The 121,308-nt window shown below is 34.0% G+C and overlaps 6 protein-coding genes across 15 annotated transcripts in view; 3 read left to right on the top strand and 3 right to left on the bottom strand.

The window, feature by feature from the left end:
* LOC113520689 (uncharacterized) overlaps positions 1-7,128 on the bottom strand; it is a 165,074-nt gene extending 157,946 nt beyond the window's left edge. For all 3 annotated transcript variants that reach the window (XM_031910457.2, XM_052897270.1, XM_031910458.2), the window contains exon 1: positions 6,821-7,128. In XM_031910457.2, the coding sequence (XP_031766317.2) occupies positions 6,821-6,877 (57 nt within the window). In that variant the 5' untranslated portion in view covers positions 6,878-7,128. The remainder of the gene's footprint in view (positions 1-6,820) is intronic.
* Positions 7,129-15,164: 8,036 nt separating this feature from the next.
* Positions 15,165-26,879, top strand: LOC113520712 (uncharacterized). The gene is made up of 10 exons (XM_052897244.1): positions 15,165-15,348; positions 15,872-16,001; positions 16,806-16,910; positions 17,783-18,010; positions 19,504-19,598; positions 21,667-21,898; positions 22,910-24,084; positions 24,401-24,602; positions 25,674-25,900; positions 26,564-26,879. Exons 1-10 carry the CDS (start codon positions 15,341-15,343, stop codon positions 26,730-26,732), a joined length of 2,571 nt encoding a protein of 856 aa, XP_052753204.1. The 5' UTR covers positions 15,165-15,340; the 3' UTR covers positions 26,733-26,879.
* A 5,057-nt stretch (positions 26,880-31,936) lies between these two features.
* On the bottom strand, positions 31,937-44,795 carry LOC113520839 (transformer-2 protein homolog beta). 6 transcript variants are annotated; one of them, XM_026906257.3, is made up of 8 exons: positions 44,615-44,792; positions 44,370-44,503; positions 41,764-41,923; positions 40,818-40,946; positions 39,625-39,797; positions 38,069-38,116; positions 36,914-37,044; positions 31,937-32,436 (listed from the first exon to the last, which is right to left on the bottom strand). In XM_026906257.3, exons 1-8 carry the CDS (start codon positions 44,627-44,629, stop codon positions 32,411-32,413), a joined length of 816 nt encoding a protein of 271 aa, XP_026762058.1. In that variant the 5' UTR covers positions 44,630-44,792; the 3' UTR covers positions 31,937-32,410. The 6 variants fall into 6 exon arrangements, with proteins under 6 accessions (XP_026762058.1, XP_026762061.1, XP_026762062.1 ...); XM_026906260.3 differs by having other exon boundaries at positions 31,937-32,811; positions 44,615-44,791; XM_026906261.3 differs by having other exon boundaries at positions 41,764-41,911; positions 44,615-44,787.
* A 5,798-nt stretch (positions 44,796-50,593) lies between these two features.
* LOC113520711 (valine--tRNA ligase) lies at positions 50,594-76,056 on the top strand. 2 transcript variants are annotated; one of them, XM_052897245.1, is made up of 19 exons: positions 50,594-50,865; positions 51,736-51,903; positions 52,353-52,486; positions 52,831-52,989; positions 54,151-54,412; positions 55,573-55,703; positions 56,071-56,168; positions 57,374-57,498; positions 59,512-59,657; positions 60,179-60,368; positions 61,293-61,409; positions 64,918-65,109; positions 65,331-65,437; positions 65,800-66,027; positions 67,446-67,587; positions 67,921-68,091; positions 70,063-70,257; positions 70,752-71,033; positions 71,367-76,056. In XM_052897245.1, exons 1-19 carry the CDS (start codon positions 50,701-50,703, stop codon positions 71,580-71,582), a joined length of 3,228 nt encoding a protein of 1,075 aa, XP_052753205.1. In that variant the 5' UTR covers positions 50,594-50,700; the 3' UTR covers positions 71,583-76,056. The 2 variants fall into 2 exon arrangements, with proteins under 2 accessions (XP_052753205.1, XP_052753206.1); XM_052897246.1 differs by lacking the exon at positions 61,293-61,409 and having other exon boundaries at positions 50,596-50,865.
* Positions 76,057-76,765: 709 nt separating this feature from the next.
* LOC113520638 (AN1-type zinc finger protein 1-like) lies at positions 76,766-79,101 on the top strand. The gene is made up of 3 exons (XM_026906031.3): positions 76,766-77,275; positions 77,930-78,032; positions 78,545-79,101. Exons 1-3 carry the CDS (start codon positions 76,992-76,994, stop codon positions 79,067-79,069), a joined length of 912 nt encoding a protein of 303 aa, XP_026761832.2. The 5' UTR covers positions 76,766-76,991; the 3' UTR covers positions 79,070-79,101.
* Positions 79,102-79,175: 74 nt separating this feature from the next.
* On the bottom strand, positions 79,176-120,607 carry LOC113520710 (lutropin-choriogonadotropic hormone receptor-like). Of its 2 annotated transcripts, XM_052897247.1 has the most exons (13): positions 120,243-120,607; positions 96,137-96,269; positions 94,593-94,667; positions 93,916-93,984; positions 92,112-92,207; positions 91,376-91,441; positions 88,995-89,063; positions 87,365-87,439; positions 85,791-85,908; positions 84,293-84,409; positions 83,384-83,484; positions 81,627-81,809; positions 79,176-80,314 (listed from the first exon to the last, which is right to left on the bottom strand). In XM_052897247.1, the coding sequence occupies exons 1-13, from the start codon at positions 120,289-120,291 to the stop codon at positions 79,228-79,230; spliced, it is 2,238 nt and encodes a 745-aa protein (XP_052753207.1). In that variant the 5' UTR covers positions 120,292-120,607; the 3' UTR covers positions 79,176-79,227. The 2 variants fall into 2 exon arrangements, with proteins under 2 accessions (XP_052753207.1, XP_052753208.1); XM_052897248.1 differs by lacking the exons at positions 96,137-96,269; positions 120,243-120,607 and having other exon boundaries at positions 93,912-93,984; positions 94,593-94,659.
* Positions 120,608-121,308: the final 701 nt, after the last annotated feature.

The raw sequence follows: 121,308 nt of genomic DNA, 5'->3' as shown, positions 1-121,308 counted from the left end.
ACAATTACAAGAAATAATCACAGTGAGAAAACAATGGGCGACCTGATCGCTAAGAGCGATCTCTTCCAGGCAACCTTTGGATGGAGAGGAGTAATTATAAACAGTTTGATCGGAGACACGATATATATTTGTTCATTCCGGTAACACGACAAACGACTGCATCAAATTTTATGCGATCTTCACAATTGTGTTCTTGGACGTCTAAATACATACATAGTAAAAACTGGAGATTAGTATATACTCTTATGTAATCTCGATACGCCATCTACAAGTCTAAACGAAGTACGTCATAAAAATTGTCGTCGACTAGAAGTCTATGAAAAAAAAAAAACTGTTTACAAAAAACTGCGATTCCAATCTTTTAATTTAATCTAAATCCTGTATCTACAATGAAGCCTAGCTATAAGCAGGATTACATTAAATAAAAAAACATAAGCTTAGATCACCACAAAATTAGTATACAGCCGAAACAGGAATAAACTCTGTTAAATAGAATAATAATTAGTTATTTATTTACAAAATTGTTTTTACAATTAGCATTTGTATTCACGTATTGTATGGCTAAATTAAATTGTGTTTCACAAGTGAAAAACCGAATTCGGTTGTACCAAAACTAGTCGTTTGGATTTAAAACTAAACTATTGAATTAATTTAAAAAAAAATATGAGACGAATCTGTGAGTACTACTGTCGTTTTTAATTAAAAAAAAAATCCAAATTGGTTTATAATTAAGGGAGGTATGAGGTAACAAACTTAAAAAAAAATTACAATCGAATTGAGAACCTTCTATTTGAAGTGTATATAATATCAGAAATATATTTTCAGATTAGCCCGATCTACAAATTTTACCAAAATTGATTTAGTAAATTAGTTTTTAAATCAATATAACTGGCTTTACCACGATTGAAGTTGGAATTATTTTTTTTTTTATCAATATCTTAAATTTTTTGTCGAGAATGATCGACAATAAAACATAAAGCGAGTTTACAATACTTTTTAAAAGTAAAATAAAATTCTTTATACAGTTTCAAAATAAGAACTAAAAACTTAAAAATATAATAACACAAAATCATTGGACAACGAGAAATTAAAAAAAAACCCAACGACTACATTGTATCGGAGCGCGTTGAACTCTTTTGTATGGGAGTTGTGTCTGCTGCCGCGTTCCACCGTCGCCCGTCGCATCGTTATTTTTAGTACGTGCATTTCAAAATAATGATCACTTCAGATATTGAGTTTTTGCTATAATATTTTATAACAAACAAGAATACGATTCGTCTTATTGTAAACGGTCGCCTATGGACGCCTGCAACACTAAAAATGTCACGTGCGCGTTGCCAATCTTGAAAAACCTTAATACACCCTTTATGAAGATCCCCATACTGTAATCTCTATAAAAAACCTCGACAAGGAGCTCATTCAAAAGCCTGAGTATTTGCGGGAGAAAATTCCTTTGAAACAGCACTGTACACGAACATTTAAATTCAATACTATGTCTATGGTTTTAAGTGTGTATTTATTTTTCATAAAAGATAACATTATTCATCCCACGCACTTGAGTTCATGGCTCAAAGATGTTTTTAAACTCGAGCATCAGACAAAGGAACGCATTCATAATGCTATGATGTATTACAAGTCCAGATTACTTCACTCTTTAAACAAATGTATAGCAGTGTGTTCATAGAAAAAAGTGTTTAATTTATATATATATATATATATATATATATATATATATATATATATATATATATATATATATATATATATATATATATATATATATATATATATAATACGATTATTTTAAGTCGTTAACTGTCCTATGCTGAATATAGGCCGCCCCCATAAAGGAGGTTTTGCCAGTAGTTTGCTAAGCGGCTTGGCAACGCAGTCAGGCTTTAGTGATGTTTTAAGAGGGACGCTGTTGCCCATCCCTCGACCATTATGTTCCCTTAGTCGCCTCTTACGACACCCACGGGAATGTAAGACCCCTTGTATGATATAATACAATACTTTTGTATTTTCCCCTTCTTGTAGTAAATTAGCCAAGATTGACGAATGTGTTTGTTTCCCAAAAAAAGGGGGTTTAAAATAATATATACTACATAATATTTTCAAGAATTGAATTAATTATTACTAACTAAATAATAAAATTAATTTTATTTAGCAACTTAATAAAACAACCGAATTAATAAAATGGAATTAACATTTATTCATTGAACTTTTCGTTAAATCACAGAATAAAACGGAAACAAAGGCAAATATATTTACATGTTAGATACGTAAAAGAAAGAAATAAGTCCAATAGCGAACTTCAACCTTTTTGAAATTGGTTGAAACCCATTGAATTTCGTTTGTCTCTTACATCACTGTAACCACACACTTATGTTTTAAACAGCCTACTTTTTTTATGAATATTCAAAACAACTATTAGACAACTTTCACGAAAACCTTACCCGCTTACAATATTGTACTTATTTGAGGACGTTTTAATGTTTGTAACTTTATCTTGTTTCAACTTAAATATACATAGCAAAATACATGTAATACATATATTTTATATGTAGCAAAATATATGTAATACATATATTTTATATGAAGCAAAATATATGTAACAGAATATATGTAGCAAAATATATGTAACAAATTAAAGTGAACGCTCTATATAAGCAACTCATTTGAATCAATTTAAAAAAAAATTCTTATTGGGAAAAGTTGCTTATAGGGAAAAAAGGATATAAAAATACTTACCGTCTGGAAAATAATTTTACTTATTTCTTTTACTAAAACTAAACTTAGTAGAATAAATAAAATATAAAGAATGTTGCTTATAGAGAGGTTGCTTATATAGAGCGTTCACTGTAGATATGTGAATATGAATGTGAGAAAGACTCTGTTTTCCGCGCTTAGCCTCTCATTTGGGTCGTTGTGCGTGTGAGTCGTGGCTAGTACAGTCAACCTAGCTCCGCCCAGAAGCGCAGAAGCTTCCTGGCACTGTAGATATATGTAATATCTATTGGCGACGGTTACCACTTTTCATCAGGCGAGCAATCAGCTCGTTTGGCCTTTTAACTTATATAAAAAAAAACTCACCAATTGTATAAAAAAATTGCCGTGTGGTCCCTGCACAACTTGGATCACCTCTTCCTTTCGCGTGCGTGTCGTAAGAGACAACTAAGGGAATATAATGGTCGAGGGATGGGCAGAAGCGTCCCTCTTAATATATCATCAAACGCCTAAATGTGGTTGCAAATCTACCTGCTAAACGTGGCAATTATTGGCAAAACCTCCTATAGGGGGTCTTCTAATTTCTGTTAAGTAATGAACAGTTAATAGCTTTTTTTTATTTTATTTTTTTATACAACTTAGAATGGCAAACAAGCTGACGGCCCACCTGATGTAAAATGGTAACCGTCGTCTACAGACATGAGCAATACCATGGACATAACAGAGTATACTGTTTTACCCATGATACCCCCCATGCGTTGCCATTCCTGAGGACTTAGGTATTATTCCTCTGTACCCAGTAAATTCACGCCATATCCCACCCTTCTAACTGAAACACAGCCATGCAAACACAACTGCTTTACGGTTGAAACACAAATGGGACAGAGGTACCCAAGCAATCGACTTTTGTACAAAGTCTCCCTCTGGTATGATGATGACGATTAATTTTTTTGCCAGTTGACGCCGCTGTCTCTTGTGACATAAAATCTTAAGTTTTCCTCTTATATTAAAGCCAATGAACGTTCTATTTGTGTACAAGAAGACGCGAAATTCTCGTCGACAGGGAATGTGCGCGGGCGCAGACCAGTCAAGGACACGACACGAGTACAGTCATAGATTAAAACCGGACGAGTATGGCTTTATGGTACGTAGTCACATCACCTTATATATAATAGGATATTAAATACGGATGCAAGAAATTTTTGTATTTTTATTTTATTTATTTAACTCTTTATTGCATCATATATAAAAATATACAATGACAAGTGAATAATTCAAGTGAAATACAGTAACATAAATACAGATTGAAATATACACATAAAGGTACAAAAGGCGGTCTTATCGCTAGGGCAATCTCTTACAGACAACCTTTAGTTAAAGGAGAACAGACAGAAAAGGGCAGGTGGCGCAAGAGTGTATTAATAATTTTTCGTGCATAAAATACAAAAACATGTAATGCACAAAAATATCAAATACATATAATTTATTAAATTACTTACTATAACAATATATATTTATTTTAATATTACACCTGGAATCAACAGCTTATATCTAGAATAATTAAAAATATTATATTTACGCCATACATTAGCCAATTACAGATTCCCAATTTGTATACCAAACAATATTATGCTTATTTTTAGAGGGTAGGTTAAATTAAATAGAAAAAAATATAAAAACAAAATCTATGGAGATACTTATTTGAAACGTCGCATCACTGGAAGTTCAGCAATAATTAGTGTAAAAGTGTGTATTATTTGTGTGTGTAGTATATTATATCCACATTAAATATATTAATAAATAACCTTACTTTAAATTTTTAAATTAAATTATGATTGATTTAAAAATATTTTAAGAATTTTTATTACGTATTTATTTATGGTGTAACAAACACATATTAAAAATAGAATTTATAAGATTATTTTTTCAAATTGAGAAATTCATACAAAAGAAAAAGACAAAATATTGCGGTGTCGAAAATAGGTTTATTAGATTTCGACGTTTGACGTTTTTACGAATAAGAAATATTAAACTTTATTAAAACCTTCATAAGTGCTTAAATCTATTAAAGGCCATTGAATCATTTCCGCATTACTGGAAACCAAATATCCCGATGTGTTCACAAACTTTCACATGCATATTATTAGTGGGAAAATTATATAAAAAATAATAATTTAATGCAATTCACAATCATTAAGTCGTACAAATGAATTTTGTCGAATTGCTCGTGAACTGTGTCAGTCCGGTTCGAGTTTTCGTTGCTCAGTTTCGAGTTTTCATTGCGTAATACACCATTGGTTCGTAATTAGTATTAAATTATTCTAATGATATCGAAATTATTGTGATTTAATGATGCGTTATTTTGGTATTGCGTAAAATGAAATTACAAATATTCGATGCATAATACGACCTTGATGATGTAGCGGTTTAACATGAGTACCACTTTATCTTCCAATGGTCGCTGGTTCGATTCCCGCACAATACAAACATTTGTATTCACTAATGCCTGTTTGTTATAATCTACGTATATTATATGTATACATGTATACATATATTACATCTCCTTTTTAGAAATAATAGGATCTTCATTGTGCCTCAGATCAAACTGTTTATAATTACTCCTCTCCATCCAAAGGTTACCTGGAAGAGATTGCTTTTAGCGATAAGGCCGCCCATTGTTTTCTCATTGTGATTATTTCTTGTAATTGTTTACCATATATTTATAATAAGTTAACTATTATAATCTTTTGGAGGAAACAATAAAGAGTATCTATCTGTCTATATTGTATATACATATGTATTTCCAAAAGTAAAGTATTTTAATTATTTCTATTAGTATAAGCTCTGCTTAATTTAGAACTACGCATAGGAGTAAAAATTGTAAAAGTAGTAAATTAAGCATCATGAGTAATTCTAAATTTCCCATCTATATGGGACTGTATAATAAATCAAAGAGTGTTTTTTCTTATACAATGAATTTACGGTATTACTCATCATCATCATCATATCAGCCTTTAACTGTCCACTGTTGAACATAAGACTCCCCTTGAAGGTTTTTCAGTAGTTGCCATGTTTGGCAAGTGAGTTGACAATTAAACTTTGGAGATGTTTTATGAGGAATGCTGCTGTCTATTTCTGGATTTTTAAGTTCTTTTAGTCGCCTCTTTCGACACACATGGGAAAAGAATGGGTGGCTTATTCTATGCCGGGACCATATGGCGACACAAGTATGGTATCAATACAAGTGTCCTACATTCAAACTTATCCATTATCATCACACAACTAAATCGTTGGAAAACGAATGAGTAAAGAGATAAAGTGCATCGATAAACAATGAAATGTTTCGTAGACACATGTTTAAAATATTTAAATTTAGAACACGGATATTCGCGGTGTCTAGTAGATTTTATTTCATAACAAGCAATTTTCTACACCATAAAAGAGTAAATTTAATAGTAAATAATTTAAAACTTAATAATAAACTCAGATGAGAATTGACAAAGGTATCGCCTGACATTAACAAAGATATTGATAAAGGTATAACCACACAAGAAATTAAGTATATTTTTTTTTTATCTTGTCTATGCCAATCACTACGTAAACCGTTATAAATAAATAAAAAAAGAAAAATCAAATGCGTCTTATAAACATTTATTTCTATTTTTAAACTATCACAAACCTATTTCTTCAATGTTGAATACCCACTAAATATCTAAATGTAAATCTTGCGCATAATCAGAGAAATCCGCAAAACTAATCGGAGTGAAAACTTCCATCGGAATACAATTATGTATTGATTAAATTACGAATCAGTCAGTTACTTAACAGCCCTCATGCTACCGTTAATATGTAGGTTCCAACTTTCAAGGGAAATACGAGTATATAAATATATCTATGTATCATAACAGCAACACGGTACGATGACCATGTAACTAATTTTATTTGCACTTAAATGTGGCCTTTTCTTTAATTAAAAAAATAATAAACAGAAAAGTTATGCTTACTTTAATTATGTAGATATCAATGTATTAATATTTATGTTTTCGGTAAATTAACCTTCGCAATTTTTTTTTTTCTTATAAATATAACTTACCATGTTTAAAATTTTCAAAAATGTATAATCTGTAAATCTCCACCGAGAATTCCCCATGCCTTGAAAATGTCAATACATGAAAGTTACAAAGAATCCTTGGAATGTCTTGAATTTGTTTTATACAACTGTTTATCACATTATTCACTATACCACACGTAAGAAATATGCGATTCACTTCAGATAAAATAAATTTCTTCAAACACTGGCCGTCAACACGCGTGTGTTGATAAAAAATAAATTCAAAAGTTTTGTCGCGTTCGAAGTTCAAATTTTCAATGTTTCGGCGGGAAACGTCGACTCGCGCGAACAGCGCGCCACAGACTGTTAAGATGGCGGACTTTTTTTGACGGTTCACACGAGTCGATTCACTTTCTACGACCTTACGTTGTATGCGACTTGTAATTATGCATAAAGATTTACGTAACCCGCCGATGTAACCCACGTCAGCTTCGATTTCCGCGATTATTTATTTTTGGGAATTTTTCTTATCTTGTAGGTACCTATATCAGGTGTAATCTTCCCTATTTCTGCCATGAAACTGCAATATGGTACTTATTATGTTTGAATTCAGTGCGAACTTTGATACAAGAGGTATATTAAATTAGTCCAAATCCATACAATAAATATCAAACAATGAAGCGGTTTGGCTAAACTATAAGATATATTCAGAGATGAAAACTAGACTTGAACTCAATAGAACCCAGCGGGGACAAAAATAAGTTATAACGAATTATCGTTACAACTTATTAATCAAATTCATCTAGATGATAAAAAATTATTATTTGTATACGTATCAAAAAATGTGACTGTAAAAATAAATAAAATGTAACATCATCATAATATAACAGTAACAAGCCACTGCTGAACACAGATCTGTCCAGATAAAAAATTAGCCTATTTTTTTAAATGTAGTGGCGTAGTGCTGAAACTTTTGGAAGGAGATAGATGAGACCTTTGCCCAGCAATGCATCATAAGTTAATAATAGGATAAAATAGAATTGTTACCACTACTACTACTGCTAGGTTTTGTGATTTATGGATTTTCTCCACTTGCTGATGTACGAAGGTACATTGTACTTTGTTCCTAAAATTATTTAAGTTCGTTTCTCTAATTGCACTTTCATCGGACTTAAAAAAAGAAGTAAATTCATAGACCTCGTAGACCATAGACTCATATTTTTTTTTTGTTTGTTATCTCATAACTCTGTCATTTATAAACAGATTTGGAACTTTTTTTTTTATTTAAAAGGACATACTTTCAAATTGGTTAAGCAATTTATTTATTAATTTAACACTTTATTGCATAAAAATAACAGGAATTGTTGAAGAATTTTTAATAAGTATAGTGCAGTACTTATTGCTAAGCAGTCTCTCCCAAACAACAGTAGTTTAGTTTAAAAAAAAAAAAACTAGTTTTACTACGATTAAAATCTTTTCTTGTGACAAAAATATAACATAAAAGGAATAACGATCTATTTTTATTACGGGTAATGATATATGATTTAAAACAACCAATACCTGTATGTAATTTGATTGCCAATAAAAATATTTTATATTTGTATTAATAAAAACTTGCAGCTATTGCTATATATTATTTTTATATTGATAAATTTATATAATATATTAAATTATATAATGAATAATTATATTACTATAGATTATATAGTAATATAATAAATACATATAACAATAAGCCACTAAATCCTAACTTTGAAAGTTAAAAAATGTATTTAAAAATTGTTAAAAAAAACAAGCTTTTACAATATTTTAAAAAACATATATATCTTTTTGAAAATGCCCTTTCGTCGGTACAGCGGGTAGGCGTGGCCTACAATATCAAGACAGCATTCCACTTGACGTTTTTTGTCTAGCCACACTGCCAGACCGCTTGCATGATCTAGAACACGTTGAAGGCTAAAATTCACTTGTAGAAGGGATTGTACTCGTGTACGCATAAATTACATACACGCAACTCTATATGTATATACACGTATTAAAATTGTTAGGCGATTTTTTTCCAAGTGCAATTGCTACATAATTTCTGTGGACTTTTTTACTTTCAGGTTTTCAGATAAGTAGATTTCTCTATAAAGTATTACGTAAAATATTTTTTTCTATATTTCAGAGACATCGGCCTTTCTGAAGACTTTGTATAAAAGTCGTCTGTTTGGATATTCCTGTCCCATTTGTGTTTCGTTGAAGCAGTTGCTTCACGGTAGAAACACAATTGTGTTCTTCAAACTGAAACAAAGCCATGCAAACACAACTGTGTTAGAACAGGATATAGTAATGTAATTACAGGGTAAGGGTACAGAGACATAACACCTTAGTTTTCAGGAATGGCACCGCATGAAAGATATTATGAGCGACACAGTATACTCTGTTATATCCAAGGCACAATTCATGTCTATAGGCGACGGTTACCACAATCCATTAGGTGAACTGTCAACTCGTTTGCCATTCTAAATTACTTAAAAAAAAATAAAAAAGAGACTCGAAGTTAAAAGCACAGTTGAAAGGTCCACCGAAGAGACAGTGGACGTGATGATTGTCGTAAGAGATGACAAAGGAAATAAAACACAATACATCAAAGATAGTAATCTCGTAATAAAATCGTCGACTAAATCGTCTGGCCAGATACATTCATAGCCTCCTAAATCATAGGCGTAATTAAGGGAGGCCGGATGGACTCGGCTCACCTCAGAATTGTTTGCTCTCTACCGAGGTTTTCCCTAGAAACTACGGTATGGGGCTCTTTAAAAAGGGTATATTAAGGTTTCTTCAAGGTCGGTAGCGCGTACGTAACATCCCTAGTTACAGGCGTCCATAGACTACAGTGACTAATTACCATTAGATGGGCTGTATGCTTGTTTGTCAACTTCGTAGTACAAAAAAGAAAAAAAGTATGAAAAAAAAAACTAACAAAGTGTATGCCAAATTTTCTTCATAAGTAGGCCGCAACGTAATTAATGCCTGCTTGCTGTTATGCTTGTGAACTTCGTTATCTTTCCCTACATCAAAGTTTACATTTACATAATTTTAGAGAAACTTACGTAATTCGGCCTCTTTGTAATATATGTGTATATTTCTAATTTGTTCATGACTGGTTTATGATCGATGAGCAATTAATATTCATATTTTAATATCGTAAAATAAAACAGTATATTGCATTTCTGTGTATTCATTTTTACATCTATCCTATTTAAAAGTTGCGCTCTTGTCGGTGGTCTTGTCACTCACTATCTCATGTAACTATTTCTTGGTCTCCCCCTTCCCCTTCTTCTTCTGTCTTACCGTCTATTGTAATGTATAATGTATCTGTATATTTCCAAAATTAAATCTAAAAAAAAAAGATGTGTGATTACAAATTCAATTCATGTATCACAAGTCAATTATCGCTCCAGCCAGTTGGTTTGATACCGTTAAGAGCTTAGTACGTTATACTAAGTCTATTGTTAAGAACGTTCATTACGAAAGACGACAATGTTACAATTATCGGTCAATTTACAAAAATAATTATATTCATTTACAATTAATAAAACCCTATAATAATACAATCAATACATATTATTATGTTTATTTACAAAACAGTTTAAACAATTATATTCAATTTAATATTAGTTATTCAGCGCGGAAATAGAAAAAGCAAAATGCTGGGCCATCTTATACGACATGACGATTTTTTTAAGAGCATAGTAGAAGGAAAAGTAGAAGACAAAAGAGGAAGGGGAAGACCAAGGAATAACTACATGGGACAAATAAAAGAAACACTAGGTGTCATGTCGTATAGAGAGGTCAAGGATATGGCCTGGGATAGAACTGGCTGGAAGAAGATGCATGAATTAGTTGCACCGACAATAGGTAACTCTTAAATGAAAAGAAGAGCGTGTGAAATTTTTTGCTTTTGCTTTGAAAATTCTTTGCTAGAGAACTAAAACATAAATCATGCAGTAATATTCTTATTAAGTTCTTGATGAAAATTAAGATTTTGATAGCAAAAAAATATTTGAAGAATTCCAAAGCAAAATATTTATTAGTACATTTATACGTACTGTACAATTAACACTTTAGTTCACTCTCGATGCACTTTTTATAATCATCAATCAAAAACTTTTTTTTAAGTATTTGAAAATTGACAGATAATTACGATGTTGCCACTGTTCAATTAGCAAAAGTTATAAACACTCTTAATTAACATTATGATCATATCAGCCTTTAACTGTGTTTTTCCAGTAGTTGCCACGCTTGGCAGGCGGATTGGCAACCGCAGTTAGGCTTTAGAGATGTTTTAAGAGGGACGCTACTGCCCATCCCTCGCCCTTCCTTAGTTGCCTCTTTCAACACCCACAAGAAAAAAAGGGTCTATTCTATGCCGGGACCATACGGCCTTAATTTACATACTTTAAGTATAATTCGTGATAAGGCCAAAAATATCTATCTATCTATACATAGATAGATAAATTATTTACATTACTTACAGCACACAAATTACAATACAAACATACACATAATACATAGTAAAAGAGATAAAAGAATGAAAAATAAAAAATAAACGAAAAGCAAAATATATAAAACAACAATTTTCTTGTCTTTCATGCGTGTGCCATAGTAATACAAAATGGTCACAACTCAGTTTATTGCTTTGCCCTCAAAAGAGCAAAACACAAATTTTCTGTTGTGGCCAAGAGTCAGTCGCGAAATTCCTTATTAAAAATAACAATAAAAAGAAATATTAATAAAATGCATTGTGTGTGTCCATTTGATATTCTATTTTAAATAAATAAATACCATTAGATGAGGGGTAGTCAGAGGTCACTTTCTGTCACATAGACCTGCATCTATTGCTTCATCTCATTTGCATTCACCCCACTTACGAGTACAAAGAGTTTAAACAACACAACGCAGCATCTGTAATACATTATAGAATCAAGCGATGAACGAGATGAATCAGATTACAGTTTACAATGTAACCAACTTATCTGTGATGCAGCAAAAATTAAAAATTATCTCAGCATAGGCAATATACTGCATAATACGGAAACCGCGTGGAGGTCGACCTGATAGAGTATAATACTAATAATGGGGCTACTAATCCTTAATAATTCTTTTTTTTATGCAACTTAGAATGGTAAACGAGCTGACGGCCCACCTGATGGAAAGTGGTAACCGTCGCCTATAGACATAAACAGTACCATGGACATAACAGAGTATACTGTTTCGCCCATGATACCCCCCATGTGTTGCCATTCCTGAGGAGTAAGATATTATGCCTCTGTACCCTATAAGCTCACTGCCATATCCCACCCTTCCAAACGAATCCCATTACTAACAATTTCTTTCCTCCCCAACGGGTGTAAGTAAATACCTACCACATTGATCACAAACTTATACAAGTTACGACTAAGTACATAGTATTTTCACTTTTGTGTTTAAAATTGGAATATAAAGCAATACATAACGTTATTTAAGATCACTCGCTGTGTGCGTACAGTGCACAATTTCTCCGTGATATTTGTAATTCATGCGACATAGCACTTTCATTGTACATTATTATTCAGAACGGAATAACTCGGACCGCGGTGGACAGAGATTTTCCTCTGATACATGACGTCGATACGCCGACGTGATGTGGGTGATGAGGAGGTGCGAAATTCTATATAAGTCAATGACCTATGTTTTTGTCGTATGCCTCCAATAAAGTCGATAACATCCTATGAATATAACAAATACGAAAGGCTTGTAAGGAGGAATGGACGGATGTTTGTTACTCTTTCACGTAAAAACTATTGAACGGATTTAAATGAAACTTAGTACATGGGTAGATTACTTAGCACACAGGATACTTTTATCGTAAATTATGCAGGGGAAGCCGTGGTATACAGCTATTTTACAATATTTTGATAATATATTTACATATCAGTAACTTCCCAGTTTTTGTTTACTTTATTATTACCAAAATGTTCTTTTTTATAGGGCTGCCAGCAAGTATACGACTTGTCAATCATAAACGGTTGTCATAGACTACAGACGCATATATATATATATATATATATATATATATATATATATATATATATATATAGAGTTTTTTTATAAAAATCAGAGTACCTAGTAATGTAATTCTTATATTTCGCACCTACAAACTATAATTTATGCCTCTATCATCCTTACTAATATTATAAATGTGAGTTTATTTGTTTGTTACCTTATAGCGCCTTAACGGCTTATCCAATCACTATGAAATTTGGCATACAAATACTATATGAAATAGAACAAGTAATTCTTTAACTGATGTAATTAAGAGTAAATAAATAAATAAAATAATCCTTTGAAAAAAAAATAGTTCTTGTACCTTTATTGTACAAATATTTATTTAAGTCTGGTCATTCTAGTCACACTTGGAAACATTTGGTTCGATGCCAATCCTTATGTATCGTTGTCTTGTGGAATGTTAATAAATCTTTCGAAAAGATTGTGAGTAGGTATACCTTGCTAACATAAATGTATTTTAATTATCTTACTACCTAATATTTTTATTTTATTTTATTTTATTCAATAATCGTACATTAATTCACAGCTCTCTTAAAGTGTAACTGATATGTTGACTCTCTTATAAATACATGTGATTTATGTATGTATATTTTTTGTAAGTATATTATTCTATATGTTTGTATGTTTATTTATCATAAATTGTTATCTCTTAAAATATTTATTTAATTTGCTATTTTTTTTAATCTGTGCACCGCTATTTGCTCTTTCTGTTTGGCGTGGTGGTTGACTGGTAGAGAATGCCATCAGGCATTAAGTCCGCCCTGTAGACATTTTTCAATGCGTGCAAAAGTATAAATAAACAAATACAGCTAATGACGAGTTTTATTTATTTATTTACTCTTTTTTTAATTTTAACTTTATAAATGAAAATTGCCATGTCGTTCCGGCATAGTCCACCCCTTTCTTTTCCCGTGAGTGTCGTAAGAGGTGCCTAAGGGAGGGCGAGGGATGGGCAGCAGCGTCCCTCTTAAAACATCTATGAAGCCTAACTGCGGTTACTAACCCGCGTAACAACTACTGGCAAAACCCCCGAAAGGGATATTTATGTTCAGCAGTGGACAGTTTAAAAATTATATGATGAAATGAAAATTATAAGTGTATTACAAGTAATTATAATAAAATAAATAATAATTGTTATGTAATGTATAATAAAATTGTAACTAGAACGATGTCTGTGCATAAGAGATATTTAAGAAAAAAATATGTAAGAGGTCTTAATAAGACTTATATCAATAGAAGCCTGAACACTAATTTTTATAAAATTTGTCTGTCTGCGTGTTTGTTCCAGCATCAGGCAAAAACTACTATATCAAATTGAATGCAGTCGTGTTCATGAATGTTTAACATAAAATCTGGTGTTTTATCTATAATCTGATCGTTTATCTTAATATGACGTCTATAAATTGTCCATTTCTCTGGTTTGCCTACTTTTGAAATCCACGCGTATAAATATAAGCTCTAATATTAAGCGCTACAGTCTACCAGACTTAGTGAGTTGTTCTCAATTATGCTCCATTGGGGAATTTATTTTAGAATTATTCACAACGGCTTAAAATCTTTCTGAAGTAAATCTTAAAATGTTCAGAGAAATTCCCACGAGAACTGAAGATATTAGTTCCACGCAAGTGAATATATGTATTGATCGATTAATTAGTGGATATCTATCCTGTTTTAAAAATAAGATGCTTAGGTAAGATGTTTAGTTTTTACTATTTTAATTAATTCAACACCTGTAAGGCTAAAAAAATCCTGTAAAAGGAAAAATAAATAAATTTAAGACAAATATACTAATTTCAGTGTAATGTAGTATTTTCCAACATTTTCCCTCCATATTCGTTAAAACAGTGGTTTACGTCAAAATATACAGCTACCTACAGCTATCTATTTCATCTGTGGTTCGCAATATCTGTATAATTATAATAACTTATCTAAACTAACTTACTCGATAAAAAGTTCTTGTTTTAATTAATGGTTATTTTCGATTTTATTATAATGAATAATTGTCTCAAAAATCTAGGTTTATAGTATACATGTTAACGCCATCTATGATCCATCAAACATAAATTCTCGGTGTGCCAACTATAAAAAATATTGATAGCAAAAATTTTTATCCTATATCTGCTAATCCTGGAAAGAGAATTTATACTATACTTCTGTCAAGGTATCTTACGATTTAACTGTTTAAATAATTTTACTATATTATGACGTTCTAAAAATTATATTTCAAGTCAAAACAGGTATCTATGACTTGTTAACGTGCAACACTAACACTTAAAAAAATAAATGTCAAAATAGCTATTTTACTTATACCTGTGGTTCAATCGTTTTTTTAATTTAATTAAAAAAACATGAAAATAAAGCCTCCCTAAAGATAAAACCGTATTTAATCGGATCGCTTCAAGTAGAAATAAGTGAAATGGTATAAATAATTTTGAATTTTTCTGTGAATATTACACAAAATTTCACAAGATGGCTAAGTAAGTCTACTTACCTTTCTATTTAAATGGATCATTTTTATATTGATTACAGTTTCACCTAATAGCTTTACGGTTATTAAATTTTTGCTAACGAAATGGTTCGCTACTATGTAAATTTTGAAATCTTTAATTAGTTCATATAATTTTTTTTATTTATTTTGCTACTTAAGAATTTACTTATTTGGATAAAATTGTTGCATTTACGTCAAATAATGTCTTTAACGATATCATAAAATTTTCTATGATAGTTTTGTAAAATTATTATTTATATTTTAATATTTTATAGAACACCAAAATTATTTTATATATTTCTCACCTAAAATATATAATTATAAACAAAAGAATCTATTTTTACCTAGTATATTTAATAAACGAAATTATTGTATCAATTAGTATACAATTTTTTTTTAATTAGTGAAATAAGACATGCAAAAAAAAATGTAAATAATGAATAAACTTTTTCAACATTTTTCTTAGTTAGTATTTTATTATATTTATCATACTGTATTTTTTTTTTTGTCAGGGAAATGATGATAGTTTTTGTCTATGACACACAATGCTGCACTTCAGAAGAAGACGACCCAATCAATGCTGTCCTATATTTCCACCCAGGGTGGGTGTCAGACACCCAACGGCATGCACTAGCCGGACAGGTAAACTAGAAATCTAAACCAATTGAAATATTTCAAGTTAGAATTTTTTGCTACAATGTAAGTAATTTTTATATGAAAGAGGTGTACCTTAACGGTATAGTCTGCCCTTGTGTTGATGTGTAAATATTTAATAATATAAAATTTATTGGTGATCTGTACTACAGGTCTTAACCTATTACAGACACCAGCTCCTCACAGCAGAGTTCCATATTGTTTTAATTTTATTTTATCCTAAATACCTATGTGTAAATTTAAGTTGTTTGTGAGGAGACATAAATATATATATATATATTATTATAATATAAATATTTTACACACACATTCAACATTTTACTCATTTGTGTTTATGCCATGAAATGATTTTTGCTTGGCTGTATTTTGATTTTAAATATTACCATATATTGCAGTATAATAATTTTAGCATATTGCCAGTGAAATTACTGAGTGTGCAAGTACAACACCATAATCCTCAGTAATGACAATGCATGAGTGTTACCATAGGTATCACTGTGTATACTGTGACGTCTGTAGTATTGTTTATCTTTATAGGTGACTATTATCTGTTTCCATCAGCTGAGGTGTCAATTTGTTTATTGTTCAAAATATTTTATATTAGTATACTAACAAAAGTAAACAAAATAATTTGAATCAAATAATCAGAGAAAAGAGATTTCTTCAGAGTTAGCAACACATGCTTTGTTTTACAGGCGTTCATAGGCTACAGTAACCACTTACCATCAGGTAGGTGGAATGCTTGTTCACAACCTTGATAGTATAAAAACTTTTTTTAATAAATTGTCACAGGTTGTTGGTACAGCACACTGTGTCAAGTCCTTGTTCTCCCAACCGGTAGCGATCACACTGCAAAGCGGCAAATTCATCATCAAAGAATATGGAAGATATATATTGGTGAGTATTAGTAGTAAAGTATTACATTATCTGTGGCCAGTTGTAGTTGTATTATTAAAAAATTGTCAAACTCCATAGCACAGTTGTGAGTAACATATCCATGTTTTCTGTAAACGAGGTCCAAGGTTTGAGTCCCATTTGGATCATTTGAGGTGAATTTTTCTAAATTAGCTTTGATCTTGGTGATCTGGGTTGTGCCTCCAGATGCTCAATGTGTAGTTTTTTATAACACTAGCTTGAGAACCAGGTGTTTGGTGTAATTGTGTAGCATTGGGGGGAAAGGGATTGTAAGTAATGAGGTCTAATAGCCCCATTGCTAGCAATTGACCTTATCAGGTCGACCTCCACGCGGTTCCCCCTGGAAACCATCATGGTTAATTCTTGTCAAATTCATCATGGTGAGCCAAATGACCTGCATTCATTCTCACCTATCATCTTCCATTGGTGCCTCATTGGTGTATACCAATAGCGCGAGCGGGGTTACCATTCCATACATCTATTTAAAAAAAAATTGTGTAGCATTATTACACACACACTACTGTATTATTACTATTCTTAAATAAAGGGAAATGTGTAAACTCAAGCACTGTTACTTCAGCTATGAGATGTTATTAAATGCGTGAAATGGAATGCTAACTCCGCTTGCGCTATTGCTATGAACTGGCGGCACGGCACTAATTACAGATGATAGACGAGGATGAAAGCAGGTCAGTTGAGTCGTCGTGACAAATTCAACAAGAATTGACCACGATGGTGTCCAAAGGGAACCGCGTGGAGGTCGACCCTAATGAAGTATATTGCTTCACAACCCCATTCCTCCCGATATTAATAATAATAATGATCTTTTATTAATCTATTTATACAATCCCTAGGCCATCGGCAGCGACCGTAACATCCCAGATTGGGTGCTAAAGAACCGGGCCAAGCTGCTCACCTCCATGATCAGGGTGTACCACGGCGACTTGCAGACCTTGGCTGCTCAGATGGAAGACCAGCGTCGCCTAGCTGAGAAGCTGTATCAGATTTTCGAAACATACCTCCCGGTGTTGCAGTATGGGTGCCACATATTCCAAAGAGTGCCAATGCTGAGTCTTCCCAAGGTAATTATTTAAATAAAATCACGATATTGTTTTGATTTTGCCCCACTATTTGGGGCTAACATGGCTAAAAATGACAACTATAGACATAGTTGTAATACTTAGGGTTAATGTATTTTATTGTTTTGTTAGTTGTTTAAATAATCGCTTCTAAAATAATTACAAGGTTATTGCGACGCAACGACAGTCGAATTCGAATTTTAAACAACTCTGAATTAAGACTAGATGAGACCAGCTAGTTATCCTCTTCATACTTCATAAATATTGTATCCTCTATCCTTCTTTAACATTGACAGCAATTGATCCGTAGACTAGATACATCATTAGACTTTGGATGCAGACGCGTACTTGAAAGGGGGTGAAGTCAGATCGCAGCGAGCGATAGGGAGTGTCCATACTGTACTTTAGTACTGTATTTGTATTGTGGTATCAGATTGTCTTGTTTGTCCTGCCTTTTCTATGTCGCGTCTTTTCTACGTCTTGTCTTTGGTTGCTCCCACCCTATCTACATGAATTCGCATTAATAATTCTAGATAAATAACAATCCAAATTTTGCGACATAATACTAAATAGGACTTATGAAGAAATTTATTTAAATAATCATAAACATATTTCTATTTTTATTTCAGTTATTTTCTAATTATAAACTAAGTGATTAGGCGACTCATCACCAAAGACTGCCTTCAAAATACCTACATATAATATACATAGATACTACACTATGATAAAACCGTCAAAGTAAACTTAGATAGAGAAATTCTTCCATTATTGCACCTGATAAAAAGTATTTATTTACATTGAAATATCAGTTAGTACGATACGATTTACATCCGCGTGACACATCTAGTGTTACGAGCGTCCATAGCCATTTACCATCAGACGAGCCGTATGCATGTTTTTCACCATAGTAGTATATAAAAAACTCGTCTAATTCTTCCTAACTAATATATGTTATTTTAAGTGAATGAGTTTGTTTATTACTTTATATCGCCTTAACGGCTTAACCAATCACTATGAAATTTGGTATAAACGTATTATATGGGATGAAAAATGCCTACTTTTCATCCCGATCACGCGGACGTAATTGCGGGTCCAAGTTAATAATATTATAAATATAAAAATGATGAAATCACTGTTAATACGTTGGACGAATTGTCGTTCGACACTTGGACGAATAAATGTTGGTTTAATTGGAATCTAAAGTAGCTCCCTCCTACGTAATACCTCCTTCACAAATAGTTTTTTTTTTTTTTTATACAACTTAGAATGGCTAACAAGCTGATGGACCCACCTGATGGAAAATGGTAACCGTCGCCTATAGACATGAGCAGTACCATGGACATAACAGTACACACACATACTGTTTCGCCCATGATACCCCCCCCCCCCCCCCCGCGCGGGGCCATTCCTGAGGACTCAGGTGTTATTCCTCTGTACCCTGTAAATTCACGACAGTAGTACGTATATACCGAAATTGCATGTCGTTTTCTCTACAGAGCGCCACATCTATTTACATGGAGTCTATGCAAATATTGGAACACTGCCGTAAGAGTAAGGGCGTACTTGGCGGCGTCGTATTGTATAATAACAAGTGAGTACATGAAATTGCTGTGTGCTTACAATATAGAATAAACCGTCCCTTCTTTACCTGTGGATGTCGTAAGAGACCACTAAGGAAAGTTAATGGTCCAGGAATGGGCAGCAGCGTCCCTCTTAGAACATCACCAAAGTATTTGCGGTTGCTAATCCGCCTGCCAAGCATAGCAGCAAAAACCCCCAATGGTAAACTACCATAAAGAACACTCTCGTTCTTTATGGCAGTCTTTGGGGGAGACCTATGTTCAGCAATGGACAGATAATGGCTGAAATGATGATGATTTTACTTGAAATATTTACTCTATAGTAGCTGCCGTTGTTTGTACACTGCACGATATTTTTTTTTAATCAGAGAACATGCAAGCAACTGGAAAAAATATATAAAGTTGAAATAAATAAATTTTCTTACTTGTCAAATTAGATCTATGTGAACGCACGAATTGTATGGACGATTTCTACCCATTTATATGATAGTGAAAATTATTGTATTTTATTCATATTTTAAATTAGTATTTAACCTTTCTATTGATATATCTATAAAACAATTGATAATAGGTAATTTAAGAAATTACTTTAAAAAAATAATCATAACAAATAGTAAGAGAATTATCGAAATTTACACTAAAAAAAAAAATAAATGAATTGAGAACTCTATACTTTTTAAAATTACCCAATAAGAAATATCCTCATATAATCTCGTTTCTATTCAATTATCAACTACATATTACTCGTATTGTACCACATGCGTTTGTTTCGTATTGAATTACTTGCGGTTTAAATGCCATTCATCGTTCTGAATCACATTTAACCGTTGTACTACTTAATATGCATTCAACAAATCTGACATATTATTTTATACTTTATTGCACCATTTATAGAATAGTAAATACATTTAATTGTAATGAGAAATGATACAAGAGGCGGCTTTATCGCTAAGCAATCTTTTCCAGACAACCTTTGGGTAGAGGACATTGAGAAAAGAAAGAAAAACAAAGGGTAGGTGGCGCACTAATACATATCGTCATAGTCGTAGAATACTGACGGATCTGACGAATATTACATATAAAGATTCGTCAGTATTCTACGACTATGACGATATGTATGTAATAATGAACCTCAAAAATTCCTATGAACGGTTTTGTATGCGATTGTATTTAATGTATTTATAAATCATTAATAACAAACTACTACCTAAAGGACCACCCTAAATTTTTTTTTAATATCATTTCGAAATCGTCAATAGTTCGCGATAAAGCAAAGTGAAATATAATTTAAAACGAAGCCTCTTTTATGAAGTCAGTCGCAAAAAGAGCGTTCCCTATAATTACCTACTGCTTTGCTTTATAAGTAATTATATTTTTTTAAAACTAGCCTCCTTTCTTTTCTCCTCTACCTAAAGGTTGTAAACGAATTTGGAAAATTATTTTTTTTTCTGAAAAGTTACACTTGCATATTGGTCCCATAGAAATTTTATCAAAATCAATTAAGTAGTTTAGTTTTTAATACAAAAATTTTTTTTTGCCACAATCTTTTTTTTTTTGTGGAACAATATAATTGTATTGTATTGTAAATTATTTATTGTACATAATTTACACTGGATACATCAAAAAGATTAATATACAATGGTGGACTTATCCCATAAAAGGATCTCTTACAGTCAACCTTTGAGAAGCTGAAAAAATACTATTGAATGTTCGAGGCTTAGGATTATATAGATAGAGTATCTCCATACAAATGCTTCGAGAAAAGCGCGTCAACATTTTCATACAATTTTGCGTGATAAATAATTGTAAGTGATTCCTTTATAACTTCAATATTTATTTTGTCTTATAATTTTTGCATTGTTTTTAGTGTGTAAAAACAGTGATAAAAAAGTCAACTAATTTGACATTTAGCTGACAAAAAGTTGAGCCATTTTTGAGGTTCTATGCTCTATCTATATAATCTAAGGTTCGAGATAAAAGCTGTACAACTAAAGATAAAAATAATGCCTATATAAAAAATTAAAGAATTATTGATGATTTATTGTAAGTACATTCTAAACTGATTCATAAACGTTTCAGAATAATCTCAACACAGTTGCCACCCAGTTTGACGTCGTATCTCACAGTAGTAGATCCGTATAGAATAAAATCACCGGCTGAAACTCTCCAAACTGAGACGCCTCTACCGTTGGGCGCGCAGCTGTTAGTGGTTTACGTGGGAAAGAAAACGTACGACAATTTAAAGAAACAAATGGAGAAATTACAGGAGTTCCATCAGAGTGGTGAGGAAATGATTGCCAGGTTTAAAAAGGTAAGAATACTATTACAATTAAAATGATTTTACATTATATATATATATATATATATATATATATATATATATATATATATATATATATATATATATATATATATATATATATATATATATGTGTGTGTGTGTGTGTGTGTGTGTGTGTGTGTGTGTGTGTGTGTGTGTGTGTGTGTGTCCCTATGTATTAATATTAGTATCTATCCCTTTCAGACCTGAACGATACGGGCGTGAGTTGTAACTTTAAAAAATTCTATAACCGCGCGCAATTCATTTTTACGCACGAAGCTGAAATAACATGATAGTGAGATTCTAAACCAGCCAATAAGAAATCATTTTAGCGGTTAGGTGGTGCAGTAGTCTCGTGCGTGCCGGCAAGATGGCTTGGCTTCAAAAGACAAAAATATATTTAATAGAAAGAAAAAAAATCTTGGGCCTGAAAGGGCTATGTAGATACTAATCAACTAAATCACCAGTTGCATATAAGTGTACATGTTTAAAATATTGTTTACCCCCACTGTGAACAAACATCATGTATATGACGAATTTCATCCTGTGTCCAGTTATCCACCTTGTTCTGAATTGAAAATATTATACTTTTCGCGGCTTACAGTCATGTGCTCCTGTAAGGTTATTTTACATAAACATCCTCCATTGGTATTGTGAGGTCAGGTCATCCATCTATATATAGAAAAATTATGCATCGTAAACAATAAATAAATAATCAATTTAAACAATAGTTTTTACCTGCGGCTTTGTCCGCATGACTGGGATAAAAAGTAGCCCATCCTATGTAATACATGCACTATAAGCAACGAATACAATCTCTCTCTCTTTCTCGTTCTCTGCCATTATTTGGTATTTTTATTAATGTACAGCGCAAATATATAGTCCACTATATCTGAAACATTTTTTACATGTATATATCAAATTTTATATTGATTGAGTTATAAGGTAACAAACAAACAAACTCACTTTCACATAAGAATCACGTAATAATTTTATTCACAGAACCAAGAATTAGAAAGAGAAAAAATGCGCGAATTCCCACAGACGGGTATGAAAAGAGATAAATCCCTACTCTTTACTGCGGTACCAGAGGAAGACCACACCATGATATCACCACCAAACAGAGAAGAGAACAAAGACGCGGAACGGAAGCCGAGCATGCCAGAAGTCGTGCCATTCACCAACAAACCGCGGCCCAGACCGACAAAACTATCACTGAGCTTCAAAAACCAGAAATCTCTAGATGAAGAAGTCAAAGAGAATGAAAAAGTCTTCACTGGACAAACGAGCGTCTGCTCAACACCTATGGTGGAATACAAACGGTTACACGGCAATATATTGTCCATCTGCCAAAATCCAGAAGGTCAGCAACAGCCAGAAAACGAGCCAGAAGATCTAAAGAACATAGAAACATGTGCCAAACTTAACATAGAGAATGAAAAGCGGGACAATAAAATTGTTCTGGACATGAACTGCATCGCAGACCATTACGTCAACAAACCGGAGTCGATGCGTAAATTGGCCAGTGTCACTGACATACAGGACACATATAAGAAATCCTCTGATAGGGCGACATCGAAATTCAAATTAAAACACGCGAAAGTGCCCATGTACGATGACATGTCGCCCTCGCCAGATGACAGTCTTCAAAAATCATTTAGTTCAATGACTATAAACGATCCCCTGTTTCCAGTATTCAGAAACGATGGCATAGCCATATCCGAGTCGCTTTTCAACCAGTATTTAGAACAGTACTATTCTAGAATAAAAGAAGAGTCAAAAGCGGACAATATGTTCACTTTTCACATGAAGTTATGTGAGAAAGAAAAATTCGAAGACTTTGATTCTGAAATGACGAAGTCTCCACAACGGACACCAAAGAAAACACCCAAAGATTCGAATAAAACATTATCGACCGATCAGTCCAGACGAAAGTCCTTGTCGTTGCCTCTAAAATCGTTATCAGAGAGTTCGGATTCGCAAATCGGTTCGGACTCTGAAGCGACAGGTTTTAAGAAGAAATTGACTGGAGTCCAGCTGACGCCTTTGATGGAAAAGCTGAGTCATTTAGCGTTTTCGGACAAATCAAGTGGGTACAGTAGTAGAGTTATGACGCCTTTAGAACTCAGGGAATTTCCTACGCCTGCTACTGAGAGACAAATTACATTTTCTGACAGGTAAGTCCTCACTTATTAATATCGACTTTACTTACGAAATTCGGAGAAGCCCGACTAGTTTTCGAACTCAAGTGTATACTTTATTTTGAAGAAATATAACTCTGCAGTATCACATGTTATTGACTTCCATTATTGCACATGTAATAATATGCTTACCTTTCTTTGAACTTTAACGCTTTTGTAAATTCCAAAAAGAATCCTCCTTCGAACGGATTTAAATAGTAGGCAGCGAAATGCTTTATTCAATTCCGTAAAATGAATAAGGCGGACCAACGCTTTTTTTTTTTCACTGACCTGTAAGTGTTTGTTATCTCAGGCCGAAAACACAATGCCGCGAGTCGGACAGCGACTCGGACAGCTCGTCGTCGAGCTCGGCGGCGTGGCCGGCGGCGCGGCCGGCGGCGGGCGGCGAGCGCGCGGTGCGGTGTGCGCTGTTCGTGAGCGGGCTGCACAACATGGCGCTGCTGGCGCTGCTCGACGCGTCCGCCGGACACTCGCCGGACACCATCAACGCGCTGGTCGGTACACGTACCACTTTTTTTTTTGTTAGTCTTAAATCATAGACTTCTGTCAAAAAACTGTCAACTGTTTGACATAAAACTGACTGGTTATTTACATTATAAAACGCATCCATTTTTTTAGTGTTGCAAGTAATAATTATATATACTTGGTTATTCTAATTTACTTATATACTGACGAATCGTGTTTTATACGTGGTTTAAGATAAAAAATTACTAACATTGCTTATGTAGAATATTCTTGAAAAGCCATACTCTTAGAGCAATTTTTTATAAATTTTTAAGAAGCTGAATCCTCATGATTTAGGATAAAAAATAAATAGCAGAATAATAAACTATGTATTGAAGCTAGATTATAGTCAGTTTGTCTGTGTCCAAATTTCACGACACCACAGCGGTGCTTATGGAAGAGCTACTTATTGTGAACCAAAATGTGTGAGTGAACAAGCAAATCCACATTTTAAATTTAAATATTAAAAATGTATCATTGTAGTAATTATAAGTGCTAAACCTTTATTCAAGTATAAATAAATAAATAAATAAACTTTTTTTAATATTATAATTTTTCTATGATATCTACAAAACATTTGGAATGTAGGGTATATACGAATGATTGTTATCATCGGTTATCAGTATATTTGTTCACAATTTGAAGACGCTTTTTTTTTAGAACAATTAAGCATGAGTAATGTCGATACATCCCGGATGTCTATATATTGGGTTTCTCTAGTCATTGATTGCGGAAAAAAGGTTATCCATCACCAATTTCAATATCACCGATACCAATTGTATATCTATATTCATTTCAATCGGGTTCTACAATTTGATATATTGGATAACCGATATATACTATATTCATTTTTTAATCCAATATATTGTAACTACATTATATAATTATTGTTATATATTACCCACCCCTAGAAAAATACATACTTCTCTTAAATGTAGTAAAATGTGAACATTCTGACTAGCCTGATACTTTCCTAAGGTAGTCAACATTAGAGAATGTTTTTAGCATTAAGTCTGCCTTGTACACATACATGTACTAATGAATAAATAAATAAATTCTAGTGGGAGACGTCGTTGAACGCACTGGGTCCGATCGAGCAGAAGTGCATGGAGGCGGTGGGCGCGGGCGGCGAGGGCGGCGAGGCGGCCGACTACAGCTACCTCACGCTCGACCCCGACTGGGGCACCGTCCGCAAGGGCGGACCCTGGCCCGCGCTCGACATCGCCACCATGGGCCTCATACACCACCACTTCGGGGAGGATCCCGAGCTCTCCGAGCTTATATTAAGGTAATTCTTTTTTCAATACCTTATGCGATCTTCTCTCGCTTTTTTGTTATCCCAATATGAAAAATATTATTATATTTGTTTTTTCAATAAACAGCTTTCTATTTGCAAGACAGTTCGAAATTTAAATAAAGCCTTTTATTAGTTGCTTTCTTGGTAGTCATGTTTCGAAGTAAAAGGTCATTCCATTTTTAAATTACAGGATATCTGTCCTATAATTTAAAAATGGAGTGACTTTACATAGTAATTTATCTGGCCGCAAAACACGGCAGATATAGATTTTCATACAACTTTTGCGGGTCGCTGCCCGCATGTATCTGGCCAGTACGGCAATTTTGCCGTAATTGAAAAAAAAAATAAAGGAACATTATGTCGCGTGCAAAATTATTATTGTTCGTTATTCGTCATTGAATTTAAAAAGTAAAATTGTGTTTTGACTTCCGCGCACTGTTTGAGAAAAGTACTATACTAGCCTTGGCCACAACTAGGCATCGATGGACTGACGTATGTGTGCCTCGGCTACCTCTCGGCCCACACTTGCACGTTCGTCCATCAATGCCTCAGTTGCTGGCCGCTGCAGTAATGTACTATTTTTTTTTAATAAAACGTGTGTCGTTTCGTGTTTTTTTAATAAAACAAGTGCAATGAAGTATGTGCGATGCGCAGGAGCCCGGAGAGCGTGGTGGTGGGCGCGGCGGCGGGCGGCGCGCAGGCGTACTACGCGGAGGCGGGGCGGCGCGGCGCGGGCCCGCCGCCGCCCGCCGACGTGCTCGGCGCCGCGCCGCTGCGCGCGCGCCGCCGCCTCGCGCGCGACCACTGCACGCTGCTGCTCTGAGCGGCCCCTCCACTGCCGATACTGCGCACACCACCTCACACCACCTCACACCACCTCACACCACCCGCGACCAGCGTGTGCGTCTCGCTTGCTCCATACAAACAACGCAAATGGCTCACGATGATCACGATCTCTCATTAAAATTGCTGTACTACCTACAGTACAGGAATGACACCGCATGAAGCATACCATGTGCATCACACTGTGTTCTGTTATGTCCACGGTGCTGTCCATGTCTATAGGTGACGGTTCCTGCTTTCCATCAGGTGGGACGTCAGTTTGTTTACCATTGCCATTTGCTAAGTACTTAGTTTTTACCCATCACCATTGCCTCGCCTTACCCCATTTATTTGGGGTCGGCGCAGTATGTCTTCTTCCACAAACTGTAATATTCCTAGCTCCCCCCCCCCCCCCCCTTATAATTGCTTTTGGATTTAATTTCTTTTTTTTTACTCGATAAGTAATCTTTACAAATTTATTTTCCACACTTCCAATTGATAAATAATACATTCCTTTCAAATTATCATAATCAAATTTCCTATTAATTTATTGTAACACCAAGCCTGTATTATTTTTAGTAAAAAATATAAGAATAATTATAAGAATGTATTAAGTTTACCCCATTTTATGGAATAATTTGACAATGCCTCATGATAAGTATGAAACATTAATAATGTCCAAATTGTATTTACCCTGACTTTGAACACTCAAGGACATGTGAAGACGAGACAAATCAGACAACATACTTTTCTGTTTGCCAAAATGAACAGTTTTAAATATCGCATATAAATACATACGCCTGTGACAAACAAAAAAATTCCTCGTCGACGCACGTCCTGTATCATATTTATAGCGTATAGTAAAGTTACAAGGTGTTGTACATATCTTCAAAATCGTATTAGCAAAAGTATTTAGGTCTCCAATTTACAACATAGTATTGTCAATAAGTATTCCAGTAAGACTCCAATAGTACTGCTTTTTATGTTACCTCTATAGTTTATAGACATTTAAAAAATAAACATTTGTAATCATTCTCTAGAATCCATCCCCTTACCGACTCGATATTGCTTTTCATTTGCGATATTTAGATGTATTTTAGGTAGAGGGATAATAACACGATCCCTACAAGAAAACTTGAATAACTGTAGAAATTTATTATAATATAAATGATATGAAGATTCAGAATCTGGTAATACACGTATTCTTTAACTGTATAGAATATTGTAACTGTACGAAGTGAATTGTAGACTGGAGCTGTAATTTTGTAGTGTCTACTTATACATGCTTCACGCTCATTCTATTCTTGCCATTAGTTTGTAAGCTTTAGGCCAACATGTATTTGTCCTGATTTTAAAGAGCTATTAGATATATATGGTTTCCCTCCATTCTCGTCTATTAGAGACGAAAAATATGTCATTGCTCAAACTCAGAGAATATTCCACTATGTACTTGTGTGCTTTATGCCATTCAAACATAGCTAATATGTGATTTGTAAACGGAACGTCCTATTTAGAACGCTATATATAATTTGCCAAAATTATGTAAGTTATTATCCTGATGCAAGAGATGTAGGACTTTAAAAACTATCTATCTGCCTGCCTGATTTTAGTGATGTTTTTAGAGTCTAAGTTAGCAGAATTGTTTATTGCAAAGAGGTTTTATGTGACCAAACAATTGTGAATCTATATGTCTAGATATGGGTAAATTTACAATTTTTCTTGCGTCCACTCAGTAACTCGGTCACACCTCACTGTGTTAACTCATTAATTAAAAATTGCGCTGTAGCCCTCAGGATAGCTTGTATCACTGTACCCTTTATTTTGTCATGTCGTATAAAATAGAAGTCGAAAAAAACATTTTCTTACTATATATTTTACTACATTTGCATACCGTCTACTCAATTTACAAATATTACCTACATCACCAAAGTAAATTTAACTTTTTTTTCAGTAATTTAACAGTATTGCGCCAACTCATTTTAAATATGTGAGTCAACACATCCAGCGCAGGGAAGTGAGTTGACGCAATTGTACGGCATGGCACATTATTACCCATGTCTAGATATGTCGTACAATCGATAAATATTTTTCCCGCAATTTAATTCGCCAATAACTTGATATATATGGGTAGTTAAAGGAACCAATACGAGAAGAATCGATCAACCCTTCTTTGCATAATGGTGGAAATTTCCATCATAACATTGAATGCCCAAAAATTATATAAAAGATCAAGTTCACTTTAAGTTGATCGTGTCTGGATACCTTTTTAATGTCCATTGCAAAAAAACAAACAAAATATAGCTGTCAAATTTATTTCTTTAACCATTTTTCCTTTAATTTTAAACATGAATTATATCACCTTGATTTATTTCACCAATAAAAAAAATCATGCAAAGAAGGGTTAATTTATCGATAGATAATAAAACATATTATTTATCATGAATTCTAATTTTAAAGTTCTGTAAGTTCTTATTTCATTCGGCTCCAATTTGGGAAAACATTTCATAGATAAGCTGTTCTCAACACTCCTGCCAGCAGACTTTTCTCTTTAGGTCGCGTAGTATAGATGCATTCTGAAACTAAAGTGTAGTTAATTTATTTGCCTCCACGCACACCAACAAGTTTTTATTGAACATAATTGTATTTCTAAATTACCGAGTCTATTTGTAATTCGATAACCAGAGTGCCAATTACCCAATTTTTTCTTTGCTGTATTACATATGCAGCCGTTGTTTCGTTTTAATAACATAGACTGCCTAAAAAAGAATTGCATCCAGCGCGTATAAATTATGTAAACCCGGATTGGCTCGCTCAATAAAATTGAAACTAAGTGCAATATTTTGTGTTGTAAGAGAATTTGTAAAAAACGATAAAGTCGCAGCAAATTTTGTAGTTTTTGTATATTATGTGTAGATTACTAGTACTCGTCACTTAACTATATTTGATATTTTTTATCTGGCTATTGAAATAATGAGCATTTAAAATAATAATAAAATTATTATTTTAAATGCTCATTGACTACTCCTAGTGTAATATTGTTTGTTTTTTTTTTTTTTTTTTTTTTTATTGTTACTTAATATTATTTGAGTATCTCACAGTATTAGTTGTTAATGCCTACATTCCAATAGCTTTCAAAGCTCATTAGTACAAATTTTATTTTTTTATCCCAGTATTTTTTATTGCCAATGTTTAAAGTTGAGTATATTGGTGTTCTCAGCTGTAGTTTTAAGTGTATGTACCTATAAATGTATTTAAAATGTGTCCAATCTGTATCGCTAATACGAACTTTATATTTTGTTACCCAACGCACCACAGCTATCTTTTGAATTTGCATAAATTTTTACTCCAACTGGGCTGTTGTGTGCGTCATTTATATTTTATTGTTTTTTTTTATTATTATTATTAACTGCCATATTACGGAAGAGTGCCAATATGCGTGTATATGGTATCTAAATTATTTATAGGTATTGTTAAGACTTTTAATAAAAGATTACGACGAATGTGTCTAATTATTATATAACCCATATAAAGTAGAAAAAGTACAATTTGCTACACGAGAAAAAACGTCATATTTCGTGAAAACACACGCATCTATAAACGATAAGATGTTTAATTGATACTCCAGATTGTAAATATTCGAATTTAGAACGTGCAATCATGTTTACATATATATTTTGCTTGGAATAAGTGTTTTGCTCTGCAAAGAGAAACATCAGCGTCAATCATAACAAAATGAGACCTATTGTGCGTTAGCTTCGACCTAATAGTAACAAGATTACAAAATTTGTAAAAATCTGCCCATAATTAGTGACGAATTGGCGTACAAATAGTCGAAAAGCCTGAATTTTTCAAACAAATCTCAAATACCTCAAAGTAATCGCTTTAATAAATTCAGAAATATGTAAAGCTCCTTTTGAAAATCGCTTAAAGAGAGGACGATTCGCACCAAATATACTTATTGATATAAACATGATTGTCCCTTATAGCGCCTTAACGGTTTTACCAAACACTATGAAATTTGATATACACGTACAATATAGAATGGAACGTAGGCTTTTTATCCCGGTTACTAAACAACTCCCACTGAAACTGACAATAGCAAATGGTACTTTTTCTCTCTAATAAACTTCATTATACGAGTATATTACATATGTTAGATACCCCACATAAACTACATCTACTCAATAATAAAATACTTGAATATATATTTTTATAATATTTAATCATATATATACATACGCATATCTATAAACTACATCTGTTTGATACCGACAAATGTTTTTTTCCCACTACTGTTACGAATTTTAATAACTATAGAAATTTAACGAGTTAGTCATATGTTATTGAATATAATTTTCAGCCCTTTTACTAGAAGGGATCCTTAGTAATATTATGTCCAAGTTTGTTAATTTCCTAACACTTTAACAGCTAAACCGATCACTATGAAACTGTATAGGATAGAGAAGGAGATAGGTCACTTTTTATTCGAGTCGGTGAACATATTTCGGTCACGCTAAGTCAAGGATAAAAGTTAATAACACAATAGTAGTCTAAGAGAAATGTGGTAAAATTTGCACATAAGACTAAGAGACGTTTTCCGAAAATTTGTAATTTTTTTATACCACCAAGGTGACAAACAAGTATATGGCCAGTGACAATAATTTAGTAACATATTAAATATTTATGTATTACAATAATAATTATTAGATTATTTTTCACGAAAGTTCCAAGTCATATTCTATTCGTTTACCGATTGAACAGAAAACATCAGGATTATTCAGCATCCAAAAGTGAAATTTATAAAAATTATTTACTGCGATCCTTGTCTTGGATTATTTAAGACAAGAATTAAAATTAAACGTAAATATAAATTCAGTTTAGTGACAAATTTCGATTGATTAACCACCATTATTCATGCAATACTCGCCAATATTAAACATATTGTAGAGATACATCTATTAAAAAAATCTCCTTATATAATATTATAATATGAGAAACCCATTTTATTTTTTCACATGATCTGGTACCGGATTACTGAGGTGCATTGACACATCTATCGCCAAATGTCTGACACACACCAGAAACGTAGGAAAAGCAGTAAATATTACAATAACAACTACTCTACACTACCCATTATGATATATTATCAGAAAGGAATATGGATAAGACCAGGTGGGACAGACCATGAATGAAGAAGAACCATAATGATATTACAAAACTATTATTTATTAACAAGTCGCTGCTCACAAGTCTACACTAGAAAAAAATAAGTATTAATATGGCGACCCGACGGTCAATACATATATATATATATATATATATATACATACTATGGAGTCGAGAAATGCAATAACGATCACGTAGTGTAAAATATATACCGCGACAGATAATGTATAGTGTTATATATAGTACTAAGTCGGAAGATAAAGAATATGATCTGTGCGCGACTTCTCTCTTGAGTGTCTTGAGCGAGCTTGTGCTTCGTACCTCCCTACAACCCAGTAACCCGATCATATTCTTTTTCGCTTCGACAAATGTCAAGTTAGGTCCGAAAACTTGGCTTCTACGCCCACATTTTCTTTTCGGCACCCACCGGCCGGTCGGGTTTCGGCAACCGCCCAAAAGGCATTTTCAATCAAACATTTTCAAAACTTCAACACAGTTACGTTTCAAGGAACTTCATCCTTTACTTCTTGTTTCAATACCTTTTCAAACAAACAAAATCAATATTAGACTTGGCGTTAAATCTTTATTAGATCTAATTTTACATCCTAGAGGCGAGTGAGCCCTGGTTATTACAAACTAACTTATAAACTAGACCCTTTTCGTATCACATCTAATTAAACATAAACTGTCCATTCACAGACTAATGCGGGCGCTTAGTTCACACGCAAACTTACATTTACAAAATTAATTGTTAACAATGTTATGTATGTATCTATATATCTAAACCGGCCTACGCAGGTACAGTATAAATGCATGGACGAGGCCAGTGGACACATTTGGGGAAGGTGTTGTCGTATCAAAAAGTATGCTATGTCTGAAGTCGACCTCAGCATCACCGACTTACTAATAACGACCTGCAAAGTCAAACAGGGGAGTAACCATGGTTGTCAATGCTATGAAATGATCATTATGCTACGAATCAATGGCTTGTGCGTGTCTAGCAATTTGCAATGATTTTATACATGAAATATGTTTGTATTACACTTTTATAGATGCTTCCGACCAAACCTGTATTCCTTCCTTATCTAAACTACCTATCAGTTGTTTCCTTTTTTTATTCTCTTATTTAAATATTATATAAATCTGACATAGGCGACATCTAGTGTTATACTATCACCAAGTAACAAATTTGGAAAGACTTTGATAGTCCCAAATATCTAAGATAACTTGACAAATAACAGTTATACGCATAAAAATTTTAAGCTTACGGAATTAAAGCCAAATACTACAATTTATACTTGAACACTTGAAAAGCAAATAAATTCTACATTTTCACCAGTTACCTCTAACTACCAGCTTGTGATTCATTCATATTAGAAAAATACACATTTTTGATACCAAGGTGAGTCTAAAAACATTTAAAATATAAAATCATCAAATTATTTTTGAAGGTCTACCGGTTCAGTCCATTCCAAAGTCAACACTTTCGATTACATTATTAAAATACATTATTGAAAACGATAGTATTGACTTCCATCACGATTAAGATACAACGAGAGACAGTTGTTCAGATAAAAACATTAAAAATTACTAGACAATTTCATATGGAACTCACATGACAAATGTTGAGGCAGACATCTTAATCTAATTTACAAAATAATACATTAGGACTGTGTCCTAATGTATGAATAGAAATAACATAGTTAACCAACATGCAATGCACTCGACAAGGGATTGAATGATTGGTTATATATTCAATATCTTTGGTCATTGTGCAAAAAAGATGTGGAAATCAAATATAAAAAAATTAATACAAAGGGATCGAAATCTAATACATTAATTTGGAATAATAAAATATGATAGATACACTGATTTATGACGAAAAAGTAAATATAAAGTACACTAGTGAGAAAATGAATTGCGTCTAATAAACACATGCATAGCCAGAAACTATGTCTGGTCACTCATGAGCTTTAGCTGTACATTTTAGAGAATAACGTCAAATGATGTTTTACATACGAATATGTATATAGCAAGAAAATGCGTAATTCTGCGAGTAAATGTACAAAGTACAGCAATTAAAGCAACTCTCGGTGCCATAACAACAACTATTGCCAATCCAAATAAATATTGCCAACTATTTGATAATCAGAAATTTGTTTATTTCCGCCATCATTACATAGTAAACAATGGAATCGACGACAAAAGAACTTTTACCATGGATTTTTATATATTAGATAATATTAGCTTATAAACTTATAATGTATTGATTTTCAATTTCGAGTTCCGAGAAAAGCCAAAGTCCCCGAAATTTTAAAGACTAGCAATTTGGCACTACTTCGCACAGGTAAAATAATTTTCCAAAATAATATTAGCTTATATATAAAAACCTCATGTGGTCTCGAACTCCTCCGAAACAGCTCGACCGATATTTATTTTTATATATGTATATTTGGTAGGTATGAAAATAATAACCCTAAAAAATTTTATGAAACTTAAAATGGCAAACATACCAACGGCCCACCTGATGGAAAGTGGTAACCGTCGCCTATAGACATAACAAAGTATACTGTTTCGCCCATGATACCTTCCATGCGTTGCCATTCCTAAGAATTAAGGTGTTATTCCTCTGTACCTGTTAATTCACTGTAATATCCCATCCTTCAAACAGAAACATTATACATGCATTTTAAAAAATATATTTCTGAAGCACTTGTGTTTACATGAATATACAAACACAAGTGCTTAACAGTACAAACACGAATGGGACAGAGGTGCTCAAGCAAACGACTTTTGTACAAAGTCTCCCTCTGGTGATATCTGGTGGTCACAGAAGAAAATATAATAATACCGATAAAAGAATACCGCTAGGTGATTAGTTTTCCTATCCAGAAAAAAATTTTTAAATGGTGAAACGTTTGCCGGATCAACTAGTATAATAATGAAATCAGGACCTTATTCCATAGTATCATTTATTTCCAAACTAAGTAAAATTTGTACTTAGATTTTGAATCAACTAATCAGCTAGTAGCCTATAACAATTTCGCCACACGAAATATTATTTTAAGTCAAGCAGTATTTTCCGCTCGGTGGCAATTTGATCCTTTTTAAATGTACATAGCATACTAAAATAAATAAAAAAGTTACAGAAGTCTAACCAGCAAGTGACAAGTACAATGTGCGTAAAATAATTGTAGAATATTAGTGTGCATTTCCCCTATTTATTATTACGATTTCAGCAATGAACTGTCCACTGCTGGACATAAGCCTTCCCCATATGGTAAGCAAGTAGTTGCCACGCTTGGCAGGCGGGTTGGCAACTCTAGTTAAGGCTTTTTATTTGCGAAATATCCATAACATGTATAAGTGATGAAAAATATTGTATAGTTCAACACAAACAAAAAAAATATAGTTTATATATTATATATAAAACAACATATTTAAAACTCGATATAAACAGTACAAGCAATTCGTACATTGTAATGTATTTGGCACACAAAATGCATGGGTAAATAGAACAAGTAAATGAGATGCTATGTTCACATAACAAGCCGTTACTTTTAAATTAACGCTTAAACATTATATGGTATATTGATTTTTATATGAAATTAAATGCGAAATCAATCACAGGTTAAAGTGAATTGTATAAGGTTAAATATTATATACTAAATATAATTTTTGATGTACTGTCTAACGATATTCCTTTCGAGATGAAACAAACCGCAATGATTGATGGCAAAAATAAACAAATTATCTCTAATCAAATACTTAGTGTAATGAACTTGAGACCATTTCTCTAAATTTATCTCTTAACCTATTTTAATTTAACAATTTCGCAAAATTACTGTAATTATGGACTGTTAATATAATTTTTAATCAAATCTATTAGAAATTTAATACACATTGGTCCTTGCAATAAAGGTTTCTCTATAATATTCGAATTTTAATTTTAGACAGGTTTAGAGAAATGTGGCCACAGAATCGAGCCCAATGTAACACTAACTCAAACAAACAATAATGCATTCTATTCAAATTTTATGACTCGTTTCATTGATTCCGTTGAGAGCAATTCAATTATATTAATACTTAAACTACCTATTTTTAATAACACATTTTCTTACTACACATTTGGATAGGATATTTGACTTCAATTTGTTAGAGCCTAAATCAATTTTTTTTTATATTATTTACTATAGTCATTACTAAATAATTATTGGATGCCTATTACGACAAATTTGGACGCAATTAAGCACATAATGTTTAATAAATTCTAAATTTAATTTTCGAAAGATATATAATGTACTGAACAAAAAAAAAGTAAGAATAAAAACCTGTAACTCAGGAAAAAGTAAAAGTTTATACACTACAATAATTTTGCAAGAACATATAGAAAAATATTAGAAAGCTATAAAGATAAATTTAGTTTAAAAGAAAAAAATAGACAATACTAGTCTTTCGCCAAGGCTACAGGGAGATAGCATCTCGATGTTTAGCTACAATTCTATCTGGTAACATCGTATTTGAGACGCTGCAATAATTGAGTACGTTTAATGCATTATCCACATTGATAATAGAAGTGAGGTATCAAACGCAAACTCTCGATTGTTAGTTTTTTTTTCGAGTGAAAGCATTACCTTAGTTTCTTATAACAATATATACATTTCTATACATGTTTTATCATGAAATTTCAAAGTACAATTTCCGTGGAATATGGTTATTGTTTCTAAACTACAAAAGTGTTCATATCTCTACACTTCGTTTAGTTTCTTTTGTAACTTTCAAATTTTGAATTTAGCTTGACAGAGAGTAATTCTCCACAACTGAAACATTTGCTAAATTTAATATTCATGCTGTATGGAGTCTCAAACACAAAAACTGCTCATTAAATTAAAAATTCCCAATATAGAACATTATGTGTCCGGCTGCGTCCAAACATTAGCAGTCAAATAGCCCATTAGCGTGAGTGCAGCGGCACCATAAGTCCAGCCTACCGCTCGGGGTGGTAGTAAGACTTACGCGGCGAGTAGGAGCGTTCGCGCTCGTAGCGGCGCGAGCGGCGGTAGTGCGGGGACGGCGAGCGGTGCCGGTAGCCGCGGTGGTAGTAGTCCCGCTCGCGGTAGCCCCCGCCGCCGCGGTAGTAGTAGTCGCTGTACAAACAAACATATGCCACTTTATAATATCTGTTATATATTAATTGGTAATTATCATTTCTGTCATTTACCATGTCATATCAGCCATTATAAGTTCCCTGTTGAACATAGGCCTCCCTCTATTGGGAGTTTCGCCAGTAGTTGCCATGCTTGGCAGGTGGATTAGCAACTCTTAAAACATGGCCAAGCCTTAGTCATTTACTACATAAATATAATAATTTAATAAATAAAAAAAAAAACAATTGATCACCCATTCCTATAGGTGTTGTAAGAGGTGACCAAAGGAACATATTCAAAGGATGGATGGCAAGTAATGGCAAACCTCCCCCCTCAAAACATGTTCAACAGTGGACAATTAATGGCTGATGTGATGATGATCTTTCACCAGAGGGAGACTTTGTACAAAAGTCGATTGCTTGGGTACCTCTGTCCCATTCGTGTTTCAACCGTGAAGGAGTTGTGTTTGCATGGCTGTGTTTCGGTTTGAAGGATGGGATATGGCGTGAATTTACAGGGTACAAAGGAATAACACCCGAGTCTTCAGGAATGGCAACGCATGGGGGGTATCATGGGCGAAACAGTATACTCTGTTATCTCCATGGTACTGCTCATGTCTATAGGCGACGATTACCACTTTCCATCAGGTGGGCCGTCAGCTTGTTTGCCATTCTACATTGTATAAATTATATATATATATATATATATATATATATATATATATATATATATATATATATATATATATATATATATATATATATTAGAACAACTTATTTTTAATAGCATTTAAATAACAAGATATGCCCAGATTGTTTACTAGACAAGACATGAAATATTGTACTACATGAACGATCAACATGTTTGCTATTCAAAGTAATACATAAATTGTTAGCCCATTTGATTAGAAAATAACAACCGTCGCTATTAGACAAATAAGACATGAACAGCGTCATTGACATCACAGAAAAAAACTATAGTATTGTTTCATATGCGTTATAGATATTAGATATAAAGAACTTACTCTCTGTCCCGGCGCCTGTCGTAGCCATTATCACCTCTGCTGCTTACACTGTAAATAAAAAAGTAATTGTAACATATTGCCTTTATGAATTCGAGTAATAATAGAATAAAAGATATAGAAGCTTATAGAATAGAAATAATCTTTATTCAAATAAAGTCGTTTACAAACTTTTTTTAAATCATATTTTTGTTTCGATTCTACTACTGTATTGTTGTTGTTATCTGCTAAAAAGTAGCCCCGCTAGAATCTCAATAGTTACTCTTTACACTTATTTTTTATGTACAAGATAATTTTACATTTCGAAGGGTATTATCATAACTAATAATAAGTATTTAAAGAATTTTATATAAAGAATACTGTAATTGATTGTAACCTTATAGTCTTTTTCTTTCTTTTATCCATACAATATTTGTGATAGTCATTTTATCCAGTAATTCATTTACTATGTTATTTATATTAATTATATTAAACAAAATTTATATTAAAACAGCTGTGTTTCTTGCTCGTTCTTCTCAGCTAAAACTGCATTCCGAACTGAATAGTAGTAGATTCATAAAAAAATATTATTAAAAAATGCTTAATATTAAATTTACTTGAATAAAAATTATTTATTATTATTATTATGTATTATTCAATTTGAAATAAATATGACAACAGACCAGTTCCTATAAGCTATGTTTACGAGTATGATGTATAAGCCAGTCAAATGACCGTCTCATAAGTCTGATATTTTATATAACCAAGTTATAGGAAGTTGATATTTTTTTCTTTTTTTACAATATACAAATTGACAACTGAATGGCTGATTAATTTAACATATATTGAAAAATACATATCTTTGTGTCAATATAACTTTCCTATAGAACAAAACAACATTTTTTTTTTGTACAAGCAGGCCTTTGGCGAATCAACTAATCTCTCAGTGGGCTCGCCCTAAATCTGCTTCCTTTACTCTACCAACACATAGAGACCCAATTAATTAGTGACTATAGTTGGGCATTTCTAATGTTGGTATTCAAAATAAAAGAATATTAAATATGAATTTTTCAATATACAAACTGCCTATAAGGTTATTTAAAACCTATCGAATATAGACAACATAAGATACCAGGGGGGCACTTTGTACGAAAGTAGTTTGTTTGGGTACCTCTATCCCATTAGTGTTTCTGATGTGAAACAGTTGTTTGCATAGCTGTGTTTCGATTTCAAGAGTGGCATATGGCAATTAAATTACAGGATAAAAAGATATAAAGCCTTAGTCCTTAGAAATGGTAACACATGAGGGGTATGAAATCACGTAAATTCCTCTTCGGTTTTATGTAGAATAAATAAAGTAATAATTCCCAAATTTTCAGAAATCAACACTGCTCCCATGCCCCTCAAAAGGCGCCATAAAAATTTTATTTTGTTAAAGATATTGTTTTTCGGATTTGTAGCCCCTTGCCATCTGACGTCTAGAGCCACTAGCCCTATTACTCTACCTCAAAGCTGCCGCTACTTCTTTCTAGAACAATCAAGAACAAAATATTCGAGAATAACATCAGAAATGCACTTACGTCGGCTTGCCCATATAGATGCCAGGCGTGGGCGTGTGTGCGCGCTGTGTGATAGAGAAGTCAACCCGGATGCGACGTCCATCTATCTCCATACCGGTACACTCGTTCTTAGCCACTTTGGCATCCTCTTGGTTCTCGTAGTAGACAAAACAGAAACCACGCGAGCGACCCGTCTATAAGAACATAATAAAAATATAATACCACTGTATTAGAGTTAAATTCAGAATAGTTTATAATGTATCCTTACTAATATTATAAATGTGTTAGTCTGTTTGTGCCCTTAGTGTCTTAACGGCTTAACCGATCACTATGAAATTTGCTATACACATAGGTATTATACAAGAAGATAGGCTACTTTTTATCCCAGCCTGTCTAATAATTACTAAATGAATTGATATGCATACAGTTTGCCAGGCCTCCCCTTCCTTTCCTGTACGTGTTGTAAGAAGCGACTAAATAAATTTAATTTTCGAGGGATGGACAGCAGCATCCTTTTTAAAGGATCATCAAAGCCTAACTGCAGTTGCCAAACCGCCTGACAAGCGTGGCAACTACTGTCAAATATCCCTCTTATGGAGAAGGCCTATGTTCAGCAATGGACAGTTAACAATATAATAATAATCCATATTGTTATAAATCAGTAAAATATGAATGTAGGTTTATTTGTTACATCTTAGCGCCTTAACCGCTCGATTAATCATAATAAAATTTTATACTAAATTCTCGTACTAGGTATGATGATTAAGAAAAGAACATAGGCTAATATTTAATCAACATATCCCTGTCACGTACGAAGTGGCATATAAAATCTAGTTAATTAAGTGTAACGTTTTCCAGAGGGAGACTTTGTACAAAAGTCGATTGCTTGGGTACCTCTGTCCCATTCGTGTTTCAACCGTGAAGCAGTTGTGTTTGCATAGCTGTGTTTCGGTTTGAAGGATGGGATATGGCGTAAATTTACAGGGTACAAAGGAATAACACCTGTGTCCTCAGGAATGGCAACGCATGGGGGGTATCACGGGCGAAACAGTATACTCTGTTATTTCTATGGTACTGCTCATGTCTATAGGCGACGGTTACCATTTTCCATCAGGTGGGCCGTCAGCTTGTTTGCCATTCTAAGTTGTATATATAAAAAAAAAAAAAACATGTAAATAGATTAAACCGATCGTGTACATCGTCCATTCACTCACCTTAGCATCAATGACAACTTGCACTTTGTCCACTGGTCCATATTTGGAGAAGATATGGTTGATCTGCGTCTCTGTGGTGTACAAACTGAGACCGAAAACGCCGAGGCACCTCGATGGAGTCGGGTTCTCCTGTCGTAACATCAAGCTTACTAACCGTTACTGATTCCGTTGCGTACACATCACAGTTAGATTCACGACGCATGTCTTTTCATCGAAATTAGTCATTTAAAAGACAAAAATAAATTAATACATAAACAAAATTGACCAATTAGTACAAAATATTGACAATTTGTTCAGTTAAATTACTTTTACTTCGATAAAAAGACACGCCCAGCAAGGGCGTAGCTAGGATTTTATTCAGACAAGAAAAACAGATTATATGTATATGAATGCCATATGACATTAAGCTCGCCACTTGTACAAAGTTTTATTGTGCAATAAGGAATAAATAAAGAAAAATACATGCTAAAAATATATAACTGGAGATAACACGGCGAGTCAATAATTTTTTTAAAGATAAAAAGTGCTACACTGCACCTAGATACGCCCTTGGAGTCAAAATTGATTACTAATAATACCAAGTAAGAGAAAAACAAAGTAAATCATATTTATATTGTCTGAAACAAGTTTTACTAATAAGACTGCCTATCAGTATAATATGCTGTTATTATATATATATTAAATGCAATAGAAATTACAATAAAATTGCTTTCCAAAAATAATTGTAATTTAATTGCGACAAAATTTAATTTTAAAACTAGATGTAATAGTGTAACAATGGCTAATTTATTAACATTGGCGTATTTAAGATTATTTTCCAAGGAGATTGTTCTTATAAAAAAAAAGCATGTGTAATATATCCTTTCGCATAGCTGAAGCGCACCAGAAAATCCCTCAAATACGCCATATTTAATATTACCATTTTACGAAAGCGATGAACACTCACCCGATCGCCTTGATGACGGCGACGCGACGACATCGGACTGTGGGAGTGGGAGCGGCGGTAGGAGCCCCTCGGCGAATACGAGCGGGAACGGCTGCGGGAGTACCTAGAGCGATACCCGCGCCGCGGAGACCCCGAGCGCGATCGAGACCTGGAGTACGACCTAGCGTCAGCAGCGATGGGTCAGCTTAAATTAACGTGCACCACAAACCAAAGGCCAATGCATAGCTGTTTACTAACCTCATCCTATTCCTTTATACGTATATACCTATTACAAATGTAAAAGTTCATAGTAGTTATATGAAAGTAAAAACCAAACAGGATGTTTGGATTTGAATAAAATTTAATACCATAGGGAACATAAAATATCCTCACCATATATTGCTAATTAACTTAAAATAGTTATTCTAATTCATGCAGGCAAAGTCACAAGTTACAGATAGTTGATTATAAAATCTAATCTGTAAGCAGTACATTTACAATTCATGTCACTATTTTTCTTTAGAAATATAGTATTTTATATTGTCTTTTAAAACAAATGTAACTATAAAGTATCTAATATTTTTATTCAAAATACTGTCTACCACTGTAACATCACATATTATAATATTAATAGTGAATTATTATATTTAATCCATAATTTTAAAATGGTATAGCAGTACATATATATACATATATTTCATTACACATATATATATATATATATATATATATATATATATATATATATTTCATTACACATATATATATATATATACACATATACATATACATATATATAAGCCTCTAAGTTATGGCAGTAGTTGTTATGATTAGTTTATAGCTTGAGCAAGGTTATCAAAAGCAGTCTGTAAATATATTTGCAAATCATCTGCATATATGTGGTAGAAAGAAGATATTTTTAGAGTTATCGAGCTGATGAAGATGGCAAATAAAAGAGGAGACAGCACACCACCCTGAGGTACGTCGGCCATAGTGTCACACTACGATAAAGTGGTTTGTTCAATCTTAATACATTGCCGACGTCCATACAGGTAATTGTTAAACCAATCAACTGCCGCTGGAGATATGTTAAGAGAGCTGAGGACTCCAAGCAGGAAATCAAAATCGACAGTATTAAAAACGTTACTGAAGTCCAATAATGTTAGCACAGTAAGTTGCCAATTTTCCATACCAAATCTAAAATCATCTGAAATCTTGACTAGAGCTGTAGCCATATTATGACCAGGACGGAAACCAGATTGAAGAATATTATGACGGCTGTTTACTGAAATAAAATCTCAAAAACTCAATTGCCAATGAATTAATCATTCTAGTAATTTAGATAGGAAAAAAAGTAATGAAATAGGGTGATAATCACTGAAGGAAAATGGGTTGCTTTTTTGGTATGGAGACAATGTAGGCATCTTTCCAACATTGAAAAAGGAACCAGAAGAAATGGAAAAATTAAGGATACTGGATATAATGGGAATAAGGAGATCCAACAAAGGAATGATCATTTTACGGCTAGTACCCTCAGCTCCGATAGCATTAGAGGTAATGGATAATGTAGCTCTCTTAACATCACAATCGGTAAATCGATTAAAGACAAAAGAAGTGTGACTGGGAGTGGATAAAGAAGAAAGATAATTTATAATATTAGTTTTGACTTCATTGTCAAGATAGGAAGCAGAAAAATGACTGTTGATCATGTCAAGATCATAAGGAATGTTTGTATTTCGAGATTTGCCAACTCCCATTGAATTAAGAAATTTCTAAACTTTAGCTTGGTCTTCATTTTCAACGGATTAATGAATGTGGTGCCACTGTGCATCTCTACACATCATGTTGCAATGACTCCTCACATGATGATATCTGTCCCGTTTTCTTGAATTGGCAGGGTCTTTTTTATAACATGCCTTGGCTCGGTTCTTTTTTTCTCGAAGCTGACGAATATCATCAGTGAGCCAAGGAGCAGGAAGATGCTAGAGTCTGACTCGACGAACTGGTGCATTGGTAAATTATGTACATAATTTATAATAAATTTTAACAGTTAAAAGAGATTGCATGCCACAAAACTCATTTCTCTAATTACATTGCTAATTAGGATAATATCAAGGCAAAATTTTCAACCATTAAAATGAAATATACCATGTGGCAGTAATTGTTTGTATGAACTAGGCACTATCAGCTCAAACCCTCCCCCTGTTCATACCTCAGCCAATATTGATAAAACAGCAGTAAAGCAAAAGTTGTTATTGATCAAATAAGGTTATATATTGGTAAATACCATGAATACTTAAATTTAAATGTTTCTATGGCAACCATGACATTATCTTAATAAGAAAATACTTGTACATAATAATACATATAAGAAATTGAAATTATGAATATGTATATACAATTGTACATTAACTGTGTTTTTATAGACTGACAACTAGATTAGGTGACGGTTCATAATTTTTCAATGTTAATTTAATACATTACATACGAGGAAAAAAAATTAAGTCCATCCACGATGCAGCCTTCAGTACAAGGTTATGCAAATAACCAAACATTAGGTTAAATGACAATTATACCAGATGCGACTCTGTAACGTAAAAAAAGCGATTTAGGATACGGTCACTTACGGGCTACGGTATTTTCTGCTCGAAGTTTTTGGCGGGGGCGGCGTCCTGGACCGGCTTCTGCTGTGTCCACGAGACATCACCGCGGTCTTCGGTGGTGGATCACGGGATCCGTTGCGGGTCCTCGACCGACTTCTCTGCAATACCCAAGCGAAAGAAACGTGTTAATTATAGCGAGCTCAACTCTCCAACAAAATAAACCACGCGCACCGAATGCGCAAATAACGAGCGTCTGCTAATTATAGTACCTCTCGATCAGACATGACGAACACTACGAAGTATAAGGATAAAACAAAACAAAAATAAAGTATTTAATCTATTATTAAACGTGAACAGATCAAATAAAATTTATAAGAGAGCACACACAACGACGCCTTCAACGCTTCCAAGGATTATTGAAAAACAAAATGGCGACAATTATGGCGGGCCGGCTAACGACTAGTGATGTGCCTAGGCGGAGTTTACTCGATTGAATATCGAATAGCATCAATTATATAACGTAGATAGAGTAAAATACAAATGTATTATGTTTGTAATGTAGAAGTACAGAAAAATTCGATTTTTTGCAATTTGTTATCAAAAATTACGGAGATAACATAATTTCTTTAAAAAATATTAATATTTATTATAAATATTGTATTTTCTTGTAAATCATCCGCCATTCGCTCTATCTGTTTAGCGTAACAGTTGACTGGTAGATAAGGACATCAGGCATTAAGTCCGCCCCGTAGACATTTTCCAAAGTGTGCAAAAGTATAAATAAATAAATAAATTCCCGTTGTGGTATCTGTAACATAATCCGTAATGCTCTTTTTGCAATATAAACACTATGTATATTATAATCACAGCTATGTATTCAGTATTTAATTCTGTATCTCAATTTAGTTAGAGTCAATAATAGCATAGGAGACCATCTTAGGGTGATCCATGTAAACCACATCCCTGAGGCTTCTTAATATATAACAAGCTGACTCTGTTGAATTCTCGATTGTAGATATTTCGAGTTTCCAATTCAAATAAGAGCCTATATTAATTCCGAGAATTTCGATGCACTTAATATTTTCATTTTTTTGTTTTTCAATTTTATGTTAAGTTGTTCTTTGCTTTTTACTGTTGATTTGAATAAAATTAGCCTTTGTTTTATTAATATTTGTTAGAACTGGCACAGCATATTGTCATATTTGAAATAATGTCATGTCAATGTTCATTGTTTGTTTTTTATCCCCTTATTATTTCACTGTCTTACTGTTGTACATACTAATAAATCTATTTTACATATTTGTTAAGCCTAGATGTTATTTTCGCGTAGGAAAACCCTCACAATATTAATTTTTAAATTGTTTACTGTGAACTTGTCATTAAATATTGCCAGTGCCATATTCATTTTGGTGTTCAGGTTAAGATTTGATATATTGTACTCCGACACTACAGCACTTATATTGTCAACGTAAACCACTACATTCATACCTGCTATTTGATCACAAGTAAATTGAATAACATCATTTAAGAATATAACAAATGATACAAGCCACAATATTGACTAAACTAGATTTTGAAATAATAACAATTAATCCTAATTATTATTATTCCAAAATCTTTAAAATATTTAATTTCTATGAACTAACTATGATGGATGCATTTTTACAAAGCATTTTTACATGTCTATCTCTTTCCAATACATTGTATAACCAAAACATTACATGGATTTTTGCGTTCTATCTATTCTTTTTTAAAATATTTTTGAGTAGCTAAGCGAAACAGATGCGTTGACTTAAGCAATATCTTAAAAAACTCAAGCCATTAATAGTTTGTCCTAAGTTGTTCTTAGGATTATATAGAAGGAGTAATAAAATAAAAACTATAAATCATATGGTTGCCTCTTTTCTTCTTATGGAAATATAGCAAACAGAGGATACGAAAGATATACCACAGTTGCTATTTTTCTCAATTCATAGCAGGATAGCTAATTTTATGACATGTTTACACAGAAACATTAGACAGGAACATTAGCAATCACAGACCAAAGATTTCGGAATAGAATAGATGGAATGCATGATTAACATAATATGTTGCTTGTTGTATTTAAGAAATTGCCAATGTGTTAGAGAGGGATAGACATATAACGGACTTGTCTATTTTATGGCTACGCGTAGACTGCAATGACCATCCTCGCGTCTATGCATGCCTATACAGGTCCCACAGCGGTAACATCGAAACCGACCAACTCATTGAGCACGTCCAAATGGCTACAGATTCCCTGCTCGAACAGATTCCTTCCGCTGAAGTCGTGATTCTTGGCGATTTTAATGCCCACCATACCGAATGGCTTGGTTCACGTACAACCGACTATGCGGGAAGATCTGTTCATGACTTTGCTTTGGCTTATGGTCTGACGCAGCTTGTTTCCTCGCCTACGCGAATACCTGATGTGTTGGACCATTCACCTTCACTGTTGGACCTTCTGCTGACCACCCACCCAGACAACTATGTGATTTCCGTCGAAGCTCCGCTTGGATCGTCAGATCACAGTCTGGTGCGGAGCGAGGTGCCTCTCATGAGTCCGATTCCACCACGTTCCACGGGTAGACGTCGTGTTTGGCACTACAGGTCAGCAGACTGGGATGAGATGCGGATTTTTTTCGCATCTTACCCATGGAGGCAGGTTTGCTTCACACTGGATGATCCCGACGCCATTGCCAATTCCATTGCTGATGTGGTGCTTCAGGGAATGGAATTATTTATTCCTAACTCTGTGGTGCCCGTCGGCGGGAAATCCCAGCCCTGGTATGGAGCCTCTTGTAGAACAGCATCTCGTCTGAAACAGGAGTGCTTCCTAACCTGGGCTAAAGGTGTGGCGTCGCGAGATCCTAACACCAGTGCTCTTAAAAAGAAGTATAACTCTGCCTCTAGGTCTTTCAAAAGAGTTATAGCCACAGCGAAGTCAGAGCATATTAGTAGAATTGGCAAGAGATTGGCTAGTTTGCCCTCTGGAACTCGAGCTTTCTGGTCTCTTGCCAAAGCTGCACAAGGGAATTTCTGTAAGTCATCTTTTCCACCATTGCGCAGGGAGGATGACTCGTTGGCCCAGAACGCTAAGGAAAAGGCCGATCTTCTTGGATCCATCTTTGCGTTAAACTCGACATTGGATGACGGGGAGAAATCACCACCGACCATCACGTGTTGTAGGAGCTCTATGCCTGACATTAAATTCACGCATAGCTCAGTGCGTAGAGCACTTTTCTCCCTCGAAATCCATAAGTCGAGTGGGCCCGATGGTATTCCTCCAATTGTGCTTAGGACGTGCGCTCCAGAGTTGGCTCCGGTTCTTACGCGTCTTTTTCGGCTTAGCTACTCATCGGGCATAGTCCCAAAGTTTTGGAAGACTGCTCTGGTGCATCCGATCCCTAAAAAGGGAGATCGCTCAGATCCAGCTAACTATAGGCCCATAGCTATCACTTCCTTATTCTCGAAGGTTATGGAATCCATCATTAACCGTCAACTGCTCCGGTACCTAGAAGAACACCAGCTGATCTGTGATCGCCAGTACGGCTTTCGACAGGGACGTTCGGCCGGTGATCTTTTAGCTTACTTAACACACCGATGGGCAGTGGCTATCGAGAGTAAGGGAGAGGCCTTAGCAGTTAGTCTGGATATCGCGAAGGCCTTTGATCGGGTGTGGCATAGAGCGCTGCTTTCAAAGCTACCTTCATTTGGGTTGCCTGCGAGACTGTGCATTTGGGTCGCCAGTTTTCTCAAGGAACGTAGCATTAAGGTCGTAGTCGACGGAGCATGCTCTGATTTAAAACCTTTGAATGCTGGTGTCCCGCAAGGCTGTGTACTGTCTCCGACTCTGTTTCTTCTGCATATCAATGATATGTTACAGATAAGTAATATTCATTGCTATGCAGACGACAGTACAGGAGATACATTATATACCGGTCATGCAAGGATCTCGCGGGCACATACCGATGAGTGCCGGAATAGACTTGTGTCTGAAATCGAAACTTCACTCCATCAAGTTTCGATCTGGGGTGAACAAAATCTTGTCCAATTTAACCCCAAAAAGACACAAGTCTGCGCGTTTACCGCAAAAAAGACGCCGTTTGTCGTATCTCCTCACTTTCAGGGCACTTCCCTTGATAAAAAGTCGAGTCTAGGAATTCTGGGCGTTGATATATCTTGCGACGTCCAGTTTTGCGGTCATCTGGAGGAGAAGGCTAAGATAGCTTCCAAGAAGTTAGGAGTGCTCAATAGGGTGAGACGATATTTCATGCCAGAACACCGCCTGAAATTATATAAAGCCCAAGTCAGGCCGCATATGGAATACTGTTCTCACCTGTGGGCAGGAGCGCCACAGTACCAACTCCTTCCGTTAGACCGCATTCAAAGTCGGGCGGCTCGAATTATCGATAGTCAACGCCTTACTGTCCGACTTGATCCACTGAGGCTGCGCAGAGATGTTGCATCTCTGTGCATCTTCTACCGAATTTATCATGGGGAGTGTTCTGAGGAATTGTTCGGATTGATACCTGCTGCTGATTTTCACCACCGTACAACCCGCCACAAACTAAAGTTTCATCCCAATCATCTGGACGAGTGGCGGTCTTCCACCGTGCGTTTTTCAAGGCACTTTCTTCCACGCACAACCATTCTTTGGAATCAACTTCCAGCAGCAGTATTTCCGAACCGATACGACAACATAACCTTCAAGAAAAGAGTATATTCCTTTTTAAAAGGCCGGCAGCACACCTGCAATGCCGCTGGTGTTGTGGGTGATCATGGGCGGCGGTAGTCACTTACCATCAGGTGAGCCGCATGCTCGTTTGCCCCCTGTGTTGTAAAAAAAAAAAAAAAAAAATAACAACGCATCTGCCTTTTGACTAGTCCGTAGAAATCAAATTCATAAAGATATCTCACTTGGTTTTATTGGCCGTATAACCCTTATAAATTCAGATACAACCTGTTTGCATACTTTCTACATAAACTGTGTCGAATATACAATCTAATAATGTATATTTTGTTATTGGCATATGACAAATGAACAAAAATTTTATATACATATTTTCTATACACTAGCCTACTATGAATTGACAAAAGTAGCAACTGATGATATATCTTTCGTCCTCTTTTTACTAATTATATTTACATAATAAGGAAGGAGATAACCATATGATTTACAATTTTTATTTTATCAGTCCTTGTATATCATTTCTTGTTCTTAGTCACTGACAACGTTGTCGCTGTTCACCAAAATATCTTTATATGAATGTGACAACCACAAATTAGAGAGAATATGTCTAGTGACAACTGGTGACAAGCAACTGTCTGACAATGGTGAACAGTGTTTCTAACTTAGCTATTTTGGGCTAATTAAATTCTTTTTATCTTATCTGCCACTTAATATTTTTAATTTATTTATATAGTTTAAATATTTTATAAAATATATTGTAATAATAATCTAATTGATGAATTTATTTATTTTGATATATTTTAATAAATTTTATAACACAATGGCCCAAACTAAATAACCTTTATGAGGTGTCTTCGTTCTTTTGCTTTGCATATTTATGATGCTATCCCTCAATTACTAACGCTATTAATTAAAAATTGGAATATATTTGGATATTTATGACTTACTTTTATTACAAATAATTGAAAAGATTTTTTTTTATAGAGGATTTTGAGAATTCTAACTTTTAAAATAGGCTTACTAATTTAAGTGTAGTAGTATAAAAGGATTTTTTTTAGTATCTTAGTTTAATTGTACTATAGTTTACAATTTTTGTTGTCCTTTCTCCCTTCCTTTCTTTCTATTGTTAATTATAAATTAATGCAATATTTAAATTTTTTAATGATATAAATAAATATTAGCATGTTGTAATTATTTTAATAAATGAATGAATTGCGCAGAAGAAAAATAATTATAAATAAATAGCATATTTCATAAGAAATTGTGCAAAAATCTTTAAAAGCAAAGTTTCTTATACGGTCCAAATATTAAACCACAGTTATGGTTCAACGCAAAACAAAAGTCTAATTATAGTTACAGTAATAAAAGTTATTAGGTTAATGTAAGAAACACAACAAAAAAGTTGTAAATATAAATTTTCATCTAATTAAAACAAAAGTTTAGTTACTGATTATTTTATTGTAGTAAATGTTGAACGTAGGCTTGACCGGAATTTTTATTCAGTTTAGCTTGAAAAAGTGGTACAAAATTGGCAACACACTAAAAAAGACTAGACACTTGCCAGACGGCTCGCTGACAAATTGTTGCGATTTGCAAATGTGCTTTCTTTTCTGTGAACAATATTTCTTCGTTTTCTTGTAAATTATGACTGACACTGAGACTCAGAATGGTCTTCCCGGAGAACAACCACCGGAGAAGACCGCCAAACAACTAGAGAAGGAGGCGAAAAAGGCTGCAAAATTGGAGAAACTCAAAGCAAAATTGGATAAAAAAAGTTCAGTGCCAGCTGTGCAAAAAGAAAAACCAGAGGTAGTTAATGTTGATTTTAGCCCATAATTATACAATGTCTTGATTGGATATATATTATAACAAATTTAAAATTTAGAGTTAACACAAAAATATGTCTTAAAGGTAGGTTGTAACTTAGGTTATTATAAAACCTTCAATATGTTAGGTGAAAGGTAAGCTTGCAATTGTTTTTTAACTTGCATCATTATTGCACTATTATTATTTTGTCATCTAAGAAATGAAATTGAGATTATATGGTTCTAAAAAATTACAATTGTTCTTGGATTGGGAATGTTTTGATCTTTTTTTCTACAGATATATACTGTCAAAACTGTGACGTACGCATTTGAATTTATAGGTATAGGTAATCAGTGTTAATTAGTTTTTCTTTTTCTTATTTTTTTGTGGTAAAAAAAAATTATGCAATTGACGATTTAATTATTTATACTTTTAAAAGCTAATCTATCTTTTCTGGAGGAAAATGATGATGATACATTGTTCATGGTGTTTTTCATGTGTATTGTCCATGATGGCTCATTTATATAGGAAATAATTATCACAAACTGTACAGCGGGAAGTTGGCTAGTTTCCCATACTGTGTTGTAAAAAAATAATATTCTTACTTTAATTTTAATAGATATATTATAAATTGAAATGTGAAAATAATACTTTTATATTTTAGAAAATATTTGTTATGCCATTGAAATATATTTTATTATTTTTTAAAATAATATAAATATTATTTTTTTAAAAGAACTATCTGCTTGTTTAGTAGATGGCTATTCTATAAGTGATCTAATTTTGATTTTCTGATGTCTTGTGTTTATGTGGTAAACCATGTTATTCAGTTTTAATATTTACTCTAATATTTTTTTATGTTGCTATCAACAGAAAAAGGTTAAGGAAACAAAAGAAAGTGCAGTATATACAGCCAATACAGCACCTGGTGATAAAAAGGATACTTCAGGATCTATGCCTGATGCATATAGCCCTCAATATGTAGAGGCTGCATGGTATGCTTGGTGGGAGAAGCAGGGTTTTTTCAAACCAGAATATGGGGTAAATATAACATATATTTATATTGCTAAACTATACTCTATATATCTTTCTATATTATTTATACAAATACAAAAGATGGACAATTAAAGCAACAAAGTAGATTGGTTAAAATAGAAAAAGCAGACAAGGATGACCTAGAAAATTATAATCACAATATCATAGCTACAGCAGGTAAAGAGTGGAAAATAAGAGTAAGGATAATGGTAATTCTTTAAAACTTGAGGGGGCTTATAGCAAATAAAGGATTCCTATCCTAGAATGAGAAGAAAGAATATTCAGATTAAAGAAAAAAAAGTAATAGTTAATAATACAGGTGTATATGTATATATATATTATAAAAAAAAGTCTTGAAAAGGAGATGGGCCATGCTCATCCCTGAATTGAAGAAACTGAGTGAAGCCTACAGTGAAATTAGTTTTATTTTTCATAATTTTATTATCACATTTCAGCGAAAATCCATCCTGGATCCGAATCCAAAAGGCAAATTTGTGATGGTGATACCACCACCCAACGTGACAGGCACCTTACATCTGGGGCATGCACTCACAAATGCTGTTGAAGATGCCATCACAAGATGGCATAGGTAAATACTAATAGTCCAAATTCACTGTTTCAATTTTAGCCAACCTGTCCATTATACTCTATATAGAGTTCCATTCTAAGCATTGCTTTTTTATTATTATTATAAAGATATGTCATGGGAAAACAAGGTAACTTTGTAACTTGGAGAAATACAAGCAAAATAAACATACTTATACAAAATAAAATGTCTTTACATGTAGAAATATCAACTCATACTGCTGTAAATTAATTTTATAAATGGTGCAAATAAATAAATTAGGTTCTAGATTTAATAATTATTTAAAAAATAAATACATAAATATCTGTGTGTAATAAAATTTGATTTTTTTATCATATTTAAAACAGGATGAATGGTCGCACAACACTATGGAACCCAGGCTGTGACCACGCTGGTATTGCAACACAAGTTGTAGTGGAGAAGAAGATATGGAGAGAAGAGAAGAAGACCAGGCATGACATTGGTAGGGAAGATTTCATTAAACGTGTTTGGGAGTGGAGAAACCAGTGAGTTGATTGTATTACTTATAAAAACTTGCTATTTTTTTTTTATACACCTTAGAATGACAAACAAGCTGACGGCCCACCTGATGGAAAGTCATAACCGTCGCCTATAGACATGAGCAGTATCATGGACATAACAGAGTAGACTGTTTCGCCCATGATACCCCCCATGCGTTGCCATTCCTGAGAACTCAGGTGTTATTCCTCTGTACCCAGTAAATTCACATATTCACTAGCTAAAAATATCAAAGTTTGTGAAAAAACAGGAGTCTTGAATACTCGAAACTTGTGTTCCATACACCTATGGGATTTTTATTAACCTACTTTTTTTCCCACAATTTTATACGTGTGAATTTCAGAGGTATAGAAAATAATAATATAGAGTTCTTCTAGATGATGTATTAAAATAAAACATACACAAGTTTTTAAATTAAACTTTTTGGAATTGGTGAATACGCCATTCAATTATGTTCAGTTGTTTTTGAGTTGAGTTGTCAGAAAAACGAGCATACAGACAGACAAAATTTCCAAAAAAATATATATTTTTTTAAATATCTCCTATATAGAGACATCGTCTATTTAAGGTTTTATTATATTAGTATGTTTATCAAAATATTTAATTTCATTTTATAAATTGTGTATCAAACCGAAACATGCATCAGATTTTATGTTAGACATCGTAACCTTCAATCTTGAAACGGTCGGTAGCATCCTTAGATTTCGCCAATTTTGCGGGTGCTCGTGGACGGCGGTGGTCACTTACCATCAAATGAGCCGCACGCTCGTTTGACTCCTCTATGATAGAAAAATAATCTTTATTCCTTGCTCCTCCAACCTGTAGGTTGGAGGAGCAAGGAATAAAGATTTTCGACCTTTTCAACTAATTGTAAGTGGGGGGAAAGGGATTGTTAGTAATGGAGACTAAAAATCCCATTGCTAGCAATATACCCAACCAGGTCGACCTCCTCGCGGTTCCCCCTGGAAACTATCATGGTTAATTCCTGATGAATTCATCATGATGGGCTAACTGGCCTGCTTTCATTCTCATCTATCACCCTTCACTGGTGCTCCGCCAGCGTACCCCGTTAGCGCAGGCGGGGTTACCATACCATTTTCATCCACCAAAAACTAATTGTAAGTGTATAAATTTCTATTGTAAAACAGAAAAGGCGATAGGATCTACGAGCAGCTCCGTTCACTGGGCTCCTCGTTCGATTGGTCCCGCGTACGGTTCACCATGGATCCATCCATGTGCCGAGCCGTCAACGAGGCCTTCATAAGGCTCCACGACGCCGGCGACATCTACCGGGCGAACCGCATGGTCAACTGGTCGTGTGCTCTCAAAAGTGCTATATCCGATATTGAAGTAGACAAGATCACTATTGCTGAACGAACGATGCTGGCGATACCCGGTTATGAGCAGAAGGTACTTGTAGAAAAATAATTGGTATACAGTAAGGGTTGGTAATATATAGCAATGGGGGAAAGGGATTGTTAGTAATAGGGTTTAATGAACCCATTGCTAGCAATATACCCTATCAGGTTGACCTCCACGCGGTTCCCTCTGGAAACCATCGTGGTTAATTCTAGTGGAATTCGTTACGATGAGCTAACTGACCTGCTTTCATCGTCACATATCATCCCTCACTGGTCCCCCGCCAGCGTATACCGATAGCTCAGGCGGGGTTACTATTTCATTATCACCCATTAAAATATATTATATATATATATATATATATATATATATATATATATATATATATATATATATATATATAGCAATATCCTTATATTGGCCTAATAAAGAATATGATAAAAGTTTGTTATCCAAAAAATAATATTGTATAACAGACATTTAACTTATTCGAAAATAGATATCTGGCCAATAAAGGCGATATCGAAATGACCGTCAATATCCAGAGAAACCCGATATATAGATATCGTATCGGTATCTATATTACCTATTTATATATATATATATATATATATATATATATATATATATATATATATATATATATATATATATATATATATATATATATATATATATATATATATATATATATATATATACACACACACACTAGATGGAAAAATCGTAATCTATCACTATCACTGAAACTATTCTGAACTGAAAACTATCACTGAGCTGTAACCTATTTGGGTCACTCTGGCACACTTGGGGGAAACATATTTTCGTATTTTATCTTTTGTTTTTTATATTAAAAAAAAAGTTTAAATAATTTGCTTGTATAAACTCATTTGTTAATTTACGTGTGTCATAAATGGCTCAAATAAAGTGTTTATCTATCTATCTATCAATGTGCAGGTGCATACATGAGACGAGTTATGAAAATGCAAGACGTAAGAGATGTATGTATGTTAACAATAGATCTTTGACACACCTGAGTCCTCAGGAATGGGGAGTATCATGGGCGAAACAGTATATACTCGTACTCTGTTAGGCGACGGTTACCACTTTCCATCAGGTGGACCGTCAGCTTGTTTGCCATTCTAAGTTGTATAAAAAAAAACACTCGGTTCCTTCTGCTTAGATGTGAAAATTCTACATATTCTTTGTAGGTGGAGTTTGGCGTTCTTGTATTATTCGCATACAAAGTGGAGGGTTCAGATGAGGAGGTGGTGGTGGCAACCACGCGCGTCGAGACAATGCTCGGAGACGTCGCCGTGGCGGTACACCCTAATGACACTAGGTATGTTAAATGTAATATCGTCATAGTCGTAGAATACTGACGGATCTATATATGTAATCTTTGTCAGATCCGTCAGTATTCTACGACTATGACGATATGTTTGTGAATACATGTTAGTCATTTTATCATGCTTTATTTCTATCTAATCATTGGATATACATGTCATTGGTAATAAAAGTTTTATAAGTTTATAAAAATATAGTTGTAAATTTCAGTCATCGATATATAATTGATCGACATCAAAATACGTAACAAAAAAAGCTTGACAGTTTTAGTACTAATTGATGTTATGGATTAATGGAGGGAGGGGTTTTGGAAAATAACTTTTAATACAATGAAATTGATATAGTAAAAACTAAAACTACAGGTATAAGCATTTGCTTGGAAAACACTTAGTGCATCCATTCTGCAAGCGGAAATTGCCAGTCATCGCGGACGATTATGTGGACATGAACTTCGGAACAGGTGAGCGGTTTTATAGTGCATTACTGCAGCGGCCAGCAACTGAGGCATTGATGGACGAATGTTCAAATGTGGGCCGAGGCGTAGCCGAGGCACACATACGTGAGTCCATCAATGCTTAGTTGTAGCCAAGGCTTGTATAGTACTTTTTTCAACTAAATAATAACTAATAATGAATAACGAACAATAATATTTTTTCATGCGCCATAATGTTCCTTTGTTTTTTTTTTTTTTTTTAATAAATAGCTTTCTATTGGCAAGCCAGTTCGAAGTTTAAATAAAACCTTTTATTAGTTACCTCCTTGGTAGCCATGTATGTAGTATTTGTACCTCGGCTACGCCTCGGCCCACATTTGCACATTCGTCCATCAATGCCTCAGTTGCTGGCCACTGCAGTAATGTACTATTATTGTTATTTATTTCTCGAAACTGCTGTATGGTCCCGGCATAAAATGGGTTACCCCTTCCTTTTCTGTGCGTGTCTTAAGAGTCGACTAAGGGAACTTAATGGTGGAGGAATGGGTAGCAGCATCTCTCTTAAACATCACCAAACCTAACTGATGTTGCCAACCTATCTTCCAAGTGTGGCAACTACTACTAAATCCAAAGCTATTAAAAATAACTTACATGCCAAGTCTCTTATAAATACAGCCAATAACAGATTTTGATTATACAAACAAAAATTATAATTCTAAAGCAAACTAGGCAAGTTAAAGTGGGTATTATTATATAGTATGTAATGTAAGTGTATGTATGAAAAAGAGTAATAATTTAAAAATATTTTTTTTATTACAGTCTACAATGGCCTAATTTGTTAGTAATATAATCATAGCCTAATGTTAGTACACCTTATAGTAAATTAAATGAATAAAGGCACAAATAATACGCAAAGTTTGTCACCACTGAAATATTTCATTTGATGCCCTTTTTTTTATCGTGGGGAAATGCATCATGCAGACCCATATGCCCCGGGGGAGGCGCATAGGTACTGCTGGACTCCTACCGGCTAAAACCACCACGGCACCTCGCCGCGCCAAAGTGTCGGGGACCTGGTTTCTCCATTTGATGCCCTATAACAGGGTAGTTCAACCTGCTTGCAATCTAATTCATGTCTATAGGCGACGCAGGGCGTCAGTATGCAGGTCATTTGTACTTTCAAGTTTCTTAAAAAAAAATATTACGAATTATCATAAAACTTATTATTCTAGGTGCTGTAAAGATCACCCCGGCCCACGACCCGAACGACTACGAGATCGGCAAGCGGCACAACCTGCCGTTCATCACCATCTTCGACGATGAGGGCAAAATGCTGGACAACTGCGCTCAGTTCTCCGTAAGTAATATTTCAAGAGTGTCATTATTTTTTTTTTGTTGGAACAACTAACAGCTGTTTAATTCACCAATTAATTCACCAGAGGGAGACTTTGTACAAAAGTCGATTGCTTGGGTACCTCTGTGCCATTCGTGTTTCAACCGTAAAGCAGTTGTGTTTGCATGGCTGTGTTTTGATTTGAAGGGTGGGATATGGCGTGAATTTACTGGGTATGGAGGAATAACACCTGAGTCCTCAGGAATGGCAACGTATGGAGGGGGGGGGGGGGGTATCATGGGCAAAACAGTATACTCTGTTATGTCCATGGTACTGCTCATGTCTATAGGCGACGGTTACCACTTTCCATCAGGTGGGCCGTCAGCTTGTTTGCCCTTCTAAGTTGTATAAAAAAAAAATTTTTTTTTATTTAGTATGTATATACAGGTAGGGTTGGCAACCGTACTATAATTAATATAAATATTCAATGCAAGAAAGCATATGGTACTTTCTTTGTGAACAAAAGATTGTAAAAGAATGCAAGAAGTATAAAATAGTGGAGGTTTTATAAAAACAAATGGCTATTTTTGCATTAATTCGTCTTATTTAAATGTTTCCAAGATATACTATATTCTTTTTTAAATGTACAATATTTTGTAGCTGAAAAAATGTTGGCAACCTTACCTGCAGGGCGAAATGTGAATAATTTATATCTCTTTAAAGGGGCGTTTTGCCAGTGAAACTGAACGCTTTATTTTAGTATGGGAGTTGAAACTATCTTGTACACTCTTTTTTTTATAGAATTCCCAAGTTATTACTCGCAAATTTGATTGGGGCATTAAGACGCCAAAAGGTAATCATGCTAATATTATAAATGCAAAAATTTGTAAGGCTGGATGGATGTTTGTTCATTTTTCACGCGAAAACTACTGAACGGGTTTGAATGAAATTTAGTATACGAGTAGGTTATATCGTAACTTAGCATACAGGTTATTTTATCTACCGATTCGTGTGGATAAAGCCGCGATATACTGTTTGTAAATACATAAATATGTGAAAAAACTCGTTTTCACATTTATTATATTAGTATATTCATTAAAGCATTTAACTATTCATAATAATAATAATATCATTATGTTCCTACCCTTATCCCAATTACTATTTGGGGTCACCGTAATGCGTTTTCGTCTTCCATTCTTCTCTGTTCGCAGTCATTGCCGCATTCACTCCCATTCTGGCCATATCATCTTTCACACATAATCATCAATACATATAATAAAATTATAACTGGTCGCTGTCTGTACATGGGAAATATATAAGAAAAAAACTATTGTAGGGGGCTTTATGAACGCAATAGAAACGAAAGCAGTGATTTTTAGAATTTTTGTCTGTTTGTCTGTACGTTTGTGTGTGCTAATCTCAGGAACAGCTTAACCCATTTGAACGCGGTTTTCACTAATGTGTTGCGGTTTACTCCACGTAACATTAAGTGTTTATTTTATTTCAATCGGTTCATAAATAAAAAAGTTATATCAATCTAAAGAATCACATATAAAATAACCGATCGGTTGAATTGGCTGAAACTTTGTGAAGGTATTAGGTGCGTTATTATCATTTACGTATATAATACAATATTAGGGTCGGCAACGCGCGCGTAATACCTCTGGTATTGCAGGCGTTCATAGGCTACGGTAACCGCTTACCATCAGGTGGGCCGTATGCTTGTTTGTCACCACAGTGGTATAAAAAAATACAACCGGATTCATGAAGAGTTCCGATGGGAATGATATACGAGAACTGCATAATTAGAAGCGGGCAACGCTGCGGGAAACGGCTAGTTTGTAATAACAATAATAATAGTTATTGTTGTGTATGTACTCTTAGCTATATATACGTATACGTGTGTGTACGCCCACTACGACCTTGATACTTGTCATTTAATAAAACAGTGCAATACTAACCCGTGTACTACTCACTTGTCCGCATACTTATCAACTATCAAGAACTGATAGTTATGCTTACTTTTATTTTATACAGGGCATGAAACGTTTCGACGTCCGCCGCAGTATCATCAAAGCGTTGGAACAGCTCAAGCTGTACCGCGAGACGAAGAACAACCCTATGGTGGTGCCGCTGTGCAGCCGCTCCAAGGACGTCGTGGAGCCCATGCTCAAACCACAGTGGTATGTCATTGCTACTTCCCATTAATATATTACCAGAGGGAGACTTTGTACAAAAGTCGATTGCTTGGGTACCTCTGTCCCATTCGTGTTTCAACCGTGAAGCAGTTGTGTTTGCATGGCTGTGTTTCGGTTTAAAGGGCGGGATATGGCGTGAATTTACTGGGTACAGAGGAATAACATCTGAGTCCTCAGGAATGGCAACGCATGAGCGGTATCATGGGGGAAACAGTATACTCTGTTATGTCCATGGTACTGCTCATGTCTATAGGCTAAGGTTACCACTTTCCATCAGGTGGGTCGTCAGCTTATTTGCCATTGTAAGTTGAATAAAAAAAAAAGAAGTATTAATAATATAGGCCATTAGAAATAGTTGAAGGCAAACAAGTAAACAGACCAGAATAGGGGAAATGCATTTTTAGTAATGTGCCCCGTTCTTAGCAATATTACCTATCAGGTTAACCTCTATGCCGTTCCCCCTGGAAACCATCGTGTTTAATAATTGTTAAACTAATCTATTCCAGGTACATAAAATGTGATAAAATGGCGGCGGAGGCCATAAAAGCGGTGAAGAGTGGTGAGTTGAAGATCATCCCAGAGGTGCACGAGAAGATATGGTACCACTGGATGGAGGACATCCGAGATTGGTGCATCTCGAGGCAACTGTGGTGGGGCCACCGGATACCCGCCTACAGAGTGGTAGCTCCCGAACAGGTGAGTCGTTCAGAATATACAAATACCATATATTTAATTATGTACTCATGTATAAAGTTAGAAGGTAGATATTTATACTGATTTATAGTTTTTGGTAGATATTGTATATAAAAATCAGGTATTTTATCTAAGATTGTAAATGTATACGAGGAACAATAAAAAAATTAAATATTTCTTATATTTTTTTGATGATATAATTGATTTGAGAAAAGTATGGAAGAAATCAATCGATCAAGAAATATAACATATCAACTATATTTGAATTTAATATGTAATATAATTTTCTCAAGCATGCTTGGAATATGAGCATTATTTTGACAATCTTCTTAGAGATAAATCAAAATTGCCGTACTGGCCAGATACATGCGGGCAGCGGCCGGCAAAAGTTGTATGAAAATCCATATCTGTCGTGTTTTGCGGCCAGATAAATTACTATGTAAACTCATATCTGCCCTATAATTTAAAAATGGAATGACCTTTTACTTGGAAACATAACTACCAAGGAGGTAACTAATAAAAGGTTTTATTTAAATTTCGAACTGGTTTGCAAATAGAAAGCTGTTTATTGAAAAAAAAAAAAACAAAGGAACACTATGTCGCGTGAAAAATTATTATTGTTCGTTATTCGTCATTGAACTTAAAAAGTAAAATTGTGTTTATGATTTCCGCGCATTGTTTGAGAAAGTACTATACAAGCCTTGGCCATAACTAGTCATTGATGAACTCACGTATGTGTGTCTCGGCTACGCCTCGGCCCACATTTGCACGTTCGTCTATCAATGCCTCAGTTGCTGGCTGCTGCAGTTATATACTATTATTTTAATTTATCACTATTTTTATGTTAAAAAAAGAAACTCTTCTAAATATTCAAATTTTACGAACGTTATCGTAAGCAAATAGAGAATTTATTTGTACTGCGATAAGGACGAAGATCGAGCGGAACGAACGAAAACGGCCCCGCGCCGACGTCGCACACGGTCCGGGCGCAAGAAGAGCGGCCGCATCCGCGCGCGCCGCCTGCTGCCCCCTAGCGGTACTACTGTATGTGTATGCCCACCGCTCCGCTGGCGCTTGTCACTATGCTTGAGCTCAGGGTTGCCATCATATCGATTTAGTTATAACCCCATTTTTAGGAGTCATACTATTTTTTTAAGATAAAATGACAAACAAGATGACGCGTTGGCCCATATGGCTAGAGAGCGGTAACTGTTACCTATAGATATGAATACTATATTTATATATAATATAATTTGTGACAGAAAAGAGGTCATCCATTTCAGTATTGCCCATGTCGGTTAGATATCTATTTTCGAATATGTTAAAAGTTATACAATATTAATTTTTGGATAATAGACTTTTACCATATCCGTTATTGGACTAATATATTTAGATATTGCTATATATTACCCAGCCCTACTACCAAGTATATTTTATAAGTGAACATGGTATGGTAACCCCGCCTGCGCTAACGGGATACGCTGGCGGAGCACCAGTGAAGGGTGATAGATGAGAATGAAAACAGGCCAGTTAGCCCATCATGATAAATTCATCAGGAATTAACCATGATAGTTTCCAGGGGGAACCGCGAGGAGGTCGACCTGGTTGGGTATATTGTTAGCAATGGGATTTTTAGTCTCCATTATTAACAATCCCTTTCACCCCACTACCAAGTAAATTAAATCATTATAAATTCATTACCCTAAAGTTATTTTGACGAGATACTTTCATAAATTTTTTTTTTCGTAATCGGAGTAATGGGTATAAAGAGTTGATGGCAACCCTCAAGTTCTGTCTTATGAAATATGTGATTTGGCTTACTTATCGTAGCGAGTATTCTTAGCACGTGTACCGTACTTTAATAATTTTATTTTCAATGTTGTAATTATTAGAGAGGTAGAACTAAATATATTAAATTGACGTGTACCTCAAGCATGCCAGTGTTTGATTTCTTTTTTGGTTTATATATATATATATATATATATATATATATATATATATATATATATATATATATATATATATATATATATATATATATATATGTGGGATTGATATTTTTCATAAAACAATTTTTTTTTAAAAAGAACATCTTTATTTTTCGTCTTTACAAATATGCATTTTTATAGCTTGTTTCTCTAAATCGTAATGTCATCCGATGAACAATGATACAGCAGAAAGATAATACATTCATCCCACTCTCTCGCACACTGGCCCTCTCTTTCACTTAAAGATTTTTTTAATCAATTTTTTGTTGAGGCTTTAGCACACCGGAGTGACTATGCCAGACTCATAGGGATTGCTGAAAGTCAGACTGTCAGTCCGTCAGGGACACCTTTACCCACAGATATAGCCGTCTTGCATTGCAACTGCCAGGTTGACTCTGTATTAAATTGACATTACCGTTATATAATGGCATATCGCCCAGAATCCGCTGTTTCAGGTTACAATTACGGCCACATTCCACCAGCAAATGTAGAAGGTCTTCCACTTTTTCACTTTTGTCACAATACATACAATTTGGTGATTGTTTAATTCCTATAAGATGATAAAATGTGTTTAGTGGAACATGACCAGATCGCATCCTGAACGCTATCACTAAATACGATCTTGAAAGACTAACAACAGTTTGAAATCAGGGTATTAATGAAGGCCACTTGAAGATGCGATCATGTATTCCTTTAAAATTATAATTGCGTTACATTATATGCATTCTTTTTTCAACGAAAACAATCCTACATATACATATATATCATGGCATGTGCGAAAGAAGTTGTGTTGCGTGAAATAATTAATATTTTTGTTTAATTTTTTTTAATTTGTAATTGAATGTTGCACGATTTACTAATAGCCTTTTTAACTTCTTTTAGTGCCGGGCGAAATAGAGATGCCTGTGCCGAATTGCGCAGTTTTACAAGCGATAGGAAAAACGTCGTTCACAAAGAGTTCAAACAAAAAATATTTTTTTTAATTATCTTGTAATGAAATTAGATCATTTATAACGCATTACAAATTTATTATGAGAGAGTTCTCACGCAATGCAATATCGACTCTGGTATTTTTCGCAAGTGTAGCAGGAGCCGATATATCGGCTCCCGGCACTAAAAGGATTAAAACATATGTTCTATTTTGCACGATATCTATATAAATATATAACTCCCGTTTATATATGTATATTCTATATATATCCCGTATATTTTATGAAGATACTGTTTTTATCGTTTCCGACGCAAAACGAGCCTACGACGCAAAGCGACGTATGCCCCCTTGTAGTTAACTTCCCGATGAGAAGGATATGACAAACCGTCAGTTTATAAAATTCCGGTTACATATTTATATAGATTTTCTAATAGTATTGTTCTTTATAATAGTGTTGTTATTTTTTGTTTTTTTTTAGTTATGTAGCTATATTATGTTTATATTATTATCTATTTCAAATATGGCAGTACTAATGAATAGAAATGTTTTTCAATTTATAAATTATTGTAACTTATACGTATCGTCGGTACAGTCGAATTTGAATTGGACTTTACCAAAGGACCCATAATCTGAATACTTTTCTCACACAAAAGTATAAAAAATTTGTAATTTTATATTGTTTAATGTATATTTATAATATGTTTCGTTCTTTATATTTTTATTAGCCATAATATTTAATTTTACCAGCATGAATTAGAATAAAACAGCGTATCCTTGTGTGAAACAAGAAATATATATATATATGCGTGCCATTCCTGAGTCCTCAGGAATGGCAACGCATGGAGGGTATCATGGGCGAAACAGTATACTCTGTTATGTCCACGGTACTGCTCATGTCTATAGTCGGTTACCACTTTCCATCAGGTGGACCGTCAGCTTGTTTGCCATTCTAAGTTGTGTAAAAAAAAAAAGTTATCAACATCTGCTGAATTATGGAACCTAATTTTTAAGTGCTAAGGTTGAGAATGGCCCAATATATTTATAATATTTATAATGTATATATTTATTGCTAATAGCTAAGTTAGTAGTCCTATTGCTGTTTGTAATTACTTTATTTTCTAATAATATTCTTTTTAATCTGTTATTGGAAATATTTTAATTTTGATGGATATAAAGTATTTGAAAAATACCGAAGTACAATATGAAGTAGGCGCAAAATTTATCCGCGGAAATAGATGCTTCTTTCTACTTTGGGTTTGCTGGAAGAAAACTATTGCAGAGTTAAACTCGCCTTTGTATATTTGTTTTTATGTATCTATATGTCTGGTTATTTAATTAAAATTATATTGTTTAATTCCGCTACCATTAGTATGTGTGCGACTGGCAACACTCGAAGATTGACTACTTTTATTATTACTAGAAGTTCTACAACCTTCTATATTAGCCATCAATCTCCGACTGCCATTTCGTCCACGCACGTTTTGCGACACGTGTTTCACTTCTAAATGTGTATCTGTATGTATTATTAACATGTACAATGTAGATTAAAAAAAATTAAAGATAAAATAGGCTTTATTTTTTAAAGATGGTTAAAATTTCACTATTAACACAATATTTCTTATTTTCTGTACAGAAGAAACAAGACGAGATATGGGTATCAGCACACACGGAGGAAGAGGCGTTGTCCAAGGCAGCTGCGAAGTTGGATGTGCCCCGAGATCAGATCCAGCTGGCTAGAGATGAGGATGTACTTGACACGTGGTTCTCGTCAGGACTGTTTCCCTTCTCGATCTTCGGGTGGCCTGATGAGACTGAGGATCTCAAGGTCAGTATATTTTATGCATTATTAAGCAAATAAAATTGTTAATAAAAAATTTATTCAACTAAAAATTTACTAAAGGAGTAGGTTATTGAATATTAAAAGAGCAGACTTCAAAATCTAGAAAAAACATACTCTGGTTCTTTACAGTATATTGTATATAAACAACCATGCGAAGCCGGGGCTGGTCGCTAGTCTATCATATTTTAATGCACTATTCGTTGCAGGCATTCTACCCGGGCAGCCTGTTAGAGACTGGGCATGACATTCTGTTTTTCTGGGTGGCGAGGATGGTATTCTTTGGACAACGACTGTTGGGCAAGTTGCCATTCAAGTAAGTAATTATTGTGTTTCATAGGTGAAATAGAAATTGCAAGCATCCAGTCTTAAAAAGAATGTTGATATCGGATATCAATATTCCTTTAAAAAAAAATCTTAAAAAGTAAAGCCTCACACAAACCTTATTTTAACTATTAGTGAGGTTGTCACTTTCCTTCAAATTGGGAATTTAGCATGCAAGAAAAAGACAAAACACTTCAATAACTGATTAGGTTTATGGAACATTCGATGTTTTTATTTATAATAAAGGGGCGAGTCTTTGGGAAGCTCTATAAAATAAATAGCTTTTAATAATAATTTCAACTATATATACATAGGAATAAAGTCGAGATTTCTCCAACAAACATTTATTTTCAGGGAAGTCTATCTCCACCCTATGGTCCGCGACGCCCACGGCCGCAAGATGTCCAAATCCCTGGGCAATGTCATCGACCCCGTGGACGTGGTGCGGGGGGTCACACTTGAACAGCTGCACGAGCAACTGGCCGAGTCCAACCTGGACCCTAAGGAGATCGAGAAGGCGAAGCAAGGCCAGAAGCAGGACTATCCTAACGGCATACCCGAGTGTGGTACTGATGCGTTAAGGTGAATTTTAAATACCATGTACCAATACAAGATATATTTTTTAAATAGGTTTATATTGCTATGCTTAACAGATGTGTGTAACTGTTTTTTTTTTAAGAGTATTGGAGTAAAATTACGAGTGTTACCCATATTTTTTTTACAACAGACAATATTTATTTTTTATAGTACTGCGATGGCAAATAAACATACGGCTCGTCTGATGGTAAACTGTGTTCTGTAGTCTATGGAAGCCTGTAACACCAAGGACATAACGTGCGTGTTACCGAACCTTAAATCTTATTGTTATTACATATCCATAATAATTAATACTGAAAAAAATAAAAAATAAAGTAGAAAAAGAGAATTACTATATAATATAAAGTCGAAATCATTAGATTTTTTTTTCTTACTTCTGTTCAATAAATCGATATTTTTTTCCAACAAATAAACATTGTTCGAAAAATGACAAAAAATATTGGAAATCATAACTAGGTGCGTTCGTCTGGCTGTCACGTCAGTATAAATGATTATTTTTCGACCCTCGTTTCCTCGAGTGAAACGTTCCATTGGATTTAACCCTTCTTTGTGTGATGTATGTCGGTACACCGAGATTTTTATAATAATTATATTTGGCGGGTAACTGATCTTGTCTACAAATAGAAGTGATCCGATCCAGGTGTGTTTTATTTCTCTCCGTCATATTAATACCTAGAGGCAATAAATAACTATCAAATAGCAAACTTTGCATGATGTTTTTTATTGGTAAAATAAATCGAGGTGATGTAATTCATGTTTAAAATTAAAGAAAAATTATTAAAAAAATAAATTTGACAGCTACGTTTTTTTTCTGCAATGGACATTAAAAAGGTATCCAGACACGATCAACTTAAAGTGAACTTGTTCTTTTAAATATTTTTTGGGCATTCAATGTTATGATGGAAATTTCCACCATTATGCAAAGAAGGGTCAATTCTTGTTAAGTCTACTATAAACATACTTTAATGTATGATAGTGATAGCTCAAAATACTGACCCCTAAGTATGGTGTTAAAGGTGCGAGTTTAAATTCTTTCCGCTTCGAAATTTATCAATCACACATTTATTAGAATAAGATTTTTATATTTTGAAAATATTTATATTTTACTGTAAAACTTAATTGCCATGTGGTTTCAGCATAGAATCTGCCACCTCTTCCTTTCTCGTGGGTGTCGTAAGAGACGACTAAGGGAGTTTAATACTTGAGGAGTGGGCAGCAACACCCCTCTTAAAATATCATCAGGACCTAATTGTGGTTGCCAACTCGCCCGCCAAGCGTGGTAACTACTGGCAAAATCTCCCAAGGGGAAGACCTATGTTCAACAGTGGACTGTTAATGGTTAATATGTTTGTAATCTTCTGGAGAGATTTATAATAGTGTCTATTGTGTATGCTATCCACCAGGTTTGCATTATGTGCAATGACTCAAGGTCGCGACTTGAACTTGGACATCTTGCGCGTACAAGGCTACCGGTTCTTCTGCAACAAACTGTGGAACGCAACCAAGTTCGCACTCATGTATTTCCCACAAGGCACCACTTATCAGGTAACGAGACTATTAATTATATTTAAAAAGCCGTCTGTTTTCTTGTATTAAAAAAAAAATATTAAAATAAGAAGGTTCGCAATTGAGTTGTATTTATTTTATGTTTGTTACCTCATAACTCTGTCAGTTCTAAATGGATTTAAATAATTCTTTTTTATCTGAAAGAAAATACAATTTGTTTCTATAGAAATTTTATCAAAATCAGTTCAGTAGTTCAATTTTTAGACCAAACTAACTGGTTTTGTCACAATAAAACACAAACAAAGTACAAAGTCTTCCTCTGGTTTATATAAATAAATAGTTTATATATTTATATTAGAAATTGACTGGTAGGTCCACGAGCCGACGTTACCGAGTGATCTCAGTCCGATGGACCGCTGGATGCTGTCGCGGCTGTCCCTCGCCGTGAGCCGAGTGAACGCTGGCTTCAAGGCGTACGAGTTCCCCTCGGCCACCACGCACTGCTACAACTTGTGGTTGTATGACCTCTGTGATGTATATTTGGTGAGTTTACCGAGATATTAATATGGATCATCATCTTCTTACCCTTATCCCAATCATTTGGGGTCGGCGTAATATGATTTTATCCATATTACAAAAAGATTTGGTTTATAGTTTTACGACCGACCACCTGCCTGACGTCAACCCTCTTTGGGAAATATATATTAATATGGATATATATATATATATTCATAATTTTCAAAATTACAAGTCCAGTTTCAGTGGGGGAATGATAAACGTTGGCGGGACATCAGTGAGCGATGATAAGTGAAATTTACAATAAAACACCAATGAACTTAAAAGGTGAGGATGATTCTAAAAAGTTTAAAATAGCTCTAAAAAAATATTTAATTACAAAAGGTTATTATACACTACTACAGGAATTTTTCAGTGAGAAAATTTAATTGTATTTGTACCTATTTGTTTCAATGTAATAATGTTTTATTTATTGTATGTTAATTGACTATACATAAATACATACATACATATATATATATATATATATATATATATATATATATATATATATATATATATATATATATATATATATATATATATATATATATATATATATATATATATATATATATATATATATATATATATATACACTCCTCGCAAAAATTAAGGGAACATAAAATTTTTTAAATTTTTGGGTGATTTTCAACAGGCTGTATTTCAGTGAAAAATAATCGTACAGGAAATTTAAAAAAAGGGTTTTGAAGCTTGAAAACTCTAGTTTTCAGATTTTTTAGTGAAAAAATTTTTTGAGCTCCGGTTTCTATGCAATTCTTAAACAAAGCTGAAAATATTTTTTTTCTTAATTTTCTAGGTTTTGTTTTTCACTCTATGGGCATGGAAAAATTTTTTCGAGCTACTCCATTATATAGGTCTCTTAGCGTGTTTATTCAGCTTTAAAAATCGCTTTGGATGGCTCAATTACGACCATTTGTCTCCGAGATATCGAACTTTGAATGCAAAAGCATCCTTTTCCATTCAACTGCTAATATCTCTGGAACTACTGGTCGCACAGCAAGCGGGCGCCGAGTTTCTTTATCTGCATAAAATTTCCAATTAAGCACAGTCAAGAGTTAGTGAAGAAAAATTTTTTTTCCACCTCTAACATTGAATTGAAAAAAGTGGAAAAAAGTGACTTTTTCTCCTTTTTTGGTTACTTGGCTGTATCTTCGCTAATATGGGCGGGAAAGCTAAGGTTTGAGGAAAATTTTACAGTCTATTGTTCCTTAAAGAACCCCCCAAATCCCTGGAGCGATCGGTTCAACGGTTTTTCCCGAACCAATTGATTGAAATTTTGGAAAAAATAAGGGAACAAGGTTTTTGTCCCTTAAACTCACCCTAATCCATTCAAAAATCAATAATTTCATTTGTTTTTCACTTTTTACTCAATTTTTTGTTTTTTAAAAATTCATTATCAAAAAAAAAATCGAAAAAAATCAAGAAAATTTTATGCAGATAAAGAAACTCGGCGCCCGCTTGCTGTGCGACCAGTAGTTCCAGAGATATTAGCAGTTGAATGGAAAAGGATGCTTTTGCATTCAAAGTTCGATATCTCGGAGACAAATGGTCGTAATTGAGCCATCCAAAGCGATTTTTGAAGCTGAATAAACACGCTAAGAGACCTATACAATGGAGTAGCTCGAAAAAATTTTTCCATGCCCATAGAGTAAAAAACAAAACCTAGAAAATTTAGAAAAAAATTATTTTCAGCTTTGTTTAAGAATTGCATAGAAACCGGAGCTCAAAAAATTTTTTCACCAAAAAATCTGAAAACTAGAGTTTTTAAGCTTCAAAACCCTTTTTTTAAATTTCCTGTACGATTATTTTTCACTGAAATACAGCCTGTTGAAAATCACCCAAAAATTTCAATAATTTTTATGTTCCCTTAATTTTTGCGAGGAGTGTATATATATATATATGATGATTTCAATTTGATTCCAATTATCTCTCCAGGAGTACCTGAAACCAGTATTCACCCAAGGCAGCGAGGGCCAGAAGGCGGCAGCGCGCCGTACCTTGTACACCACACTAGAGTATGGACTGAAGCTGCTGAGTCCATTCATGCCATTCGTTACCGAGGAGCTGTACCAGCGGCTGCCCAGAGCCGACACGTCCTGTCCGTCTATATGTGTCGCCAGTTATCCCACTGTGAGTATCCAGTTTATTTTACTGAAATAAATATTAATTTGCGGAAGACAGAGGGAGACTTTGTACAAAAGTCGATTGCTTGGGTACCTCTGTCCCATTCATGTTTCAACCGTGAAGTAGTTGTGTTTTCATGACTGTGTTTTGGTTTGAAGGGTGGGATATGGCGTGAATTTACTGGGTCTCTGTACCCAATATACCAAATATACTTTCAGATTGGTCTCATAGAAATTTTATCAAAATTGTAAAATCGTATGGATATGGCGTGAATTTACTGGGTACAGAGGAATAACACCTGAGTCCTCAGGAATGGCACCGCACGGGAGGTGTTATGGGCGAAACAGTATACTCTGTTATGTCCATGGTACTGCTCATGTCTGTAGGCGACGGTTACCACTTTCCATCAGGTGGGCCGTCAGCTTGTTTGCCATTCTAAGTTGTATAAAAAAAATTACGTATCCATTTATTAACAAACTGATTTGTTTTTATGTTTCCAGGACGCAGAGTCTCCATGGCGTTCGGAGGATCTAGAATCTTCTGTGGACACAGTAATGAAGATGGTCCATCTAATCAGATCCACTCGCTCCGAGTACAATATTACCAACAAACAGAAGACAACCGTCCACCTAATAATCTCAGACCCTAGAGCAGAGGAGCTGAAGAGTTTGTTCAGGAGTCTCCAATCGCTGTCCAACAGTGAGCTCTCTGATGAGCAGCCTCCTATAGGATGTTCGATTTTAACCGTCTCAGATAAGATTGAAGTACATTTAGTTCTAAAGGTGAGAGTTTATTTCTTTAATATATACTTTTTTTTTTAAATATTGTAGAGCGACGACGTTAAAATCGCCCTCTGCCGTGTTCTAATAAGCAAGGCGAAATATAGGTACGACAAGTGTTACATTCTCCATAGTGCTAACTTTAACACAATTTTAATTGTGACAATTTCATGTACAGAAACATCCACCCCGCCGATAACCATAGACAATGAAATTTTTATTGTCTATGGTTATTTCGAGAACTATTATTAATCTATGGTTTTGTCGAATTTGTTAAAATTTACTGTATACATTTTAATACTTTTCAATGTAAATAATGATCTATATTGTTTAAAGGGTTTAATCGATCCTCAAAAAGAAACGGCGAAATTGGAGAAGAAGAAGGAAACGTTAAGTCAGACGATAAATAAGCTGCAGCAAGCAATAGCAGCCGAAGATTACGCGGTGAAAGTACCTATAGAAGTACAAAAGAGCAATACAGAGAAGCTAGCTCAATCACAAGGCGAGATCCAGAGATTAGAGAAAGCTATAGAAACATTAAAACTTATGTAAAATAAATAAATTATAAAATCTACTCTAAGTAGTAAAATATCGACCATCAAAATAACTGTTTGATTTTATTCGTAAACTATTAGTTAATTGTTTGAGTTTTGAAATAAATTACATTTCAGGTCTGGTACTAAAAAATCAAAGAAAAATATGATTAATAAAATCTGCGGGTCATTAGGGCTTTTTAAAAAAAGGTCATAGTTGAGGCCTATAAAATCAAAGGCAGCATAAGATCGTAAAATAAGTTAACTGTGGCGCCATCTAGTTTAATTAATTAAACACGCTTTGGTGTATTTAGTTTACTAATAAGTGAAGCAAAGCTCTAGTAAATTCAGTTCAAAAACTGACATTGGTATCAAATACAGCTACATGCTAACCACTAAGAATCAAATATAGCTAGAAGTTATGCCCGCCAGAGATTTGGATCTCGGATTTTCTTTGATTTTATAAGCCTCAGTTACTATAATATAATAACTTTAATGGGGTCGAGTCTGAGACGCCATTTTCTCTAAATTTATCTCTTAATTTTATATTTTTGTGATATTACTGTTTTATCATAAATTTAAATTATAATAAATTTGACGTTATTCTATTAGAAAATTAGTTTATACTAGCGGCCCGTCCCGGCGTCGCACGGGTGGACATTTTTACGTTTTAAAAAGTGGCCATTAAGGCTGCACACGCGACGGAAGCTTAAAAATGGAGTAACTTCTCCCGTTTTCCCAACGTTTCCCTTCACTGCTCTGCTCCTATAGATCGTAGCGTGATAAAAAGTATACTATAACCTGCCCAGGAGTATGAAGAATAATTGTACCAAGTTTCGTTAAAATCTGTCAAGTAGTTTTTGTTTCTATAACGAACATACAGACAGACAGACAAAATTTTTACTGATTGCATTTTTGGCATCAGTATCGATCACTAATCACCCCCTGATAGTTATTTTGGAAATATATTTCATGTACAGAATTGACCTCTACAGATTTATTATAAGTATAGATTGGTCCTTACAATAAAGGTTTCCCTGTGATGTTACAATGAAATTTTAATTTTAGAGATAGATTTAGAGAAATAACATCTCAGATTCGACCCCTTTGTCTATGTTTGTATTAAGATTAGAGAGTGTTTCAGTTACGTATGTAATTAATACATTGTGTGAATTTTTGAACTATTGAAAGACAAGCTTATTTAAATCTAGTTATTTTCGTCAATAGTGAATATGGAAGATGTAATTACGTATATTTTGCGGCTAGGGTTGCCACGTCATTGTTATATGTTAAAATTCTTTTGTATTTTTTTTTATATTTTCAAACCAAATTTATACTATGTAGAGACTTCATATTAATATGATTTTTTATGGCACCCCTGTAGCCATATGATAAAGAATTTACTATACTTAATTCTCTAGTTTATTATTTAATGTGTGTATATTTGGTTAATTTCAATGTTTAGCAAAGTTTAGCAGTTTTATTCATATCGATAATTTTCAAAATTTATGAAAGATCACTGTGCAGGCACAAGCTTCTGAGTATTAATCTTGTAATGTACAAACCCTTAAAATATTCTTATAAATTTTCTTGTAGAATTATAAATTACATATTTTTTATTAAAAATAAAAGTGACAACAGAATTTAGGACAAATTTATATTTTGTTCATAGTAAAATCATGGCATAGCAGAGCATTCATGCTGTATCAACATTTGGTTTGATAAATATTTTTGCATTTTTCATATCACTTTAAGATTCTAAACTGTATATTGGAATAAAGATGTATTCCCATTCAAGCTTTACAGAATACAAACTGTTATTGCCTACTATATTTTACTATACTTTACTATATTTGTGAAATAATTTTATTTAACATTTATTTTTCATTTACACAAGAATCTGTTTTTCTAGGCTGAGCAAGCACAATATGTAAACAACTTTAATGGATATCTTTTTGTATACATTAGTAATTTAAAAATAAAACAATATAAAATACCCATAATCACTTAAAGTAAAATCTTATTGTTTTATATATGGGTATTTCTCTGTAAGCTCGTACAGGTCCCATACAAATGCTGTCCTGACAATTATTTTTGCCATTTGCCAAAAAACCGTGTCGTATTTCGAAGAAAATTAACTACTATTTTAATTAGATAAGGAGGCCCACTGAATTTATACGTATTTTCCGAGTTATTAACGATTTTTCAAAAAATCATGACAGGGGACTGTATGAGGTATCAGGGGACTGTTATAGGGCCATAGCTCAAGAAATGCCCTCGTTCGATGCCACATGGAAGAGTATTGAAAATTGGTCGTAGATGTGTCCAAAGAGCAGCAGATGAATGGGCTATGTTCTCGGAGACTGTGCAACAAGAAAGAATGGAATTTCGTAGGTAAACCACTAAGGTATGCAGGCTCAATTGTGCTCGAGATCCATCGAAATGAAAGTTCTGTATCTCTTTTGCGTATTTAGTGCTATAATTCTCGCTAAAATCTACGTGGATCAGAACTTCATCATCTTGTAGATTTGACTTTAAATTATTCACTGTTTTATATTGGTGAACAATATTTCGGTGGTGATAAAAAATTTGTGTAAATCTGTCTGTAAATGTGTTATGATGGATGGATATCCAAATGTTTTTTTCAAATATTTAGTCACCAGTCGGTTCCATTTAGTCTTAAAATCTTGAATTTCAGATATCCACATTTTATATCCTTTCTGTCATCAATTTGTTTATATTTCGGGTTTTTATCAATGCGAGTATGACATGATCTCGCCAAACAATTAACATTATATCGGTCTCAACATAGATCTTTCAGCAACTTTTGGTGATTGTTGTAAGTCAATATGTTATTAGTATGAAGTGCGCTGAGCTTCATGTCTATGTTACTATGAACTATGCAAAGACATGTATCGTGGTTTTGAGCGTTTGGCTTCACAACCCAAAATGGACGGAGTCGGCAAAATTTTTGGTAGCTAATTTTTATGTGCCCAGTAATAAACTTTTTATAAAGATTAAAAACTGTATCAAGAAGATATCTCTTCTGCTTCTTCACAGTATTTCTAGTCATAAAGTTGTAAATTGTACTTCACAAGTTTTTTTTTCTAAACGTGCGATTTATTTATTTATTTCTCTGTTAAACTTCTTTTGTTGTTCTAATACTTCTTTTCTTCTTTGCTGTAGACTAGTACTGGAAAGATATTTGAACTGGAACTAGAGTGGCGGGTCTTGTAGACAAAGTATCTGCTTCTGGATCTGATAACGGTGTATTTTCTCGTACAAAATTATTAGTGACGCTTTTCAGTCTTAGTTTTTTGGCTCGGTATACAGTACAATATTCATTTCACTTCTTTAAGGCAGCTCTGTACTCACAAGATGACCATTACTAATTTTCACAAACCTTTTTCTTTCTTCTTTTGGTACTTCAACTTCTCCTTTTCTCTTATTTGTTTTCTCATTTCAGAATATTTTTTCTTCTTTTGTATCGTAGTTGCTCTGCTTCTCTATTTTTTATAGTAGTTCCCCTTTGGCATTTTTTTTTTCTTTTTAGGAACAATATCATGTATGTTTGATCGACCTGTATAAAATAAGTTTATAAAGGAAAATAATGCAAAGCAATGATACTTAGCGGATAAATTTACACCAACAATATATAAAAACAATAACCAATATGCAAAATACACAGTCCCCTGTTGTTTAAAACAGTCCCCTGCTGCATTTTCAGGCTGGGGACTGTTGCCAGGGGACTGTGTATTTAGGTTAGATTTCACAATATTTACAAAACTGATGTAAAATAGTTTTTTAAGAACCTGCCTATCAATTTAGGCATAAATAATAAAACAATAAACTATATAGCGATTATTAAAGTAATTATCATATAAATAATATTACTTACCAGAGGACTGTGTGTGGTACCAGACCAAACGCGTATTCACCTTACAAATGAAGTTCTGACGCTAAACAAAATGGTGTCTCGTTGCCACTTTCGGCAAGGTTGCCAATTTAACAATAATTACGTTTCGTTTCTCTCTAAAAAACTTTTATAAATATTACAGTTTCTTTTTAATATGGATTTAAATTTTTGGCAGGGGACTGTATGGAAATTCTAGGGACAAAGTTTACAAGTGTTTACTAATATAATAGAATTCGTAATGAGACCTTGTTTTACGAAAATAATATTAATTTTATATTTTTTCTTATTATGTTAACTGCCAAATGTATGTAGTTTCAATAACTTCTTCATAAATCTCGTTTCTAGGCGGGAATACAGTGATGGGGACAGCTAAGGGACTGTATTTTTAGAGCTTCAATCATTTCTAGAAAAAAAATTAAAATAGTTATGGTTCTAAAAACAATGGGCCCGTAAATTTTTGGGGTTAAAGTTTCATTAGAAATGATTTTTATGAAAGTAATTATACTACTTTTTGAAAAAAACAGTCGGGACAGCCGATTACGAGTTTACAGAGAATCACCCATATATATATATATATATATATATATATATATATATATATATATATATATATATATATATATATATATCAATAAAAAAAAGAAAGTAAGAGTATGTCAAGACTGTATACTGTTATGTCAAGGTGTTGCTAAGTGTAAAAAAAATAGATTATACTTATAGTTTTATTATTTTCTAAATACCTCTTAGCTTATATGTTATTTATTTGTCTTACGCAATAAAAGGGCTTTTAAATAATGTGATTATTTTTACTATACAAAAATTCACGATTGAACCACATTATAGACAAATGCACTACAAGGTTTATAAAGATTCGTCATTAATGTTCTTGTAATACGAATAGCGTAGTTGACTCTATTGTGTACCGACTAACAATCTGTCCTGCCATCATGGGATTAATTGCTTATACTTTATTTAAATTTTACATTATAATTATTTCTTGAGTGGCAAACAATACCTCTACTATTTTTACATACAACTTTGGTATGGACCCCGTATCTGAGTGCAACTGTTCAATTGGAATGCTCCTTTCTATAGTTTAATATCGCACGTAAGAGTAAAATGTGGAAGTTTGCCTTAAATATACGAATAGCAATTTTTGATAGGTAAAATAAGGATCTAATATTGACCGTTGACAGATTTTTATTCTTTGACAATGACAAATATGGCGGTGATAAAAAAGGTCAACTCAAATTGTCAGTGTCACTGTTATCATCAATTTGTGCCGTCATTGTTATGTCAATTTTGTCATGTCATTCATTCGATTTTCTGCTAGTTGTTTTGATTTCATATGAATGTTATTTCATATTGTTTTCTGTTTCTTAATTAGATATTTTTTTAACATCAATTAAATTTGCTTCTTATAGCATTTGCTACATAGGAAAATACAAAAAGTATTTTTTAATAATATACTTTAAGTGAGGAATTAAATATCTCGAGATTTTAGTGACAAAAATGGAATTTCCAACACTTGGTGAACATTGCCAATACCCCAATTGTAATCAAACTGATTTCTTGCCTCTCCAATGCAAGTGTGCGAAGGTGTTTTGTCGTGTACATTTCAACGAACATTGCCTCTCTGGAGATTGTGAATTAGCGCCGGAACCTAAAGCAGTTAACCTCAAAAATGACGACCAAATATATAGATGTTCGGAAAAAGGCTGCAGAAAAGGAAATTTGCATGAAATGTTATGTGCAAAATGCAATAAACATTATTGTATTGAACACAGGTTTCATCCGTAAGTAACGGTACTTAATATTTTTGTCAGTGTTTTGCATTCATTTCTAAATAGTGTTGTGCACTATGCACCTTTTGTAGTTTCTTTTTTAATTTTATAAAAAAAAAAAAGTGTTTGTTTGTGATTTGAACTTAGTTTCAGTTTACTTTTATTTCGTTCGCTTATTTGCTCCCTTGGTTTGCTTTGTATATACTTTATATAATTATATTATTTTTCTAATAACACAGTATTTCCATACCAGCATACAGCCCTTTCACCCACAAGTGTAATAAACATTTATTTAAATACAAGCTACTATCTCTACATGGCTTTTATTCTGCTGTTTTTTATCTTATTATAAAACTTGGTGTTTGTTTTGTTTTCCTTTTTATATTACTACTAGTAATCATTATCGGCTCAGGACCGTTCTTTATGACAGTCTATGGGGAGGCTTATGTCCAGCAGTGGACGGATAATAGCTGAAATGAAATATATAGCTTGTTACTTATTATTAATATAGCTTTTAATAGGGGAATCAATTTTTAAAATCGGTTGAGTAAATATAAATTTATTACAATCAAACAAATGTACAAAAATCAAATCTTATCTCTTTGTTATATTAGTATAGACTATTAAATTTTTCTGTGTATATCATCATTTGTATTCCATATGCAGGACATGTCCAGAAATAGATGATGAGACAATGGCAACTAAAATTGAACAATTTGAAGCACCAAGAAAACAATTTGCAGAGGCTAACAAACATTTGCAGGAAAAGGTAATTGTTATCATTTTATTTAATACCAAGTTTGCACTGCACTGAATTATTGAACTTGATTATTGCAATTTAGATAATATGTCAAAAATTAAAAATGATTTCTTGATAATGTTTAAAAGAATATCAATTTAATGAAAAGGATTGGCAACATATTATATTAATAGATAAGCATTTCTTATAGTTCTCAGTTCTGCTTAGTTTAGGACTATATGGTACTGTGTAATATGTCCAGTGATATTTTTATTTGTTTATTATTTATATTATATATTTATTCTATCACCACACAATTGAGTCTGAGGCACCATTCAATGCCTAATGAAATGACTATTATTTTATTAAGCATTGAATGGAATTACTAATATAATTTTTTTTTTTTATATTTTTAATTTCCAGTGTTCTATACAAAAAAAAAATAGTTTTTCTAAACCATCAAATTAAATTTTTTTTTTTTGAATTATCTCACTTCCTGTCCTTGATTGTTTATATAACTAAGACATTATAATATTTTTCAGATAACAGAAAACATCCGGAAAGCCCTGCAATCTTCAGCAAAAGTGAAGACTGCATCAAAAATACAATTAATGAGAATAAAGCAGAAAGCTATTGGACCCAAATCTATACCAGTTTCAGACAGAGTTTATTTTGCAGTCACAAAACCAAAGAGCATGGAGCCAAAGGCTGTTAAAGTAATTCAGGATGCTAACAATTTAAGTGATATTGAATCTGTATCTTTAGATCCCGACTTGAAAGATAGTGTGCCTCTATTTATAAGCTCTAAATGGAGTTTGGGACGTGCAATAGACACTATTTGTGATTCATGTAATATTAAAAATGATAATAATAAAATGGCGGGTCCAAAGCTAAGGTTATTCAGACAATTAGACAAATATTGTGTATACCCTTTGAAAATGGATGTTGAAATTGGAGATTTAATACAAAAAGAGATTTTACTAGAAGGTGATAAATTGCTTATTGAATATATTGACAGTGAAATATTAAGCAGTTTAAATGACTATTCTCAGTTATTTTTGAGTTAATACATTTTGGAATAGACCAATAATCTAATTTTAACAAAAACGTATTTATTAACTTTTATTTTAATCGAAAGAAACCTATTGTGTAGATAGGAATAAAACTAATTAATGTAATAAATAAATTGTATTTTTTCATTATTTCTTAAATTTAAAATATTATATTAAATGGCAATCTCTCCATTGCCTTTGCTCAACTGGGATTGGTTTCTTTGATAGTCCACTAGAGGGAGTAATGCTGGAGCTGAAGGGTTCGTCTGGGCGGTGGGTGGTGGCGTTGCTGCAAGTTTGTATTTATCTACTAACCAATTGCACTTCCCAGTCCTAGCTATAAGCGTCATAAAGTCTCTCCGATACTGTTTCGTAAGAATTGCGTATAAAAACGGATTCGCACACGCGTTTAATGGGTAAAAGAAAACTAATAGCACTTTTCCATGACTCACATCCACTAAAGGAACACCTGCTAACGCGGTAACGCCGAAGAATGCAACTGGTGCCCAACAGAGCAAGTCCGTTCCAATGAGTAAAGCCATTTTGTTTGCTATTTTTCGCTCGGCTGCTGCTGCTGACCCTCTCCCACCGTACTTCTCCCCTCCTCCACCCAAAGATCTGTATATCTGCACATAACATATGACTATTGTTACCCAGGCTATAGCGTTGGTCATGAACAGTGATCCCTGGTAGACAGCGTCCCCGACATCCTTACTCTCAACTGGAAGGCATATGGAGGTCGAGGAGTAGTCTGAGACCCCGGCCAACGGTAGTCCAGCCATAAGAATGGAGAACATCCATCCTCCTAACATTATTTTAGCCGCTGCAGCTAACGAGATTCGTCTCTCCAAATAAATGGCGTAGGTTATGGCAAACCAGCGCTCTAAGGTTACTATCGTTAATGTGAACACCGATAACTGCCCAGAGAATACTGATAGGAAACCGGCAATTTTGCAACCAACGCCATATTGCCAATTGTAGGCGTAGTTGAAGAATTCTCCGTAAGATCTAAGGTCGACGACTGCTAACATGAAGAGGTACAGGCCGGTGCAGAGATCAGAAAAGGCGAGGTGGCACATGAGGAATCTGGGAACAGTCAACTCGGTGTGGTTGGTGAGGAGCACTAGGAGTACAGCCACGTTTCCGACGACTGCTGCCGTGATGACCAGCCAGACGGAGGCGCGGAGCCAAGACCAGCCCATTACGTCTTCGCAAGGATTCAATGCGTCGGGTAGAGGTGTGCATTCGACTTCGCGACGGCTGGAAAAATATTTCTCTATTTAAAATTGGTGATTTCATGATACCCATCTATTAATTTTGTTAAAATACAAGTCGGTTTGTAGCAATTAGCAAAAAATAGAGCGTAATATTTTCGGCCTATAGGATCATAGCTATAGAGATGTAGCTGCCAGGGATGGATAATATATAGTTATGATATCTATATATTGTTACAATAATAGTTAAATATCGGTTATTCAATATATAATATCGAAATGAAGTACCCGATCGAAATTAATATAAATATCCGACGGGTATGGGTGATATTGAACTGAGTTTTTTTTTGATGGATGAAAATGGTATGGTAACCCTGCCTGCGCTAACGGTATACGCTGGCGGAGCACCAGTGAAGGGTGATAGGTGAGAATGAAAACAGGCCAGTTAGCCCATCATGATGAATTCATTAGGAATTAACCATGATAGTTTCCAAGGAAAACCGCGAGGAGGTCGATCTGGTTGGGTATATTGCTAGCAATGGAATTCTTAGTATCCATTACTAACAATCCCTTTCCCCCCTATTGAACTGAGTTATAATCTTTTCCTCGCCTTCAATACCCAAAGCCACCCAATATATAGATAACAGAGCTGTTCTAATATTAACATGTTTAGTAACTGTAGAAAGAACCTTTTTCAGCAGAATTTAATGAAAATGTAAATAAATGAATAATTAACCCGACCACATGGGGGGGGGAAAGGGATTGTTAGTAATGGAGACTGAGAATCCTATTGCTAGTAATATGCCCAACCAGGTCGACCTCGCGGTTCTCCCTGGAAACTATCATGGATAATTCCTGATAAATTTATCATGATGGGCTAACTGGCCTGTTTTCATTCTCATCTATCACCCTTCACTGGTGCTCCGTCAGCGTATCCCGTTAGCGCAGGCGGGGTTACCATACCATTTTCACCCATCAAAAAAAAACCCGACCACAAGGCAGTCTGCTGACGTTCAATAGTAGATAGTATAAATGATAAATCAATTGATAGAATGTTTCAATTTGTTATAAAACAATGAAACAGACTATACTTTGATGGATGATGATGGAATTGTAACCCTGCCTACGCTATCGGTATACACTGGCGGGTCACTAGTCGGGAATGATTGGAGAGGATGAAAAGGCAGGCCAGTTAGCCCATCATGACCAATACAACGATAAATAAGTCACGATGGTTTCCAGGGGGAACCGCGTGGAGGTCGACCTGATAAGGTATATTGATAGCGATGGGGACTAGCATCCCCATTACTAACAATCCCTTCCCCGCAAGAGACTATAGTAGCTAGATATAAACCAACCTCAAACTAAAATTTCCACATTTGGCCTCGTAGCCGTTGGTGAGGTTGTCCGTGATCGGTTCGTGGAAGTTCTCCATGAACTCCTCGTTGCTGTCGGAGTACACAAGCTCGTCCTCGTCGAACGTTGTGCCGAACATTTCATCGGACGTCGACGCTGAAGTATCGTCATCTTCATCTGTGGGGCTTTAAGAAATAACTAATGGGAATTAATATAATAAAGACTGTTTAGACTAGATTGAGATATTGTATAAAAGTCCGTTCTTCTCCAGAATGCTAGCAACTTGACGCTGGCAACACACAAGAGTGGGGGGAAAGGGACTGTTAGTAATGGAGACTAAAAATCCTATTGCTAGCAATATACCCAACCAGGTCGACCTCCTCGTGGTTCCTCCTGGAAACTATCATGGTTAATTCCCGATGAATTCATCATGATGGGCTAACTGGCCTGTTTTCATTCTCATCTATCACCCTTCACTGGTGCTCCGCCAGCGTATCCCATTAGCGCAGGCGGAGTTACCATACCATTTTCATCCATCATAAAAAAACACGGGAGTTGTCATGGACGGCACGAGGGGAAAGGGATTGTTACCTCATTACTAGCTATATACCCTTACAAGTCGACCTCAGCGTGGTCCCTCTTGAAAACCGAGGTGCTTAATTCTTTTTTTTATTCAACTTAGAATGGCAAACAGACTGGCGGCCCACCTTATGGAAAGTGATAACTGTCGTCTATAGACATGAGCAGCACCATGGACATTACAGAGTATACTGTTTCGTCCATGATACTCCCCATGTGTTGCCATTCCTGAGGACTCGGGTGTTATTCCTCTGTGCCCTGTAAATTCACTGCCATATCCCACCCTTCAAACCGAAACACAGTCATGCAAACAACTGCTTCACGTTAGAAACACGAATGGGACAGAAGTGCCCAAGCAAACGACTTTTGTATAAAGTCTCCCTGTAGTTATTTTCTGGTGGGTGGAATTCAAAGATAAACGTGAATTAGTCACGTTGGGCCAACTGACTTATCTTTCATCTATCGTCATTCACCGGTGCGATGCCAGCGTATATCGATAGCACAGGCAAGTTAACATTCCATTAAAAAAGCCATGGGCGGCACAGTGTATACACTATGCTATCTATCTTATTGTTCATGACTATAAGTAATGATTACCACTTTCCACTAGAGGTTCGTTAGGTTCTTTGCTATTACTATTACTATCATATATAAAAATTTTGTGTTCTACAAATTTTGTAAATGTATATTACTCCAGCAATTTTTTATTTTTATTTTAAAGAGTGTTGAATATATCTGTGTCCATTCCATAAATAAAGAAAAGTAATGCGATGGCATATCAACTGTCAAAATAGCTAGCGAGGTTAAGTCATTCAGAAAAGCCACGTGCGCTCAAAAGACCGACATCTCGATAATTAATATTGTGAGTTGATTAATAGTTTACAAATAAACGTTCAAATAAATACAAAAGGCTTTTATTCAAAACAAAGGGCTTCTACCTCCTTTGGGTCCTTATGCCCTGAATTGATTTCTTAGATAAGAATTACTGAATTACCGTCAATAATTTACAGAGATGTAGAATATTTATTGATTTTTTTAGCGACTAAGAATGGTGAACACGCTGGCGGCCCACCTGATGGAAAATGATAACCGTTGCTTACAGCCTTGAACCAGTACCATGGAGATAACAGAGAATACTATATCATCCATGATACAACTGCTTATAAACATGATAACTTACTCCAGCGCTTCTTTGCTGTTTTCGTTCAATTGGACATTTCTGATGGCCTGCAACGACCTTTTCTTGCGTGGCATCGAGCTCTGTTCGGCACCCTGACATTGCTATAAGAAAGCATAGAAGGTTACATTAATACCTATCTACTTTTACATTGGGGGAGGAGATTGTTAGTAATGAGGACTAGCAGACCTATTTCTAGCAATATACCTTTATATATTACTATATATTATTCATATATTTTATAATAATATTATATTTTAATATACATAGGTAGGCCTCCTCGCGGCGTCCTCTGGAAACCATTGTATTTTATTCTCAGGTGGATTCATGATCGAAGATCGATCGATGAAATAATTGACCTGCCTTTTTATACACACTTATCATCTCTCATTGGTATACCAATAGCGCAGGCAGTGTTACAATTCTGTTATCATCCATTAAAAATTACCTATCTATAGTTTTATGGGGTTTTATACCGTCTATGGGAGGGGAGGCCTATGTCTAGCAGCAGACGGATTATGGTAGAAATGATGATGATAGTTTTATGGCAGTATTTAATTAAAATATGCAGTAATTCGGAATTCATTCAATTTTTCAATTATTTTATCTGTAAGTATAGTTACAAATTGTTCTATTACGAGTAGAAATTTTAACAAATTGGTTTACTTTTTTTAATTTTTAAATTAAACACCTAATTTGATAAAATTGGTTTTATTGAACTGAAGTTGGTGCTTTTCTTGTGGAAAAAAATCTTAAATTGTAAAAACTTCGAGAAATCAAAGTCATACCAATGTAACAGCTGAGCGCGCCATGTTGGTATCGTACTAACAAAATGTTTTGTCATTTCTGAATTAAAGATTATAGAGGTGAGATTTTTAGTTTTACATTTAGATTTCACCTGAAACAACTTACTTTCGCCATTAAAGCTATTTGTGTCTCGTATATCTTGTGCCGGGCCGGATCGTGTCTCTCGGGGAACGCGAACGCGCAGCAGTGGAAGTGATGCGTCAGGTATGCCTTCTCCAAGTGCTGTCAACAGGAAATATTTGGTCTAGATAAGTCACATATGATGAGTGTGAATGGAAGGGAATGTTATTAACGAGGTTCAACGTGTTGTAAATAGCAGGATGCAGTAATAAAATATATATGTATTTGAGATATAAAATAATAAGTTTAATGAAAAAAACACGAGACATGTCTTATGAAAATCTGACACAGAACAAACTAAAAAAATAATACATTGTTCTAAAAAACCTCGGTGTCAACAGCCAGCATTAAAACTTCAACAAAACAGCCCTATTTTTTTTTTAATGGATGACAAGTGAGGGATGATAGGTGAGAATGAAAATACAGGTCAATACACAGCCCATTGTGATGAATACACCTGGAATTCAGCACGATGGTTTCCAGGGGGGACCACGTGAAGGTCGACCTGACAGGGTCTTGTTGTTGTGGTATTGTTAGGAATGGGACTGGTCCGCATAACTAACACTTCCTTCACCCCCCTCCCCCGCCTTCAACGATCCCATTGAAGGCGGCATCCACAATACACTTTATCAGGTTAAGTTCCAAGTGGTTCCCCTAGGAAACCATCGTGGTTATTTCCTTATATATCAATAATGCAGGCAGAACTACTATTCCATTATCATCCATAAAAAAAAACTTGTAATGAACACTTGCCTTGTCTTGCCTAGTATTGAAGGGTGGGATATGGCGTAAATTTACTGGGCACAGAGGAATAACACCTGAGTCTTCAGGAATGGTAACGCATGGGGGGTATTATGGGCGAAACAGTATACTCTGTTATGTCCACGGTACTGTTGATATCTATAGGCGACAGTTACCACTTTCCATCAGGTGGGCCGTCAGCTTGTTTGCCATTCTAAGTTGTATAAAAAAAAATTATCTGGTTTTTATTTAGAGTGCTTTCGAAAAAGAAAAATGTATTGTGTAGTAAGTATTTTACACATTTTTTTTTAAGAAATTGAAGTTGCTGTTTGCGCAGTATATTTTCAAAGTATATTCATTTTAATATTAAAAATGAAAGTGACTTTTTGTAGTAAAAAAACATTAGACATTTTTTTTTTACTACAAAAAGTCTATAGATATAGATATATATAGATTTTTGTTGGATGAATTCGACCTGGTTTCGCACGGGGTATAGTATATATATATATTATATTATCTGTGGCACGGGTAGAATTTTCAAAAATAATATGTTGCCGATGTTACTTGTTGATAATGTAACTTTATACAAGTAAATTTTTTAAATCGGTTGGGTAGTTTTGAGTTTATCCATTACAGACAAACAAATAAATTTATAATATAAGTATAAGTAATATTTTATTTATTTACATATATATATAAATGTATAGATAATATAGAATCCTTAATACATATTCTCACAAACCTGAAATTCGTAAATTGAGGGAACATATTTCAAGCTGGGAGTCTTTTCTATTCGGAGTATTTGCAGGTTTTGTAGTCCCTCCGTTGGTAAGCTGCTGATCGCCGTGTTGCTCAGATCTCTGCAATAACAACTTATCACATAGTGTATGTATCGAATCAACATCATCTCGGCCATTATCCGTTCAATGTTGAACATAGGCCATAGTCATTGATTACATAAAGAGAATGTACATAACTTTGTACAAAAGTCGATTGCTTGGGTACCTCTTTGGGTGTTTGCATGGCTGTGTTTCGGTTTGAAGGGTGGGATATGGCGTGAATTTACCGAGTACAGAGGAATAACATCTGAGTCCTCAGGAATGGCAACGTATGGGGGGTATCATTGGCGAAACAGTATACTCTGTTATGTCTATGGTACTGCTCATGTCTATAGGCGACGGTTACCACTTTCCATCAGGTGGGCCGTCAGCTTGTGTGCCGTTCTAAGTTGTAAGTTTTTATATTTATCTCATTATTATAATTATTTATAATAACAGATTATAATATTTATCTCATCTGGTGGCACAATAATAAATATAATAGAGACTAGCAACTACATTTCTAACAATATATACCTTTAAAACTTATGTTTATTTTTTAATAAGATTTCTATACATATGTAACGGGAAATTATTGAACTCACTGTGTTTTTGCCGTTTAAACGATTGTTTCGACTTCATCTGGAAGTATTCTTCAAGGAGCGTATTGCGTTTTGCGCCACAGCGTCTCTCCTCGCACTGCGGGCCGCAGCTTGTATAGCTCGTGAAGCCGTGAGTTCGTTAATTTCTCGTTATATATGTATAGACACAATATATACCCTGTCAGGTAGACCTTCACGCGGTTCCTCATGGAAATTATCGTGATTAATTCCTAATGAATCTCTTACAATATGCTGACTAGAACGATGATTGATTCTCGTCTATCATTCCTAGGACACATCCCTCACTAGTACTCCACTAACGTAAGCTAATATTGCAGGAGGGGTTATTGATTATAACGTTAATAATAGTCTTATGGTGTCATCACCACCATAACCATAAGTATATAAATATCTATATAATTCTATAAATATCTATATGTATAGAAATAGTCTTATAGTTAGTCTAGGTGTGTCGCATGAATCACTTATTATAAAATATTCCTATATTCTAAGAATATATTCTCTATATTCTCTTTGGAATCAACTTCCAGCAGCAATATTTCCGAACCGATACGACAACATAACCTTCAAGAAAAGAGCATATTCTTTTTTAAAAGGCCGGCAGCACACTTATAATGCCGTTGGTGTTGTGGGTGACCATGGGCGGAGGTAGTCACTTACCATCAGGTGAGCCGCATGATCGTTTGCCCCCTGTGTTGTAAAAAAAAATATATAACTCATTTATGTACCAAATTTTATTCATATCGGTTCAATAGTTTTTGCGTGAAAAAGTAACAAAAAACTTGAAAAATATGTACCATACATCTTCATAAAATTTCACGTTTACAATAATAGTAGTATTAAAGGTATTGTCTAGGAACGAAAACAAAACTTACAATTGTCGAAGTAGTAGGTTTCCAGAGAAAGCTTTGTCGTCCAATTTACGCAGTTTCGTGTTCCCCCTGAAGCTCCTATAAAACAATACTGAAATAATGTTTATGCTTGTTACTTTAATTTATGCCCCTTAGATTAGTCTTAAAATATTTAAAAGAAGCCAGACTACGGTGACCTGGAAGCATTTATTATAAAATTACAGTTACATCCAATGCCTGGTTTTCAAGCTAAGATACCTTCTGTTAAGGGAAACCAGATAAAGAATATTTAAAAGCACATCCTAGAACAATCTGATATGAGCAAATTTAAAGAAATCGTTTTCTAAATCGATCGAGAATTAAACCCGAAACTTTATTTAAAAAAAAGTAACATGTCTGCCATTGCACCTCGAAGGTTAAAATGATTGCACGTCTTTTAAAGTTTTGTCACCGTTAAAAATTAAATATTATGGCGAAAGAAATCGATTGTTCCCTCCAAGTGGTAGTTCCGCTCGGAAGCTAAGCCACATTTCTAGCGAATCCGGGTTAAGACGAGCCTCTGCCTCATTTAGTCAGGACCCTCAGTCACAGATAATATATCTAATAGTTATTCATCTATAATAAACATAGGAAAAAACAGAGTAATTTAAATACGTGCTGTATTAATAATATATCATAACATTATCTGGTTTCCATTTCTTTTCATCTCTTACAATTACATGCATAATGAACTGGCTTTTTACATGTGTAATACTGTATTTTTACATAAATTTAAGAAAGAGAACTCTTACAGAGTTAAGCACGCCTGTTATCATACCTTATCTTCACTTAATATAGATTATAACAATGAAATTTTTGTGTACAATAGTACCTAGATGTAAGGTGTGTATATAATAGATAGATTATATTTTTTACATATTTGTAAATAATATATATATAATTTTGTATATAATTAATATATATAAATAATTAACTATTTTTTTTTTTTTTTTTTTTTTTATACAACTGACGACCCACCTGATGGAAAGTAGTAACCGTCGCCTATAGACAGGAGTAGTAATGGACATAATATTTGACATTCCTGAGGACTCAGATGTTATTCCTCTGTACCCTGTAAATTCACGCCATATCCCACCCTTCAAACCGAAACACAGCCATGCAAACACAACTGCTTCACGGTAGAAACACGAATGGGACAGAGGTTTACAAAGTATCAATAAATAATATTTTATTGTCCTGACATAGGTTCCTTGTACCTTTTGTCGTGTTTACTCTTCTATCGATACTGATTCCGAATCCCATGTCGAGCGGAAATATTGAAACTGCATAGGCAACGATATTATTATTTTAGTAACCATCATTTTTCTGATATTTTTTTTCGTCTAATTGTGCGAGCTTTAAAGTATCAAATAGCGAAGGTGGGGTGCCTTATGGAAACTCCTCCCAAAAAGCCTTTTAAATTTGTTAACACCGTAGCTCTTTTTCTAACCTTTTTAGTTATAAAATTATTTAAATATGATTTTTTTCTATTGCCTATAATCCCCAATCCCATCACCACTGTGACATTGTATATACATATAATCCATAATTAATTAATTATGAAATAAAAGGTTTCTTTATAAGTATTAAATGTTAAAATAATATATGAACTTACAATTTCGATATTTCAGCATATTTGAATGCATAAGCAGGCACTTCCTCGATGAGATTGTAGTTCAGGGACCTGTCGTATGAAGACTTTGTTTAATTTAACTGACTCAATTGCCTACCTATACATACGGGGGCGCTATTAAAATATATTGCTAAATCTAAGACACAAATTATTTTAAAAGAATCCGAATAAACATTCGAAAATAACACATTTATTATTTATTTCAACGAGCACATGAAAGCTCCATGCGTTGACTGAAATTTAAAAAAATGATGTTTAACCGGTCGATACAAAATCTGTCTTAGCTGAAATTTATTTAATATGGGTACATATTATTATTACATTTACAATTTCCAGTTAAAAGATTAATTCGACATCGAAAATAAGTTGGGCTTTAAGACTTTCTCAGAACAGCAACAAAATAAAAATACATAAAAAAACCGAACAGGTGTACACATGTATTTAGGTGGTTGCTCCAGAAAATCCTTTGGCAACTCATCTTGTAATATGAACATTGAACATTTTGAACATGTGTTTCGTATTTGCTTTAGCGGCGAAAATAGCATAATATTAGTTTACTTACAACATTTATTCGAGCTGTCAAAAATTAACACAATATCTTATATTAAAGATGATGAAAAAAAAAGATGTCCAGTTTGAAGCGAAAAGTGAGTGATGGCATTGTGTGTTATTGCAAAAATAACAACCGGATTGATTTACGTGTATTTTTAACCGACTTCAAAAAAGGCTTTGGCCTCCCAATACAATACATCGGACGTATAGAACGTCGGAATTTTTATTTTCTATGTGTTCCTCGATTAATCGAAGACGCTTGAACCGATTCGGGAATTTTTTTCTTCGAAAAAAGAATTTTCGAAGAACTTTCCGACTTTCAGATTGGTCGCACAGAAATTTCATTAAAATCGGTTCGGTACTTTAGTTTTTAAAACAACGTAATTGTTTTTTTTTTAGAAAAATTTGATTTTGACACAAAACAAATTTCTGTGCCTCTAGTGAGAAAGGGTATAACTCAAGTTATAGCCTTTTTCTTTTTTATGCAACATAAATAAGCAAATTTTTCTCTCGAATGGTATAAGAATCAACAATATCTTTAAAAACAAAGAGATAGAAAAAAAAGATGTTAACAAAATATTTGTGGTAAAAAAGTCATAATTAGAAATAAAACTACAATATTTTACAAAAATGTGTCAAAAATGACAAGAACTTAGAACAACCCTTTAAATATGAATTTATTTTTGTGTAAAATGAATCAGTTTTTGAACCCTTTTACACCAGTTAATAGCGATTATTTTTTATAGCGTAAAATACACAACATTGTTTTTCTTCAATATGTATAAAATAGTTTTAATTCAACTTAAAACTATTTTCACATGATTTTTTATTTTTGTTAAAAAAGATTAGGTATAATAGAATTATTTTTAAAACTATAGGTTTTCGCACAGAAAAACCGCCAATTCATAAAAATCGGAGAAAAAATACTTAAATGTTTTTAAAACAAATAATAAAAGCAGCAGAATTTTTTTTTTATTTAAAAATTTTTTGGTTCCAAATTGTTTTTTGACACTTTCTCACTAGACAAATTTATCGAAGAATGCTCGATTAGTTTTTTTTTTTAATTTCACTAATTCTCGCCAACATACACGTAAGTCAATTTTGTTATTATTTTTACAATAAAATATAATGTATAGATATTTACGAATTTTATTAACAATAAAGATAGTATTATAAATGTCATTATTCAAATAATTTTATATAATTTCGGCGACAATTTGAAACAAGATCAGAAAAGAGAAAATGTTGGGACACTTAATTTGATACGACGAACTAATCAACATTATAATAGAAGGTGAAATACAAGGACGAAATGGAAAGAGGAGACCAAGGCACAGTTACATCAGGCAGATCGAGGAAAAAGTTGGTGTCGTGTCGTATAAAGAGGTGATGAGACATGCTGAAAATCGTAGTGAGTGGCAAGAGCTCCAGCGACAAGAGCGCAGCGCTTAAATAGAAAATAAAATTAAATATAAAGTCTTTATAATTACGTACAATATAATGGTTTACAGATTGGAAACCTTTTCAAACCAGACAATGCTCCTAAAAGTTTTGTAGGTTTGCAAGAACAGCTTTCTGTTACTCTAAAGTACATAATTGCTATATTTAATGAAATATATGTAACACAATAGTGATAGAGTTAGTGCTAAGGCTTTTTGGCCTCTGAAACTCTGAACTGTAACTTATTAGTCCCAATACGAGTTGTGTTAGTATTCATTGTATGTTGTTTTCTAACAATATTATTACAAATGAAGGATTGAAATGAGAAAATAAAATAAAATATGATAATTGGTCTGTACCTAGGGACTTACACTTGATCGGCTCGGACGCGCAGAGCGTGTGACGGGATGCGTTTTATGTGGTTGCCTTCCAAGTCTCTGCAAAGACAAAGTACGTCAAATAAGAACGTCAATAATTTTTTGGGTGGACTGTGTGAAAGATGATAATGCCAAAATGAGCGTGAATGCGAATTTATTTAGAATAAAATATTAAATAGTAGTGAATGTAATGGACACACACATTGTTTTTTATTCATATTTCTTTTTTTTTTTCAATTATTTTTATTAAGGAATTTCTCGACGGGCTTTTGGCCACAGAATATCAGTGTTTTGCACTTTTTAAGGGCAAAACAATAAACTGAGTTGTGACCATTTTGTAATACTGTGGTACACGCATGAAAGAAGAAAATTGTTACTTGTTTTTTATATATTTTGCTTTTTTTTTATATGAATTCTTTTATCTCTTTTTACTGTGTATGTCTGTTGTTATTTGTGTGTGTTGTACGTAATACAAATAAATTATCTATCTATCTATCTATCTAAATTATTACGATTTGAGAAGAATGGAAGAGAAAATCATATAAATGACTGTTTTATTTTTGTGAAAGAAAATCTTATAGAAATGTCGATTTGTATCGTACGTTTTTTTTCTATGCTGTTGTGATTGATACTGTTAAAAATGTTTATTACAGGAATGTCTGTTAAATGAAATATTATCATAATAGTGTTAATTGGTGTAAATTATAAACAATAATAGTTGTAAACTTACACAGCCTGTAGATAAGGAAGGGAGACATTGTTCTTGTTCTTGTTATGCACTTTGCTCAGGTTGGGCACTTCTAGGAGGCCTGACGTCGTTATCATACTGTAATATAGTATATTAAACCATTAAAACATGAGGACAAAAGCCGCATTTTCGTGTGTGTTTTTTATGCAACTTTTTTTTCTTTTTTTATAACACAGGGGGCAAACGAGTATGCGGCTCACCTGGTGGTAAGTGATTACCGCTGGCCATGATCACCCACAACACCAACGGCATTGCAGGTGTGCTGCCGGTCTTTTAAAAAGGAATATGCTCTTTTAAACTTAGAATGGCAAACAAGCTGACGGCCCACCTGATGGATAGTGGTAACCGTCGCCTATAGACATGAGCAGTACCATGGACATAACAGAGTATACTGTTTCGCCCGTGATACCCCCCCCCCCATGCGTTGCCATTCCTGAGGACTCAGGTGTTATTCCTCTGAAAGTATGGATTTTGGAAGTAATCACTTTTAGATGATGAATGAATGAACACTTTTTTCCTTTCAAAGAACGATACTGATTATAAATATTAATAATATGTTCACACTAAAATGAATAATTTACACAAATTTAATTACATAAAAATAAGATAAAGGGACGACAATGGGCGACCTTATAGCTAAATAGCGATCTCTTCTATGCAACCTTAGGATAGAGAGGAATAATAAAAATTGTGTCTGGTCAAGGCTTTTTTTTTTCTTTTTTTTCTGAATGTGTTTGCAGAAAAATAATAAGACAAAATTTAAATCCACCGTAAAATTTTTGTAATGTTTTTTTTTTGTCCAAAATAAACAAACATTACTTACAATATTAGTTATGTAACCGTTATTTTTTTATAGTTCTTTTTTGTCCAAAATAATTTAAAAAATGTTTTCTAGAAATTCCCAGTAAACAGGCAGTTAATAAGAAATCGTTCCATTTTAAGTTAGCATTATATTTGAGTTTGCTGGAAGAGAACTCTTGCAGAGTTAAGCTGTCATATTTTTGTATGCATTATTAATGTGTACAATAAAGTATAAATAAATAAATATATATTCAGTTATAAAGACAATCTGTCACAGCATGTTTTACATATATACATACATACATATCTGTCATGCCTGTCTCCCATTATAGGCAGAAACAATGGAACGCCAAATGCTTCGATTCAAACAAACCTCTTTCGCTTCTTCCACATTCATCAATCTTTTCATACACGCTTTACGGGTGCATGTTTTATTATAATATTTTTCTTTATCGAGATATGTGAGTCATGCAATTTACAAGAATCAGTCTCGATTAATCATTATCACAGGTGATAAAGCAAATTCTGCATATCTTAATGTCAAAATGCTTCTAATCTACATAATTCAGATTAATGTTACCATAATTTATAACATGAAAAGTGTGAAACAGATTACAGAGCACCTAAGTATCAGAGAATAATTGTCAAGTTAGATTACTACATCTATTTATTTTACAAGTAGGCATAAAGCTACCAGTATTATAAATTCAAAACTTTATAAGATGGATTTATTGATGAATGTTTGTAACTCTCTCATGCAAAAACTAAACGGATTTGAATGTAATTTAATATAAGTACTGATAGTTTATATCTTGACCAAGAGCACAGGTTGATTAGTTTTTGAGTTTATTCGTTACAAACAAATAAACATACAATGAAATTTTTTCTCTTTATATAAGTAATAAGACAATGCATGACTTTTACAGTCATTTAAAATAAATTCTAAATATATAGTGAGGTACATAGAAAACAAGTACATACGTACAATGTGCGTAGTTCTGGCATTGGCGGCAGTGGGTTTAGTCGACGCAGGAGCGGTGCTTGGGTTATGAATCTGTTAGCAAAATATTACATTTCCTGATTATATTATACAGAAAATAATGTCATAACAATCATGTCTGAATTGATATAGAAACAACGAACATGCGATTAACAACGAAACATTAGTCGCTTCAGAATTGACGACATTAGCAAAGGAGTAAAATTCAATTAATTTCGAGTAACATTTGTAATGTGTTACTGTTTGTTAAACTAATAAAGAAGAAGAAACTTTTATTGTAACAAAAAGTTCTCTTTTACATTCAGTTTAATAATCAACATCTGACAACAGCGCTTTTGTTTGTCAAAACAACTCTGCACAATTAAGTACTCTTTGTCATTTTTGTCAAAACTTTACATCTACTTCATATTTTATTTTGGAATTTTTGAAATAGTTTTTTGCGGTCAAATTTAAAATTTTCAATGACAACTTAATATATACTAAACTAACTAGTAAAAGTACTACTAGAAAAAGTAACTAAAACGTTAATCAAGAAAGGCTTTTAACATATTCGTTATTAGGCCAGTACATGGATATTGCAACTAAAATATATAGATATTGCTATATATTATTCACCGTTAGTAAACGGTAGCTGTTAATGAATAATATGACTAGGTACTTACAGTGATTTGAGTCTGGGCATTTTGGAGAAATCGTCTACAGCCACATAATCTAATTTAGGCGCATCAATAATTGATCTGAAAGTGAAAAAAAAAAATCGGTGTGAAATATAGTTTTTGGCAGCGAAGTTATTTTTTTTGTGATACCTAACCGTCGCCTATAGACATGAGCAGTACCATGGACATAATAGAGTATATTGTTTCGCTCATGATACTCCCCATACGTTGCCATTCCTGAGGACTTAGGTATTATTCTTGTATCTTGTAAATTCACTGCCATATCCCACCCTTCAAACCGAAACACAGCCATGCAAACACAACTGCTTCACGGTAGAAACGCGAATTGGACAGAGGTGCCCAAGCAAACGACTTTTGTGTAATGTCCCCCTCTGGTATACTTAGAATATATATATATAACTATAAATAATCTAGGTTTTAGTCGTTATTCTTGAGTAATAAGTCCATGATCACTTTATGAACTCATTACAATATCATCTTTTATATTTTATATGTTTATATAGTTGTTTATACATATTCCTTTGTATTTATATAAGTTACATAACGAGCCACTATCGAGACTTGATTCACACTCGAACTGGGCAATTATTTAAATTATAATTAGATATAGAAATTGTATATAATTGTATATTTATTCTATTAGTGTTACACGTAAATTAGTTTTTAATAACATTTCGATTTTTTTTAACCCTTCGGTTGTCGTCCTCATAATTGGTATGTATATTATATCCATCATTTCATGTTATATATGTATGTATTATTTATTTTGTATAAGTATACATTATTAGCTGTTATTTTCTTTACCTATCCCAATAATGAAGTACCGCGTTCGTGATTCACCGTTCATCCCAAAGGTTGACTTATATATTTTTTTTTGGTCAATAAAGTTATTTAAATTAACAAATATAGGCATAATATTGTAGTCCTCAGAAGTAGAAACCCATATGGGGTACCACGGATGGGAATCACTGTGCATGCCCATGGTGTAGTACAATATTATATAATCAATGGCGCTGTTCAGGGGGGAAAGGGATTGTTAGTAACGGAGACTGAAAATCCCGTTGCTAGCAATATACCCAACCAGGTCGACCTCCTCGCGGTTCCCCCTGGAAACTGTCATGGTTAATTCCTGATGAATTCATCATGATGGGCTAACTGGCCTGTTTTCATTCTCATCGATCACCGTATCTTGTTAGCGCAGGCGGGGTGACCATTTCATTTTCACCCATCAAAAAAAAATATGGCGCTGTTCATGTATAGCCTCTATAGGCGATAGGTATCACTTCCATTAGGTAAGCCGTCAGCATGTTTGCTATTCTAAGTAGTTTGCCTAGTTCTTTTTGTTTGAAAATTGTCACCGTTCTATCCGCTGACATTAATGCTCCTTTCCACTTTGTGTTTACTGCCAGAGAACTCTTTTAGAATTTAGCTCGCTTTTGTACATTTGTTTAGTTCTGTCGTGTTTTTTTTGTGTATTATTAGTGTAAAATAAATGAATATCTAATATAAAAAAAGGAAAAGAAATTTACAAATGCTCTATGGAGTGCAGATGGTACCCAGCCTGGTGTATAGACTTTGCTGTGAGTCGCGTGATGTTTGTTTGTATGAGCTCCACGGAGACACCGTCGCCCGTCTCCTCATTGTTCTGGGTTGATCGCCTCACTGCAACATAATACACGATTAGATAATAACATCAGAGGATTTAGAACAACGAAGGATGCTTAGAAACTCTTGCCACTAGAGGGCGATACCCTTACACGAGTACTAATAGTCTATAGTAATATTATAATTAGGAAAGATTTAATTCATCATTTCAGTCATTATCCACCCATTGCTGGTCATAAGCCTCTCCCATAGATTGCCATAAAAAAACAGTCCTGAGCTACCTGCGTTCACTGACTCCCTGATATCTATTTCAGGTCGTCACTCCATTTAGTAGGGAGGAGGGTCGTCCTACACTGCGTTTGATTATTTGTATGTAATGGAAAAACTCGAAAACTACTAAACCATTTTAAAAAATCTTTCGCCTATAGAAAGTTACATTATCTGCGAGTAATATAGCTATCGTGTAGGTCCCGCGTAGTTTATGTATCGCGTTCACAGCAAATAAATATCATTTCATTTCATTTCACTGTAATATACACTATGTAAATATGTATGACAGCGCACTATTGAGTATTTACACGTAGTTGCACTTGAATCAACACGTATTATAGTATCTTATCTATTTAATAATGTGCATAATTGTAAGTATCAAGTGAAGTACAGCAGTAGTGACGGGTTAAATGAGTCTACCTAACTTTAAATGAATAAAAAATTTAATGATTGCATTTTTGGCATCAGTATCGATCACTAATCACCCTTTGGAAATATATTACATGTACAGAATTGACCTCTCTACAGATTTATTGTAAGTATAGATTATCGGAGAACTTATAATAAATACTAGTACTGCCTACCATGTGTTAGCGCAGTATTACGATGATTTTGATTGATCGATCAAGAGATCGACGAGTACAGACGATCCAAGTCCGCAAAGGGCACATTAGCATGATTATATTTAGACATAAACACTTGAATTCACTCTTGATTAGATATAACCAGCGCGAACAACATCGTGAGTGGAATGTTTGGATTTAGTTGGTATTATTAATGTTTCTTTATTTTATCTCGAGCGTGCGGTTTTTAAACAATCGCCAGAGTAAAAGTGTAATCTTCTCTTAGTTCACGTATGCTGGTAGATTGGTGTTCATTCATTGTTCAAGCGTCTTCAAAAAGAACGATATTATATATATATATATATTCTTTATTGCACTAAAACCTACAGTAACAACAATAAGTTAATAACAATGTTAGCAAAGGCGAACTTATCTCTAAAAGAGATCTCTTCCAGTCAACCTAACACAGTGGCATAGGAAGTAGTTATCAATTCGGTTTAGTTTTTTTTTGTTTGTTGCCTTCTAACTCTGTCAGTTATGATCCGATTTGAATTTTTATTTTTTTTATTTGAAAGGATATTTTTACTGGTGGCCAGATAGAAATTTGATTTAAATTTTGTTCAGTAATTTACATTTAAAATCAAAATACCTGGTTATGATTCAATTGAATTCGGTTTACTTTCTGAGGAACACAATCTTAAATTACTTTTATCTTTTTTTTTATGCAACATAGTAGAATGTAAAAATAGCTGACAGTTTGTTTGAAGTACAGTAGTAACCGCCGCCAATAAACGTGAACGGGGGTCTTTTTTTAATTTGGTTTGTTTTCTTTTGTCTTTTTTTATGTAGCATAGAGTAGCAAACAAGCAGATGTTCCATGTGACTGTAAGATGTAATCATCGCCCATATACATGAATTTTACCATAGATAATACATACGTAATTTATTGCGACGCCCACAATGCATACTTCTCGTGTCACTTTTGAGGACTAAGCTTTTATGTCTCTATAATATGTAATTTTACTGCCATATTCAACATTTCAAACTGGAACATAGCGGCTAAAGCATAGCTATTTAGTTTTTTTTGATGGAAGAAAATGGTTTGGTAACCCCGCCTGCGCTAATGGGCTACGTTGGCGAAGCACCAGTGAAGGGTGATAGATGAGAATGAAAACAGCTCAGTTAGCCCATCATGATGAATTTATCAGGAATTAACCATGATAGTTTCCAGGGAAAACCGCGAGGAGGTCGATCTGGTTGGGTATATTGCTAGCAATGGGATTCTCAGTCTCCATTACTAACAATCCCTTTCTCCCCTTTTATCTGTAGTTATGTAGCATATTATAGTACTGCATTATATGTGGTGGGAGAAACTCTAATGAAATTAAAGTATCCAAGTTATTACAAAATGTTACTATGGTAAAATTTCCTTATTTATTTTTATTATCATTCATGGGCTGGAGTAATGAATGAAGTAATTAATTGAAGTACATACAGATCTGTCGTGCGTGACAGTCCAAGTGACGTAGGATAGTTAATTGTACACAATAAATGTACTTAATTGTAGCGAGTAATAAATGTCATTTTTCAAAACGAAAAAGGTTAATAACATAATCATATCATTTTTTGATGATTAAACTGTTATTTCGATTGATTACGTTCACGTTTTATTTATAATTTAATGGAATAATGATGAATTACTTAAATATGTCGAACTTAGCAACGCAACAGTTTGAAGTAGGTATTTTTGATGATAATAATTAACTTTATATCACAGTAAGTTTTTTTTTATTGCATGATAATGGTATGGTAACCCCGCCTGCGCTGTCGGTATACACTGACGGGGCACCAGTAAAGGATGATTGGTGAGGATGAAAAGGTAAATCAGTTAGCCCATCGTGATGAATACACTTGGAATTCAGCACGATGGTTTCCAGGGGGACCAATGGGAGGTCGACCTGTCATATTGTTATATACCTATATATACCTATATATTGGGGGGGGGGGGTGTTAATAATGCACACTATGTCTCAAAGTTCAACTTTTATAGTTTTCTATAAAATTTTATTACACATCTATTTATTATACCTAGTGAAGATAGAGATAGTTATAAACATATTTTATAAAAATAAATATAGACTCCTAAAAATAATGTCTAGTGAACGATTTGTATTTGGAACACCCACTTTTTACAATTTTATGATACTTTCATACACGGAATTCGTATTATTAGATACTATTCATTTCGTATTTTAACCTCTTATTATTTATTGATTTACCCTTTACTCTCTCTACTTTAATTTACTCTTTATCGCACCACTTGAACAATAATACAAAGATAAATATATATTATACTTATGAAGTACAGAAGGAGGTCTTATCGCTAAAGCAATCTCTTCCAGACAACCTTTAGGTAGAGGAGAAAGAAAAAAAATGGTAGCTGTTTGACGAAGAAATGTAATTTTTTTTAATGGGTGAAAATGAAATGGTAACCTCGCCTGTACTATCGGTATACGCTGGCGGGGCACCAGTGAGAGGTGATATCCACGATGGTTTCCAGGGGGCCCCGCGTGGAGGTCGACATGATAAGATACATTGCTAGCAATGGACTTGTTAGTTCCCATTACTTACTTTTCCCTCCTGCAGAAGTGTTATTAATAAAAAAAAGAAAAACACTAATGTTAATAAAATATGTATATATGTCTATGTATATATTATATAACATATTTTTCAATTTCATGTCATAAAAAAGATCTTATGTAAATTCAAATGCATTGTATCTTAAGCTTGTAATGCACTAACATAAGTGCCAGTTTACCAGTATCAACCGGTATACAAAATATTTCACGTTAATGTAGGAAGCAATGTACAACATCAAAGGATACCAGTTATCAACAGTACTGGTGTAAATATTTTGATAATCGCACTGAGAAGAATGATGAATTTTTTTATAACTCACCAGCCGCATTATCAGATTATGAGAATGTTATCTGGCGCAATGTTATTTCGATGCTTCTTTGTTGGACAGTATACATTTTTTTGAGCGAATTCCAAAAGAAATAGATTTGTCTGTAGGTATTTATATGATATGGTCGTGTGGTCCCGGCATAGAATAGGCCTTTCCTTTTCCGTAGGTGTCGTAAAAGCCGGCTAAGTGAGTGCGAGAGATGGGCAGCACCGTCCCTCATAAAACGTCTCTAAAGCTTTACTGCGGTTGCAAATCCGCCTGCCAACCGTGGCAACTGCTGGCCAAACCCCCAAAGAGGGAGACTTTGTACAAAAGTCGATTGCTTGGGTACCTCTGTCCCATTCGTGTTTCAACCGTGAAACAGTTGTGTTTGCATGGCTGTGTTTTGGTTTGAAGGGTGGGATATGGCGTGAATTTACTGGGTACAGAGGAATAACACCTGAGTCCTCAGGAATGGCAACGCATGGGGGTATCATGGGTGAAACAGTATACTCTATTATGTCAATGGTACTGCTCATGTCTATAGGCAACGGTTAGCACTTTCCATCAGGTGGGCCGTCAGCTTGTTTGCCATTATAAGCTGTATAAAAAAAAAAAAAAACTCTCGACAACATATCCACTAATTCTTGTTCGATATTTTTCACAATTCTTTTATCATCTATTCTTTCCATATAGCATATTGTAGCATACCTTTTTCAATACTTTTCAATCAACGTTTCAATCTATTTTCCTTGATTGCGCTATTTCTTTGTCTTTTATTATTAGACCATATATAGGTGCTTACATTGCTTTATTTAATCTCATAGTTTTCCTCTGATTAATGAATGAAGGAATAAAAAAAAAAACATGAAATATGAGGTTACGTTAATACCGTGGCGCCTTTTACCAGAATTGTAGACATAGCCAAGGTTACCCTTAATAACTTACACAATTAGACACAGTAAACATCTGCCTCAAACGAAACGGACAATGTTTGACCGCTGAGTGAAACCAATCCTCATTAGTAGCTTTGTTACATTTGTCTATGTTTTATCTGAATTTATCGTTAATTTTCATTGAGCTTTTATTATTTGAGGTCAAACACTTAAATTATTTTTATGTAATCACCCAATGTAAAGTAGGTGGGGGGAAGGGATTATTGGTAATGCGGACTATCAGTCCCATTGTTAGCAAAATATCCTATCGGGCCAATCTTCACGCAGTGGGGGGAAAGGATTGTTAGTAACGGAGACTGAGAATCCCATTGCTAGCAATAAACCCAACCAGGTCGACCTCCTCGCGGTTCTCTCTGGAAACTATCATGGTTAATTCCTGATAAATTCATCATGATGGGCTAACTGACCTGTTTTTATTCTCATCTATCACCCTTCACTGGTGCTCCGCCAGCATATCCCGTTAACGCAGGCGGGGTTACCATACCATTTTCACTCATCAAAAACATCCACGCAGTCCCCCTGGAAACTATCGTGCTGAATTCCAGTTGTATTATTCATTACAATGGGCTAACTGACCTGCCTTTTTATTCTCAGCTGTCATCCCTCACTAGTGCCCCGGCAGCGTATACCGTTAGCGCAGGAGGGGTTAACATTTCATTATTATTCATTAAAAAAAATGTAAAGTAGGTTTCTATCATTTGTTACGAAGCGAAAATGCTTTACTGCAATTCGAAAATGTCTCTACTTGAATTAGAACAAAATGTGTCCTATGAGAATTCAGTATATGATACATCTGTGCCAAATACGTATTCATATTTGATTTTATTTTAATAATAGTATTTTATTTTTAAAATAATAACATTATTTGATTTTATGAAACGATCGATTGAAAATAAGCTTAAACCAACTGTAATAAGGTAATGTATCGTAAAACTATTTATACCTATATGCCCTTGATTTATTTGTAAATCTTCTGTGAGAAACCATCAGATAGATCTGTTATAAATTGATGAATTATAAATGGCGAATTTATAAAAGAATCTAGTTCAAGTTTACCTTTGAATTCTCCATATATTTTAAGATTTAAGTATCTCATCAAAAATAGTATATTAGTGCTATTTATAAAAACAAATAGTATATTGTATATAAATAAAATAACACAGCAGTCGCACAGGCTTAATCACATAAAAAAAAAACTAAAAAAAAAAACAACTAGTCAATTAATAGCAATAATACTCAGCTGATTTAATTAAAAAAAAATGGCTTCTAAAATACAGAGCCAGTTAAGTGCGGTTCCAATGTTTGCAAACTACGTCTACCATCAGCACACATCATTGTCAATTAAAAACAACGTTATCAGACAATGTCGAATGTAGTCGCGATAAGGGAACGAGGCCCATACAGCGAGAAACTAATCACTCATACATCTCGCACGCTGAAGTCACTAACTGTAGTAATATTTTGAAAGACTAAAGAAAAAGTTCTTGGCCTTTGCCGACCTTCGTGTGAATATAAAGATTTTGAGGCATAGAACTTATCTCTAACTTACTACTATCTTAAAAGTCATGCTCTCAGTACCCACTTAATGATGAAGCCCAAATTCTTTACCCATATAATTACCTAATCGACTGCAAACCTTGGCATATGCGAGCGTAAACCAAAAGCGCAACCGCAAGTGCTTGGGGATCCAAACCCAATACATTGAACAAAAAAAAAACTAACCTACTACTGTATCTTGGGGGGAAAGGGATTGTTAGTAATGCAGACTAAGAACCATTGCTAGCAATATACCCAACCAGGTCGACCTCCTCGCGGTTCCCCCTGGAAACTATCATGGTTAATTCCTAATGAATTCATCATGATGGGCTAACTGGCCCGTTTTCATTCTCATCTATCACCCTTCACTGGTGCTCCGCCAGCGTATCCTATTAGCGCAAGCGGGGTTACCATTTCATTTTCACCCATTAAAAAAAAACCTACTACTGTACGCTCCCTTAACTCGTGCAGTACAGATATTATTTATTTTATAAACATCCTTGATGTTTTTAGTAGTAGCCAATCGTCAAAGATGACAATCTTTCATATTATATTCGGCAATCGGCTCAGAATTTGTAAGTAAAGTCGGATTAAATACCATTTATATAATTTTGTATGTCAGCTCTAGGTTTATAACACTGATTTGTTTTTTACTGTCAGAATGGTATAATTATTTTAACGAATAAATAAATAAATAATTGTATTTGTTGAATTGGCAAAAATTTAAATGGTTGCCGTGTCTACCACAGTGATGAATGATACCTGAGAATGAAAGCAAGTCAGTTGCCCCATCATGACGAATTCAAAAATTATTAACCGCGTGAAAGTTGATTTAAAAGCAAAATATAATAACTAAGAAGGGGGCAATTAGACTCTATTATTAACAATCCCTTCCCCCTTATATAATTGAAGGGTGGAATATGCAATTAAATTAGGTACAGAGTTTATAGCCCAGCATCTTAGTACTCATAGCACTGTAAGAGAAGTACTACGGGCCTGACAGTGTAATTTGTGATCTCCATGGTGGTCGTATTTATTGGTGTCGGTAGCTACTTTTCTTCAAGTATACGAAACTTGAATGTACATTTACATTGACACTACGAAGTCTTCCGTTTTGTATAACCAAATATACAAAGAATATACAATGGAACATAGAACTTCATCCTTCTTGAAGTTGAGTATGTATATAAGAAAACAGTATTAATAAGAAAGCGTCAGTCGGTAGGTTTCGTAGACAATTTGTATATTGTTAATGAACGATAAACAAGCATGTTGCACCTGATGGACAGGGTCTCACGCCCACCTATCGTGGCTAAGTAATACGTAAGTATAGTCTGTTTCAACAGAAAATTACATAATGAAAAGATAACGGAGCATTGTTGAAATTATTACATAAACACAGAATAGAGTAGATTAGAATAGAATAGAATGAAATAAGATTGAATAGGATTGAACAGGATGGAATAGGATGAAATATAATGGAATAGGATGGAATAGCATGGAATAGGATTGAATAGGATGGAACAGAATAGAATAAAATAATCTTTATTCAAATAGACTTGTTTATAAGATCTTATAAAACGTCACTTTTTATATTGCTGGTTTCAAATGTTGTTATCTGCTGAGAAGAATCCGCAAGAAATTCGACAGTCACTTTTTTTAATTATTTTGTACAAGATAATTTTACATTTTCATGAGTACTGTGGTATTAATTGAAATTAAATTCTATTTATATGTATTATTAAATAGAAAATTAACAAGCAAACATGAATATAACACAACTCATAAGCAGCACCCTCTAAATGCAATTTATTTATAGATATATATTATATATTTTTTATTTGTACTATACTAATAGTATGACTACATAAACATAGACATGGAGATTAAAAAATACATCCTAAGAATTGTCTTCTGTCAATTCAAGACAATGTTTTACAATTAGACACTAGGTAGATGTTACAAAACTTTATAATATAAAAGTACAGAGCAACTTGAGTGGCGTTAAATAATTAGTACACAAAAACGTTCTAAAATGTGTGAAGTCGTGATGTGAAAATATTCACATGAACTTGTTAATGTTTGTTTTTAACAATATTGACAAGGCACCTATTCTATTTCAGGTAACACGGGGTCTATAGTGACACAGCCACAGACACGAGTGGAATAATTCTGCTAATAAAATACGAAATCGAGAGGTTAAAAACCCCTGCCACACACGAATTACCTGTAATGGGGTTTGCCCTTAGATTAAATAGATAGAGCATCGAACCTCAAAAATAGGCTAACTTTTTATCAGTGTTCTGTACACTTACGCACATAATGTATCTTGACGTATCTATATTTAATTATTTAATAAATTAAATGAGTTATTGCACATTAAAAAGGTGCAGAATTTATAAGACAAAATAAATATAGAAGTTATAAAGGAATCACTCATAATTATTTCTCATGCAAAATTGTAAAAAATTACTCGTTTTTTTCGTTGAATTTGTATGTAGACACTCTATCCATACAATGTAAGGATTTGCTATGTAGTAATGTGCTGAGTCGGTTTTTTCCAGTATTCGAGTGTTTCAGTGCACATTAAAAAAAAGTAATCCTGATATGAGTAATCGAGTATTACAACAAACTCGATTAATTACTCAATTGATTTTTTAAATTTATTTTTAAATTATAGTAAATATCCCATTCGTGTTTCAACCGTGAAGCAGTTGTGTTTGCATGGCTGTATTTCAGTTTGAAGGGTGGGATATGGCGTGAATTTACTGGGTACAGAGGAATAACATCTGAGTCCTCAGGAATGGCACCGCATGGGGGGTATCATGGGTGAAACAGTATACTCTGTTATGTCCATGGTACTGCTCATGTCTATAGGCGACGGTTACCACTTTCCATCAGGTGGGCTGTCAGCTTGTTTGCCATTCTAAGTCGTATAAAAAAAATATTCAGTCATTTAATAATATTTCTTTTAGCAATTAAGGGAGAAACTAATGAAACAGAAACAAAAAAAGTAATTATGATAAACACACGATTCGTATTCTAGTTATTCGAATACTGAGTATCCGAATGTTATGTATTTAGTACTGAGTATTCGAATAGATACTTAACAGATATCCGAGTCAGTCTGATCTGGCATATCAGTGTTGCTATATATCATTTGGTACATAGTAAAACAAAAATTTAAAGCAATAATATTATTGAAAATATATAAAATTTACAGCTTGTATTACTTATTTCTGTATTAGTTTATATTAATATTTTGCAGTAATCATTAACAGTTTATAAATAATCACAGTTACCGTAGCATAATATTAATATATGTAGTCAGGGGGGAAAGGGATTGTTAGTAATGGAGACTGAGAATCCCATTGCTAGCAATATATCCAACCAGGTCGACCTCCTCGCGGTTCTTCCTAGAAACTATCATGGTTAATTCCTGATGAATTCATCGTGATGGGCTAACTGGCCTGTTTTCATTCTCATCTATCACCCTTCACTGGTGCTCCGCCAGCGTATCCCGTTAGCGCAGGCGGGGTTACCATACCATTTTCCCCCATGGTAAACCCCGACGTAGATTTGTTTTTATTAAACTTGACTGTCAGAATTTCTCGACTTTGAATCCAAATAAATATATCTTCATTTCAAACGGAATTTACTTTGATAAACAAAGCCTTTACGAGATTTACTTATCAAAATAAATTCCATTACGCACGTACTGCGGTTTGTTTGAGGTAATGTTTTTAGGTATTGTGTGTAATCATTCATTGCTAGATACACATGTATAAGAGAGTTCAATCACTTCAGACTTATGCTGGTACATATGGATGATTCGTTATTTAACAAAATGGTAAATATAAGATTTAAATTGATTAATTAAAAGGACTTTGAGAAAGAAGCCCAATGTATAATTTTTTTTAATGGATGATAATGGAATGGTTATCCCACCCGCGCTATCGGTATACACCGGCGGGGCACCAGTGAAGGATGATAGGTGAGGATGAAGCAGGTCAGTTACCCCATCGTGATGAATTCAACAAGAATTGTTCACGATGGTTTTCAGGGGGAACCACGTGGAGGTCGACCTAATAGGGCATATTACTAGCAATGGGGCTGTCAAACTCCATTGCTAACAATCTCTTTCCCCCCGCCCAATGTGGACAGAATTTAAGAAACTAAAGTTCCCCAAAAAATATAAAGTGAAAGAACAATTTTAGACTTTGTATGATGCAATAGTCTATGGGGGAGGGTTATGCCCAGCAGTGGACGAATAATGGCTGAAATGATGATAATACCATAGATGTGGCGTTAAATATTTGAAAGAAGTTTTTATTGATCTGGATATGGGTAAATTGCGTAACTGCATTACTTAATTTTTCGTTCTCTACACTCAATATATCTTTTTTAATGAATTATTGAATGAAATGAATGAATAATTGACTTTTGCCAAATTTCGATTCTGAGGTTCTTTCATACAATTTATATTACAAAACATTTGGGCAATTGACATAGTTGATATATTGTTGATAGTAATTTCGATACAGTTTAGTATGGAGAAAGACAGACATCGTTCTGTCAAAAACCTGTTAGACTATGACAATCTGTCTACGCATACAACAATATCTATCGGGGGAAAGGGATTGTTAGTAATGGAGACTGAGAATCCTATTGCTAGCAATATACCCAACCAGGTCGACCTCCTCGCGGTTCCCCCTGGAAACTATCATGGTTAATTCCTGATGAATTCATTACGATGGGCTAACTGGCCTGTTTTCATTCTCATCTATCACCCTTTACTGGTGCTCCGCCAGCGTATCCCGTTAGCGCAGGCGGGGCTACCAAACCATTGTCACTCATAAAAAAAAAACAAAATCTATGAGAAAAATAAAAATATGTTTTTTTTTATGTTTTACTAAGCAATTTTTTCAATAATTAAAATCTTTCCTCGAAAAAAAGATAAGTGAATAGGTCCAGTCGTTTTCGAGTTCTTTTCTTAGCCATATTTGGCAATTTATAATTATTTACTAATATATATATTTCATTTAATGTCCTTTCCATAAACTTATGTATGATTAGGTTCCAGAATGAAACTATAAGCTATCTGATATATATATATAACTGTTTAATTCCTTTAAATAAATAAATACGTTTAACTATTTATTTTATTTATATATAAATATATATGTTCAAATCTATATTATATTCGATATCAAACATCGTGACTCCAGCATTCGCTGATTGTTGACTTTGGCACTTAGAGGACAGCGTGAGTAACTCATTATTTAGATGCTCTTGTTGTCGATATGCTGACAAATAACTAAGAATACGCGAGATATGGTTTTATTATATTTTAATACATATATTTATACGTTTAATACATATAACATGATATTTATGTACAATAAACAATAAATAATTTATATAGACAGATAAATGGTACATTTATTTGCTAGCATCTTAATAAACTTATAAACTACATAGTATGAGTATAAAACAAAGTCGCTGTCGCTGTCTGTCCGTCCCTATGTAATGTATGCTTAAATCTTTAAAACTACGCAACGGATTTTGAAGTGATTTTTTAATAGATAGAGTGATTCAAGAGGAAGGTTTATATGTATAATAAATGCATAATATTGTAGAGATAAATAACTGACTGATAAATTTACAGGTTTCTAATGTGATGTCGTAAATAAACACATTTTTTTGCGCTTACATTGCCAACACTGGCAGAACCCCACGAGATAAATCAAAATAAAGTACTACAGAATTGTATACCTTATAAAGGTTAACAAAAAAGTCCGCGATGGTATATGTCTATCTCTTAAGGATAACCCACAATAACCATTTTCCGGGAAAAATGGCTTATTTACGAAGAGATTTTAAGCAATACAGCATTAATTCTTATCCAATTAAGTACTTTAAATAAATTATCCATTTAATATAGATCAATATGGCTCTTTACAACATGTAATTTAAATGAATATTTCCGAAGATATTACAGATTTAAAATGCAGGGACATAGCGGTACGGTGGTACCGGTTTGGCCGGCGGCGCGGCCGCGGTTCGTCCTATAGTACTATATCATGTTCGTATTGTCTACTAACAAAAAAGCTGTAAACGTTGTTTACAAGGACATTCTGTGGTAGGTAGGTATATTTAGTATCAGCATTACACCTGTGCGAAGCCGGGGCGGGTCGCTAGTAAATTATATAGATACAGAATCAAGCCTCAAAAACGGGTCAACTTTTTGTCAGCTAATTGTCAAATTAGTTGACTTGTTTTTTTTTATCAGTATTCTATGTACTTTGCGAACTGTTCATATGTATGGTCATGTATCATAAATTCCTTGACCTGTCAATTGACTGAGAGCCACTTGATATGTTAATAAGATTCCTCACCATAGTCTCCATATGACTAATGATCTCTGTAATACTGTACATCGGTTACCCTTGAGACCTTTGGATACGGGTTTGTCTTTTAAATATTTTATACTCTAATGTTATTGAAAAATTTTTATTTTTATCTTCAATTTTATATTTATCAAAATATGTCAGACACAATGGTATTGCTGCGCGTGCTTTTGGGAACATTTTGTAGGGAATAACTGAAAATTAAGCAAACTAATCACTATGATATTGCTTTTTTATAAATACACTGTTTCACTTTAATTTTTGCAGTTTTGCCATTTGCTTCTGCAAATCAGCCATGTTTGCGTTGATAAGAAGCCATTGACATCAATATGGCTGCCAGGAGTTCTAATAACACATGACGATAATACAGTTTTTATGTTTTTATATTGTCGATACCATTTTTCACTTACCATCTTGTTTGACGATCTTGTAGGTATTTATAAAAAGAAAAAAAAAGCTCTGAAATAAAAATTCCTTTGCTATTCAGTGTGTTTTACAATAAAAATATGATTCATAACTTTATTATGTGCTTTAGATAATTTACAATGCTGCATCATACTCGATGGATTCCCGCCTTTCGGTACTTACTGACGCTAAATCAGCTTGGAGTACTGTAAAATTATTTGTGGTTTATATTTGTATACTTTATAGCTATTTCCCCGTTGATTTGAAACGGATTTAAATAATATTTGGTACATGGATAGATTATTTTTTTTTTTGTTATTTAGCACATAGGATAGTCTATGTACTTATTCTCGCGGGCAAAATATGGCGTTCATATGGCTCGACATAGAATAGGCCACCCCTCTATTTCCCATGGATGTCGTAAGAGGCGACTAAGGCAGGACGAGAGATAGCAGAGGCTTATGTTCAGCAGTGGACAGTTAAAGGTGATGATGATGATGATGTTAAATGGAACAGTAACTTCGCCTGCGCTATCTACTATAGCTATATATACTGATGGTGCACCAGTGAGAGATGATGAGGAAATAGGTCAGTTTGCCCATAGTGACCCTGATAGGGCATATTGCTAGCTATATATATATATATATATATATATATATAGCTTGAGGTCAATGACTCAGTGTAATTTTTAAACAATTCTTAACTAATTAATTGTTCACTTATGGAAATATATGTGTCCATATGGTCCAAATGCGTTACAAAGCTTTATCATTAACACTATTAATTGAAACGAATCTTCATTATATATATATATATATATATATATATATATATATATATATATATATATATATATATATATATATATATATATATATATATGAATACTGTATAAAAATATCTACAATATATATTTATATTGTAGATATTTTTATACAGCAATCGCTAGGATCAAAACATCCGTAAAACAAGAACCAATAAATTATTATTTCATTGCGGATGTATCGTAATAAAATTGTCGATCGATCGACATCAATTCAAGGAAATAGGTTGCGATATGACGGATCATTACTTGGTAATAGTGTACATACAGGATGAATTCGAAATTACTTGTGTGCTTTCAAGTAATTGTGTTACCAGTAAAACTGAAAATTTTTCAATAATATAAAAGAAAATATGGCCACCTCTTCCTTTCCTGTGTGTGTCGTAAGAGGCAACTAAGGGAATTTAATAGTTAAGGTCTGTCAATCATAGCAGCGTCCCTTTTTAAACATCACCAGAGTCTAACTGCAGTTGTCAATTCGCATGCTAAGCGTGACAACTACTGGCAACCCCCCAATAGGGAGAGGCCTATGTTCAGCAGTGGACGATAATGGCTGATATCGTCAAACGAAAATACAGTGCTATACTACCTAACCGTTTCATTTGGGGGGAAAGGGATTGTTAGCAATGCAGTTTAATAGCCCCATTGCTAGCAATATGCCCTATTAGGTCGACCTCCACGTGATTTCCCCTGGAAACCATCGTGAACAATTCTTGTTGAATTCGTCACGATGGGCTAACTGACCTGCTTTATTCTTATCTATCATCCTTCACTGGTGCCCCGCCGGTGTATACCGATAGCGCTGGGGTTACCATTCCATTATCACCCATTAAAAAACCGTTTCATTTGGTACATTAGCTTTTTGCCTGTTACTTCATATGAATGGATTTCAAAAATAGGAAAACCAATGAAATAGATGGCGTATCAAGATAAAATATACAAAAGTTTTTAAGTTAAACACTTGGGAATACAACTGTGAAAATCGCATTGAATTTGATACAGTAGTTTTGGCGTGATGCCTGATAAATACATAGTCAAAATTTCTAAAATTGTGTTTTTTTTTATTGTTAGGAAGGTAAACGAACAGACGGTCAACCTGACGAAAAGCGGCTACTGTAGCCCACGAACAATTGAATCCGAGTGGAGCTGCTTGTGCGTTGCCGGTCTTTGACATTTATTGATCTTATTAAGACCTTTTATATTATATATTTTTTTTATATTTCCCATGTGCAGACATGATTTAGTTACAATTTTATTATGTTAGTAAGTATTCTTTATATTTATTACGACTAATTCATAAAAGAAGCCAAGTATATACCGTGGAGTTAATTTGCGAGGGCGAGGTTGGATTACACGTTATTATTGTCTATCTGGCTCCACAAAGCTTCATATTTGTTTGTCTGTTGACGTAATGTTTTCAGCTTGAGGACAATGACTCAGTGTAATTTTGAAACAATTCTTAACAATTAATTATTGTTCACTTATAGAAATATATGTGTCCATATGGTCCAAATGCGTTACAAAGCCTTATCATTAACACTATTAATTGAAACGAATCTTTATTATATATATATTGGTGAACAGGAACACCACAGCAATCTTAACAAATACATTTTTCTATTCTAACAGACCACAGAGTAAGCAATTACAACAGATATTTGTTTTTACAGATACATATTTACCTTTTAGACATTGACAACATAAACTTCTTAGATAAAGACTAAATTACATTTCCAACAACTTTAACAAATTAATTATTCTATGAACATGATCTTTTTTCATACAACAATTATTTGACTCTAAAAATATATAATATTTTTTGTATATATCTAGTTACTAGCGAAAATTATTTCCATTTCGTTAGTAATAAGATATCCACCACGGTTACACACTGGTAGATAGAAATTTTATTTTTTATACAACTTAGAATGGCAAACAAGCTAACAGCTCACCTGATGGAAAGTGGTAACTGTCGCCTATAGACATGAGCAGCACCATGGACATAACAGAGTATACTGTTTCGCCCATGATACCCCCCATGCGTTGCCATTCCTGAGGACTCGGGTGTTATTCCTCTGTACCCAGTAAATTCACGCTATATCCCACCCTGCAAACCGAAACACAGCCGTGCAAACACAACGCTTTAACAATATAATAATAATTTATATCTGACAGATGTAGTACCGATTTCTTTTTATTCTTGGTACATTACGTAACCAGGTCCGGGTGTCAAAGCTAGTGCTAAACAGTTCTAATGAGGCACACAAACACAATATAATGTGGTTACGTGTATCTTGTGGGCAGTCATCGGTTAAGTCTGTAGAAAAATAACAGGTGGGCGATTAAAAAATTACAAAAAAAAAAAAAAAAAAGTCCACTCATACTCTTACTAGCTCCAAAACCTCTATTAAGTTCTTTCTATCTATTCCTTTAGTACTATTTTCCTATGTTCTTACTTCATTTTCCTCCTTCGTTCTTTTCTTTTTCTCAATGTCTTCTACCCAAAGAATGTTTGGAAGAGATTGCTTAACGATAAAGCCGCCTTTTGTATCACTTCTCATTAAAATTTCATATATTGATTATTTTTATATATAGTGCAATAAAGTATAAATAAATAAATAACAATGTTAAATAGATATCTCATCTTGTATTTAGGTTTTTTTTTTCTTTTATGGAGAAAGAGACCCGTGCCTAATAACTCAACAAAAACGAACAAAAACGTTCAACAAAAACAGAGATGGAACGTTTTTGTTATTTTTTTTTTTTCAAGTCCGAGAAAGGTTATCGTTCATTTAAGAAATGCCCCAATAAATTTATGAATTGCACTGGCTAATTGTATTGTCCATAATACAGTTTTACAAGGCTAATAACTATAATTGATGATAGCACTATTGCTACAAAGACAGCGATGCGATACAGTTTAATTGCATTAATCCAGTACAATGTACTCATACAAAAGGTATAAGTAAATATGTATTGTCATGCTAATAAATACCAAGTGATTGATAAGCAGTAGGACGCTCTCAGAGTGAAATGTCCTTAGACTAAAATGTCGTATCCAGTTTTTTTTATGTGAAAATTGTATGGTAACCCCGCCTGCGCTAACGGGATACGCTGGCGGAGCACCAGTGAAGGGTGATAGATGAGAATGAAAACAGGCCAGTTAGCCCATCATGATGAATTCATCAGGAACTAACCATGATAGTTTCCAGGGAGAACCGCGAGGAGGTCGACCTGGTTGGGTATATTGCTGGCAATAGGATTCTCAGCTTCCATTACTAACAATACCTTTCCCCCTTGTCGTATCCGGTTGGAAGGAGACGGCGAAAAACCGCTCTGTAAGTACTTCCGCAGAAAGGCGAGGGAAAGAGGGCTTTTGTCCAGCAGTAGATATTCATCCACTGCTGGACATAAGCCCCCCCATAGACTGATATCCATTGACTCTCTGCAATGTATTTCAGGTCCTCACTCCATCTAGTAATTAATTTATTATATACATTAATTGTTTATGTACATTATATTATATATAATAATTACATTTTCGAAACTCATTCATTAGGCTATCCAGTAATTGTTTATCTACATAAGTGTATATAAGGATGGAGAGGGTGCCCATCCCATGTGAGAAGAGCTTTTACCTATGCACGAAGTCAATAGGTATGTTTGAGAGTGCATAAGCGTCTTTTTTAAGAGGCTAGACTTTTCCTGGAATATAATCCCTTGGGATGGGCGATATATAGCAATACCTATATATTTCAGTTACAATATCTATATATTTTAGTTAAAATATCTATATACTGATTCAATAACGAATATCCAAAAATAGACAAAAAATAAAAAATAGACCAGAGGGAGACTTTGTACAAAAGTCGTTTGCTTGGGTACCTTTGTCGTATTCGTGTTTCAACCGTAAAGCAGTTGTGTTTGCATGGCTGTGTTTCGGTTTGAAGGGTGGGATATGTCGTGAATTTACAGGGTACAGAGGAATAACATCTGAGTCCTCAGGAATGACAACGCATGGGGGGTATCATGGGTGAAACAGTATACTCTGTTATGTCCATGGTACTGCTCATGTCTATAGGCGACGGTTATCACTTTCCATCAGGTGGGCCGTCAGCTTGTTTGCCATTCTAGGTTGTATAAAAAAAATATTGAATAACAGACTTTTAATGTGTTCGAAAATAGACTTTCAAGAAAAGAGTATATTCCTTTTTAAAAAGCCCGCAGCACACCTGCAATGCCGCTGGTGTTGTGGGTGATCATGGGCGGCGGTACTCACTTACCATCAGGTGAGCCGCAAGCTCGTATGCCCCCTGTGTTGTAAAAAAAAAGACATTCGACCGATATAATGAGTATTAACCTTTTTTTCCGCCATCAATCCGTCAAGAGGTACCAAATATATAGAATTTAGATCAGTATCTTTATTACCCATGTTTAATAAGCATATCTATGTTTATCTATCGAATATGAAATAGCTATAATAACTACTGAATTTGCGATATATATTTTTTATACTTATTTCATTTATGCGATTCGACATGAAAGGCTTTTCCCCCTTGTTGTGATGTAGCCAACTCACGTGTCAAGGCCGATAGAGGTCGGTCAATCGAGCAGGTTGTATGTATACAGCGAAATATATAGTTACGGATCTGCAAAGATTGCCTTATCTATAAAAAAATTACATTGATTTTACAACTTAAATCTTATCGCGTAGGTAGCATCGAAACCAGTGGAAAATAATTTAAACAATCTACTAGTTATAATCTGATAGTTATGAAAGTTAGAATAAAAAAGAATATTTCTATTAACATCCCATATTTTTTTTTTATGATGCTGTCATTGTGAGGTGCGATAATTTATTCAGAGTTTGTTCTTTTCAGTTTCGGTTGTAATGTTTTATGTATTTGTTGTAATGTTTTGTGTATTTGTTGTAATGTTTTATGTATTTGTTGTTAAGCGTGTTGAGTCCCCCATCCAGGAAATAGGTATTGGCGACCCGCACGCATGCTAAAGGTAAAGGAGTTAAGGGGCCGCCTGAAAATCAGCGCTGTATAGGTACATCTCGCTGGAGCTATACATATATAGCAACAGCTAAGGCGGCTCCTATTACCAGCAACATTAATTGTTTTTTTTTTCTTGTTGTTGTTTTAATTTTTTATTTTCTCAATACTGGTAATAAAGGTTATCTATCTATCTATCTATCTATTTTTTTATTATCTTAAAGGCAAAGGCAACAGCAGTTCTAAGTCATAAAAAGTAAGTTACTATAAGTATGTACTCTATGTTTTTTTTTATGGTGATAATGATATGGTCACCCCGCCTGCGCTATCGGTATACGCTGGCGGGGCACCAGTGACAGATGATAGGTGACGATGAAAGCAGGTCAGTTAGCCCATCGTGACAAATTGCACTAGAATTAACCACGATGGTTTCCAGGAGAACCGCGTGGAGGTCGACCTGATAGGGTATATTGCTAGCAATGGGGCAGTTAGACCCCATTACTAACAATCCCTTTCCCCCATGTACTATATGTATAATCGCCTTGTGAAGGGGAGGGAAGGAATTGTTAGTAATGCGGATTACTAGTCCCATTGTTAGCAATATACCCTATCAGGTTAACCTTTACGTGGAGTCCCCAGGAAACCACCATGCTAAATTCCAAGTGTATTCATCACAATGGGCTAACTGACCTGTTTTTTCAATCTTACCTGTCATCCCTTATTGTTACCTAGTATACCATTAGCGCGGGCTAGATTGCCATTGCTTTATCATCCAATAAAAAAATAACGCGGTGTGGTCCCGGCACAGAATGGACCACCCTTTCTTTTCCCGTGAGTGTTGTAAGAGGACATTAAGAGAACTTAATGGTCTAGGGATGGGCGGCAGCTTCTCTCTTAAAACATCACCAAACCATAACTGCATTTGCCAATCCGCCTGCCAAGAATGGCAACTATTGGCTAAATCCCCCAAGGGGAGGCCTATGTACATCAGTAGACTAGCTAGAGCCATGGCTAAAAGAGAACTCTTACAGAGTTAAGCTCGCCTATTGTACACTTTCATTTTCCCGTGTTTTTGATGTGCCAAGTACTAGAAAAAAGGTTTTATTTAACAATCCAATTTTAATAATGTGTCGGTCTTATAATAATGTTCAGCGTGGTGGTGCTCATCAAGTTGGCGAAAAACTTGATGATGTCAGAAGTTCAGCAATTTTCGTCACGACGTATATAAAATAATACATATTTTCCTCTGTAATTAATAGATAGTCTTTTTTGTTGTTACATAAATGGATATTATATACAAATCAGAGGGAGACTTTGTACAAAAGTCGTTTGCTTGAGTACCTCTGTCCCATTCGTGTTTCAACCGTAAAGCAGTTGTGTTTGCATGGCTGTGTTTCAGTTTGTAGGGGCGGGATATGGCGTGAATTTACTGGGTATAGAGGAATAACACCTGAGTCCTCAGGAATGGCAACGCATGGTGGGTATCATGGGTGAAACAGTATACTCTGTTATGTCCAAGGTACTGCTCATGTCTATAGGCGACGGTTACCACTTTCCATCAGGTGGGCCGTCAGCTTGTTTGCCATTCTAAGTTGTATAAAAAAAAAGTAATGTATACGCTTGGTATGTGTGTGTATATGTATATATACATATACATATGTTATTATACATGTGTTTGTATTTACATCTTTATAGTTGTTTATGTGTAAGTTAAATAATTTTTTGTTGTATAAATTATATTGTATTTACATACTTGTTTAGCTGTGTGTTTATGTTTTGATCATGCTGTGTACACATATTTTTGGAGGGTTAGCTTGAACAAAACATTATTGTACTGTATAAATTAATGTAACCATGTTAATTCTCTGTAATGTGTACCTATTGAAATAAAATAAAATATAATTTGTGTACAATAAAGTATAAATGAATGAATGAATAAATAAATGTTTTATCGTGCATACTGAGTTATCTGTGGCGTCGGCTGCCTATATTGCACTGGACAGTCGGCAGTCGCTTTGTTGCCTTGTTATCAAGTATTAAGATGCCACTAATCTATCAGACACGACGTGCCAGACGCCGTTTGTCTTTCCAATCGTTTTTTTTTTGATGGGTGAAAATGGTATGGTAACCCCGCCTGCGCTAACGGGATACGCTGGCGGAGCACCAGTGAAGGGTGATAGATGAGAATGAAAACAGGCCAGTTAGCCCATCATGATGAATTCATCAGGAATTAACCATGATAGTTTCCGAGAAGAACCGCGAGGAGATCGACCTGGTTGGGTATATTACTAGCAATGGGATTCTCAGTCTTCATTACTAACAATCCCTTTTCCCCTTCTTTTCAATCGTTTGCACACAGCAACAATGAATTTATTAAACAACTAATTTGAAAAATATGTCAATACTATCGGTTTCCGCCCGCGTGAATCGTTGTATAAAATATTCTATGTCATCGTCAACATTTCAGCCATTATTCGTCCACTGCTGGACATAGGCCTTCCCCATAAACTGCCATAATAAACGGTCCTAAGCCACTTGCATCCACTGACTGACTGCTTCTATGTATTAAAATATAATTTACCCATGTACCAAATTTCAATCGAAATCCGTTCAGCCGTTTAACATGATCGAGTAACAAACATACAAACATCTTTACAAACTTTCGATTTTATAATATTAGTGGTATGAATTTTTTTCCATGCAACTGCCGCCTGATAGCACAGGCGGGGTCATTGTTAATGCAGTTGGTGGAGTCTGGCGGAGTTCCAGTGGGTGGATGATAGGTGATGAATGAAAGCAGGTAGTTTTACTCACTGCGATGAATTCAACAATAGTTAACCACGATGATTTTCAAAGGAAACCGCGTGGAGGTCGACCTAATAGGGATTTTTTTAATGGGTGATGATGATAGATAACCCCGCCTGCGCTATCGGTATACACGGTATAGAAAGTTCTCAATTCGACTATCGACTAATTATATATCTAATAATATATAATATAATTCGAATATTTTTATTTAAGGAAGGAGCCGAGTGGGCCATGCCTACCACTGGATTGATTGGGGTCATTCTTTCGTAGCGTAACACAGTATATTGGGGGAAAGGGATTGTTAGCAATGGAGTTTGACAGCCCCATTGCTAACAATATGCCCTATTAGGTCGACCTCCACGTGGTTCTCCCTGGAAACCATTGTGAACAATTCTTATTGAATTCGACGATGGGCTAACTGACCTACTTCATCCTCACCTATCATCCTTCACTGACGCCCATCGGTGTATACCGATAGCGCGGGTGGGGTTACCATTTCATTATCATCCATTAAAAAAAAAACAGTATATTTTATCTTAATTTTTTATTTATTTTTTATTGACCACATTACAAAAAGAATGTTTGGTGCTAAAGACGGACTTTATACGGTTAAAACCACAGGATACAATTAACAATAAGCGATTGGCCACATATATATATATATACCGTCGCTCTACGAAAACTATTACATCGACATATCCGTGCAAATATCATAGATCATAAAAAACCTATTAGAATTATAATCACGAGCTCTGTTTTATTTTGTTATCTGTGTAGGAGGAGGTTTACTTTTAACAGAGGATTTAATTTTAGAACAAATATTGATATACATAGATACAAATGGAATTATGTAAATAAATTAAAAAAAAAAAGGTTTTATTTATTTTATTTTACGGTGTATTGACACGGTTACACGCAAAATAGATTAGAATATACTTTATTTATATTGTACTTGTTATATATGATATTAAAATTCCATGTACACACACACATACACATACACACACTCATACACTATTTATACATACACATTTATAATATTTTATTAGTTATGGGATTAGTATAAATGATATAAATGTGAAAATGAGTTTATTTACATATAAAGGTTTTATTGATAGTCTGCTAGCCTGTTTCGCGGAAACCTTTCTAGTAAATTCCTAGTCTATTTATTAAGGCGAACTGAATTAAATTTTATTTATTTGTAAATTCCTGGCATATATAAATGTCCTATATAAAAGATGCAGTCATACTTTTATTCTCTATAAATTCTGCACTAATTTGTATAATTATATAATTTGTATAATATATATAATCCGGATATTATTTTGTTCTTTTTTTAAAATTATGTGTATCATTTCTCACTGATAAACTGCTAGCGTAAAGCAACAGCGCAAGCAGTGTTACCATTCCATTATCATCCATTAAAAAACCCTGCCTGGCTTCATTAATTAAGATCGATGTTGATCTTACCCTACGTACTTCTATTTCTAATGTTGTAAACAGAGACAATTTTATTTATGTATTTATTTGAATTGCTTGATATCCTTTCGTCATGTAATATAAATATTTTTTATGTATTTATTATACACAGAAAGTAAATGAATTACTATAATTTTAATGGATAGATGTAAAAACTTCTCAAATCGTATGGGAAACTCATAATGACTTCCTTATATAATATATACATATATATATTTTAAAACTATCTTACATTGTTCAAAGTATAAATCCATGTGTATATATATATATATATATATATATAATATATATACATATACAATATATATACATATACACATGGATACAAAAATATTTATATTATACGACGACAGAATTACAAGACGACAGAAGTTTAGTTACGGACGGACTAAATAATGTCGCGTCATATGTGTATAGGATGCTATATAATTTTACAAGTAATTACTTATTGTTTGTTTATGCAACTTAGAATGGCAAACAAGCTAACGGCCCACCTGATGGAAACCGTCGCCTATAGACATGAGCAATACCATGGACATAACAGAGACTGTTTCGTCCATGATACCTAAAACCTGTAAATTCACTGCCATATCCCAATCTTATTTTAATGTCTATATATAAAAATATTACAGCTTTATGATTCCATCTACTGATTCTGCATATTATTCTGGATGATTTTTGTGGTGCAATTAAGAATAATAAAAAAAATATTACAAGGAGCCACAGATAAAGGATTATTTATTCTTAATCTAAGATACATAAAGAGGTGTCGTATCTGAGGTTTTATATCCGGCAATTTATGAGTCACTTGAATTATTTTTTAATCACCTTACCTAGTAAAAAGAAGCATACAGCGAAAATTTGCAATTTCCAAAAATACATTTTGTAAACGGCGCCCCCTTCAAAGTCCTTTTATCGTCTATAGAAAACGCCGTAAAATTAATGTTCGAATTCAAATAATTATTTTACTGCACTCATAATTTAATTTATTTACAACACTTCATCATATTAGTAAAATAGTCGTGACGTCCTTTTGTACCACTTTTTATCAAACGTCATAAATTATCGTATTAGTTTTTTTTTTCACAAAACATTAGCGCGGGGTTCCGTCAATTTTCATAGTGATCTCAGATAAGATAGTGTGCGTGTGAACGCTTTTATATGTCGCGAAAGACTGCCGGCGACTCAGAATCGTACAGTCTTCAGCGAGCTGTAATTCAGACGGTGCATTGTGTATTTCCTGATGAATAACATGAAAGAATTATTTGGACGCAGAGAAATTTATCGTGCCCCCCAACAAAACTTCATAATTAAAGAAAAATTATGTCTAAGAATTATGTATAATTTTTCGTTCTTCTTTATAATTATTTATCCAAAGGTTGTCTGCAAGAGAACGTTTTTAGCGATTAGGCCGGCATAATTTTCTCGATTTGCTATTTTCTTATTTTTTTTTTATCTAAATGTTTGCTAATGTTTGCTTGTCTGTTTTTTTTTTTTAATCTAAATGTAGCGATCTACTGTAGTTTTAAGGAAGAAACAATAAAGAGTATCTATGTCTTTATAAATGAACCTTAAAAAAACATAATAAGATTAATAGAAATAAGAATAAAAATTAAAATAATTTCTTGAAAAAATTAATCTTTATAGCGACCAAGTTATATCGTTGTATGATAAACAAATAATAATATTATTGATACGAAATATTGTTGTTGGCAGTTATTGGCAGTTTCTGTGAGTTATTTACGTTTTGACTGTATTATATTATTCCATACGTTATAAATTTTATCTAATATCAAAGTGAGTTTGTTTGTTTGTTTGTCTCCCCTTGGCGCCTTAATGGCTCAATTAATCAACATATAAAATTTTGCACATTGGTAAGAAATTATATCATCGTACTAT

This window comes from Galleria mellonella, unplaced genomic scaffold (assembly GCF_026898425.1).
Source record: "Galleria mellonella isolate WM207_F2 unplaced genomic scaffold, CSIRO_AGI_GalMel_v1 utg36, whole genome shotgun sequence".
In the NCBI taxonomy this organism is placed as follows: Eukaryota; Metazoa; Arthropoda; class Insecta; order Lepidoptera; family Pyralidae; genus Galleria; species Galleria mellonella.
Note: the sequence above shows the minus strand (reverse complement) of the source record. Positions and strands in the feature narration are given on the sequence as shown.

Coding starts and splice junctions, on each gene's coding strand:
- LOC113520712 (XM_052897244.1), top strand. Junction 21,899..22,909: donor TGATTGCCAGGTTTAAAAAG/GTAAGAATACTA, acceptor TTTTATTCACAG/AACCAAGAATTAGAAAGAGA. Junction 25,901..26,563: donor CTCTCCGAGCTTATATTAAG/GTAATTCTTTTT, acceptor TGCGATGCGCAG/GAGCCCGGAGAGCGTGGTGG.
- LOC113520839 (XM_026906256.3), bottom strand. Junction 41,924..44,369: donor AGCAGAAAATACCGTAGCCC/GTAAGTGACCGT, acceptor TGCTGACGCTAG/GTCGTACTCCAGGTCTCGAT. Junction 39,798..40,817: donor AAGTTGTCATTGATGCTAAG/GTGAGTGAATGG, acceptor ATGTTCTTATAG/ACGGGTCGCTCGCGTGGTTT.
- LOC113520711 (XM_052897245.1), top strand. CDS start 50,701: ATGACTGACACTGAGACTCAGAATGGTCTTCCCGGAGAACAACCACCG. Junction 50,866..51,735: donor TGCAAAAAGAAAAACCAGAG/GTAGTTAATGTT, acceptor TGCTATCAACAG/AAAAAGGTTAAGGAAACAAA. Junction 61,410..64,917: donor TGCCCCCTAGCGGTACTACT/GTATGTGTATGC, acceptor TTTTCTGTACAG/AAGAAACAAGACGAGATATG.
- LOC113520638 (XM_026906031.3), top strand. CDS start 76,992: ATGGAATTTCCAACACTTGGTGAACATTGCCAATACCCCAATTGTAAT. Junction 77,276..77,929: donor ATTGAACACAGGTTTCATCC/GTAAGTAACGGT, acceptor TTCCATATGCAG/GACATGTCCAGAAATAGATG. Junction 78,033..78,544: donor ACAAACATTTGCAGGAAAAG/GTAATTGTTATC, acceptor AATATTTTTCAG/ATAACAGAAAACATCCGGAA.
- LOC113520710 (XM_052897247.1), bottom strand. CDS start 120,291: ATGTATTTTTGGAAATTGCAAATTTTCGCTGTATGCTTCTTTTTACTA. Junction 89,064..91,375: donor CGCGTCCGAGCCGATCAAGT/GTAAGTCCCTAG, acceptor TTCATACGACAG/GTCCCTGAACTACAATCTCA. Junction 83,485..84,292: donor AAATAGCTTTAATGGCGAAA/GTAAGTTGTTTC, acceptor GCTTTCTTATAG/CAATGTCAGGGTGCCGAACA.